Source organism: Hydra viridissima, unplaced genomic scaffold, assembly GCF_058129835.1.
Source record: "Hydra viridissima isolate aposymbiotic clone 2 unplaced genomic scaffold, HvirCarnegie_v1 scaffold_15, whole genome shotgun sequence".
In the NCBI taxonomy this organism is placed as follows: domain Eukaryota; kingdom Metazoa; phylum Cnidaria; class Hydrozoa; order Anthoathecata; family Hydridae; genus Hydra; species Hydra viridissima.
This window is the reverse complement of record NW_028324314.1, coordinates 7200621-7344799: the sequence shown is the minus strand read 5'-3', so window position 1 is coordinate 7344799 and position 144179 is coordinate 7200621. Positions and strand designations below refer to the sequence as shown.

The 144179-nt window shown below is 31.1% G+C and overlaps 9 protein-coding genes, 1 long non-coding RNA gene and 5 pseudogenes across 19 annotated transcripts in view; 10 read left to right on the top strand and 5 right to left on the bottom strand.

Moving 5' to 3' along the window:
- Positions 1–4058, top strand: part of LOC149878434 (ectonucleotide pyrophosphatase/phosphodiesterase family member 7-like) — an 8312-nt gene extending 4254 nt beyond the window's left edge. Inside the window, exons 2-5 of one of the 2 annotated variants that reach the window (XM_090072870.1) lie at positions 1324–1547; positions 1631–1920; positions 2164–2539; positions 3207–4058. In XM_090072870.1, the coding sequence (XP_089928996.1) occupies positions 1324–1547; positions 1631–1920; positions 2164–2539; positions 3207–3239 (923 nt within the window). In that variant the 3' untranslated portion in view covers positions 3240–4058. Of the gene's footprint in view, positions 1–1323; positions 1548–1630; positions 1921–2163; positions 2815–3206 lie in introns of those variants that run through there. The other variant, XM_090072869.1, reaches the window with a different exon arrangement.
- Positions 4059–4142: 84 nt separating this feature from the next.
- Positions 4143–6593, top strand: LOC149878433 (uncharacterized; annotated as a pseudogene). Its single transcript, XR_016447601.1, has 2 exons — positions 4143–6108; positions 6473–6593. The product of XR_016447601.1 is annotated as an uncharacterized LOC149878433 (transcript).
- A 16445-nt stretch (positions 6594–23038) lies between these two features.
- Positions 23039–28320, top strand: LOC149878432 (uncharacterized). Its single transcript, XM_090072539.1, has 3 exons — positions 23039–25256; positions 26634–26965; positions 28258–28320. Exons 1-3 carry the CDS (start codon positions 23039–23041, stop codon positions 28318–28320), a joined length of 2613 nt encoding a protein of 870 aa, XP_089928665.1.
- Positions 28321–28878: 558 nt separating this feature from the next.
- On the top strand, positions 28879–37926 carry LOC149878431 (uncharacterized). Its single transcript, XM_090072762.1, has 20 exons — positions 28879–29135; positions 29684–29791; positions 30421–30552; positions 30702–30899; positions 31185–31373; positions 31458–32324; positions 33767–33985; positions 34562–34700; positions 34948–35061; positions 35167–35223; positions 35327–35453; positions 35556–35604; positions 35687–35734; positions 35859–35906; positions 35996–36020; positions 36182–36291; positions 36411–36497; positions 36933–37040; positions 37181–37353; positions 37430–37926. Exons 1-20 carry the CDS (start codon positions 29100–29102, stop codon positions 37575–37577), a joined length of 2982 nt encoding a protein of 993 aa, XP_089928888.1. The 5' UTR covers positions 28879–29099; the 3' UTR covers positions 37578–37926.
- Positions 37927–41004: 3078 nt separating this feature from the next.
- On the top strand, positions 41005–51858 carry LOC149878430 (uncharacterized). The gene is made up of 5 exons (XM_090072538.1): positions 41005–41087; positions 47247–47277; positions 51058–51145; positions 51267–51326; positions 51422–51858. The coding sequence occupies exons 1-5, from the start codon at positions 41005–41007 to the stop codon at positions 51583–51585; spliced, it is 426 nt and encodes a 141-aa protein (XP_089928664.1). The 3' UTR covers positions 51586–51858.
- Positions 51859–52050: 192 nt separating this feature from the next.
- LOC149878429 (uncharacterized) lies at positions 52051–53037 on the top strand (annotated as a pseudogene).
- Positions 53038–53151: 114 nt separating this feature from the next.
- LOC149878428 (uncharacterized) lies at positions 53152–55965 on the bottom strand (annotated as a pseudogene).
- An 18824-nt stretch (positions 55966–74789) lies between these two features.
- On the top strand, positions 74790–76384 carry LOC149878427 (uncharacterized). The gene is made up of 2 exons (XM_090072488.1): positions 74790–74996; positions 75083–76384. Exons 1-2 carry the CDS (start codon positions 74838–74840, stop codon positions 75503–75505), a joined length of 582 nt encoding a protein of 193 aa, XP_089928614.1. The 5' UTR covers positions 74790–74837; the 3' UTR covers positions 75506–76384.
- On the top strand, positions 76344–93184 carry LOC149878425 (ranBP-type and C3HC4-type zinc finger-containing protein 1-like). Its single transcript, XM_090072487.1, has 7 exons — positions 76344–76516; positions 81493–81648; positions 81966–82146; positions 82390–82593; positions 87524–87771; positions 89685–89886; positions 93021–93184. Exons 2-7 carry the CDS (start codon positions 81508–81510, stop codon positions 93155–93157), a joined length of 1113 nt encoding a protein of 370 aa, XP_089928613.1. The 5' UTR covers positions 76344–76516; positions 81493–81507; the 3' UTR covers positions 93158–93184.
- LOC145181859 (uncharacterized) lies at positions 76956–80577 on the bottom strand. Its single transcript, XM_080057042.2, has 2 exons — positions 79728–80577; positions 76956–79624 (listed from the first exon to the last, which is right to left on the bottom strand). The coding sequence occupies exons 1-2, from the start codon at positions 80308–80310 to the stop codon at positions 78237–78239; spliced, it is 1971 nt and encodes a 656-aa protein (XP_079913168.2). The 5' UTR covers positions 80311–80577; the 3' UTR covers positions 76956–78236.
- On the top strand, positions 89903–92502 carry LOC149878426 (uncharacterized; annotated as a pseudogene). Its single transcript, XR_016447512.1, has 3 exons — positions 89903–91139; positions 91282–91472; positions 91772–92502. The product of XR_016447512.1 is annotated as an uncharacterized LOC149878426 (transcript).
- Positions 93185–93837: 653 nt separating the features above from the next.
- LOC145193042 (ranBP-type and C3HC4-type zinc finger-containing protein 1-like) lies at positions 93838–118166 on the top strand. Its single transcript, XM_090072486.1, has 11 exons — positions 93838–94074; positions 94571–94751; positions 95540–95692; positions 97336–97574; positions 102065–102272; positions 103421–103590; positions 103665–103846; positions 105635–105743; positions 105940–106218; positions 117695–117838; positions 118020–118166. Exons 1-11 carry the CDS (start codon positions 93934–93936, stop codon positions 118098–118100), a joined length of 1887 nt encoding a protein of 628 aa, XP_089928612.1. The 5' UTR covers positions 93838–93933; the 3' UTR covers positions 118101–118166.
- LOC149878424 (uncharacterized) lies at positions 111630–116509 on the bottom strand. 2 transcript variants are annotated; one of them, XR_016447513.1, is made up of 3 exons: positions 116436–116509; positions 111816–111912; positions 111630–111717 (listed from the first exon to the last, which is right to left on the bottom strand). It is a non-coding gene; the product is annotated as an uncharacterized LOC149878424 (long non-coding RNA). The 2 variants fall into 2 exon arrangements; XR_016447514.1 differs by lacking the exon at positions 116436–116509 and adding an exon at positions 115462–115641.
- Positions 113058–114963, bottom strand: LOC145191336 (uncharacterized; annotated as a pseudogene).
- A 4516-nt stretch (positions 118167–122682) lies between the features above and the next one.
- Positions 122683–143352, bottom strand: LOC145192931 (protein O-glucosyltransferase 2-like). 6 transcript variants are annotated; one of them, XR_016447560.1, is made up of 11 exons: positions 143015–143352; positions 139179–139350; positions 137146–137348; positions 136631–136830; positions 127437–127514; positions 126908–127077; positions 126571–126805; positions 124172–124367; positions 123882–123971; positions 123126–123251; positions 122683–122861 (listed from the first exon to the last, which is right to left on the bottom strand). XR_016447560.1 is itself a non-coding variant. In XM_090072714.1 (11 exons), exons 1-11 carry the CDS (start codon positions 143061–143063, stop codon positions 122844–122846), a joined length of 1551 nt encoding a protein of 516 aa, XP_089928840.1. In that variant the 5' UTR covers positions 143064–143352; the 3' UTR covers positions 122683–122843. The 6 variants fall into 6 exon arrangements, 5 of the variants coding, with proteins under 5 accessions (XP_089928840.1, XP_089928841.1, XP_089928843.1 ...); XM_090072714.1 differs by having other exon boundaries at positions 124158–124367; XM_090072715.1 differs by lacking the exon at positions 143015–143352 and adding an exon at positions 139426–139562 and having other exon boundaries at positions 124158–124367.
- Between the last annotated feature and the right edge of the window lie 827 nt (positions 143353–144179).

Here is a 144179-nt window from a genome sequence, read left to right as displayed (position 1 = left end):
AATTGGTAAGCCAATTTTCGAACATCTTTCAAAGTCAGTCCATAATGAAGATCAGCAGCTTTCAAAATGTAATCAACTAGAAGTTTATCTTCTTCTACTGTAAAGACTTGCTTAAGGTTGTTGTCTTTCTTGTAACAAAATTTTTCTAAACCTGATTAAAGGAATTTGTTTCTGTGTCTTCTTAAGGTTGTTTCAGGAATGTCAAAGTCCATAGAAGCTCTGTATATAGACAGTATATTGTTCACTATAAGTTTTACAGCTCTTTCTATGTCTTCTTTTTGTATAGGTTTTCTTTTAAATCCATTTTTACTTCTAGGCATTTTATTAATTTTGTATATTTTGGTTTTTCTGAAAATAAATGAAAAACATTAAAAGCAATCAAATATCAGTACATTTAATTTTTCATAAAATGGAAGGACATCATAGTTTTTAAAGCATAATTGAAAATGCTTTTATCAGTATTTAATTATTTTTAATTTCTAAGCTATTTATTAATAAGCTTATTACAAAAATAGTTATAATGTAACAAAGAAATACACAAATCATATTACACATATTATACTAAAGAAATTCTTAATTAACAAAAATAATAATAATAATAATAATAATAATAATAATAATAATAATAATAATAATAATAATAATAATAATAATAATGATAATAATAATAATAATAATAATAATAATAATAATAATAATAATAATGATAATAATAAACTATAGCGACATTAAAGAAATACTTTCATGACAAGCTTACTCAAAATAGTATTTACAAAATCATGCAAGTGCGTACTTTGGTGGTACCACCAAGGTATGACCAAGGTCCACACTTGCATGATTAGCTACCTCTGAGGTACACCGCTACCATAGTTTTTACAAAATTGCTACCATATATTTATAGGTTAGAAGTTTAGCAGTTTCAAACATGCATAAATGTAGCTATAAACATGCTTTACAAACTCTGATAATCAGTTTAAAATAAAGTTTATACCTACAGTTGTAGAAAAAAAAAAAATACGCTCTAAAAAAATTACTTTTTGGTGCTGAAAACAAACTTTTATTTTTATTGCAACAATAAATGTGTTAAGCAGTGGTAAACTAACTTATTATGAGCCTTTAATGGCCGATACATGCAACTAAAATTTCAGTTTGAATTCATCTTACAAGATGTGCCTCCAAGGTACACACACCTCCAAGGTACACCACTCTCTCCTATATATATATATATATATATATATATATATATATATATATATATATATATATATATATATATATATATATATATACACTCATATTTTTTAGTTTTATTTATTTATTTAGGGTTAAGCGCTGTTTATTACTTTCCTGGTTATTATGGATTTAAAGAAAAACCTAAGTACCACAATTTCCCAATTGTGTCTAGTAATGACACTATTGAAGCCTGCCAGCATGCAATTGATATGAGCATACAACATATTCAAAATGATGATAGTTTGAATTTTGTGTTAATTTGGATAGATAAACCCGACTTATCAGGCCATAAATATGGAAAAAGCTCCTTACAAGTAAAATTTTTTTTGTATTTTTTTATAATAAGTTTTAGGATAGGGTAGCAGATCTTATATATGCATACTTTTTGCATTTTTAGTATAAAGATGCTATAGAAAGTTTGGATAGAGATGTCATTGGCTATTTGATAGAAAAACTAAAGGTTGTACCTGATATGAACCTTATTTTAACTTCAGATCATGGTTTTATTGATGTTGACTACAAAAGTAAACTACATGTCAAATATCTGGATGATTATTTACAATTAGGTTCTTATCAATCAAATGGGGCTGGCGGGTCTTGCTTTTTAAGACCTATAAATGGATTTACAATAGATGATTTGGTGAATAATCTAACATCTTTGAGAAAAAATAACTTCCGAATATATAGGTAATAGCGATCTTTTTAATTAAGTTAAGTTTCAGAGCCTGTGGTATTCAATTAATTTTGTAGTTAAAAAATTTATTAACATAATTTCATTTTCTCTAGTTTTCTTTAATATATTTAACTAATTTTTAGATTATTTTCATTTTTTGCAATTTTTTTGTTGAAATTTTAACAGGTTTGAAATTTATTCTGTCAATTTTCTTGTAACAGTTTGTTTATATCAAATTTTTAATCTGGTTTTTCTAGGAGGGATCAACCTCTTCAAGATATTCCCAAATATCTTCATTATAGGCAAAACAAAAACATTCCTTCTATAGTAATATTAGCTGACAGAGGTTGGGCTCTTGAAGAAAGAGATAACCCACCAGGCTGTTGTATCGGAAGACATGGTTATGATATTGCCTACAAAGAGATGAGCACTATATTTTATGCTCGTGGTCCTGCATTTAGAAAGGGAGTAGCTTTAAAAGTATTTGAAAGTGTCAATGTCGTACCCTTACTTGCTCATTTACTTGGAATTATACCTGAGCCTAATAATGGATCTCTCTCAGTATTTAAAGATGTACTTGAATCTTATGAAACTGCGAATCAAAAAATGCAATACACACACATTCTAATTATTGTTAGTGCATTTATCTTGACAATTTACTTTTATAGGCAAAATGCAGATTATTAATTTTGGGTTTAATTTAATTTATTGTTATTATATAAGAAATGAAGTTGTTATCTGTGTTTAACAAATAAATATGTATAATGTAAGGCATTTAAGTTAGTAAAACTTTATTTAACTTCAAAAATTATAGAATGTGAAAATTATTAATAATGAGCAATAGTATTTTAATTTTTAATACTAATTTGTACTATTTATATTAAAATGCATAGTAAGTTCCCACTCAATACTTGTCAAAGTATCAATCATTTCACCCTCTTAGTCTGCCCTAAGGCCAAAGTACTCATTTCAAAGTTGTCTTTTAAAGTTACAAGGCTTAACAAGTTCTGAGGAATTGAGCTTCTCTGGCTTTTCTTAACTTTATACTATGTTTATAATCACATTACACTTATCACCAAACTTATAAAAAACAGCGATGCAGCCTACTCAATATAATACTTCCACTGTGACCACCCTTGGCTGATGCAACCATACAATGTTATCATAGAAACACGGAAAAATAGAAAGTTATATATTGAGTACTAGTTATGTATATTATTATTAGATTATATATATATATATATATATATATATATATATATATATATATATATATATATATATATATATATATATATAGGGGAGAGTTGCCGAAATTGGAACAGCTCCTTAATTGGAACACTTAGCTTTATTTAGAAACTGGAACTTATTCTACTTTCATGAATATTTTTTCTTGTAAAGAAAATAATTTTCTTTATTTTTTGAAACTTCTAGTATTTAAACTTAAAAACTGCACGTATGTGAATAAAATTACTTTTTTTTAAAGAAAAAAATTTTTGCGATCTAATTTTATCGTTGCATTTAAACGATTACAGAAGCTTAACGATATTGAGTTTGATGATAATTTTTTTAAAATTTTAAATTTTAAGGGTTTCAAGTCTATGTGATATTAAGAGCTTATATCGTAAGTTGTTACTTGTATGTAAATATTTTGCTACAACACCATGGTCCTATGTTGCCCAGAATGGAACTTCAAAAGTTGCCGTAATTGAAACGATGTCATCTCATAACACGCTACTTGACGTCCGAATTATCAGAAAATTTCATTAGTCCGACTGTATAATATTTTTTAAAGCGAATTTCTTTTATAGACATAGTATTATTGTTAGACATTTGTTGCTTTTTTGGAATTGGTATTTAGTCTTGCTTTAAAGTATGAAATGATTTTTCTTTTATCTTTTAGTAAAAAATAAAATGTAAAAGTTTTACAAAAGTTATACATTTCTATTTAACGGATAAACTTGTAAGACAACATAAAGTATATACCCAGCATAAGTTTTTTACTGTATATAGAAGTTAATATATAAAGTTGCAAACTTTATATAGTTTATATAGATTTTGATTTATATAGTTAATGATTAACTAAACAAAAATGATGAAAAATAATGATTATATAATGAGTATATAATTAACTTAATCATATATGAATAACAAATAAATATATGAAAAAATAAGCCTGTGATAAGATTATAAAACTCTCCTTATGTATCTTCATAGTAATTTGCTTTTATTTTAGATGCAAACACCATGAAAATATGGAAAATGGAAAGTAGAAAACTTGAAAAAGGCTGTTGAAGCAATAAAACAAGGAGAAATCAGCTTAAATGAAGCCGCTTATGAATTTTGTATTCCAAAAGCAACTTTGTCAAGGCATATAAATGAAAAAAACAAAGTTGCTGTTGCAAATGTGAAATTTCATGGTCGACTTACCACCTTACCTAATGAAATTGAAACAGAACTAGCTGATCACTGTTTATTATTAGAATCGATGTACTTTGGATTAAGGATTGATGATCTTCGTCGTCTAGCATTTGATATTGCGGAAGCTAACAACATCACACATAATTTTAACAAACAAACACGAATGGCAGGAAAAAAGTGGTATTATGCATTTATGCAAAGGCACCCACAACTGTCGCTTCGTGGGCCTGAATCAACATCAATTGCACGTGCACAAGGTTTTAATAAAGAGCGAGTGCAATCTTTCTTTAATTTACTTTCAAAGTTATACATGGAAGAAAAGTTAACTCCAGACAGACTTTATAATATGGATGAAACTAGTTTATCAACAGTACAAGATGGTCAGATAAAAATTATTAGTGCAAGGGGCAAAAAACGAGTTGGAATTATGACTAGTAGTGAACGAGGAAATTCAGTAACAGCTGTAGTTTGTGTATCTGCAGCAGGATTTTATGTTACACCAATGTTAATATATAAACGCAAAAGAATGAAGCCAGAAATAACAAATGGTGCACCTCCAGGAACTGTATTTAGTACTCATGAGAAAGGATGGATGTCAAATGAAGGTTTTTTAGATTGGCTCAATCATTTCATTAAAGTTGTTAAACCTTCAAAACAATCAAAAGTTTTGTTGATACTTGATGGTCATGTTACACATTCAAAAAATTTGGCAGCGATATATCTAGCACGAAATGCTGGAGTGCGTATGGTATCACTACCTCCCCATACTACACACAGACTGCAACCATTAGACGTTGCGTTCTTTGGACCACTTGGTACATACTATGATGAAGCTATGCGAAAATGGATGCCGTCACATATATCACAACCAGTAACAACTTGGCAAGTTGCAGAATTATTTGGTGACGCATATAGTCAGGCAGCATCATTGAGAATTGCTATGAAAGGATTTCAGGCTAATGGGTTGTGGCCTTTGGACATAAATGTATTCACTGATTCTGATTTTACAGCCTCTTCATTTACTGATGTTGGTCCTTCAAACAATCTTCAGTCATCTGAAAGTATAGATGGGATGACAAAACTATCTACAGATAAATCAAGTGAAAAAAAATTAAAATGTCATGTTTCAGTTTCAACTTTGTCTCTTTTGCCAGTGGTTTCACTTGAAGTAAAAAACAAAAAAAGATCACGAACAACTCAGGCGGCTGATCTTACAAGCTCTTCATATAGACGTGCTCTAGAAATTACACCAAGAAATCAAAAGCACACACTAAATCAAATAGCTTCCAAACAAATTAAAAAATCTACAAAAAAAAAGCTCACACTAAATCCAATAACTGTCAAACTATTGCAAAAACCACAGGAAGCAAAGTAGCACTTGACTCAATCACCATGGACCAAATGAAATTGAGCACATCAAATAAAATCACCATCGCCACCACAGCACACCACATATCACCACTACCATCCCAAGTGCAGAAGCTGCAAGAAAAAAAGACATGAATTGCGAAAAAAGGATTAAATATTTGTTGTAATTTTTATTTGTTATTATATCTTTTAAATATCTTTTATTAAAAAGCTAATCAATTAATTTTTCCTTTGAGCCATAAGTTTTATAGCTGTAATTTATTCAAATATTAGAACTGTTCTAATTAAAGAATATATGTGTTCCATTCAAGGAGACCAGTTGCCTTTATTGGAACAAAATGGTGCCTTGAAAAATCAAAGTTTATATCCAATAAGGGTGCGATCAATAGAGTCGAATCATTAATAAAAGCATAGTAGGGTTGTATATCTATATTATTTAATTCATAAATGTTTTCATAGTTAAGCCATCTTTGGTTAATAAATATTTTTTCCTAAAGTGTTCCAATTAAGGCAACTCTCCCCTATATATATATATATATATATATATATATATATATATATATATATATATATATATATATATATATATATATATATATATATATATATATATATATATATATATATATATATATATATATATATATATATATATATATATATATATATATATATATATATATATATATATATATATATATATATATATATATATATATATATATATCATACATGGTATGGCATAATATGTATTATATGTATTGTTTATGTTTTTAGGATGTTGCGCAAATGAGTTGCACAAACAGCAAGCAAGAATGCATTGTTATATTGATCGAAACTATCAACTGTTACTAGAACATGATGGTATAAGCCCTTCTACTTTAGCTCTTGCACCCAGGGTTCTTTTGAGCAACAATAGAAAGGTATGTGTAATTATTGAAAGGAGAAAAAAAATCATAATTTTTTTAAAAAAGTTATGAATACAAGTACTGATCTGTATGTATTTTTATTAAAAGACAACCGGAAGAATGTGTGTATGTTGTGTCTCAAAATATCAACAAGACAGCTAACAGCTTTTCAAGCAGAACGAATTTGTCATTTGTGTCACACAAAAACACCTTGATGAGTGTTATTCGCACATTCCTTAGGGATTTGCTAGTCCTGCAGAACTGCAACATGCATAAAAGAGGATAGAAAAGATGTGACCGGGAACATGTAAGATAGGAAAAGTTTGATTAAAAGTTTTTTAAAAATCTATAAAAAGGAGTAATAACTTTTAATAGTAATAATTTTACTGTGTACTAGTTATTTACTGAAATTATTTATGATTTATACGTGCGACATAGGAAATTTAATTTTTCTTTTATAGATTATATATATATTTATTTCTTATATAAAAAATATTTCGTCTATAGAAAAATATAAAATATTTTTGAATGTCTTGCAAATTTTAATTCGGAAAATAAATCGACTGGATGTGAACTGGAAGATAAGATTTTAAAAGACTATAGCGATAATACAGAACATGATCCATTCAGAGAAAAAGTATGTTAATCGCAATGGAAGAGTTTGGATAACAGCAGTAGAGGAATAGTGTGGTAAATGCGGAAGGGAAAACAATGTGAGAGAGCGAATGAAACCAACAGTAAATCCAGCTGTAAGCGATTCTGTTAATTTTTTTTTTTTTGCTTTAGAAATAAAAGAGCAGATACTTTGTGAAAGAAATCGAGAGGCCAAAGTGTCATGCGAGCAGGAGAAGTTTCTAAAAATATTGCATAATGCTGATAGGTTTTCAATAACGTACTGCCTTTTATTTTGTTACATATCGTTGTCTTAACTTGCGAAAGACGTAACTCCAAAATTTTCGAAAATTTTTTTTTTTTTGCACCATCTAGTGCATAATTTGTGTATGCGTCTATCGGCGAAAGCACTAACTCCAATTATTTAATACTAAATTTCTAGCCAAAATCGAGTTTTACGATATTTTTTTGATATTTTATTGATATCTTTGATTAAATCAGTATTTTTTTTCTCCTGTAAAATTTGTTCAAATGGAGTTACGTCTTTTTCAAGTTAGCCCGAAAATATGTACTTGCAACTACAAATGTATTTTATTCTTGATATGTTTATATATGTTTAAATGAATGTACTTTACAAAAATATACCTATTTTTTTCGATTCCCTTAGGTATATACATTACAGGACATGAACTGTTGGTTATTTTGAAATACGGTTTCTGATGAGTACCTGAAGACAACGAAACGTGTTTCTCAGAGATCTATGGAGTGAACTCAGAGATCTATGGAGTGGCGAACTCGAATTTTCTGTCTAAAAGCCACAATGTCTCGAGAACGATTTGAGATGATCACAAAGTTCATGAGATCTGACAATAAGAAAACACGTACTGAAAGACGTCAACACGATGACAAGTATCGCATCAATGTGCGGGCGTTAAAAACCTGACAAGTATCGCATCAATGTGTGGGCGTTAAGTCTCACTATTTTTACAATGCTGAGATCTATTTGGGAGAAAGATTGGTGGGGGTACGAGAAGAAAGACAAGGAAAACGAGTAGTGCTGAATCTTGCTAGCTGAATCACTTCATGCTAGCAAGAAAAACGTCACAACTGACCGATTCTTTACATCTGTTCCATTAACCAATGAACTTCAAGCATGGAAATTCACTCTGCTTGAAGCTCTAAACCGTAACAAACCCGTTAATTCTATCACAGTGCATTCTGAAAAAATGCAGCTAATAAGCTATATTCCTAAGATTAACAAGGCTGTTATCATGTTGTCTATTCTCCACATCTCTACAGAAATGCCAGAAGAACTGTGTTAAAAGCCAATTACAATCCTCAAATACAATAATACTAAGTTTGGTGTAAATACGGTTGACCAGCTAGCTCATGCATACACTGCACGATGAAAGCTGAAACTCGAATATAGTAACAAGGTACTTTTTTTTTCCATTTAATTTTTGAAATTTTTATTTTGTAATATATTTGTATCGTTCAACTTTTTGACAGAGGCTGCGTTGGCTAATTTTTTTTTTTTTTTTGGCCATCTTCTTGATCTTGCTGCCATGAATGCCAGCATTTCGTTCCTCTTCAATAAGCCGCAGTGGGAAGGTAATCATGGTAGATCAAAAAGAAGAAAGTTTTTACTGAAAATGAATTTGGAAATGATGGAAACTGTAATCGAACACCGAATTATTGAGCATTTGAGAGGGGCTTTTTAACCAGGCCAAGACGTGCTACTGATTTGATGTCTGTAGAACAACATCTTTGTCCCCGAGATGCTTTACCCAGAACCAGAAAGATAAGTCATCTTTATCATAACTGTGACCGATGTGTCTTTACAAGATGCACCAAATGCACCGAGCACACTTGTGGTGAGCATTCATCGATTGTTTGTCATACTTGTATCTAATGATTTTGAGTTATCACTGGCCTGAAATATCGCTTTCTGTTTGCTTTTTTATCTAAGAAAACATAATGTATAATTTTTGTTTCTCTTAACTAAAGAGTTATACTACTAATGAATTCTAAACAAATTGTAATAAATTTGTACCTTTAAAACACAGTTGGTCTCAAGCTGCAACATTTAAGGGCAGTGTTGAAAGTTTGTAAAGTGAGCGCGGAAATTAAAGCTTCATATTAATCATAAAAACACATAAAGATATAAAATACTGAACATTGAGAGAAAAAAGATCTTTTAATACTCTATGAATAATCATACCCTTTGGCTTTTATTAAGTTGAATTTTTACTCCACCGTTAATAAATAACGAAATAAGTGCGAATTTATTAACTGAATTTGTGTTAGTGCGAACATGACGTAATGATTAAACACAAATTGAAAAGTTGATAAAAATTAAAATTTACTTACAAAAAGAGTAAATTTTGGCTGATTTTTGGCCATTATTTTCAAACCAAAGTTAATTTTGTTTTATTACGACAGAAAATTGTACTCGAAAAAATCAAACTAATTTAGCAGGGTTTCAACGAAACGAATATGTACAAAAAGTAAACAAACGAATGTCGCGTGACTTCGTTCAGGTTTTGAGCCCAATGAGTTTTCGTTCAGCTTCAATGACTTCAATTTCAAGTTCTATAAGCTTTATTTTAAAGTGAACTTGTATGTGGCTGTGCTAGTATTATTACACCCTTCCCTTATATTCTCCTAGAATCCTACTCTATCCCTCAGATTTCGAAAAATCACAATCAATGAGATGCTACCTATGCTCAGGTTCAAAGACATGAATTTAAATTGAAACGAAATGAAAACTAGTTTGGTATATGCTTTTAACCTCTGCCCTTCTGAGTTCTAATTTCTAAATGATGAAAAGTTGAAGCATACACTACAGTAATATTACAGAAATACAGAATATACAAAAGATATTCTACGACCGTTCATTTATTTAATGATTTAATTGCAGATTTCTAAACATCTAATTCTTTAAACATGTGAAATAAATTATTTGCATATTATCGATTATCTAATCTAAAATCATCTTAGATGGCTTCCCTAGTAAAGAAAATTTAGTTGTCCGTTTCCAGTCTTCCATTCTCATCTTTTTGTGCTAGGTCATGGCCCTGAGGAACCTAAATGATGTCTGTCTCGCCTTACCAGTTCGACAATCTTGGCTATTGGTCTTTTTTTCATTTTTGGTGAGGCGGTATCATCATTATCATCATCATCATCATCATCATCATCATCATCATCATCATCATCATCATCATCATCATCATCATTTTTATCACTGTAACGCACCTATTGCTCTTCAATGAAGCGTTACTTACAAACTGATACTTTTTCTTTTTCTGTGACATAAAAAGACATCGTTTTATCATCATAAAAAGACATCGTTTTATTAGTGTGGTTTTATATAAATCTTAGACTATCCTAGCTGTTTGTTGGATACTGTTTGTTTATCTGACAAATAAAGATGTAACAATACATAAATATATAATAATACTGACATACAGATGTGATGAGAAAAATTGTCTTCTCAGATACATAAATCATTTCATTGAGGAAAAATTCTAAATCAAAGAAAGAACCACACCTACTTTAACAATACTTGAAGCTTTTTCTATAACTTTAAAAATATCTTTAATATACACTTGATCTCATTTTAAATGAAAAGGTCTGTAAAAAGTTTAAAACATGTCTACTATGTCCGAAATCATTCTTTTTTGTCTCCTTTTCATATTTATTATGCAAAACAATTGTAAAAAAGCTTTGTATTTTCTTTCATGTTCTTTAAAACGAAGCAGAGTGTTATATTAAAAGGTGGTTTATAATTTATCTGTTCAATATTTTCTTACATAGCTATTTTCTTTTTTTCAATTTTTGAAAACTATAAGTTTTCAGAAGATATAAATAACTTAATAACTTAAATTAAGGTAATGGTTTTAAAAGATATTTAGATTAACAAACATAACTAAAGGCTACGCACCTGTAACATAAAAACCTTGACTTTAGCTATGAAAACCGCTTTTTCATTCAGTTCAATTTGATGATGCAACTTCACAGGCGTTACTATACATTTGTATAGAGTTTTTAAAGAAGAAAAAATGTTTTTTTGAAAGATAATTTGAACGATATTTTACGATTTTATATCATTACTACTCCTACTACTTTTTTTTTTTTTTTTTTTTATCATTACGTTTTGATAAACTTTCATTCACATCATGTATAGGTATGGAGCTTTCTTTTTTTGTTGCAATAGTCCACCACCATTTTTTTGCGTAGGTATATATAACTACTATAAAAGGAGAGTTCTGGGACAAAACCATTTTTCATCTCCGTTTTGAATTTTTTGTATAATCGCGGGGTTGAAAATTTTTTGAGCCAAAAATGATTTTTTGTATAATCGCGGGTTGAAAAATTTTTTCTGTGATGAAAATTTCTGACGAGGGTGAGGGGTAGCGAAGATGACGATGACGATGACGATGACGGGAAAACGTTTTTTCATGACGTGATAAACACGCGTCATGAAAAAAACTTTAATTTTTGTAAAGGTGTTTAAATCTTGCGCGAAAAATTTCTTTTTTTCTTTGTTCTTGTTTTTGTTCTTGTTCTTGTTCGAGAATTGATTTGTACCTTTCAATTTCGCGTCATCCTACTCCTTTGCTCCTTAAATATTCAATGGGGTCAAGTGTTTTTATGCTTTTAATTTTTCCGTCCTCATTTCGCAAGATCCTAGTTTTTCCGTTCATTTTATTATGCGAAGAAAATTTTTTTTAAAAAAGGATTTTTGAGAATGGGGAGTTTTGTCCGAGAAGCAATCAAGATAGGATGGGTACATATTTTCCGTCTCTTTTGAAGTATAATCCATCTTTGAGTGAGCTTCCTGTGACCCAAGGTGTTAAAAACAGTCCGTCTCCTTTGTATGTGGCAATTTTCATCCCTTTTCCATTGCTTTTGAGGTAAGCAATACCATTTCCAACAATTTTTTTGATCAAAGTGGGTGCAAGAGCTCCCAATAAAGGTAAAAGAAAAGGAAGAAATCCTCCTTCTGATCTTATTCCATTTCCTAAAATTTTGTCGATCATATTGGATCCAAGAGAAGAGGCAACCCCGCCCAAAGCGGCCTTACCAAAAACTGGGACGGCTTTAGCTGCAACCCTTCCCAATAAAGGTAAAAGAGCACCAAGAAATCCTCCTTCTACTTTTGCGTTGTGTTCCAAATGAGTTTTGCTCATTTTTATGGTGACTCCAACTCCTCGATTGAGAGCGTCCACAATTTTTCGATGTTGGCTTTCTGTTAAAAGTAAAACGTCGTTTCCGTGTAGATTATCTTTTGAAATACGGATGCTCGCGGGTTTTCCTTCAATGATTGATTTTTTTATTTTATCGATCTGTCCCTGAGACACATTTAATTTGACACGAATGTAATTGCTCATTTTTAAAATGCCGGAAAAAATATTTATTTCACTTCTCGAATGTGATAACGGATCGTGATGTCCTCGCCGCGAAAGTCGATTAGATTACCGTTTTGATCGACAACGCGTGTGACCATCGTGGAAATTTCTGGTACTTTGACAGGGAGGTAAACCAAATGGGTAGGTCTTTCGATGATTTTAAAGCCAGGACCCACAGAGGGGTTAAAGGAGTAGATGCAATTTAATTGCGAGCCGTTGATGTATGCCGACCCGATAACGTTGTTGACGATTCTGATCGTGTTGACGTTCGTAATTCTGACAATGTCGTCGGACTCGTATTCGGAATTGGAGTCTAATTGTCTTTTTGTGAAGCCCAAGACCGAGGAGATGCTGTTTTCCACGTTCAAATCCATCAAATAGTTCAATCCAAGTTTGATTGTTGATTTTAAAGTGTTTGAATTGGATCCAATCTTGATGTTTTCTGGTGAGTAGCTGATTTTATTTGCGGTAACGTAGCTTGCGCTTTGAGACGCATAATTTTTGATTGTGTTTGAGACGGTTTTTTGCAAATAATTGTTGATGTCGATAATGTCGTAGCTTCCTTCTGGAATGACGACGTTTTCCCAATTGGCACCGTTGGTCATGCTGTACCGGAAAGAATTGTTTTTGCTGGTGATGTTTGGAAAGCTATTGTACGTCTCAAGACCGAGAAAAGCCATCTCATATTTTTTTCCTTTTTCAAAAACAATTTTGTCCAAATATTCTGTTATTATTATGTTTGATGTTCCATCCACATCGATGATTATGCCTGACATTTTTTTAATGGGTGAAAAAATTTTTTAAATGGGTTCTTTTGGAAAATAAAAATTGTTAAATCCGCTTCGATATTTTCCATCGTATTTTTTTGACGACAAATCGATAACGGCAAATCCGTGAGGTTCAGACCAGCAATGTCTGCAAAATTTTTTGAACTCTTCTTTTTTCATGTCGCTCGAAACGTGGTCTCGATAGATGTGGTCAATATTTTTTGAGTCTTGAGGAAACAGGCAAATAAAATTGGTGTTTTCTCGGATGGTTTGTCGGGGTAGCATGAAATAATTTTGAGCGAGGTAAAAGCAGTCCACGTTGGAGTGCCTTCCTCGAATGTAATATTTTTCACACTTGTTTTGTTTGGTCAATTGCAAATCGTCAAAGATCATTAAATTGTTTTTTGTTGAATCGAGATCTTCAGGTTCAGGTACATCGTCAGCCGTTTCAAAAAATTGGCACTCCATGTCCTCGGTTTCGGAATAATTTTTTGAAAGGTCGTTGATGACGCATTCAGGGTTTAGGTTTAATCTTTCCATTTCGTTTTGTACCTTGAACAAGTCGAGGATAATCTTTTTTGGCAAATTTTTCTCGAACGAGCTTTTTAGTATTTTGTACTCGGGTTGGAAAAGAGATTTGCCAAAGACCTGTAAGTGGTTATAATCCAACCATCCAGGCTTGAGCAGTAAATTGAGAAGCAAGGTTGTTTTTCCGCAACCGGACTTTCCAACGATGATCCCACGAATGCTTCTTGGTAAAAGCTCGATGTTGTTCCTTTTGTTTTTTCCAATACTCCATGACAAATCGGTTACGTCCATTTTTTTAATATAAAAATAATTATTTAAAATAAAAAAAATGTACTGCGTCAAATGTAAAAGGAAAACAGAAACGATCCATTTGAGAAACGAAATCTCAAAAAACAACAGAAACATGATCAAAGGGACTTGCGACTCTTGTGGAACGACCAAATGCACATTTGCTTCTTCGAATGCGCTAGAGGGATCACCTTTGGCGACAAAAGGAGTGACTTGGTCGAATCGATTAACAATTTTTCAAAAAAAATAAAGCTTCCGTGGGCAAAATTTCCAGGAGAAATGCATATTCCAGGAATGAATTTTGCAGGACCTGGTACAAACCTGGACAAAAGGCTCACATCCACCAACATGTACCAAGAGTGGAGCAAACCGGTGGACCGAGTGGACAATGCAGCGTACCACCACGATTTAGCCTATAAATATTTAAACGACGTTCAAAGCAGAAATTTGGCAGATCAAATGATGCTTGAAGAAATGAACTCCATTCCAAACCCCACTCAAAAAGAAATAAACGAAAGAAAGCTTATCGCGCCCATCATCAAAGCCAAAGCCAAATTCGGATTGGGTGTCTCTGCAAAAAAAAAAAATATTTTTTTTCAAGTTTAAAATGGACGGATCAGCTTGCAGAAGAGCTTCACAAACCGGTCATTCGCCATTTTAAAAAAAGAAAAGTGTTTGTGAACGACATCGATGAAATATGGGCTGTCGATTTGGTTGACATGTAATCGTTTTCAAAATTCAACAAGGGCGTAAAATATTTGCTAATGGTGATCGACGTGTTTTCAAAGTATGGGTAGATCGTTCCGTTGAAAAGCAAAACGGGACTTAAAGTGGCTGAAGCGTTGAAAAAGATTTTTGGTGAAAGAAAATGTGTAAAAATGTGGGTGGACAAAGGAAAAGAGTTTTACAACAAGCACGTGAAAGCGCTGGGTGTTCAATTATATTCCTCTGAAAACGAAGAAAAAAGCTGTGTCGTAGAGCGATGGAACAGAACGATGAAAGAAAAAATGTTTAAATATTTTTCAGCCAACAGCACCAATAAATACATTGACGTTTTGGACGAAATGGTAAAAAATTACAACAGCACAAAGCACTCGTCTATAAAAATGACTCCAATTGAAGCCAGCGAGGAAAAAAATAAAAATATGGTCTGGATGAACCTGAATGGAAAGATGCAAAAAGAAAGACCAGAACCAAGATTTTTAATGGGTGACAAAGTGAGGATCACAAAAAAGAAGACCAATTTTGAAAAAGGGTACACGCCGAGATGGACCGAGGAGGCTTTTACCGTATCAAAAGTTCAGCGAACGGATCCACCCACGTACAAGGTTACCGACGTCATGGTTAAGACATTCAAGGCACTTTTTACGAGCAGGAGATGCAAAAGACGGATCAGAGCATATTCAGAATTGAAAAAATAATTCGCAGAACAAAAAGCAAATCACTGGTCAAATGGAAAGGATATCCAGACTCGTTCAACTCATGGGTGGACAATAAAGAATTGATCCATTTGAAAAAATGATATAAAAAAATTTTCTTTTTTTTTTAAAAAGATGAATTTTGTTACGATTGAAAATTTTGACGACAGCAAGCTATGGGTTGGAGAGATTTATTCCACAACAAACCAATTCAGTACCAAAAGATTCCGCTTTTTTATGAGTACCCATCTGGAAAAGGTCCTTTTATTCTAAGAACCCCCGTTTTGTTTTCTCTGGGTGTGTTTGAGAACTGCAGTTTTGGAACAAACGAGCTGGAGGGATATTCCATGTCCTTTCTCGGTTTCAACGAAAAAAATGGAATGAGCGAAAAAGAAAAAAAGTTTATCGAGACGACTGAAAAAATATTAAAATTTCTTCGCGAAAAAGTCAAGGAAATGATTCCCACTTTGAAAAAAGGAGGAAGAACGAAAAAAATGACGACAGAGGATCTGTCCATTTTTAAAAACAAATCCGATAATCCATATGCAGCGCCCATTTTTTTCGGAAAATTGTTTACAAAGAAAAACGAAAAAAACATTGAGGTTTCTTCTTTGTTTTTCAAAAAGGAGAACAAAAAGATGGTAAAAGCAGATCCTTTGGGATATGTCAGACAAAAGTGTTACGGAGTTGCCTCTTTGAAAATTGAAGGTGTTTTTGTCGGAGCGCAGATCGAGTCCATTCAGGTTAGGATTCCCAAAGCGGTCATTGCAAAAAACGAGCCTTCAGTTCAAAGCATCATGGGTGACGATTTGGATTTGGGGGAAATGTAAAAAACACTAAGAAAAAATTAAAAAAATAAAATGAGTTAAAAAAATTTTCTTTTCTATTTAAAAATGCATACCCATAACAAGTTGTTGCAAAAAAGAGTCGATGTCAACGCGCGAACTATAGACAATCAAACGCCTCTGCACTTGGCATCGCAAAACGGTCATTTTGAAATTGTCCAATGCCTTTTGCAAAACGGAGCTGATGTCAACGCGCGAGATAAAGACAACCGGACGCCGTTGTACTTAGCATCTCAAAACGGCCACGACAAAGTGGTTGAATTGCTTTTGCAAAACGGAGCCAGCGCGTGAAAACACGAAGAAAAAAAATGAAAATAAAATGAGTTAAAACATTTTCTTTTCATATAAAAAAATGCATGCCCCTCACAAGTTTTTTAAAAACGTTTCCTCAGCAGAAAAACACGTCGATTCGATTTTGGAGATCTCGAAAATGTATTTGGGACACATGGATGAGAGAATCAAAGAGTTGGAGCGATTCAAAGAGTCGGATCGAACCAAAAATTTAGAAAATTTGGTGGAAAGAATCAAAGAGTTGGAAAATTTGGTGGAGACAATCAAAAACCTGCAAAAAAAGACATCGCAAAATATTATTGTGGCAAAAAAAGATTTGGATCATCCAAATTGTTTTAACATAAACGGTCATCATGAGATTTTTGCTCAGAAAGACATTAAATTTGCTGCTCTTTCTAATACAACAATATCGTTGTCCGTTGGATTGAGTTTTGACAAAGGAATCGCAGTCGTCACTTTGTTGCATTCGATCAGCGAAAAACTAAACTTTTACAAAAACGATGCCATTTTTTCTGAGCCTGTGGGCAACATCGTTTTGGATATAACCAACAACAGTGATAATGACGTCATAGTCAAAAAAGGCGAAATGCTTTGCAAAATAAATCACATAGATTCGAATTAAAAAAATCTGTCTTTGTTAAAAAGATGGAGATAATAAAAAAAACTGAAAAAATTTATCCAGTTCTTCCAATGGTATCAACCGATCCAGTTCTTTTAACAGCACTAACCGATCCAGTTCTTCCAACGGTATCAACCGATCCGGCTATTCCATCAGCACCACCCGATGGAGACACCGTTTTCCGGCTTCAAAAAATAAGCGAGATCCAAAAAGAAATGGAGGATGAAAAAGTGAAAAGAATGGCTTAGAGCAAAAAGTACCATCGAGTGGCAAAAATTATTCGTTTCGTAGACGATGGGTTGCAAACGGTGTGCATTTGTTTGGGGATTACAGGTATTGCACTTTTGTCAACCGTCGTTGCCACCCCAGTTTCTATTGCGTGCGAGGGGATTGCGGTTGGAATGGGTGCTTTGTCCATTTTTGGAAACCATCAAAACAAAAAAATGATGATAAAGGCTGAAAAGCACGAAAAAATAAAGGTTCTTTCCGAGTCAAAATTGAACACGATTAGCGATCACATTTCAAAATCGCTCATGGACGGGTTTGTGAGCAATTCCGAATACGAACTAATCTTCAGCGAGCTTCAAAAATTTAAAACCATGACAGAAGAAATACGAACAAAAGCAAAAAGCAGCATTGACGAATTGACTAAAGAGTCACTGATCCAAAAAGGAAGAGAAGAAGCCATTCAAGCATTTAACAACCTTTACAAAAAAGGCTTATAAACAAAAGACACAAACGAGTTTTCGTTTTTGTTTAAGTTTTTTTCTCCGTATTTTAAAAAATGGAGTTCTTTAAAATACATGACCCAAAAAAGAGAGAGGAGATCGTAAAAAATTATATGGCCAACAGGGAGAAGCTTTACAATGAGAGCCTCAACGCCAACGTTTCAGATGCAAATTATCAGACTGATTTGAACAAGTTTTTTAAGCCGTTGATCGAGAGCAACGAAAAAGTGAAAAACGAGATAAAGAGCATCGCATACAAAGAGGTTTGAAACAATCCATTGGCTTTGACATACCCAGAAAGCGAGTCGTCTTTTGAAAGTTTAAAAAGTGCTGAAAAAACGTTTAAAAAAATGAATGTTGGAGAAATCGCATCTTATTATTTGTCGCATTATGCGATGAAAAGAGAAATGTGTGACGGAGTGTTTGGAATCCACGCAAAAGATGTAAATCCCGGAAAAAAAGATTTTAAAATGTTCATTGGAGACAAAGAAATTTTTATCGATGAAAACGACATCATTATTGATGGAGAAAAGTACAATGGGACAATAGGTCTTTGGGAGCTGATTTCAAGATCCATACCTGATATGACAAAGGTAACAAACGAGGACTTGAAAAATTATGAAAAAATACTGGTCGAAACGCATGCAATGGAGAGAGAAGGTAAACCAACCGTACCAAAAGCTTCGAGAAGCGAAAAGTAGATGAATATTGTTTCAAAAATTTGGGAAAGAAATTACACAAAAAAGAGGGGAATAGAAGGTCGTGGAATGATCATTCTTCCGAGCGATCCAAATGCTCTTGTGCAAAGACTTAGTTTGAGCATTGCCGCTGGTCATGCTGGAAATATTAGATCGAGAAACGAAGCTGTGGCCATTTGTGACGAGCTTCTGAGGCAGGGGGAAATAAACAAAGAGGAATACCGATTGATTCAAAAATACATCGAGTCGTGAAACACGATGGCGAATTTAAAAAAATATTTTCTCATTTTTAAAATGCTCATTGTGAACAACAGAAGATATTTAAAAAAGAACTTCGTCGGAGGTGGAGATATCGTGGACACGTTTAAAAATTTTTTGAGGAGAATGATAGCTTCAAACGCATCAAAGTCATCTCTTCATTTATTGAGGAAAGCAGCAGCAAGCGAAATTGGAAGAGAAGCAATCACCGCCGCCAGATCTGCCGGAAAAGAATTGGCCTCTTCGGCCATATCAACCGCCAGAGACGTTGCCATCGACAAAGGGAAAAAAGCGATTGAAAAAGCTTACGCCAAGACGGGGACTGTCAATCCAAACCAATTGGTTAACACGATTGTAAACGAAGCAGCAAAGGTGGATCCATACGCGTATATTAATCCGATGGAAGAGCTTCATAAAAAAATGTTTGGTTCGTCCATTCAAGTAAAAAAGAAAATGACAAAAAAGAACGCGGCTAGAATCCAAGATCTGGTCAAAATGGGGAGCGGGCTTTTGATTGCGTGATTTTTTTGACGAATCAAAAATGACATAAAATTTTTTTTCTCATTTTAAAAAAATGATAAACACCGACAGATTAAGAGTTGATGAAATGCCCGAGTACGACACCGGCATTGAAAAAGTTGATTTTTTCGAGTACCTTCCAACGAATCTCGATTTAAATTCTTCAGGATCGATCGTTTTTGAGATTGATTGTCAGTCTGTGCAAACAGTTCCTTCTGAGGCGTACATCCTCGTCGAAGGGGTTCTGAAAAAAAATGACGGAACCGCTTACGCAGCAACAGACAACATTGCTCTGGTGAACAACGCCATCATGTATTTGTTCAGTGACATCACTTACGACTTGTCAGGGCAGCAAGTGGAAAGAGTCATGTACCCAGGTCAGGGAACAACCATGCTTGGATTGTTGAAATATCCTTTCGGTTTTCAGCTTTCCGATGATTTGAAGCAAATGTGGTATAAAGACACCTCAAACGCCACTGGAAGAGCAGGGTTCGTTGTCAGACGAGACCACTTGTTTGCAGACACCACATCTATTGGCTCATTTTCTTTCAGGGTACCTTTAAAGCACATTTTTGGTGTTTGCGAAACCTACAGCAAAGTCGTTTACGGATTTAGACACACGATCATCTTTACAAAAAAAGAATACGACGACGCCATTTACAGAACCGGAACTGTTACCGCAGGAATGATCGACATCAAAAAATTTCGACTCTTCATGCCTAGAATTCAGCTGGATGTTTTGAAAAAATCCGAATTTTTAAACTTTATGGCAAAGAAAATTTCCGTTCCAGTGGCTTACAAAGCAAACAAAGTCGAAAGACAAGCCGTTCCCGCTGGTCTCACTTGGAATTCACTTGGACCCTTGGAAGGATCACGGACAAAAGCATTCCGAGATATATCGTGTTTGGCCTTCAGACAAACAAACCTTCCAGTCAAACCGCAAATCCATCCGTGTTCGATCATTGCGACGTCAACAATTTTTTTGTGACCGTCAATGGGATTAAATATCCTAATTACAATTACGACTTGAATTTTGGAGAAAAGAAAGTGGTCATGGCCCATTCCGACGCGTTCTTGTTTGACGAAAAATATTACGGCACAAACGAGCTTGTTTGTCAATCCGGTTTGTCTCTACTTGAATATAAAAATTTGTATCCGTTGTTTTTTGTCGACATCAGTAAGCAAAAGGAAAGAGTTGTTTCTGAAACAGCTGAATTGGTTGTCAACCTAAAATTCCGAACGGCAGTGCCAGACGGTACAGTTATTTTTGCAGTGATCATTTCCGACAAATTGATCCAATTTGTTTCAGATGGAACAAACATGAGCGCCGTTTATTAGGTCTAAAAAGCCGTAATGAGATTCTTGACAAAAAAATGATCTAAAAAATTTTTTTCTTTTTAAAAATAAAACTTGAGACTAACAAAAAATTATCTGAAAAATTTGCTGAGAGAAAATGGTGTCACAAAAACCTCAAACAATTTGTTGACCTTGATGATGATTGCGGTTGAGAACAATCTCGTAAGCAAAGATTCGCTTTTGGAAGGTGCAAAAGAATGCAAATCGGTGGGTCGACCGAAAAAAGAAATAAAAACGCAAGCGGAAAAGATAAAAAAAACAGATTGACCCAAAATACGAGAGGCTTGGTTCAATTCGAAAAAAACCTGTATCTGTGAAAACAACCAACATCGAAACCGGGGAGGTTGTTGAATACGGATCCCTTTACAAAGCGATGAAAAAGGCGGGGCATGGCTGGAGATATTTGGAGCGTCGAGATGGAAAAGTGGAAAATGGAATAAGGATTGACATTTTAGGTTCAGAAAAACTCGAAAACAGAAAAAAAACTCCAAGTCCGAAAAAATGAAAAAAATCTCCAAGTCCGAAAAAAAATTTTTCAATTCTCGGAAAAAAAAGAATTGAAAAAATTCTCGGAAAAAAAGAAAAAAAATTTTTTTCTTGGCATAATAAAATGGAAAACAAAATGCGAAAAGTCAGCAAGCCCGAAAAAATCGGAAAAACCAAAAAAATTGATTTTGAGTTAAATAATTTTCTTGGCAATAAAAAAATGGAAAACAAAACCGTCAAAGAATTGCGAGAGATCGCCAAAGCTCAAAAATTGAAAAATTATTAAAAGATGCGAAAGGCTGATCTCGTTGAAGCAATAAAAAACGCGAGACCGGTTCCTGCTCCGCGTCCTGATCCTCGTTCGATCGCCCCTAGTCAAACTGCTCAAAAGCCTGTCATCGCTCAAAAGCCTACCATCGCTCCGAAACCATTAATAATTCCACCAAGACCTATCACGTGGAAACCAGCTCTTCCTCAAAAACCATCCCATTTGCAAAAACCTGCCGTTGCGACTGTTCCAGAGCCGTCGCGTTATATCGTTGACGCTCCTGTTCCAGATTCGACTCCTGCGATGACTCCTGGAATTTTTTCAAGGTTTACGACGACTGTGAAAAATGTGGTTGTCAACAGTTTCAACAGCTTGCTTGAGTTCGTTGATCCGTACGTTCTAGAGCCGGTAAAAAAAAGATTGAAAAATGATAAAAGAGAGCTAAAGAAAAGAATCGTGTCGCTTCGATCGCTCGTGTTCGGAAAACCTCAAATTGATTTTCATTTGACCGATCACGCGCTGAGGCATGTTGCAAAACAATTTTCGCATCAAGTCGAAGGAAACCAAAAGGATGCTTATGCCTTTTTAGATTTGGCGAAAGACGGTGCGATAAAAATTCTTCAAGAGAATAAAAACTAAAAAGCGAGCCTTGTTTTGACTATCGATATGGAAAGCGTTAGTCTTACTACAGGAGAGGAGGTGCATCAAATCGTACCTTTTATGTCAAAGGCTGGGATTATTTTTGACTCGACGGACTTGGGAGATTTTTACGAAAAAGCAAAAATAAGATCCTGGAAAACATGGAAAAATACAACAAAATGGGCTCGAATTGCACAGTGTCCTCCATCTTGAAAATGGACATCAATTTAATTGACTACAGACCCATCGGTGGCCGGTCGTATATTCCTCTCGATGACTTTTTGGCAAGCAAAAAAGCAATCATCAACATGGAGAACGAAGACAATGAATGCTTCAAGTGGTGCGTCACCAGGGCGTTGAACATGAAAGAAAAACACGGAGAAAGGATTGACAAAGACTTGATTGAAAAATCAAAAAAAATAGATTGGGAGGGGATTGATTTTCCGACCAAACTCGATCAAATCAAAAAATTTGAAAAAAATAATCCAGAAATAAGCGTCAACGTTTTCGGGTACGAAAAAAAATCCATACACCCTTTGCAAATATCGAAATGCTTGAACAGAAAGCATGAAATAGATTTGCTGCTTGTTTCAGACGAAAAAAAAAATCATTATTGCCTGATAAAAAATCTGAGTCGACTCATTTCATCCCAAGCATCCAACAGAAACGAAAAAAAATATTTTTGCAGAAATTGCTTGCAGGGGATGAAAAGCGAGGATGATCTTTCAAAACATTCGACCTATTGCAGAGAGTACAGCGCAGCACGAATGGATCTTCCTCCAAAAAATTCGTTCATGAAATTTGAGCACATAGAAAGGTCGATGAAGGTTCCATTCGTTGTTTACGCGGATTTTGAAAGTTTTATCAAACCGATGGACTCGTGCGAACAAAACCCAGACCAGTCATACACCAAAAAGTTTCAAAGGCACGTTCCGAGCTCCTTTGCCTTTCACATAAAATGTTTTGACGAAACTATTTATAACAGTGGACCCACAATATCCGTGTCGGAAAGCGAGGATGACGACATTGGCGAATTTTTTGTCTGCAAGTTGGAAAAAGAAATAAAAGAAGTATATGGAAGGATCGAAAGAAAAAGTATGGCTCTCACAAAGGAGGATGAAAATAGTTTCAAATCCGCGACGGTTTGTCACATTTGCGAAAAAAAAATTCTCGATACAGAAAAGGTTCGCGATCACTGTCATTTTACTGGAAAATATCGAGGAGCGGCTCACAACGAATGCAACCTAAAATACAAAACGCCAAAATTCATTCCTGTCGTTTTTCACAATCTGTCAGGATACGACTGTCATTTGTTTATCAAAAAATTGGGTGGAGAAATAACCTGCATCCCATGCAACGAGGAAAAATACATCATCTTCTCGAAAAAAATCACGGTAGGAGAGTACATTGGGAAAGACGGAAAACCCAAAGAAAAAAAAATTGAATTGAGGTTCATCGACAGTTTTAAATTCCTTTCCTTCGGTTTGGATGCTTTGTCAAAAAATTTACAGCCAGAAGAGTTCAAAAACCTCGCAAAATATTTTAAAGGAGAAAAATTCAATTTGCTTCGTAAAAAAGGCGTGTATCCTTACGATTGGGTGAATGGATTCGATAGGTTTCATGAAACGCAATTACCTCCAAAAGAAGCGTTTTTCTTAAAACTCAGACACGAGGAAATAAGCGATGAAAATTACGCGCATGCGCAAACGTTTTGGAACGTGTTTCAATGCAAAACGTTCAGAGATTATCACGATTTGTACAACGTGTCGGACGTTTTGATTCTGGCGGACGTCTTTGAAAATTTCAGGGACGTTTGCATTAAAAATTACAAGCTCGACCCAGCCTGGTATTACACGTCTCCCGGGTTGGCTTGGGACGCTTGTTTGAAACTGAAAAAAATAAAATTGGAATTGTTGAGCGACCCCGACATGCTTCGAATGATCCAAAAAGGAGCCCGTGGAGGGATCAGCATGATCTCCAACCGGAATGGAAAATCGAACAACAAATACATGGACGACTCGTACGATCCAAGCCAACTATCAAAATTCATTCAATACTTGGATGCAAACAACCTGTACGGATGGGCTATGTGCAAACCTCTTCCCACTCACGGTTTCGAATGGATGGCAGAAGACGAACTGTCTGATTGGAGATTGGTTCCTTGCATTTTGGAGGTTGATTTGGATTATCCTGAAAGCCTTCACGATGAACACAACGATTATCCGTTGGCCCCCGAGAGAATGAAAATTGGAAAAGTGGATAAGCTCGTTCCAAATTTAAACGACAAAACCAATTATGTCCTTCACTGCGAAAACCTGAAATTGTACGAACGATTTGGAATGAAAATTTCAAAGGTACATAGAGGTATAAAATTTGAACAGCGTAAATGGATGAAACCGTACATTGACCTCTATGAACCGTACATGAACAACTCGGTTTTTGGAAAAACAATGGAGAACATTGAAAAAAGAGTTGACGTGAGACTGGTAACAGAAAAGAAAAAAGCAATAAAATTATCGGCGAAACCAAACTACGACCGGCATACGATTTTCGACGAAAACTTGATTGCCGTTCACATAAAAAGGACAAAAATTTTTTACAACAAACCAATTTATTTGGGTATGTCCATTTTGGATTTGAGCAAAACCTTAATGTTCGAGTTCCACTACGATTACATCAGAAAAAAATATCCAAGCAAAGCAAAGCTGTTGATGACAGACACAGACTCGCTGGTTTACGAAATAGAAACGGACGATTTTTACAAAGACATTTCCGACGATGTGGAAAAAAAATTCGACACAAGCGATTTTAGCAAAAGCCATCCAGCCATTCAAAGAGCCGGGTTCAAAGTTGGCTTAAACAAAAAGGTCATTGGGATGTTCAAAGACGAAACCGGAGGAAAACAGATTGAAGAGTTTGTCGGTCTCCGGTCAAAATTGTACTCTTACAAAATACATCAAGAAAAACAAGAAAAAAAAATGCAAAAAATGCAAAGGTGTCAAAACAAAGGTCGTCGAAAAATACATTACCCACGACGATTACAAAAAATGTCTCGAAACCAAAAAAGAAAAAGTAAACAAAATGAACGTCATCCGATCCCATTTGCACGACGTTTACACGGAAGAAATCAACAAAGTCTCTCTCAGCTCCGACGACGACAAAAGAATCATTTTGGAAGATGGAATACACACGTTGGCTTATGGTCACTACAAACTAAAAGAAAAGGAACAAAAGGTAAGTGCCAAAAATGAGGAGGCAAAATAAAAAAAGGAAAAAAATGAACAAAATAAAAAAATGAACAAAATAAAAAAATGAACAAAATAAAAAAATGAACAAAATAAAAAAATGAACAAAATAAAAAAATGAACAAAATAAAAAAATGAACAAAATAAAAAAATGAACAAAATAAAAAAATGAACAAAATAAAAAAATGAACAAAATAAAAAAATGAACAAAATGATCAATGTGGAAGGAGTTATTTTACCGAACGAGGCTTTGACCAATTTTCAATTGATGGAAGCAGCAAAAAAACTAAAAATAAAAAATTTTCGTGGGGTTTTTGTCAGAGACATATTGCCAAAAAAACCGAGAAAAAAAGAATGCGGGATTATCAACACGGGGGATTCGAGCACTGGAGGGTTTCATTGGGTGTGCTGGTACAAAGACGGAGACGCAAAGTTCAGCTTTGACTCTTACGCTCAACCCCCTCTCGTCGAGCTCGTCGATTATTTAAAAAGCCCCGTCTTTTACAACAGCGAAAGGGTTCAATTTGGAAACACGTCTTATTACGGTCACTTGTGTCTTTACGTCTTGAAAAAATGTGAAGAGGGAAACAGCTTTCAAGACATTGTCAACACCCTTTGGTGATTGCAGATTCGCTTGCGAATTAAAAAAATTTTTTACCCTTTTAAAAAATGATTGACAAATTCAACAGAAACGAGTTCAGCGCTTATTTAGAAAATCTTACCGCAGACTCAACAAGCAACGTTTATATAAAAACGGATGGATCCAGCACCATCACTGCAGACATTGATTTTAACTCTCAAAAAATCATCAACCAGGCAGAACCAACCAACTCGCACGACGCCGCCACAAAAAATTACGTGGACACGCATTCGACAGGAGGAGGAACTGGAACGGTGATTGGAGCTGCGGACTTGGATTTAAGTTTTCACAAAGCGATCAATTTGAACGAACCGACAAATGCGCAAGACGCCGCGACAAAAAGTTACGCAGACGTTTTGTTACAAAAATCCAACTTTTTAGGGCTTGTTCCAAATTCAAGCTTTTTGTCCTTAGGATTAAAATTGCAAACGGTAGCATCAGCCGCCACGACAACAGTTTTCACTTACTCAGATGGACCTGGTGTTCTAAGAAGGTTATGGTTGGCTCTCAGTGGAAACTTTCCTGGAAATGTTTTCATTCGAATATTTACAGATGGCGAGATTAACGTTGGAAATTATTCAAAAACCACGGAAGGAATAGGAGTGGACAACACTGGACTTGCTTGCGACTTGCTTTTTTCTCCCATCGGCGGACCTTTTTACGCCAATTCTTTGCAAGGATGTAACGTTTTAAGCAACACTTCGTTGGGAGGATATTTTACTCTTGACATGCCGTTCAGGACAAATGTCAGCATCCAATTGATCAAAAAAAATACCTCTACAATCACTTACTGGATTCAACCGTTCATTTCCACTCTTGCTTCCATTCCTGCCTCCATCCCTCTTTTCAAACTTTACTGCAAGACCTTCAGATATTTAAACACTACATACGGAAACGAATATGTTTTGCTTGACACAAATGGAAAAGGAAATGGAGTTTTTCTAAAATACATCAGGATGCACATCATCGGCGCTTCTGGAAGCTGGTGGGAATCGAGAGTCAGAATGTACGACGGCAATTTACCTCCTGGAAACGGAACCGTTCTCAGTCCTTGGACACCTTGTAATACAAACAATTATACTACTTTTTCTGGATATGACGGTAACAGCAAATGCATCTTTTCCTCGTCTGGATTAGAAGATTTTTATTTGTCTTCTTGGAACGGATCAAACGTATCCTCGTTCAACAACACATCGACTGGACTGCTGTTACAATCCAGCTCAACCATAGGTTCCACCACCACCATTTCCTTTTACAGAAATTTTGCAAATGCAGACTCCATGCCCAGCGTCGCAGCCAGAAGAAGGCTCGTCGTCACTCTCAACTCCGGCGACGCGCAAGTCGGTCATCGTCATCGTCATCGTCATCTTCGCTACCCCTCACCCTCGTCAGAAATTTTCATTACAGAAAAAATTTTTCAACCCGCGATTATACAAAAAATCATTTTTGGCTCAAAAAATTTTCAACCCCGCGATTATACAAAAAATTCAAAACGGAGATGAAAAATGGTTTTGTCCCAGAACTCTCCTTTTATAGTAGTTATATAAAAATAATAAAATATACAAAATACAAAAATAATCGTGTGCCTATTGTCCCCTTTTCAATTTTTCAATTCTACTTGCAAATACATTTTCTTTGCTTACAATCAACTTTTTTTAAAACTACAATTATACTACTTAAAAGGCAGATAAATTTGCTTTAAAACATGGAAAAAATTGTTCAAGTTGTTTATGTGGTTCTTGAACTCTTTTAAAAACCAAATTAGTCATTATCATTTCATACAGTCTTCAAGTACAAGAAATTTGTGCAGAGTAACATGCATATAGTACCGCGGATATTTATTTAGAAAAAGAGTTTTGGTTTCAGAACAATGTTTTTCAAACTTGATTAAATTAATATTATGGCTGGAAGATAACGTTCTTAACAAAATGCTGAAATTTTTAATGAGATTAACGTCCAATTCCGTAATCGCAGCTCTTAAATCCGGCTTCACAGAGAATCTGTGAGCTATTTTTTTATCATTTATATTTCTCTAAAGAGCTGTGTTTCCATCATTTATGTTACTCTAAAGACGGTGAAGCACGGTGGGGGTGATATTTAGGCATGAGGAGCTATAACCTGGCATGGTATTGGTCTGCTAGTCAAGTTAGATGAAATTGGATCAATACAAATATAAAGAAATATTACAAAAAATATGCTGATAACCTACCTGTTACTTGAATTTTAATGCCTTAAAACGACCAAACCATATTGCGAGGCTTATAAAAACTTGGCGTAAGGAAAATGAATGTTTTAGAATGGCCACACTAAATTCTCGACCTGAATCCGATTGAGAACTTATGGTTCTATTTTGGGATGACTTTTACAAGATAAACAGACCTTTCACAGGCTCATTTTCATATTCGAATTTAGAGAATACCTTTACAAATTTAAAATAGTCACAACTAAATTGGTATCCGGTAATTATATTGATAACAGGGCACATTTTCATATTCGAATTTAGAGAATACATTTACAATTTTAAAATGGTCACAACTAAATTGGTATCCGTTAATTATATTGATAACAGCTATTTTATAAATCAGTTGACGCTCTTATAATTTTTAAATGCATTTTGTTCGTTACCGCATACAACTTTTTTAAATTTCAAAAGGCGCGTGATGATGTGATCAAACAATAAAAACAGCCAATCAATAAGAGTTAAAGTGAAAACGGCTCAATTTTTAAATCCAGAAACACCTAATCATAACATTCCATTGCACATAAACTTACACAAGTCAGTTTTAATTAGAATTTTCATAGTGGTGGACTGTTAAAAAGCTTTTTAATTCAAATTTTTAATATAAAGAAAAGTTCAGCAATTATAAAGAAAGCTCAATAATGACGAGTGCCGGTAGAGTCGATCCATTTACCCAGGTAAATTCAGTGTTTTTGTGACTTAAAATGCTCAAAGTGTAATCTTTAACTATACTCACACTATATCACATTTATAAGGTGGTCTTTTTTTACTTTGTATTATCTAGTTCTTCCAGATCTCTTCTAAATTCTATTAATGGCGTAGTTTTGTGTTAATTATGACTTCTGTCTGCATGGCTTATATTTACTTATACACTTTTCAATTTTGTATCAATCAAAGCCATTTTATCTGAAAGTTCTTTTTCTATTTTTGTAAAGTTGTTATTGAAAAAAATCTACAAATTTCAGAAATTGAATAAAACATTTTAATCTTAATCATTTAAATTTTATGGTCATACTTTTTATTCTGAAAACAAAAATATAATCATATACAAATAATAAAAATAAATACAAATAATCAAAATAAATAAAGATATATTTTTTTGATATAACTTTAGTTTCTCCTGTCACTTACAAGTTTTTCAGTATAAATATCTTTCATACTTTTGTTATTTCATTTAATAAAAAAAAGCATGTCATTTAAAGTAAGTTTATACTATTATTTGCAGAAACTCTTGGAGCGAACAAAAGCACGGAAAGATGCCAGAAATAAATTGCAATCTACAGCTGTTGCACAAAGGAGTCCTTTAAAAAGTATTGAGAATGATATGGTAAAGGTAAGTTAACTTGAAAATTATATTACAACTAAAGAGATATTTAAAAGTATTTCTAACATTAAGAATGTAGAGTACTTCATCTAAGTTGCAAATTTTTACTTTCCACCCATTGAAGTAGTAGAAATCCTTCCAATATACCATAATATAAAGACTTTTATTATGGAAATATAGTAGAAGTGAAGCAAATCTCAAGTTTTATAAATGATTGCAAAAATAGTAAATTACAATATTAATTGCTACTCTTTAGTCAGCTGATGTTTATTTTGAAATATTATTGTCTAATTAATACTGATTATATTTATTGTTTGCAAATAAACTTTGGATCAGTTGATCAATTTGAAATAAAAGTTTGGCATGTTTTAAAAAATTAATTTTTAGTTTACTAATGATTGAAGTGTCAATAATGGCAAATTTTTATTGTAAATTAGTTCAATCTTAAAAAAAGTTAAAAAGAAAAGGAATATTTTAAACTTATACATTTAATAGTGTAAATGATGAAAAAAGTTATGCTGGTGAAATTAAGAGCTTATTAATCCTTGATGTATTTTAATATCTGTTAAAAAAACATCTAATCTTTGTGTTATAATCATCTTCATGCATATAAAGCCTTGTATTTTTGTTTAATTTAGAATGAACTAGAAAATTCAGAAAAGGCAATTAAAAAAAGACCCTCTTCTGAAGGCTTCGATTCAAGTTTTGAAAAGAAAGCCAAAAGTGAAGTAGGAGATCCTCAAGTTAAGGCAGTTGCATCTTCTCTTAAGGTAAAAGTATCTAAAGAAATTTTGAATTAAATTTTTAAAATGTTGGTCTAAAAGTTGTTTTACTAAACTCCATACCAACTTACCAAAGTAAAGTTATGGTGGAGTAAAGTTTAAATTTTTTGTTAAATAATAGTTTTCTTTTTAAATAGAACCGTCTTGCACATTTAAATTATGATCTTAATGAGCGTAATGGAATAGACCAGGAAGAAAAGAAACGTCAAGATGAAGTGGAGGAGTTGAGAAATCAAAGAAATAAAGAACGATTAAAGCAACAAGAAGAAGAACGCGCAAAGAAAATCCAAGAGCGAATCTTTGGAAAAAACCATGCTTCTTCAGTGAGCTCAAAAGTAGGTTTGTTCTAACAGTAGGCTTAATCATCATCAATGTTTAGGGGAAATGTTTTACTCTAGTTTCAAACAATTTTCATGTTAAAGTCAGACTTTAGCATGTAAATAGAGAACAAATAAATGGTTGTCAATTAAAATTTCTAATAAATTGAACTAAAATCTGTGAAAGTGTTAGGTTTTGCTTAATTCATCTCATGGGAGTTTGGGAGTCAACCATTTCTCATTTAGACTCATCATCAATATTTTAGATTATTTGAAAGTTTGAGATTTGTAAATTTTTTATAGGTTGAAGCTTGTGTTATAAATAAGCCCATAGCAAAAGAATCTGTGATTCAGAAGTCATGCAATACAAAGTCAAAAACTGAAGTAGTTGCTCAATCAGTTATTACAATAACTGATGAAAGTAAAGCTAAGCCTACAACACAAAAACTAAATTTCCAAAATAGTAGGGAGAGTGTACAAAAAGATGTAGAGGTAATTTATTTTAGTTTAACATTTTTAAAATTTTTTATGCTACATTAAAAATGTGCAACCTTTTGAATTTTACTGTTTTTTTAGATTGCTTCTGTTGGTGACAAAAAAAACATCTTTGAAGAAAAAATGAAGGAAGAAAGATTAGCAAGAGAAAAGGAAATTGAGACTGAGCGAAGATTGAGACAGAAAACACCTAGGGCTCTGTCTGTAGATATACCTGAAAAAGTGGCAAAAAAAGTAAATAAGAATTTAGATAGTAATGTAAAAAAAGTGATTCCTTCTAAAGTTACCACAGATGATAATACTGATAATTCAAAAGGCAACACAAAAGATCAAGAAAGCATACATTTGAATCAACCAGCTGATGTGTTTGATGTACTTCACCAACAACTTTTGGCTTTCAACACTCCCCCTAAAACTGCTGTTCAAAAGACTGAGCTCTCCAACAATTGTAATAAGGAAATTGAAGAAATTTCAAAAAATTTTACTGGAGATATAAATTCACCACAACCCATTGATTGCACTGATGATACACAAGTAACTAATTACACATTACCATCAGAAACTGTGACTGAAATGGCTGACACTAAAGCTTTTGATATATCTGGGATCTTACAAGCAGCTAATGAAAATATAGATGTTCAGCTACGTACCGATCGAACACCATATCGATCCTCAACAATGAAGTCTCAATTGTCAACAGTTCCAAGTATGCGACCTCTTATTGATGATATTGATGTTACTCCTGTGAAGCATTCAGAAGTTGAAGAAGAAGATGAACCTTCTGAGTTTGCTAAGCAGTTACAGTTGAAAAAAGAAGCAATTATTCAGTTAGGCAAAGAAAAAAATCTTAATTTAGAATTAAAAGTTGATGAGAAGAAAGCCATTCCAACTAAACCTCCACGACTTCCACCTACTTATTCAGAATTTCTTTCTGCAGAGCCAACAAAGGTACAGTACTTTTAAAAAAAATAGCATCATTAAGATTTTTTAGTCTGATCAAAGTACCATAAAATGAGGATAAATGATATTGATTTTATTACTATTATTATTATTATTATTATTATTATTATTATTATTATTATTATTATTATTATTATTATTATTATTATTATTATTATTATTATTATATTTATTTGAAAGAAAAGTTGTTCTTAGATAATTTTTGAATCAAAATCATGCTAAAACATAATATCAAAAAACATGTAAAGAAAGTAAGGAATCAAAAATTATGAACCGAAGTTAGAGTAACAACAAAAGCAGCAAAATTATTTAAAATAGCCAATGCATGTTTTTTTTTAACAACTTATGCATCACTTTTGCATCAATTTTACTAAATTGTTGGAACAATTTGTAAAACTGATAATTGAAATCTTTTCTAAATTATTTTCAGCTCTTGTTTCAGGCTATTTATGAAGTTTAAATAGACCATTAGTAACTTCTTTTTCCACCTATTTCCAGATAGATTTGATTGGATTAAAGTTTTAAAGCAGGCCAGGGTATTAGATTTATTCCATTCATGCTTGGTTGGTGCAAATTGTGCTGGAGGAGATACAACTTGTTACAATTGCCCTCATTTGTTTTGATCAATCAATATTCTGACATAAACCTGTTTAGGTTAATGCATTAACCTACTCTATTAAATTTAAAATAGCTCAAAGTATATTCCCATCATCAATATGCAGCCTTGGCACAACAACGGCAGCAATAATTTTCCAATTTTTTAAGAAGAATGTTTTTCATTTGAAGTTACTTTCAATGAAAGTTACTTACTTTTCTATGGACTAAGTAACTTTCTTTTTACTCCACCTTAATCTTTTATGCCTTTCTTGATGGTTGCATATACACCAATGTTTTTCTAAGTTAAATGTTTCTCATTGTATTTGAGGAAATACCTTTTTCATAGTTCTTGTTAAAGCTACTCATAAGTTCATGATATCTTACCCTTGGATTGGCTTTTACTTGACCAAATATAAAACTGTTCTGTGGTTTTTTAAGGCCTTCCAGATCCTGTATTATGTCGGATGCTTTCTGTCTTAAAGTCTTTTTAGAGTATTTCTTATCCAGTTCTTAAATAAGCATTCTTCTTGCTTGTTTTTCTATTGCTGAAAATGAAGTCATCTTTCATACCAACAATCTGCTACTTAATTCCTTTCCTCAGATATCATAGATGGCTTTTTTTCTTTCTTTTTTAATGCATACTAAAAAAATCCTTTTTGGAACTTTTTTTTAAACTCTACTCTATGCAAATTTATTGTTAGACTTCATTGCTTCAGGGACTTTTTTCTTTTTTTTTATTCCAATTTATATTAAAAATATTTGTTATTAAAATATTTTTGGAAGTAATGATTTTAATAAAAACAAAATTTTTTTAAAAAAAAAGTATTTTACAGGAATCGCTATTAGATGATCAAGCCAAACAAGTTGCTGATAATTTACCAAAGCATTCAAACCACAACCGCAGAAAGACAAGACGATCTGCAAGTTTCTCTAGTGGTCAGCTGTCACCTATGAAACAATCTGGTTACAACAAACAAGAAAGCTCTAAGTTTAATGCATTATCTTCTTTTGACAAACCTGATAAGGAATTCTCCAAGAAAGATAAAATTCAGGTATTTAAACAAACAAACAAGAAATATTAATGAAAAGCTCATAAAATCTAATAGAGTAATGAATAAAAATTCTTTTGGGGTTTTCAATTTGTTAGTGATGTTTATTAAAAGAAAAAAAAACACTTATGTTCTAACACAATATGACTGTTAAACAAATATAAATATTACGCACTATCTTGACAATTGACTAATAGTTTTTCTGATGTTTCCATTGAATATTCATTATGACAACATATTTCCTGTTATCATAGTTTTTACAAAAGAAATTGTTTGTTTGCATTTCCACTATCAATGTTTGTTTGTATTTCTGACATCAACGTTTATTTGCTATGTGATCTCTTATATTCGTGTAATTTATGTTTGCTTCATTGTTATTTTTAAACTTTTCATCAGACACTGAAAAGTTAAATGTAAATTAATTTGTCAGACTTTTAATCTAATAAAACTGTTCTTTAAAAAAGACGTGGAGGAAATGAAAAAATTTGATTTAAATGCTTTGGTAATTTTTTTTAAACTTTGTCTCAATTTACTCTATCATTATGAATAAGTTTAAAATCAATCTTTGTGATTTCTTAGAGTCTACTTGAGGAGGCAGCTTACCAGCAAAATATAGTGTTACAAACATCACAAGCTTTGAATGTGGCTGAGAGTAGTAATGAAGATAAGCGTGCTTCTCCTGAAGTTATTGAAGGAGAGAGATTACTGTTGTTAGCAAGTTAGTTTTCAAACATAAAGATTCATTTATTACTGACATTTTATTTTTCTTTTTAAATTTTTTTTTAAACTTATATAATATTGTTTTTTTTCTAGGATACAATTTTTGTTTCTTATTTTGATTTATGATGTTTAAAAAAATTCACCGTTTACTTAATAAAATGTTTATCACAATTATGTGATTTATTGTTTACAATATTAAAACTAATTATGTATACTACTATCTTCATCATAAGTTATAATTTCAGCTGAAAAGAGAACAGTCTGCCTTGAAGAAGTGCGCGAACTAAAGGAAGGTACTGAAGAGACTAAAACTTATCATGATAATAATCTACCATGCAATGCATCACTTGCTTTAACTGGTATGTAAAAGTTAAAATCAGTAATTTATTTAAGATATTTTCCTACCAAACATTTTTCATCTCATAAAGCCAAGTAAATCTAATAGTTATTTATCATCTTTAAAGATATCAAGTTACCTCTTCATCCTGATTTTCTAGCAGCTTTAAGAAATGGAAAAATGGGTATGTAAACTTTTTGTACCTTCACTATTATTAGTTAGAATATTTTAAGCAGTCTGATTTTTTTAAAATCTTTAAAACACTGTTTGGTATGTTTTTATTCTAGATCTTGGGGTTTTTCACTTTGTGGTCATAGCATCATGTGGAAGTCGAAGTGTTTATTCTACAAAAGTTGTTTCTTGTTTCGATCAAACTGAAGGATGTGCTCTTCTTTTAAACAGTAATATACTGATGTAAGGTTTATTGACAACCTTTTAAAGGAGTATTATTTTGTAAGAAGTTTTATTTTTTATTGACTAATATTCTTAAACTTGTACTATATCCCTTATTTCTAGACCTAATGTTGCACATAATTTTACAATTACCGTTCGTGTTTTTGGTTTGGTAAGTTAAATTATAGTGTTTATTGATTTTAAAATGCTTTGGAGTTTTGAAATATATTTATAAGTTTAAAATCATATTTCAGCACATAAAAAAAAGTACTGATCCTGCAGCCAAAGTCAAAAAGTTACATGTATGGATTTACGTATTTTATTTTTATTTTTTTTTGTTTTAAATATGCAAGCTTGTCTGTGTTGTGAGAATAAAGTTTTTGGATTAATTTAAGTGAATCTAAAATGGTTACTTTTTAATCTTAGTCATCCAGTCAGTCATCACCTGGAAATTTAAAAAGTTTGTTTGGAAAAGTAAGTTCTTGTTTGGAAATTTAGTTTTTCAATATCATTTTAAAACTATGGCAAACTTCTGATTTTATGTCTTTCATTCTTTCATTTAGAAAAGCAAAGATGAAGAATATTTAAGTAAGTTGATTTTTTAATTCATTTTGTTTTATAAATTTCAAAACATTTTCTATTTTGGTTCAGTTGATAATGTTGATTAGAGAGTGACATGCAGGCAGTAAGCTGAGAGTTTACCATCCCTGTGTCTCTGTAATGTTGATTACAATACTTTGCATATGTAGACAATGCTTCACCACAAACTGTATTCAGGACTAGTAACTTTAAGCTGGTTGGTGAAACCAAAATAAGTTTGGACATGTTAGGAAACGGAGGAAAATACTTGCTTTTAAAGGTTTGTGTTTGTGTGAGATTATAAAAGAGCTTTGTCTTTTGACTTATTAGATTTTTTTTTGTTTATATTTTTTTCTTCGTTCTAATTATTTATTTTTTTCTTTGTTTTAATCTATTTAGGTTCCAAGTAATTGTCCTCTTGAGGGTACACTTCATATTAGAATTGGATGTAAGCCAGAATTTACAGCCAAAGCTACAGGCTTCCTTGTAAGTTTGTTCTTACTTTCAATAGATTTAGTATTTTCATCTTTATTATTATTAAATTGTCAGAGTCGCCGGATGGTTTTACAGGGTGGAGGAGCAAAAAAAGAAGGGAAGGGGGAACAAGTATCAACAGTACAGTCAGAAACTACATTAGTTCTTAAAACATTGAACAAAAAAAAAATGAATATTGAGAATTATAAGGTTATTACAAAGTTCACTTTTTTTTTTTGAAATTATTTCTTGGGATAAATACTGCCTGTTGATTAAAAAGAAAAAAGGGTACATTAAAGCAACTCAAAATAATTGGGAGGAGGAGGGAATGTCTCCTCTGCTCCTCTAGTTACGGCGCCTCTGATTATGAAATGAAAAAGAATACGGTATCCTTTATTATTAGAGTACAAAGTTAAAAAATAATTGACATTCTCTTTATACACGCAGACAGTTTTAGAGGATGTTGGCGGTTATACAGCATGGAATCGCAGATGGTGCCAATTAAAAGACAACAAGATTTGTTACTGGAAGTATCCTGATGATCAAGAGTCTAAGGTGTGATTTTTACGTATAACAGAGTTTTACTAACAAAATATCTACGAAAATTCTCTTTACTTAGCTCCTCTCACTTTTTCTAATAATTCAATGTGTTTTATTATGAATCGTAACGGACAAACTTCGCTAATTTATACAAGGAACCCATTGGAAGTATTGATCTTCGTTATTGCGTATCAAAATCTATTGGCTTGCTTTCACGAGATAAATGCGCTCGTCCACAGACATTTGAGTTAGAGTTAAAGCGCTCTCTTCAAAGTGGAGATGAACCAAATCTAATCACTTCTGTATGCGGGAAAAATGTTTATACAAAGTAGGTGTCTACATAGTATATTTGTTCTTATGTAAAATGTTTGTGCAGACCAGAGGAAAAGTCTTTTGCTTTTTAGGTATTGGATATCAGCAGATAATAAAGATGACCGTATCGTTTGGATGGAAACAATTAATAAACAATTAAGTGATTCGCGTGCCTGGCTGAGCAGAAAAGCTAATAAAAGCCCTGGTAATACAGACAAAGGAAAGCCTGTTCCAGTTTAAGAGCTAGCCTCTTTTTTGCTACCGCTTGTGAAGTATTCATTTTTGGTCAACCATTGATTACTTAGCAAAATTACCGCAGATCTGATTGTACGAAGTATGTTTAGGGTTAATCTTTATTGGAGCGACAATAAGTGGAACGTTTTCGAGATTAGTTGGATTATTTAATTATTTTAGAAAAACATCTTGCCTGAACTCATTTTACCCAGAGTTAATTTTACTTTTGAGTAACTTTTGGTATAAAGTTCAAGTTTACTTAACTTATATTTCATTTTGTATCTTTTCGATTAGTTTTTTTTACTTACGTTTGGAAATGAGTATTTGTAAATAAATTATTTTTTCTTAACTCAAATGACCCTTTCGTTTTTCTTTTTTTTCTTTTTTTTCTTTTTTCTTTATGCGGCGATATTGGAAAATGTTGTTTTTCAACATCGCCACTTCCATCCATTTTTTTGAATGGTCGAACAGCAAACTCTACGGATTTATAAATGCTTTGGTTAGATTTGTTGTAATTTTTGTGCAATCTTCTTAATCTTTCGCTTCTATTTGTTGGTCTTATTTGGAAACCAAACGTGAATTCTACTCGACCCTTTCATGCGCACAATTGGGCTCGCGAAAAGGTCTCTATGTCATGTAACCTACTATCTCAGATTTAACACAACAGCTTCATACTTTATCAAAATGATCACCTACATTACATAGTTTATCTTGTAGTTAATAAATTTTAACACTGTAATCAAGTGGGTTTTTACGATAATGTTAGTTCAAAATCCCCTATTTTAGGGGATTTTTTTCATCTTTTTTTTGTATTGTTTTCGTTTTACGTGTTATTGTAAAACCATACATCTTGGGTGATTTAAGGCCAGTCTGAGAAAATTTCGTTTTTTTTTCGTGTTATTTTTGTTTAAACGCGTGTGACGTGTTTTCATCTCGCGGGATTAATCGCATTAAGAGTTGGACGTTGAGTATACCATTATCAAAGGCCGACAATAGATAAAAATATACATCTATCAAATCTATACATTCATATTTAACAAAAAATAGTACTTTATTTTTATTAAATATAAATGATTATATTCACCTATTTAAAGTGTAAGTTCTTATTGAACTTGAGGTTCCAAAATATTACATCCTTTATAGCAGAAACAAAATATTAGTCCTTTAATTTAAATTTAATGGAAATCAAGGAAGAAATTTAAAAAATTTCTCTCTTATATTTGTATAGGTTTTATTTAGACCCACCACCGATTAAGACTTCAAGGTTGACTAAAGACAAATAGTTGAAAAACATTTGGATTAATTACTTAATTACTCTTATCGACTTTATTGCTCTAAGTGCCGTTAACGATGATTGCTTCTTTTAGTCTTGTTGGGGACAACGCCGGAAGGTTATAAAAAACGTCGGATTTTCTAATCGTACCACAAATCACTAGTTGTACAAGTGGATGATAACAATTATCGAAATGTACTAGACTGAACATTACTGGAAAAGATGTTCATAGAGATCATTTTGTTTTTTTTTTTAAGATATTCTTCTTTTTCAGAAAAGACAAAATCCGTCATAACCCATAACGTCGTAAAAAATTGATATCTTAATTTTTAACAGCTTTTGCCTGGTAACGTTCATTTTAGTGAATTGTTTGCCAAAAAAAGTTATGCTTAGAAGAAATGTTTAATGGTGCAACCGAACACTCATAAAAGCGAGACATGCCTTAAATCACCCGAGATGTGACCAAGCTAAAATTTTGCACCTAAATAGATTTGAAGATGAGGAATCAAAATGTTTATTTTGATAAAAACAATGCAAACAAAGTAAAGATAAGGTTTGTATTTCACCTATAGTACATTGGGAAAATTTAATAGATCAAGAAAGATGGCCTGGGAAAGAAGATAATATTATCTTTTTTGTCAATTTTTTTCTCTTTTTAAAATACGTATTTTAAAGAGTCTTTTGATAAAAAAAATTAGAGGTGAGTTTTTAAATAATCAAACAGATTTAAGTAATAAACACTTTTGGGTGTTAGAAAATGCTTATTCTGAAATTCTTGAATCCATCATCAATAGTGCATTATGGCTGAGTTGATTTAAAGAATGAACCTTTGGGAATCATCTGTGTCTATCTGATATTTGTGGCCTGTCGTTGAAAATGACAGCGTTTTTAGCATAATATCCTAAATATGATGTTTAGGAACCAAACAACAATCATCTCTGTTGGGACAATTTTACAAGGGCATTGTTTTCATCAACTTCTAATACCAAGCCGACCTACTTAAGTATATCATATTTGCAGATAAATTTTTCTGCTCTAATTTCTTGGAGATTGCTCTAATTTCTTGGAGTATTGAGCCTGTAAAGTTGAATGTTAAATTGGGTTTCTCCTGCTCAGAGACTCTTGACATATAAGCTTGTTGCATCCTATGGAATAAGTTGATGGAAACTTCTTGTATTAGGTAAGGTCTTTGCATTATTAAATTGGAGAGTAAAAGATTTACGGACTGAACCGCAAATAAATTTCATCCTCATTGCACCCCAAAATATTTAGCATGGTGGCATAAATTTAAGAAATGCTTACAAATTTTGTACTGGCCAGCACAACCGTCAGAAAAATAGTGGATTTTTTTCAATTCTCATGTCTGCTATATATACAACATTTACTCATAGCTTTTTTGACGTGACTTCATTAGCTTACATTAACTTTCATTTGCCTAGGGAAATCTTTGCATGTTGTGGAATTCCATGAAGTTATACTGGTGAGACATCTAGTATGTCAAAACTGCTGTTTATAAGTTCTTTTTCTTGAACAACTTCTATCTCTTCATCCAAATTCGTTCCAGAAGGTCATCTTCACCATTATGGTCCTGTAATGCAAACCCATTATCTATTTTTTATACCACTTCTTTTCGACATGAAGGACACATTTTAAAACTATGTTACTACCACACCAATTGAACACATATCTTTTGTCAGTTAAATATTGATTTCTCTCAAACCACCTATAATTGTTAGGAGTAAAAATGGTCAACACAAGTAAGAAGCATAATTTAGGAACTGAGAATAGAAACCAAAAATTTGTTAAACTATTTAAAAGATATTGTGGATAAGTTATTTGTTTTTAACTAATCATGCAACTACTTTGTAAAAAGTAGTTGCATGATTAGTTAAAAACAAATAATTTTACCTTTTATATTAACTTTATGCCTTTTAAATGGATCAAAGCAATTCTTCTGAGAATTTAAGAAAAAATTGCTCATAATGAAAATAGATTTTAACGTTAACATTTAGTATTAATAATCCAGATCGTATTAATAATAAATTTTTATCTCTCTCTGAATAACTTGATATATCTGTCTATCCAGTTGATTTAGTGTATATCAAATTTTGAACAAAAAAAAATATTATTAATTTGTTTACTTTCAGTTATGATTACGTTATGGATCGTGAAAATCAACATGTTACAATTATGGAGTTGCATAAGGCGGGGATGCGTGCGGGTGACATTGTTCGAACAACCGGGTTCAAGCAGCGAACCATCTACAACGTCGTGAAATGTTACAAGGACACAAGAGGGACTGCTGACCGTCCTTGAAGAAGCCGTTAAAACCACTGCGACCACTCCGCAGAACACGAACAAGGTGCGATGCCAAATTCTTCGGAATCCCAAGATATCGATGTGCAAGATAGTTAAAGATCTGGATGTCGGTGAAAAAAGTGTCCGTCACTTCGTTAGAGAGAAGCTTGGACTTCGCAGTTACAAGATCGCTAGCGTCCATTTCCTGAACAAAACGACGAAGGCGAAACGGCTGCAGCAATGCTGCCGAATACGTCGGCTGGTTGGCGGTGGTCGCTTGTCACGGGTGTTCTTCACCGACAAAAAGATAACCATCAGAATCTCAGGCAGTTTCTCAAGAAGGGTCAGCTGAAGGCTGTGGCAGTAAAAATCATTGTTCGTAGTCATTTTCCATCCTCAGTAATGGTGTGGGCCGGGATCTGCGCCACCGGAAAGACTAACAGTCTTCTTGCTAGTCTTCTGCCAACCATCGTCAAGAATTTTCCGAAGCGTGTAAAAAAATATATTGAGGTCGATGGAGGCAGTTTTGAGCATTTGTTGTGATTTTTTTTGTTTATTGCTATTGTTATCGCTCTAATAAACTTTGTTATTTCTTGAATCGAATTATTTTGTTATTTATACAGTATTTTCATTCAATTGAAAATTTAAAAAAAATTTCTAGAACTTTTTCCGCGCCCAGTATTTTGATTTTTAAAAAGAAAATTGACAAATATATGGGTTACCTCGGTTAACAGGTCTTTTTTTTTTTGGTCTATTACATTTTTAGAGATAAATTATAAAAGAGAAACAATCCTTAATTGGACCTAGTTTCGATTGTTTTTTATGAAAAATAATCATTATATTCTGATTCCTCATCTTAAAAACTTTTCTTGTGCAAATTTTCAGCTTGATTCTCATGCATGGCTTTAAAATAACACCTAAAACAAAAACAACACAAAATCCAAGATAGCCGTCAAACAAAAAAAATCCCCCAAAATTGGTGATTTTGAAATAAAGATATCTTAAAAATCCATTTGATTATAGCACTAAAATTTTATAAGGTAATCTATGTGATATAGGTAATCATTTTTATAAAGTATGAAGAAAATCTGAAATTGTTGGTTACATCCCTACTTCACTTCCTCATGGAATACCTCTTGTCCTTTCCTAATAGTTTATATACAGGGACTACTATATCTGCCATATTTGGAATGAACTTGCGGTAATTATTTTATTTCGTTCTCCAATTTTCTCTAAAATATTGTACGTGTTGGTAACTTGGTAGCACCATATTCTGGGTGAAATTCTATTTGCAATTATGCTGTTTTTAGTAGATTTTCGAAAGTTTTTTTTCCCCATTCAGGCTGTTCTTCAGGCTTAGTTACGTTTTTAATAAGTGATGCCCATTCTGATTAAGAAGCTGGTCTAAATATATCTTCCTTTTTCTATTATTTTAATTCTAAGGTAACGGGCTTCTAAAGGGTAAAGGGGATGTTTCTGGCTTTGCAGAATTTTAGAACTGCATTCTATCTTATGTTGATTTCAGCCTGAATATCTTTTATTTTTCTTAGTCAGAAAATAACTTATTATAGCTGTTAAGTAGCGTATTTAATATTTCACAAACTACACTGTTCACTTAGAATTATTTTTATTTTCATTATACGTCACATTCCAATAATGTAGCACTACTTCCCTTGACAACATAAATGAAGAGATTTTTATAAACTACTTTATTATGGTTAATTATTTCCTCAAATTCTCCAAGTATTTTTCAGTGGTGGTCTCGCTCACAAGCTCGCTTGGTTAAAAATATCACTTTTAATGAATGGCCTCTCTCAAGTTTGGATTTCAATCTGATGGGTTGTTCGGTATGGAGGCAAAAGAAAAACTACACAAAACATCGATACGTTGAAAAGAGGGTTGAAAAAAGGGTTGAAAAAAAGGTTGAAAAAAAAAGCTTCTTTTTTGGTTCCATGCTCTTGGTTAATTTGACATGATTCTCCCATAATTTATATAGACATTGAAGGAACAGAACTCAGAATTTTGGGTTGTTACATAACGCTTCTACGGGGTAGGTAATGAAACATGGATGTATAGAACATCTTTGATATACAACAAAACGATCACCTTGTGACCTTTTTTTTTAATTTAATGTCCTGTATGGTTAAAATAAAAATGAATGCATAAAAAGCAGGAAATAAAAAGAGCTTTTACATAAGGAAGAATAAATAGTTTTGGGAAATATTTTAAAAAAATTAATAACAATAATGATAAAAGTAAAAATATAAATAATATAATAAATTTTAAAAAATTTCTTGCTTTATCGAGTAAATTACCCAGACAGCCTACGACACTGGGCTAGAATTCCGGCGAATCATCGCATTCCGTGACGACAAGATTAGTAACGGGCCAGTACTGGCCCGAGTCTGGCATGCTTCTGGCAAGTAGTCGTACGCCATTGCGATGACATTTAATATTGGGCCAACACTGGCCCGATAGTGGCGGCTACAGAGTTTTGGCCTAATGTCGTTTTGCCATAACCGTCAATATTTTGAATATTTTCTGCGTCATCCATGATGATTTTATAGAAGCGAAGCCAAATGCTTATAAGATATATTTCGCAAATTTCTTGCTATTGCTGTTGCTTTTTATTATGCTATTATTACAATACATATTGTAATAATAATAGCAAACGTACGTTTGCTATAAAATAGAATGTTACTTTTTTGTGAAAACGTATAATTATGTTGTAATTGGAATTGCAATTACTACATCCTAACTCTTGCAGTAGTAAATACTACTGTAAAAAGTTTAGATGTCGTATGATGTAAATAATGTAAATTTCACTTATTTTACCACACATCATTACAGTAATTTTGTATAAAGGTTAACTATTTTTTTATATTAAACAGTTTGAATAACATTTATGCAAGATGTTAATTAAAAAATAAAAAAGAAATGGTTAAAGAAAAGGCTATTTAAAGGTTTGAAGATAAAGTTTATATATATATGTTTGTGTGTGTGAATATATATATATATATATATATATATATATATATATATATATATATATATATATATATATATATATATATATATATATATATATATATATATATATATATATATATATATATATATATATATATATATATATAGTTGATGATGGTTTTGTTGTTTCACCCTTACTTCACTTGTTATAATTTAATTTGTTGAAATCTGTACTAACTCTATTTTCTTACATTATTACTAACAAAATTAATATGCTTATTTGATACATAGTTTTATGAGGTAGTAATTGAAATATTGAACTTATTTAGGTTAATTTTACTTGTGTCTAAAGTAATTTTCTTTCCTAACAATAACAACTTTATAACAACATAAAATTGTCTATATTTATGCATTTAATAGTTGCCGGTTGAAAAAATTACACTTGGTAAATGTAATTGGCATAGAAATGATACTCATAAATGTTTAATAAATTGCATTTGATATTAGCTGATTGGGCTGTTCAGTTTAGTGTTAATTAGACTACTTGTCATCTTTAGACATCTTTACTATGTATTATTTGTCTAATTCATGCTGATTTGCCTGTTTAAAAAACTCAACACAATTTTATAGTTGCATATCGAGCAGGTGGTTATAATTTTTATTTTGGTTCAGCAATTAGTTTAACAAATATTAAATCATGTTTACAATAAAATTGCAATATTTTCAGCTCCCTATGGGAAGTTGAATATCGATGGTTTGCCTTTGTTTAAAAGTAGCAAAATATCATTTTGGCCAGTTTTGTGTGTTTTGCAAGGTTTTAATTTTAAAAAACCTGTGTGATTCAAGTCTGTTAAAAATCACATTCATTATCGCACTTAGATAAAGTTAAAGACATTGCAATTTTAGATGACAGAATTCTCAAGTGTGTATTCAACAAGTTGATGATGGTTTTTGTTGTTTCACCCTTACTTCACTTGTTATAATTTAATTTGTTAAAATCTGTACTAATTGTTTTTGATTTCATATTTTATATTCATTAGATTTTTGAGACTTTTGGTATTTTGAATATATATATGTATATATATATATATATATATATATGTATATATATATATATATATATATATATATATATATATATATATATATATATATATATATATATATATATACAGTATCGGACAAAACATTTGCAACCAAATAATGCTAATTTAGTTTCTTTATATAAAAGTGCTGCATTTTTTCAATTTAGAGAAATAACTATGTAACTGTTTAGAGACAAAGTTCTTCAAGTTTTATTCATCACAAAGTTCATTATTTGTACACGAAAATTAATAAATTAATCAAAAGTATTAAAAAAAGTTGATTTCCTTCTGGACAAAACAAGTGCAACTCGACAAAATGTTGACCAAGCTGTATTTCGCTATCAATATTTTGTGGCGAATCCTTTGTTGTCGATCACAGCCTTGCATCTTCGAGGCATAGATTCGATCAGGTGATCAATTAAACTTTGTGGAATCGCTGCCCAGGCCTTTTGGATTTGTTCAAACAGTTGATCCTTATTACGAACACCTTCACGATTAATTCTGCGGTTGACGATCTCCCACAGGTTCTCGATAGGGTTGAGATCCGGAGATTGAGGCGGCCAATCCATCATCGATAGGTGGTTGTCTTGAAACCACTGCTTGACTACTTTTGCAGTGTGTTTCGGATCGTTGTCTTGCTGAAAAACCTATTTTATTGGCATATTCCATTCAGCATGAGGTAACATAACATCTTTCAGGATATTTTTATACATGAAACGGTCCATTATTCCATCGTTTCGATGTATTGGACCTAGACCGTTAGCAGAAAAACACCCCTAGACCATTACATTGTCTCCAGCATGCTTCACGGTCTTATGGCAATAACGTAAATCGAGGCGTTTTGCGGCCGGTCGACGTACACGGCAAATGCCATTGCTCCCAATGATGTTGAACTTCGATTCATCACTGAACAGGGCAGTTCGCCATTTCTGCACATTCCAGTCAATATGAGATGTAGCAAACAGGAGTCTTTTCTTCTGGTTTTTTAGTGAAATCAGCGGTTTCTTTACAGGGCGTCGAGAAAACAATCCGGCTTCAACAGCACGTCGTCTGATTGTTCGGTGCGATACAGGCAGCTCTAATTGCTTTTGTATCTCGATTGATGATATCCAGGGATCCTTCTTGACGGATCTGGCGATCATAAAATCCTCACTAGAAGTGGTGGAACGCAGTCTTCCACCTTTGTTATCTGCTGCCAACTTCCCCGTAGAACGATATTTAGAACATAGTCTTGATACGGTCCATTTTTTCACGCGATATTTATCACAAATACTTTTTTGTGACATTCCACTTACGTAATCGCCAATAATTTTCTTTCTTAGTTCCAATCCAAGACTGTCGGGAGCCATTTTTGCACTTGAAGTCATAAAGATAATAAATATTTCTGGATGCTACTGGATCCCAGACAGCCTACGACACTGGGCCAGAATTCCGGCGAATCATCGCACGCCGTGACGACAAGATTAGTAACGGGCCAGTACTGGCCCGAGTCTGGCATGCTTCTGGCGAGTAGTCGTACTCCATTGCGATGGCATTTGATATTGGACCAACAATGGTCCGATTGTGGCGGCTACAGAGTTTTGGCCGAATGTTGTTTTGCCATAACCGCCATTATTTTGAATATTTTCTGCGTCATCCATTATGATTTTATAGACGCGAAGACAAATGCTTACAAGATATATTTCGCAAATTTCTTGCTTTTGCTGTTGTTTTTTTATTATGTTACTATTACAAAACGTATTGTAATAATAATAGCAAATGTACGTTTGCTATTAAAAAAATGTTGCTTTTTTGTGAAAACGTATAATTATGTTGTAATTAGAATTGCAATTGCTACATCCTAACTCTTGCAGTAGTAAATACTACTGTAAAAAGTTTAGATGTCGTATAATGTAAATAATGTAAATTTCACTTATTTTACCACACATCATTACAGTTATTTTGTATAAAGGTTAGCTATGTTTTTATATTAAACAGTTTGAATAATATTCATGCAAGATATTGATTTAACAATAAAACAGAAATGGTTAAAGAAAAGGCTATTTAAAGGTTAGAAGATAAAGTTTTAATCACAATAACTGTAAGATAATGAAGTTTTTTAATTAACACCTTTTTTATATTATTCATATATATGTTTGTGTGTGTAAATATATATATATATATATATATATATATATATATATATATATATATATATATATATATATATATATATATATATTTAAATGACGACATCTTGTATGAGAGTTGAATAAATTTAGTATATGAACTTCAATAAATACGAATTCTCTCAATACTAGTTTTTTATTTTATCTAATAAATTTTCGCTAGATTATTGATACTAGCGAAAATTTATTAGATAAAATAAAAAATTATACTAGATATTAATGGTAATGTCACTTTGTGACATTAATGTTTGTTTGTAATTTAATTTAATAAATAATTTGTAATTAAAGCTGAAGATGCTAGTATCAATAATCTAGCGAAAATTTCTTAGATAAAATAAAAAATTAGTATTGAGAGAATTCATATTTATTGAAGTTCATATATTATATATATATATATATATATATATATATATATATATATATATATATATATATATATATAAAGATGATAACAAAATAATGGCATAACAACAACAAAGAAAAGATAATAACAATATATATATATTGTTATTATGTTTATTTTTGTTGTTGTTTTTGCTGTTATTAATTTATCTTTGTTTTTATTATTATATGCTCCTTTATTATTACTTGTCATTAAAATAATCTTATTTAATTTAAGTTAGTTTTAAACTCATTTTAAGTGACCTTGGTTGTAATCTATTGTCATTTACATTATAATCATGAAAGGACTTTGTCAATTGTTACTTTTCTCATTTTAGCAATTAAATATAAGAGTGAACCATCCAAATTAAATCTTTATATATTTTTCTAGGGATGGGAGTTAAGGTTAGTTTTAGTCTAACTAAAATTAGTCGACTAACTTTTTAGTCTAACTAAATTTAGTCGACTAACTTTTTAGTCGAACTAAAATTAGTCGACTAACTTTTTAGCGTGATAAAATTAGTCGACTAACTTTTTAGTCTAACTAAATTTAGTCGACTAACTTTTTAGCGTAACTAAAATTAGTCGACTAACTTTTTAGTCTAACTAAATTTAGTCGACTAATTTTTTAGCGTAACTAAATTTAGTCGACTAACTTTTTAGTCTAACTAAATTTAGTCGACTAATTTTTTAGCGTAACTAAATTTAGTCGACTAACTTTTAAGCGTGATAAAATTAGTTGACTAAAACAAGATTTAGTGCTAAAAAAAACTGAATAACCAATACCATGAAATTATATGAATTATGACCAATAAATCAATTTAAAGGTGTTCATCAAAATTTATTGTTTTGTACGTAATATAATTTATGACAATTAGGTATAAAAATTGTTTTGTTTGTACCTAGTATTGCCCCAAATTTTCTTTTATTGAATTAAATAAAAATTGGTTTGTTAGCAGAACAACTCCGTCAAAAACAGCTGATATTTTATACCGAAAACGTAATTAGTTTTTAGCATTTTAATAATAATTTTTAAAAGAAAAACAAAATTGAGAGTTGAACAAGATATATGTCTAATTACAAAATATAGAAATAATAAAAAAACATTAATTGCCTAACTGTTTCAATCTTATTGTTTTGATTGTAAATATCTGCGTTTTTATGAGTGTAGAGCGAAATAAATTAGATATTATTACTTCAAAAAATCATTGCAGGTATTATATAAAGGAAATCCGAAAATGCTTCTGCACATAACATCTTTCAAAAACATGACACCATTTTTTTTTTAATAAATTGATTTCACATGTGTCTTAGAATTTATAATTCACTTTAACTAGAAATTGAAAAATCCAGATCTGAACCGCTTTTCATTGAAATTTAATAATAATAACTTAATAATAATAACGGGGGACTAATTAGATAAGTTTTATTACAAAATTCCAGGTGTTTATGTCGCAAACCTTTCACCAAAAACTTGAAAAACTCTAAAAATCGACCTTGAAAAAGTTACCCTCGAGATACCACTTCACTACTTACACATTACAAGATTTTAAAAAAATATTTTTTGGGTAAAAGTAACAATATATTTTTCGCAAATTAAAAAGTTAGTCGACTAAATTTAGTTAGACTAAAAGTTAGTCGACTAAACTTAGTTAGACTAAAAAGTTAGTCGACTAATTTTATTACGCTAAAAAGTTAGTCGACTAAATTTAGTTACGCTAAAAAGTTAGTCGACTAAATTTAGTTACGCTAAAAAGTTAGTCGACTAAATTAAGTTACACTAAAAAGTTAGTCAACTAAACTTAGTTAGACTAAAAAGTTAGTCGACTAAATTTAGTTAGACTAAAAGTTAGTCGACTAAATTTAGTTACGCTAAAAAGTTAGTCGACTAAATTTAGTTACGCTAAAAAGTTAGTCGACTAAACTTAGTTAGACTAAAAAGTTAGTCGGGTAGTTTTAGTTACGGTTTTTATAGTTAAGTTAGTTACAATTTTTAGTTTTGGTCACAACACTATATTTTTCCATCTTAACTTCGGGATAATGTATTGTTCTGTTACATATATAGTTAGAGTTATTTTAAAAAGCTTGAAACAAATATTTAATGAAGATATCAGTTGTGAAATATTTAATCTACAAAACTCATTTGGTGAGATAACTGTTACCCCCTCATACATATCTAGAAAAGACAATTTTCCTGCTATAAGTGAAAAAGTTGTAGATAATAATGATTCAGTTTTTGGAACTGTTGTTAATACATTTTCAGATAACAATGTTAATGTTGAAACTGAACTTGGTCATATTTGAATTTTAGTTATAATAATGATGATGAAATATTCTCATCAGATTTGACTACCCTATTCGCTGATTGGGCTGTTCAGTTTAGTGTTAATCTGACTGCTTTGTCATCTTTAATGTGTATTCTCTGTCTGTTTCATCCTGATTTGCCTATTTAAAAAACTCAACACAATTTTATAGTTGCATATCAAGCAGGTGGTGATTATTTTTGGTGGTGGTGTTTAAAAGTAGCAAAATATCATTTTTGCCAGTTTTGTGTCTTTTGCAAGGTTTTAATTTTAAAAAACCTGTGTGATTCAAGTCTGTTAAGAATCACATTTAGTAACACACTTAGATAAAGTTAAACACATTGCAATTTTAGATGACAGAATACTCAAGTGTGTATTCAACAAGTTAATGATAGTTTTGTTGTTTCACCCTTACTTCACTTGTTATAATTTAATTTGTTGAAATCTGTACTAAGTCTATTTTCTTACATTATTACTGACAAAATCAATATGCTTATTTCATACATAGTTTTATATGAGGTAGTAATTGAAATATTTAACTTATTTAGGTTAATTTTTCTTGCGTCTTAAGTAATTTTCTTTCTTATAATAACAGTTTTATAACAACATTGTCTGTATTTATGCATTCAATAGCTGCTGAATGGAGAAATTACATTTGGTAAATGTAATTGGCATAGAAATGATTCCCATAAATGTTTAATGAATTGTTTTTGATTTCATATTTTATTTGCACTAGGTTTTTGAGATACTTTGGTATTTTTAGTATATATATGTACACTACAATGTAGTCATGAATTTAAGTTAAAGGTTGTAATTTATAACTTTTAAGGTTGTAATTTATTGATACTTGTATTATATTCATTAAATTTTTTTGTCAATGGTCACTCTCCTCATTTTTGGAATGCACTATAACTATATGTGTATATATATGTATGTATATGCAATAAAATGCACATTAACCTATTGTTAAAATAAACAGTTTCATTAATTTTTTCTTCTTAATTTTAGTTTTCAGGGTCTTCATTGACATTCAATCGATGTTCATCTGTCAGACGGATTCTTGCCAAAGTGAGTGAAGGAACACTTCATTGCACTGGTTAGTAGTAATATGCTTAGAATTTATACTTTCAGTTATTTTAAGTTATTTTTGTAAGTGTTTATTTTTATTTTACTAGAATTTTAAGAATAAATTTTCTAAGAGATCCTGATTTTTACAGCTGTTAAAAAAGAGCTGGTTATTTCAGTGGAAAACTTGAAGAAGAAAAAGATTTTATTGGGTAAGAAGAAATCTTTATTTTTATTTAATATATATTTATTTGTATGTGTTCAATTGTTATATTTATAATTTTGTCAAGTTAAAGTTTGTATTTAGGTGCTGTAAAACTAAATCATTTAAACTCGGGAGCATCAAGCGAAGAGTTTGAGCGTTGGCTGAAGAGTATTTTCAGCTTTCAGGAGATCGAAATAGTGGACGAAAGGCTTGAGAAGAACGAAAAAACCCGTTTGATAAATAGCACTATTTCAAACTATCAATAATATCTGTACTATTTAAAATTATTTTTGTCAATTTGAACTGGAATAAATATCAAAAAATATTTACTTTTGTATTTGCTTTTTGTGCGATATCACATTAGAAATGGCTAATAATAGTGCGTTAGTGAATGTATATTGGTTAAAAGTAACGGGTCAGTGCTGGCATACGATCACGGACGAATGCTGGAAAATGATCCCGGGCCAGTGCTGGCTAGCGATGCTGGGCCATTGGCCGTTTTGACATTGGGCCGTGATCAGTTGCCGGCATCGCGCCGCTGTGGCAAGCGGAACTGGGCCAGCATTGGGTCTCTAACGGGAGGCTGTCTGGGTACCTTTTGTTTTACATTATTGTTTTTAATCTGTAATTGAACATAGTCATAAGAATACATAGTCTGGAAACACGGACCGTTTCCATTATTTTTTGATTTTAACTTGAAAACTGCACAACGACCCGGCGAACCTGCACAAGTTTAAAAAATGGCATCTTTTAACAGCGATTTCGAGACAAATAGTGATTTAGAATGTTTGTTTGACGTGGTTGAAGGAGGATTTTTGAACAATGACATTAACTTAGTTACAGATATAGATTCTATTGTTTCTGATATCGATATTTATAGAGATAATGTCGAACAACATGCATGCATTCAGTGTCCCAAAGTTTACAAGACAATTAGAGGTTTAAAGAGACACATTGCATCGAAGCATATTTTAGAGAGTTTTGAAATAGGTTCTTCCAAAATGTATAATACATTGTCACCACTAAAGCTGAAAAGCATAGTTGAAGAATGTGCACGTTTATTGCAAATGGACATGTATCTGCTATTTGATATATGAAAACAGTTCTCATGTGAGAAATTTAGTTATTCAAAAGATCATGCTGAAAATCTTTGGCAAAAGTTAAAACCAATAATAGAAAAGTTCAATGGCAATAGTGATTTATTTTATCAAGATTATTATGGATTGTTGAGCGAAAATCTACTAGCTTCACACTTCAGCGACCTAACTTTGAGCAATACACTACTCACTGAAATGTCTTCTCTTATATTAAAAAATCTTTCTGATATAAAACCAAATACTATTGAATCTGTAAATACAACTCAGGAAATAACTGATATAGAGAGAAAGAGTTTACAATATTTTATTGGATATATTTTTCAGAGAGTGTATACTAAATTCAAAAGTAGTAAAAGTGTATGTAAGTATAGCCAACAGTGTGTTTCAATTTTACTGCGCTGCAGGGTTATGGAAGATGATACTCAGACACTTGTAAATATTAGTGATCCAGAATCAACTGAAGTTAGTAAGAATTTTCTAGAACACTTCATTACATTATTTGTAAGAGTTCGTTCCTTTTCTTATGCCAAAGACATTATTGAAAAACATAAGATGAGAAAGAAAACCTGCAAGACTCATTAATTGCGATGCGAAATAAAGAAAGCAAGTGAAGGAAATTAACATAAATATTGAACATAAAAGGCTATTTTCATAGCCACATATCTTTTTAAAACATTAATGGCATAAAACTACTTTAATTCTGTTTAAAATTTTCCTTAATAGTTACTTAATTTATTAAGATGGTACTTCAATAAACTTTTTGTTAGCTTTTTGTTGTAAATCTTATAGTAAATTCAGGGTTATGATCAATTGCGTATTTTTATATATATATATATATATATATATATATACTTCCAAAATAGTTTTCAAGGTCATCTTGGCAGAATCTTTCAGAAAATACAAATCGAACACCATTTTCAAGTAAAAATTTAACAACTGCTTTGAATGAATGCACTGTAATCTGCAAACCTTCATAAGTTTGAGAAGAAATAAACATTTTTGATTTTGAGTTCTCATCAAAACTTCCTTCTCGCTGATCTATAGATTCTTTCCACAATTTAAAGTATAAGAGGAAGTTATCTAACCAAGCAAATCTTGAATCATCTACTGATTTATTTATTAAGGTTTTAAAAATGCTTTTCTTTTTGTTATATGCTCAACACTGTTCTTTACATTCAAACAATCAAAAAACATATCCATCATTAAACAAAATTCTGCAGTTCCAGCAGCTTCTGGTGGTCCAAACTGCTTTACAACATTTCCTACCGTTTCGCTCAATACTTGGGAGGCAAGACGTACCCTCATCACAGAATATGGTGTTAAGTTTACATGATCGCTTGTTAGTTTAGGAACAAGTTTTAAACCTCTTTCTAAATCAGAATTGTAAAATGTTGAAATATGATTCCAAAGAAGAAAAAATCCACTATTCCACATGTAGCGTGATTTACATCCAGAGCCAGAATTACTTAGGCAGTTTCAAGAAGTTTTGATTAGATGAGGAACATCTGCAAAAAAAAGATGAATCTATTATCATTACTAAATAAGTTTTTAGTGCGATATATAATGTTTTTCCCTGAGCCACCATCTAATTTCTTATGCATTTTAAAAAACTTCCTATTTGGAGATGCACCATCTGCAGTTGCAGCTATAACTTTCAAATTTATACTCTCCAGATAACGCACTGCTTTCCAAAATATTGGCATAAGTTGTGTTGATGTTACTCCAGTTGTAGCAAATGTTGCTAGACTATAGGAAAGTGGGTTTACTATACTTTTAACATGAAAAACTATAACATAAGAGGCTAGCTCTCTCACATTTTTAAGTGTTGCATAGTTTGAATATCTCCTAAATCTACAAATCCAATTAACTCACCAGAGTATTTATCCCAAACCAAATCTTCTTGAACTTTCATTTCATCAAATAGAATTGTAACAAATCGTTCAGAACTATAGAAGTTAGAAGTTTTATTTGCAAGATCATTAATGACTTGAGGATTAAAACCTCTTGAAGGATGTATATAATTTTTGTGGTCTCTCAAGGTGCGTAAACTTGGAAGAACTAAAAATCCTGAACCAGTCTTACTATCAAAACGCAAATCAGAATATGCTGACAAAGATTTAGCTGCTAAATTGGGACAAAATTTTATTATCATTGGATGATACTTAACACTACAGGGACTAGAAGCTTTAATATAATTTTGCTGCTCATTCCAAAATAGTTTCATGAATTCTGGAATATTTTTTTGATTAAAACAAGAGTACAATGTTTTAAGGTCTTGATCAAGCTCTAAATTAACTTTTTCACTTTCCATTTTCAAAACTGTTTTCATATGTTCAATCTGATTTTCCAACTGTTTGCATTTTAAACGATGTTGTTGCAAACTTAATTTAATTTGTTCGGTGGAGGTAAATTTAAAAGGAGTACTCAGCTTTGCAGGTTGGTTTAAAGTTTTATTTTTACTATTTACTTCATAATTAGTTTTAAGTTGCAATGAATGGCATGAATAACAACAATTCTGGGATTTTATTAAAATATTACAATTAAGTGAACGATAAAACTCATCTTGATTTAATCTAGGTTTAAGAGGAAGTTGCTTAAAAAGTAAGTAGCTAAATTTTTTAGTTATAACATGTTTTTCAAATTTAAAGTTTTGGTTGATTAAGTTTAAACTTTTTACTTCAACACCAGGACAAAGTACAAGAGTTTCAATATGACTTATAAATTTTAATAAAGAAACATTTAAAAAAGATCCTTTATATTGAAGGTACAAAAGATGATCTACTGGTAACATCCAACCAAAAATTCTTATACAATAGTCTAGCAACTCGTCAACATAAATTTCATACTTTGGTAAAATATGTTCTGGAGAATTACAAGTAATTACTGCAAATCTATCATCCAAAGAAATCACCAAGAGAGAGCTTTAAAATACGTTTTGTAAAATCATCAAAAGATTTGTAACATGACGGTGTAGTTCGAGAAATTAACTCTTGCGTCACTAAAAACTCCTCACGTTTTGTAATGGATATTGAACTTCGCTGTGGTTGATTACTTTTCTTGGGGAGATTTAGAGTTGGCAATGCTCCATCCTTTAAAATTTTTCGAGATGAGTAAACCCAAAATTGATCTTCAGTAAAGTGAAGCTCACAAATATAAAGGTTGAAGGAATCAATTCGTTTTTTCAAAGAATCATCGATGAGTCTGTTTCTAGTAATTACGTTAATAAGCTCATTACTCCATTTCTTATTTGCATCATTAGTTGGAGTAGGAACTTTGAAAATGCTGATACCTTTGTGTCTTCTTGAAGTTGAACAACCAAATATTGCACAATTTTCACCAGGCATATCAAAAAAATCAATTTCAATAAAAACAGAAAGACAACTTAAAAAAATGACAGACAATTGCTATCAACAACAATCTTTTTGTACAGGTTCGGAAGTCCGAAAGCGAGAAAAAACAGTATGAAAGAGTTAAAACAATGCGCTATTGTTCGCTTCCGAACTATATCTTTCTTATAACTATGATCTTTCTTATAACTATGAATTGAATTAAAAGAATTTTTTCTTTTTGTTAAAAAGTTTCTAGCGAGAACAAAGCATGCAGGTGAATTGAAAGCGTTGTTTGATCTTTTGTTTAAAAATATGAAGATGGTGAGTTTGAGCATTAGCAAAGAAGGCATTCATATGAAGACAAAAACCACCATTAATTTGATGTTTGAAGTGGATCTTTTAGCTGATCAGTTTGATGAGTATGTGTTTAATTTTGAGGAGCAGTTGTATATTGGCATTGAGAGTTATATCGGCAATGCGTTTAAAGCGATGAAAAATGACAGCACGGTGACGCTTTCGATAGTTAATCCTGGCACTTTAGTGATTGATGTAAAATCTTCAGAAAATTTTGAGTACAGTATTAAGGTGGTGACGGAGAGCGTTCAAAAAGTGTTTTTTCTTAATTATTATGCATATGACGTAGAGTCTCAGAGGAGAATTATGGTTTCAAGATTCAGCGACACGTGCAAGATGATTAAGCCTATCTGAATTCAGCGTGACCAGGGAAAAAGGACTGTTGACATTTTTAATGGAGACTCAAGGTATTTTTTCAGAAAACTTCAAGTTTGGCGAGGAGGATTTGTCGGATAAAATGCAAGTCCATTGCGTGCATCGGTCAGAGCAGCTGTATCGAACTTCAAAGATGGTTTCATTTTCGAGCGTGATTGACGTGTTTGCGGAGAAGGATAAGCCGCTAATAATTTCATCCACTGGTAAAATTGGAATGGTGAAAGTGTATTTTCTTTGAATTTTTTTTTTTTATTTTTGCAAGAATAAAAAATTTTTAAAAATTAAAGAATTAAATTTAAAACGGGGATGCTTGAAAAGGGAGAATTGGGTCCGAGCAATAAACCGGATGCAACGGATTCATGTCCTTTACCGCTTTTTAAGAAGAGTCCGTCTCCATGGACATTTTTAGACCATGGACTTATAATTAATCTAGGTCCTGCTGCAGTCAATTTAAGTCCTGTTCCATTTTTTTTCATGTAAACAACGCCTCGTCCAGCAATTTTATCCACCAAGGCAGAACCGGCAGAGGAGCCTACACCTGCAAGCAGACCGGTAGCAAGAGCTGGAACGACTCTTGTGGCGAGAGTGCTTCCGAGCATTCCTAATAAGGGACGTAATGCACCAATAAATCCTCCTTCTATTTTTGCGTTGTGCATGAGCTGTCTTTTGCTTAGTTTAAGTGTGATGCCTTTTCCAATGCTGTACGCTTTTTTAATTTTCTTCAGTTGAGACTTTGTCACTGCCAGGACGTGATTTCCGTCCAAGTCTTGATGAGAGAGCCTTATACTGACGTCTTTTTCTTCTTGAATGGCTTTTTTTATTTTATCAGCTTGACCCTGTGAAATATATAATTTATTTTTTTGATAACTGCTCATTTTTTTAACAAAAGAAACTTTTTTTCGAATCACTGATCGACAGCACTGCTCGTGAAAAGGTCTTGCAGCACGGAGGATATTCGTTCTCTGATGTGAAATCTGACGATGATGTCTTCGCCTCTAAAATCGATTAAATGCCCATATTGATCTACAATTTGCGTTTCCATTCTTGAAATTTTGTTCACCTCGACGGGCAAGTAGATCAAGTGGAAAAGCTTTTCGCTGATTTTGTATCCTGGAGGAGCTTCTGGATAAAAAGAGTAAATATCGTTTGTAGTTTTTCCGTCCGAATAAGTCGAGCTGATAATGTCGTTGGTCACTCTGATGACTCTCAATTCTTCAATTCTTACAATATTTTCAGACTTGTAGTAGTCGATAACACTTGTCACTTTATCAGGATTCGCCGGATCTTCTTTTTTCTCAACGTATGTGTTTTCTTTTTTGTCGAATCCAAGAAGTGGTGCCAAACTGTTATTGACGTTAAAATCCACCCAATATTTTGTTTTCTAAAGATTAATGTAGACCTTGAAGTAGTATCGCTTGTTCCAAGAACCACTCCGTCTGATCTGTACAAATTTCCGACTTGCTTTTTCATTTCTTTTTGCAGGTAATCGTTAATATCATTTATTTTATAAGCCCCTTCTTTAACGTAAATGGTGTAGCTATTTGTGCCAGCGTTTGGACTGTACCTTAAAACGTTATTTTTAGATTTGATGTTGATGTAGCTGTGATACGTCTCTAGCCCCACTAAGACCATTTCATACTTTTTGTCAAAGCCCAAATCGATGGGCACGTCAAAGTATGTTCTGATGACGCTGCTTTCTACCGTCGGAGTTTCTTTTTTCGATTTCACAATGAAATAAATTCCAGACATGTTTTTTATACGCTTGGAAAATAAAAATCGTCAAATCCGCTTCTGTATTTTCCATGATCCTTTTTAGAGGAAAAGTCGATGACGGCAAATCCGTGGGGTTGGGACCAGCAGTGTTTGCAGAACATTTTAAATTCTTCTTTTTTCATGTCTACAGCAACGTGGTCTCTGTAAATGTGGTCAATGTTTTTTGAATCCTGTGGAAAGAGACAAATAAAGTTGGCATTTTCTCTAATCGTCTTTCTGGGGAGCATGAAATAGTTTTGAGCCAGGTAGAAGCAGTCGACGTTGGAATGCCTTTCTCGGATGTAATATTTTTCACATTTGTTTTGTTTGGTCAATTGCAGATCGTCAAAGATCATTAAATTGTTTTTCGATGCGTCAAGGTCTTCAGGCTCAGGCACATCGTCAGCTGTTTCAAAAAATTGGCATTCCATGTCTGTTTTTCCGTCCAAATTTTTAAAAATTTCCTCAATGACACATTTAGGGCTCGTGTTTAATTTTTCCATTTTGTTTTGAATATTGAACAATTCGAGGATAATTTCTTTCGGCAATTTCTTCTCAAAAGAGCTTTTCAGTATTTTGTATTCAGGCTGGAAAAGGGACTTTCCAAACACCTGCAAGTGGTTATAATCCAACGATCCAGGTCTCAGCAGCAAATTCAGCAGCAACGCTGTTTTTCCACAGCCTGACTTTCCGACGATGATTCCTCTTATACTTCTCGGCAAAAGCTTGTTGTTGTTCCTTTTGCATTTACCGATATTCCATGACAAATCAATGACTTCCATTTTCATTTAAAAAAGTTTTTTATATATGTCAAATGTACTGTGTCAAATGCAAAAGAAAAACGGAAACGATTCATTTGAGGAACGAAGTGTCTAGAAAAAACAGAAATATGCTGAAAGGGACTTGCAACGCTTGCGGAACGACAAAATGCAAGTTTGCTCCTTTGCGTGGATCCACAAAAGGGGGAAATTTGGTTGAATCGCTTAACAAACTGTCTAGCAAAATCAAGCTTCTGTGGGCTAAATTCCCAGGAGAAACGCATACTCCAGGCATGAACTTTGCAGGACCTGGCACAAATTTGGACAAGAGACTGACTTCCACCGACATGTATTAGGACTGGAGCAAGCCCGTGGACAGAGTGGACAATGCAGAGTATCACCACGACCTTGCATACAAATATTTTAACGACAGGCAAAACAGGAATATGGCGGATGAAATGATGCTTGAAGAAATTAATTCCATACCCAACCCCACGCCAAAAGAAATTAGTGAGAGAAAAATCATCACTCCAGTGATCAAAGCCAAGGTCAAATTCGGTCTCGGTGTTAAAAAAAAAAATTCCCACGAGTGATTTGAAATGGACGGATCAGCTTGCAGAGGAGCTTCACAAACCAGTGATTCATCATTTCAAAAGAAGAAAAGTGATTCTGAATGACATTGATGAATTATGGGCTGCAGATTTGGTTGACATGCAATCGTTTTTAAAATTCAACAACGGCGTAAAATACTTGCTTATGGTGATTGATATGTTTTCAAAGTATGGATGGATAAGGGTGCACCCTTATGATAAGGGTGCATAAGTAAGGGTGCACCCTTAAAAAGCAAAACGGGTCTTGATGAGGCTGAAACTTTCAGTAAAATCTTCGAAAAAAGAAAGTGCTCCAAAATGTGGGTGGACAAAGAAAAAGAATTTTATAACAAGCACGTGAAAGCGCTAAGCGTGCAATTATACTCCACTGAAAATGAAGAGAAAATTGCGTCGTCGAACGATGGAATTGAACGATGAAAGAGAAAATGTTTAAATACTTTTTAGCCAACAACACCAATAAATACATTGACGTTTTAAATGAAATGGTAAGCAGCTACAACAACACAAAGTACTCTTCCATTAAAATGACTCCTGCTGAAGCCAGTGAAGAAAAGAATAAAAATAAGGTCTGGATGAACCTGTATGGAAAGGTGCAAACAGAAAAACAACAACCAAAGTTTTCCATAGGCGACAAAGTGAAGATTACTAAAAAGAAGTCCAACTTTGAAAAAGGGTACACGCCGAGATGGACTGAGGTGGTTTTCACAGTGTCAAAAATTCAGTACACGGATCCACCTACATATAAAATCATCATCGCTAATAGCGAAGAAATTTAAGACACTTTTTACGAGCAGGAAATGCAAAAGACCCATCAAGACATATTCAGAATTGAAAAAATCATTCGAAAGCAAAAGAACAGATCATTGGTTAAATGGCAAGGATATCCAGACTCATTCAACACGTGGGTGGATAATAAAGAATTGATAAGTTTGCAAAAATGATCTAAAAAATTTCTTTTTTATAGAAAAATGGAGAATTCTAAAATGATGGTTTTAACTGAGCCATTCATTAAAGAGTACCTTTAAACCGAGGATTACGAAGAAGTCTATAAAAAAAAGTGCCCGATGGTGAAACATACCATTATAAAATTTACAGCTTTGAAAATGATTTGGACTTTACCATCGTTCATGAGGATGATACTTTTGAATTGAAGATAAAGTATGGCAGAATTAATTTTGTAAAAAGGGCATTATGAAAGAGAATACATTTGAGTATGCTCGAAGAAAAATAAATAAAATTAAAGAGCAAAATAAAAGATATGAAGAATTTTAAAGTGATCTAAAAGATTTTATTTCCTGTATAAAAAGATGAATTTTATTACCGTTGAAAATTTTGACGAGGACTGAAAGATTGGAGAAATTTATTCGGCAACAAAGCCAGTTCAGTATCAAAAGATTCCGCTGTATTATGAATATTCGTTGGGAAAAGGTCCTGTTGTTTTGAGGACTCCCGCTTTGTTTTCGCTAGGTGTGTTTGAAAGCTTCAGTTTGGAAACGAAAGAACTGACGGGGTATTCAATGTCCTTTCTTGGTTTTAACGAAGAAATAAGCGAAGAAGAAAGAAAATTCATCGAGGTGACTGAAAAAATATACAAATTTCTTCGCGAGCAAGTCGTTAAAATGACGCCTTTGTTGAAAAAGGGAGGAAGAAAGAAAAAAATGATCACGGAGGACTTGTCCATTTTCAAGCACAAAAGATCTGGAGCTCCCGGATTTTTCGGAAAGTTGTTTACAAAGAAAAATGGAAAAAATATGGAAGTGGCTTCTATGTTTTATAAGAAGAAGACAAAAGAGGAAAAGTGTATCAGGGAGAATAAAATGCTCGTGAAGGTTAATCCTTTGGAATACATTCATAAAAAGTGCTATGCCATCGCCTCTTTGAAAATTGGAGACGTTTTTATTGGCGCGCAGATCGAGTCCATTCAGGTCAAACTTCCAGAAGTGGTTATCATTAAAACTCTTCCTTCTTTTCAAAGCGTTATGGGTGACGATTTGTATTTGGGAGAAAAGGAATCTGAAGATGATTTGTAAAATTCTTTTTTAAATTTTTACGCGAATTTAAAAATGATCAATGTCGAAGGAATTAATTTTCATAAATTCTCATAAATTGATTAATGTGCTCGACCCTTCAAACTTGCAAGACGGGGCGACAAAAAGTTATGTGGACGTTTTGTCACAAAAATCCAACTTTTTAGGACTTGTTCCAAATTCGAGCATTTCATCCTTGGGGTTAAAGTCGCAAATTGTAGCAGGATTAACCACCGCAACAGTTTTCAGATATTCGGACGGTCCTGGAGTTCTAAGAAGGTTATGGCTGGCTTTTTATGGAACCGGAACAAACGTCCCTAGGCAAGTTTTCATTCGTTTTCATTCATTTTCATATTTGCAGATGGACAAATTAGAGTGGGGAATTATTCAACAACCACTAAAGGAATAGGCGTGGACACCACTGCCCTTGCTTGCGAATTGATCTTCTCCCCTCTCGGCGGACCGTTTTACGCAAACTCTTTGCAAGAATGTAACGTTTTCAGCACCACTTCGTTGGGAGGATATTTTACCGTCGACTTACCGTTTACAACAAGCTCGAGCATCCAATTGGTCAATAATAATGCTGCGGCAATCACCTACTGGATTCAGCCCTTTATTTCTACATTCACCACCATCCCTCCTCTTCTCTCCTCCGTTAAATTGTACGCGAGGACGTTCAGGTACCTCAACTTATGGAAACGAATATGTGCTGCTGAACACCACAGGAAAAAATAATAGCGTTTTTCTTAGTTACATCAGGATGCACGTCATTGGCGCCTCTGGAAACTGGTGGAAGTCTAGAGTCAGAATGTACGACGGCAATTTGCCTCCTGTCAACGACACCGTCCTTAGTCCATGGAACACTTACAGTGCAAACAATTACACCACTTTCCCTGGGTATGACGGAGACAGCAAATGCATCTTTTTCTCGTCTGGACTGGAAGATTTTTACTTGTCTTCATGGAACGGTTCAAACATATCCTCGTTTAACAACAAATTGACAGGACTGCTGTACCAATCCACCGCCTCCATTGGTTCCACTACCACCATTTCGTTTTACAGAAATTTTGCTGAAGCGGACTCTATGCCAAGCGTTTCCACCGACAGTAGGCTCGTCGTCACGCTCAACTCTTACGACGCGCAAGTCGGCCAATCTGGAAGCTTTTACCTTCTCCTCGGCTAGGTGTATTATTACGCCTAAGGTTCAGCTCAAGCAAGAAAAATATTCTGCAAAATTGCATAAATAAATTTCAGTACAAATGAAAAAATGCCGTCTCCCATTCGAGATTCTTTTTCCATTGAAAAATTTGATCCTGAAATTGGAAGAAATGTCATTCACGTCTTCAGAACAAAGAAAGGTAAATTTTTAAGAGCACTGAGAACTAGAGAAAGAATATTATATAGATCGATTCTCGAAAAACGAAAAGAAGAAGAAGAATACATCGCCAGACAAAATGCAAGAACCTTCACAAAAAAATGATCAAAAAAAAAAAAAAGATTTTTTTAAAACAAAAAGATGCAGCGTGTGAGAAAGATTCATTTTGATAAAAGCAAAAGATGGACCCTGTTTTTCGATAAGCCTTTAGCGCACCCTCCGAAGAAAGTGCAAGATACGAAATATTTGCGCAAAAAGACATTAAATTAAATCGATTTTCTCATCAGAAAATTGCTTTTATGTTTGGAATTGAGAGCGGAATGGCTTTGGTGAATTTGAGGCAGAGCATCAATTTAAAGCTGGATTATTTCAATCACAGCCTGACTATTTCAGAGCCGGTGGATAACGTCATTATGGAAATTCACAACAACAGCGATAAGGACATCATTGTTAAAAAAGGCGAAAGTTTATGCTTTGTGAATTTTGTTTAAAAAAAAATTATTTTTTTTCGCTTAATAAAAATGGAATGTAAATGTGTGTATCCAGTTCTTCCAACGGCTCCGGCAGACGAAGGGCACGTTTACCGCCTTTAAAAAACAAGCGAGATCCAAAAAGAAATGGAGGACGAAAAAGCAAATAGAATGGCTCTCAGCAAAAAGTACCATCGCGCTTTCAGAATTATTTCGAATGTGGACAATTCGCTGCAGATGTTGTTCATTGCTCTGGGGACGGCTGGAATTAGTCTTTTGTCTACCATTATTGCCAGTCCAGCGGCGATTGCGTGCGAGGGTGTTGCCATTGGAGTGGGGTTTTTATCCATTGTCGGAGGTCAAGTGAACAAAAAGCTGGCATTAAAAGCGGAAAAGCATGAAAAATTGAAAATTCTTGCAGAGTCAAAATTAAACACCATCAGCAGCCTGATTTCAAAAGCTCTCATGAATGGAAAAATAAGCGATTCAGAGTACGAGCTGATTTTGAGCGAGCTTCAAAAATTTAAATCCATGACGGAAGAGATAAGGACAAATACTAAAATAGGCATAGACAAACTGACCAAAGAGTCGCTGACTCTTTGGTCTTTTACTCTTGATGCTCTTGACGGTAAATCAACTGCAGTAAAATCTAAAAGTTTGCTCAAATTTCGAAGAAACGTTAGAAAACTTCCAAAGGAATAAAAAATGGGTTTCAAAGTAATTCTTGAAAAAATGACACTTTTTCAAGTGCTTGAAATTATAGAGAAAGTTATTAATTTGCATAATTCTTTTGAAGGTAAAAGTTATCATCCTAAAGGAATTGAAATGGGTCGTACTTTCATTAAAAATGTAGAGAAAATGGGAATATAAGTAGAATTTTTAATTCTTTCCACTGGAGAATTAAAAAATTGAATTGACTTAAATAAATTTTTACACAAATGAAAAAAATGATTTACACGAGAAAGGTTTTGAAAAAGTTGTTGAAAGAAAACAATGTTTCGAAAACGTCAGACACTTTGGTAGCGTTGACACTGATCGCGATTGATAACAATCTGATCGATAAAAATGTGCTAATGGAAAAAACGAGAGAAAAAAAGCCTGTGGGGAGACCGAAAGTACTTGAAAAAAAAGTAAAACCACCGAAGGAAAGAAAGGCCATTGACCCTAAATGGAAAAGGTTAGAAAACATCAGAAATAATCCTTATATTTTAAAACTGACCCACATTGAAACGGGTGAAGTGATTGAATACAAATCTGCTTACAAATTGAGAAAAGCTACTGGAAAAAACTGGCAATACTTTGAAAATCGAGACGGGTATAAATTAGAAATTATTAAGAGACCTGAAAAAACGGTATGAAATTTAAATTCTATTTTTTGGAAATTTAAATTATCTTGCTGAAAATTTTTTTTAAAAATTGAAAATGGCTTAAATAATTTTTTTTCTTTATTAAAAATGGAAGATAAAACGTTAAAAGAATTGCGAAAATACGCCAAAGACCGAAAAATAAAATATTATAACAAGATGAAAAAGACCGATCTTGTTGAAGCTCTTAGGCCTCAAAAACCGGTGCCTGCTCCGCGACCGGTGCCTGCTCCGCGACCGGTACCTAGAGATCTAATAACTTTTGACGATATGTCGTTATTACACCAAAAACTGCTAGACCGGTGCCTGCTCCACGTCCTGCTAGACCGTTGCCTGCTCCGAGACATATCCTTGACAAGTCTGTTGCAGATTCTTCTCCCGTCATCGCACCTAGGCCGGTTCCTGCATCAAGACCTGGTTTGTTTTCAAGGTTAATGACGGTTGCAAAAAATGTGTTTACCAATGGTTTTAACCATGTGCATGCGCTCCTTGATCCATACATTCCAGGGCGGTGAAGAAAAAAGCGATGTGGGGAACGAAGTGCGAAAAAAAGTAGACTCTCTCAAATCAATGGCTCTCAAATCCATTGCGCGCGCAGCAGTTTACAAACCTCTCATTCATTTTACATTGTCCAATTCAGCTCTAAGATATGTCACTAAGCAATTTTCGCATCAAGTTGCTGGAAATTATCAAGACGCCTCTGCCTTTTTAGACTTGGCAAAAGAGCCAGCGATGAAAATACTAAGCGAAAACAGAAATACAAAAGTAAACCTTGTTTTAAAATGTAAAATGACGCGTGTGAACATTGCCACTGGACAGGAAACCACTCGCACTGTATCCTTTCCATCTAAATATGAAATTGTACTAGAGGCTACGAATTTGGGGGAGACGTATGACAGAGCGAAAGAAGGAATTCTGGAGAACATGACTAATTACAGCAAGGAAGGATCGAATTGGAAAGTGTCCACCATTTTAAGAATGGACATTAACATGATCAATTACAATCCCCTCAGCGCTTCGTCATGGATAAAGCTTGACCCGTTTCTGAAGAGCAAAAAGGCAATTGAAAAGTCAATATGAAAGTCAATATGAAAGTCAATATGAAAAACAAAACTAACAATGAATGCTTTAAATGGAGCGTCACCAGGGCGCTGAACATAAAAGAGGATCACAATGAAAGGATTGACGAAGACTTGATTGAAAAGTCAGAAGAGTTAAATTGGGAAGGAATTGATTTTCCAACCCCTCTTCCTCAAATCAAAAAGTTTGAAAAAAAAAATAAGGGCATTAGCGTAAACGTTTATGGATTCGAAAACAAAAAGCCTTACCCTTTACGAATATCGAAACATTGCAATAGAGTAAAATTAATTAACTTGCTACTCTTTTCAAACGAAGACATCAACCATTATTGTTTGATCAAAAGTCTTGAAAGTCGATTTGCTTCCTCACACACATCAGCACATGAGCACAAAAAATATTTTTGCAGAAATTGCCTACAAGGTTACAACTCTGAAGAAGCGCGCTCCAAGCATTGGACTTACTGCAAAGACCACAGCTCGGTCAGAATCGAACTTCCTGAAAAGAATACGTTCATTAAATTTACCAACAAAAACAAGTCAATGAGGGCTCCGTTTGTGGTGTATGCCGACTTTGAAAGTTTCATTAAGCCCGTTAATACAGATGTTGAGTATGATAATAAAAAGTCTTACTCAAAACAGTTTCAAAAGCACACTCCGAGCTCCTTCTGCTATCTAGTCAAATGCTTCGACGAAACCGTTTATTAAGGAAAGCCTGTCACTTTCACAGCAACAAACGAAAATAACGACGTTACACAAAAATTCGTGGACATGCTCGAAACAGACCTTACAGAGATTTTCAACAAGATTGATTTTAAAGAAGGTATGGTCATAACCCCTGAAAATGAAAAGGATTTTAAAGCTGCGACAGTCTGCCACATTTGTGAGGAAGTTCTCGGGAATGACACAACAAACTCGATATTTTCCAGTCAAATGAAAGTGTTCTTAATGAAAGAACACTGTCATTTGACTAAAAAATATCGAGGGACCGCTCACAAAAAATGCAACTTGGAATATCAAATTCCTAAATTCATACCGGTCATTTTCCACAACTTGTCCGGTTACGACAGCCACTTGTTCATCAAGAAATTGAACGTTGGTAGAGTAAAATGCATCCCAACAACGAAGAAAAATACATCAGCTTCTCGAAAGAAATTAAAGTAAGAGAGTTTAAAGATAAAGAGGGTAAAACGCGTGAAGTATGGCGAGAATTACAATTTATCGACAGCTTCAAATTCATGGCCTCTAGTTTAGACAGTTTGGCTAAAAATCTGACTAATGACCAATGCAAAAACGTTGCTGAATATTACTCTGGAAAGCAGTTTGATTTATTGCGAAGAAAAGGGGTTTACCCTTACGATTGGGTGGACTCGATTGAAAGGTTTTCTGAAACAAAATTTCCTCCAAAAGAAGCGTTCACCTCCAAGCTCAATGACGAAGGAATAAGCGATGAAGACTATTCACATGGAGAAAATGTGTGGAACGAATTTGGTTGCAAAACTTTCAGAGACTACCATGACCTGTACAACGTCTCTGATGTGCTAATACTGGCGGATGTCAATGAAAACTTTAGGGACGTTCGCGAGAAACACTGCAAGCTTGACCCCGCTTGGTATTACACCTCTCCCGGACTAGCATGGGACGCCTGCTTAAAAATGAACAAAATAGAGTTGGAGCTTCTGAGCGATCCAGACATGGTGCTGATGATTAAAAAAGGAATACGCGGTGGAATTAGCATGATTTCAAACCGACTTGGAACTCAAACAATAAATACATAGGCAATTCGTACGAACCTAGCAAAGAGTCCACCTACATCCAGTACTAGGACGCAAACAACTTGTACGGATGGGCTATGAGCAAACCTCTTCCCACTCGCGGTTTCGAATGGATGACTGAAGACGAGCTTTCTAATTGGAAATCCATACCATGCATTCTAGAAGTTGATTTAAATTACCCTGAAAGTCTTCACGACGATCACAACGATTATCCTTTGGCTCCTGAAAGAATGACCATTAACAAAGTAGACAAGTTCAAAAGAATTACGTCATCCATCATGGGAGCTTGAAATTGTATGAACAATTGGGGTCAAAAATTACAAAGGTGCACAGAGGCATTAAATTTGAAGAAAGTCCATGGATGAAAGAATACATCGACCACAACACCCATTTAAGAACTCTTGCCCCTAACAACTTTGAAAAGGACTTTTTCAAACTAATGAACAATTCAGTCTTTGGAAAAACCATGGAAAACATTGAAAATCATGTAGACGTCAGACTTGTCACTAAAGAGAAAGAAGCTAATAAATTAGCCTCCAAGCTCAATTTCGAAAGTCGCGCAATCTTCGATGAAAAATTGATTGCCGTGCACATGAAAAAAACAAAGCTCTATTACAACAAGCCCATTTATTTGGGAATGTGCATCTTGGATATAAGCAAGACCTTAATGTTTGAATTCCATTACGACTTTATCAAGCCAAAAGTACTCTGATCGTGCAAAACTGCTCATGACCGATACAGACTCTCTCATTTACGAAATTAAAACAGAAGATTTTTACAAAGATATTGCTGGTGACGTACTAAGCAGATTTGACACAAGTGAATTTGATAAAAACTACCCTGCCATAGAAAGCGCTGGTTTCAAGGTCGGAGTAAACAAAAAGGTTACTGGCATGTCTCGAAACTAAAAAAGCTCAGAACAATGAATGTCATACGCTCCCATCTGCACGAAATTTACACCGAAGAAATTAACCAAGTTGCACTCAGCGCCGACAACGATAAAAGAAAAATTTTACAAGACGGAATTCACACGTTGGCGTACGGACATTACAGATTAAAAACAAAAATGTAAACTAAAGTTAAGTTAAAAAAAGTTTGCAAGCACATCAAAATAATATGCGGAAAAGTATCAATGACGCAGAACCGGCATTTCCCTACTACTTTAGTTAACTAAATTTCAGTTGTTTTATGGTCAGAAGCAGGTCTGCAGTATTTTTTAATGCAAAGAAAACTCCACCAGTTTTGTATTATTTTGGGAAACACGATTGACAAACCCGAGGCTTGCAACTTCACTGGTGCAATATTGCATTTCTTTATCTGCTTTGACTTTTTGGCTTCATTGTCTTACTTTAGTTTCTCAAGTGCCTCAGATGTACTTAGACACTTGCCTTTAACTCTCGTAATGTTGACTACCTTGATTTTTATGGTGTTTGCTAACATGGTGGCACAGTGTAACATTTTTCAAATTGTCTTCAACTCTTTTTGTTAAGTGTTGCAACTACTGACTTTTAAGTAGTAGTCATTGGCATTTTGCGAATATGAATTGTGAATAAAACAGTGTTTTGAAACCCAGCGAATATTTGTCTTCGTGTAAATGTATCACCGGAGCTAAAGTCTTGCTTGTAGTTAAACTTTCTTTTGTTAAATTTATAACTCCATATAACTCTGTAAGTACTTTCCGCCAAAATCGTACCGTGAAGTATGTAGAATTGATAAAACCTGATATTATTGTTAATCCAAATACAGGGCTTGTAAACCAAATCACTTTGTTTACTCAAAAGAATGACGGTCCGCCGTGATCATGATATTCGTACACAACAACCTCAAAATTTAAAATCGTAAGGTTACAAACATCACTGGGATACAAATGAGGACGGTTCAGAAGATTAGGAAAGCTTTTTTGGAAACCAAGAATCTAAGGGCTGTCATCACTCACAAAAACATGGAGGAAGTCAAGAGAATGAGAACTCGCGAATTTGTCGAAAAAGTGCAGCAAATGGTGGACGAAAACCCGGCAAAATCGTTTTTATCAACCGCTAATGAGTTGAAGTACAGTACTAATATAATCAGATTATGCTTTTTGGAAGATTAGAGATTTCAATCTTATCGAATGCAGACTGGAGAAATGCTTGTTTAGGTCAAAGATAGGAGGCTGCTGAAATCGATTTGGCTCCTCAACAAACTGAGCACCCAAAAGAGCCCAAAATGATCTGGTTTTTCTCTGATGAGAAAAACTTTTTTCAAGAACAGATTTAGGTACAACAACCACTGGAACAATCATGAGGCCTTAGTATATGCCTCGCATAATGAAAACAAAGTTTCCAGCGATGGTCATGGTGTTTGGTGTGGTTTCAAGTGATGGTGACGTCATGCCGCCGCACATTTTCGAGAAGGGCATGAGGGTGAACAGCGATATCTATTTGAAGGTCATAGAGGGTAGAGTTCTCCCCTGGATCCAACAAGTTGCTGGTGAGAGACCACGGGTGTGGCAGCAAGACTCTGCCCCCTAACATATGTCTAACAGATTTCTGAATAAACTAGCTGAGTATTGCCAAGACTTCGTATTGTCAGCTACTCTGACGCTTAATTTATGACTCGTTTTGTAAAAATTTGAAACTTTTTAAAAAAGTTTGAACTTTGGTTTAAAGTTGATCATTTTCAAAAGTAAAATTTGTTAAAGTGCTACAGAAAGTCATCTAATATTTAAAAACTTGTTTCAAGATATCGTATTTACATAAAAATTTGGAATATTATTTGAACAAATTTAATTTGTCACTTTTTGCCTTAAACTATCATTCAGCATTTTTTTCTGAAAAGTCTTTTCGTTTACTATCAATTACTCCTCCCCCGCAGAGTTTACTCTTTTTGAATGAACAATTTGTGGTTTGAATTACAAGATGATCAATTGTAACTTTAGATTTAAAAATGTTCCGTTTCCTCCTTCAGTAAAGACATGGAAAATGTGAACGTTCCAAACTCTTACTTTTGTTGTATATAATAAGTTCAAAGTTTTATTGCTAATCTAAAGTCCTTCTCTTTTGTTCGGTATGTTTTTTAAAAACATCATCAAACATTTCGTCTAAAATTTCATATATTTAAGAAGTGGAAATTGGTACATTTTTGTAGTAATTACAAATATTGAATTTCAAATAGGAAAAACTGCTGATAATTATTGCTCTTGTGCTTCAATTAGATAAATCGGTAGATTTCATGCTTTTTTTTTCTCTTTGTGTACACACGAAACTCCCCGATAATTTTTCTCCTGCTCAGTGATGCTTTAATTTTGTATATTCCAGTGATCTTCCATCCAGTGCTTTAATTTTGTATATTCCAGTGATCTTCCATCAAGTGCTTTAATTTTGTATATTCCAGTGATCTTCCACATCTGCGATTTTCTATATCCGCATTCTTCGACAAACTTTTCTAAAAAAAAAAAAAGTTTACGAGCTGTGACAATTTTGATTTCGATTTATAGTAAGCTAATATTAATTTAATCAAGTACTGTTAATGATTCTTTCAAAAATGAGAGCAAGAAAATAATTTCTAAAGATTAGAACTGCTTTTTCAAATTATCTTGAAGTTATTTTTATCGGTCCACAAGGAAAGTGAAGAAAAATGAATTCGATGAATATCTTAACTAAAAAGTGCTAGCGGCATGGTTATCTCTAGAAGAGGTATTTTAGGGCAAAAGTAAAGATAAAAATGTTGAATTTTTAATAAGAAATTTTTTTGACCTTGTATTTATCTCAAGCTCTCCTCCGGTTGAAAACTGAGGAGAATGATATTGGTACCAAGAATGTTGTTTCATAATGTTCATGCATGTTTGGGGGAATACCAGGCCTTTTAATTTTGTAATGCTCCATTTTCTTGAATACTTTTAAATCATTCTCTCGAGCTGTATATGCAAAATGAGCTTTTAAGAACAAAAAAGCATAAAAAGTTTCCTAAAAACTCAGCAAAAACGATGACACATGACATGTCACTTGCAGAAAAAAGATTTGAATTGAGCTGTGAACTCATGAAATCGGAACAGTATTTCGGTACAGAGGGGGTATGCTAAAAGTTATTTGCATTAATCTAAGGATTGCAATCCCGGAGGTTATTTTCAATCCCGGGATTTCGGGATTGAAAAACATCAATCCCGGGATCCCGGGATTAATCCCAGGATTGAAAAGCAGATACAACATCTATATAGTATTAAGTAGAATAAAAACATTACGTTTAACTAAAAATTTATTTATTAAATGAATTCAGTTTAACATGTTAATTAAATTTCACATGTTAATTAATGTTAAAAAATTATGTTAGAAATAAGGAGATATATTTTTTTTTTTTGCGCTTCAAAATGCGACATCAGAAAGCATAACGCGTCCAAAGTTTCATTGCCCAAGCGGTTACGAATTTTTGTATTGAACAGTCCAGTGGAAAAAAATTCCCGCTCAGCCTCGACACATGTCAGTTTCACAGTCATTAGAAAAGAATAAACTCTTTCTAAATAATCGCCACGTGTACCCCCATTTCCAAATAGTGTCATTTCTTTTTGAAATTTTGATGACAATATTTCATGTCTAATTGGTTGTATTGATGATTGTCCTTCTTTAATAACACGATCTAAAATAACACGATCTAAAATAACACGATAAAATAACACGATAAAATAACACGATAAAATAACACGATCAAGTTCCTCTTCAATACTTAAAGTAAAAAAACTTAAAGTATTACTCTCAGACTCAGGTGCCATTTCAGTTTCCTCAATCAAATCCAGCATGTCAAACTCAACTGATGCTCTTACTAGAGCAGGATTTGAAACATTTAATCTTTCCAGCAACTCTAATAGTGTCATTTTCTGTTGGTTAGCAGGCAGCAACCTGCCAAGTTTTTTAATAACACAAGCTCCGTCGGTCATTATAGCCACAATGTCGCTGTATAGATCAAGACTACGGTCTTTAAGTCTTTTTTCTAATAGTTCAATGCACTTTTCTGCTGGTATTGAATCTGTTATTCGCACTAAACCTAAACTCCAGAACTAAGAGTTTTGTCCGTGAACGTTAATATTCATGTAGCGACGATTTCGAAATGACATCTATTTATCAAAAGACAAAGAAAATCTCTCTCCTACACCGAATTCCGTTTTTTTGCGCACTTCAATTTGATAAACTAAACCTAATCTTATTTTTTTGCTGTACTCTACTACATGATTACGAAGTGTGTTTACTGACGTTGGTAGATTTCTGAATCCCATAGCAGTTAGAGCGGCACGTAAGTCTGTTGAAGAACAAATCACATTAAATGAAAGCCCGTCAGACGCCGTTAAACGAGCAAGTGTAGCACAAATTGTTTTATCTTCCCTCTCATAAATCGGAAAGTAATCTGTTAGTGGTTTAGATTTCTTTTTTGGTGGTTTATTTGGTGTTCATTCTCTGGTAATATTAGGTTGGGTTGGAATTTCGAGTTTCACACTTTGCACCGACAACATATGTCTTTATTCCTTTTGTTGAGCCACCACCAATTTTTAATTTTAAGATTCTACCTTATAAGAAACGCGCTTTTCTTTAGTTTAAAAAAACTGACAACAGTAAATAAGCCATTAAAAATTATTAACAATAATAACTAAGGTATTAAATAATCTAACTAATTTAACGCGTATATTTTAAAAGTGTTTACGTTAATAACTTTTTAGAAACAAAGTAAATTTGTATTACATAACGAGTTATTATAAAATAAATATAAACCGTAATATATAATGATACAAAGCGTGGGTATCGCAAGCAAGCATATTATAACAATATTTTTCATTGCTTACAAATCTATTATTTAAATCAGATCGTATTTAATTTTTGTATATACTAACTAACATGACAGTGCGAAGATTGTCACTTTTGTTTTTCTCTAAATCAATCCTATTTGGTATCGTATATTATTATACAACCGAAAATTCAATACTTTTTACAATTTTATACTAAATAGAAATTATTTTGAAACGCAAAATTGTTGTTATTTTTATATATTTTTTCATTAAGCTTTGTTTTGTTCGATCTTACAGGGAATCCCGGGATTGATGTTAGACAATCCAGGCATTGCGGGATCATAAAAAAGGCCGGGATCCCGGGATTGCAACATTAATCGAAGAAGGAAGTGTGCAAAATAAGATGGGTTTATGTAAAATAAGAAAATTCCAGGAAAAGTCTGAAAATAACAATTTAATAAGACTGGCAGAGATATTAAAGATAAATTTATAAAAAAGTTTTATAAACACACTCGAAATCGAAAAAACAACCTAAACTCAAAAGTTTTGCAGAAAATGACGGGGGCTAATGCCGTTTAGCGTAAATGATTCGTTCGTTTTTACATAGGTAATTTCCTAAATATCGTTTGTAAATAACCAAATTAAAAACTCTTTGTTTTTATTGTGGCTAAAATAATACATCATTTCATACTGTACTAATGAAGTGCCAAGCTTGGAAAAAACTTAACCATTTTATAACTCAATGAATAACCAAACTAAAAAATTAAACAATTTGTTATCTAGAATTATTTTCAATTTAAATTTGTTGATTCGATGATAGTTGGTGCAAGGTAGAAGGGTATTATTGAAATGTTAAGGTTTTGGTTTTAAATTATACTAAAAATTTGTACAAGCTAACCAGGCTAGCTATGTACGGTAGCCTGATTAGCTTGTACATTATGAATTTCTCATGTTAAAACATATTTATAAGTTAATATACCACAAATTAATATAACAATAATATTTGAATATAGTTTGCTTTAGATATTTCTAATTTAAAATATCTTTTATGTTCTGCAGAAAATTACACTTTATTTAAATTAGTACAGTATGGTTCCTAATATAGAATCTTTCCAATATAACTTTTATTAAATTGTTGTAATGTATTACAAGAGATAATATATTTTTCAGTTTAGTGGCATTGCATGATTTAAAAGTTAAGAATAAAGGGTCAAAAAAAGTAGGCTGGTATATTTTGTATACTTATAGCCTTAACTCTCAGATAAATAGATATATAGCAAATATCTTGTGATTAGAATACACAAAATGTATCTATCTACTTTTGTTTTTGTTTTTTTACACACTGTTATTTTAACTATTAGCTGATAAAAAATATTCTTTTTTAGAATAAGTAATTTTAAAGTTTTATGATGAAGGTAGTTTTAGTAGGGAACATAAATGTGGGAAAATCATCACTCTTTGTGCGTTTTAAAGAAGGTAGATTTGTTGACAAACTCAACTCAACTATAGGGTTAGATCAAGTTACTAAAGAGGTAGCTATTAAGGATGGTGATAAAACAGCCAAGGTTCAATATTTTTTATTTTCTTAATAAATATTAGAATAATCTGTTGAGTATTAAAAGTTCTTTTCAACAATATACAATAATTTTAGATTAACCTCTGGGATACTGCTGGTTTAGAAGTGGCAGGGTATATGACTAGCAATTATTACAGAATGAGTAAAGGTGTTATCCTAATGTATGATGTAACACAAAGAGATAGTTTAAACTCTCTGAGAATATGGATGGATGATGCTAAACCTTACATTGACTCTAAGACTACTTTCTTCTTGGTTGGGAACAAGATTGATAGCTCTTCTTCAGAAATTGATGTAAAAAAAGAAGATGCATTGAATTTTGCAGAAACCAAACAAATACCTAAAGAAAATGTTTTTGAAATCTCTGTTAAGACAGGTAAAGGACTTGAGGAGTTTATGAGTTCTGCTGCAACAATATTAAACCACATTGAATGTCCCTCACTTCAACCAAAAGTGATTATTGATAATTCTACTAATGAAAAGAAAGGATGCTGTTAAAAATTCAAGCAGATGTATAGTCTATAATTAAAAAAAAAACTGTAATTTGTTATTTTGTTAGTTGATAAAAGATAACGTGAGTTTACTATGTTAACCTCACTTTGTTTCTTTTTATGTTAATTTTTTTTGTTAATCTTTTTACAAAATATGGATTTTAACCTGTCTAAAAACTATTCATTAAAAGAAAGACTATGAAGTAGTTGTTTTTTTTAAGGATGAATATATTTTTAAAACAATAGTTGAGTTTTTACTATGTTTCATAGTTTTTTTTTATGGATATATCATTTATGCAGTAGATGAAAAACTCTCTATATATGTTATTTTTTAAAAAAGTATTTTTGATATTCGTTTTTAAAATAATAATTTGCTACATGTTTGAAAATGATTTGATTGAAGATGATTTTTTTTTTTTTTTTTTTTAAATCTAATCTATTACTTTTATTAAAATTTTTAATAAAGATTATCCTATTTACCTAATTGCAGTATCATTTCTTTTCATTTTCTGACTTTTAAAAAATTATAATAGAAAAGTTAATTCTAAAAACAAAAGTTAAGTCTAAAAAGTTTTCAGTTAACATTTTACTGCGACCTTTTACTTTACTGCCACTGTTTTTTAAATTGGTTTTATATTATCATATTCAACACTTTAAAATATGTGTTAAGATTTTTTAACTTTTTTATATTCTAAATAATATATGTTTAGATTGCAATTATTTGGCACATTTTTAAAAAAATATTTTGAATTCTTGTTTTACACAACCATGTAAACTTTTCATAAGTTGATGCTGAGCTTTTAATTGAAGTTTATGAAAATAAAGATATTAATTTAATCTTTTATAGAAATTGACAATTTTTTTTGTAACAAAAAAAAAAAAAAAATGTTGATACATTTGTTTAGTTTAACTTATAATGTGGTTAAAGTGTTACATAATCTATTCTTCTTAAGTTTTCAATAGGGAAGTAAATGAAGATGAATCATCTGTCTTAGTAGAATAAAAGAAAAAAAGAAAGGTATATTTTTCAATACTAAGATAATGGAAACACAAGTTGGTAAAAAATTTTCATAAATTTAATGTGAATATTGAAACTGTATGATTTTTAAAAGTTTAGGATTAAAATTTGCCATAACTGAAGTAGAAGTAGTGTAGTATACACCATGCATTTTATAAAAGAATGGAATGAGTATTTGAAGAGTTCCAGAGTTCATTTAAAGTAACTCCCTGGACACCACATAGTTACTTATCACTCTTAATTTGGAGTCACTACGTGTCAAATCACCAAGCACATGTTACTCTATTTTTTTGAATTTGCTAGTTTTCACATATGTTAAAGAGGTGAAAAAATGATGAAAATCTTTGGAAAACCTGGAATTTTGAAAACAAACTCCTTATGGTTCTTGAGATATTTACATTTTAATGTATGCATTTTTTGAAGCATAGTTTTTGGATCAGCCTTTACATCAAATAGCAATATTGAGTAATACTACTTGAAGTTTGCTCAACTTTTCACACAAGGAATTCAAATATCACTCTTTAAATGTCTGTAAAACAACATATATGAATTGATTAATAAAAACAAAATAAGACTTAAAATTTAAGGCATTTTTTAAGATCAAAATGGTGATGTCACCTAAAAAAATTTTTTTTTCTATTTACAACACAAAATTAAGGTATCAAACATTTTTAAAGCATAAAAATCTGCTGTATTTTAAATCTCTTCTAAATACAGTCTTTTACTTAAAACTTATTTTCTTGTATGTTTTATATAATAAAACAAAAAATGCCAATAGTTTTATTTTTTGGCTATCAGAACATCTGAAGAGTAACTCAGTTTAATGTACCTTTATAACAGGAAGTCATAATTTATCATACATCTAAACAAATAAACACTTCATTTGTTAAGTGTTTTTTTATAAGTTGAGCAATATTGATATTTTTTAGGATATTAAAATAAGTTTTAAATAATGGTATTTTGTTGGATTAGAATATAATTTTGACTAGTTTAACAAGAAGGCAACATCTTTTAAACACATCAACATTTTGAAATGAACTTAGATCATTGCCACATCTCAATTACCGAACAGTAAATTTGACCAAAAACTGAACAGTAAATTTGACCAAAATCTGAACACAAATATAAATGTTGATGATTTTCAGCAGGGATGGTAAAGAATTCTTAACAACAAAGTTTTAAAATACCAATGAAGAAATAGCACTTAACAAATGGCAGTATACAGATAGAACAACACTGATTAATCAAAAAATGAATTTAGTGACTTTACACACTGTTGTAAAAAATGACCAAAAACTACTTTGAGCTGACCCGAGAAAACTGCTTTGACAGGGTGAAACTACAATGTTTCCTGACTCCAAAAATGTAAAATTTGAAATCTATCTATTTCGTCCGAGAAAATAATTTTGATTTTTAGTTTTTAGTACTTTGCACAATAGGGCGAAATGACAGCTTTTCAAATTTTGCATTTTTACAGCATTCAAAAACTCTTCAAAATAAGCATTTATTACTCCAAAACATAACTGTCTAAAATTCACTTGAATAATAGTTTATTCTGACACAACTGATATAGTTTTTCATTAACAAGATGGAAATAATAAACACTTTCTTAAATAATTCTTTTAGTTATTCTAAGCCAAAACACAAAAACAACCTCTTGATTCTAAACACATAAAGAGCAAATGGTACATAAAATAAATTCTTCTCAATATTTGATTCTTCACAAATGCTTGCTGTTGTAGTCCACAACACATGAAAGAAGCCTCTTTGCATACTCAGGATGATTGCGGTCTCTTTTGTATCTCTGCCAATGTGAGCTGAAATTATGATGCATTGATTCTGTTGCCTGCTCACTAAAGATCCCCAAGGGAGCACTTTTGATCTCAATGAATTGCTTCACATGCAAGAAAACAGCATGAACTTTTGGAGTCACACTGATGTTCATGATTGCCAAATATGAGTCTCTGAAGCGATCAATTTTTTCAGAAAAGTCATCCTCCAGAACCATACCAAAACATGCTGTCACCACAGACGTAAACTTTCGAAGGGCATCAATGATTCCAAAGACTTGAAAAGCAGACTCAGTCTCTGCAATTCTTTGAAGGAGGTCAAGATTGCTGAGAAGCTTGTGACAGGCATTCCCTGCAAACTGCCCACCATGGTATGGTTCTTGTTGAATGTGGAGAGCTGAGGGCCACTTGACAACATTGGGCCAAACTTCTGTCATGGCTTTGTTTATGTGATTGACCACACCAAGGAGAAGATGGAGTTCCATTGGTGGTATGAGCTCCAAGATGAGTTTGTTTTCAGAACCAGATAGCAAAGGCTCATGCACTAGATTGCCAAAAGATCTTGCCTTTTTGATATCACCACCAGACTTAGCAAACTCTTGATAACAGGCAACAAGTGAGCCTAGTGTCCTCAAAGATCCTGATTGAAAAAGATGCTTTGATTCTGTGTTGCACCAAGAGCAAGGGTGAGTACTTGCATGGCTCTGAAGGCCACAAAGGATGTTGGCAAGTTTCATGTCGCATGAGACAACAAAGTTGACTTTGTCTAACTTGATTAAAGACAAGATCTGCCTCACATTTTCAAAGTTTTCTGGTAGTCCTTCTGATAAAGCCACAAGCATTTGACGCTTTACACTACTGACTTTGGCAGTCCTCTGAGTTAAAAGTTTTTTCCGTGGTGGTGACCTTGAATCACAGTGAGAATCCAACTCCATGATGCCAAGAGAAACTTTCAGAAATCCTCCACCTCCATCAATTCCCAACTTGACAATATGATTCTGGAAAACTCTTCGAGAAAGCAGGACTTCATTCAAAAGCTTGGCAAGATCCTTGCAATGCACAACCACAAAGTCAGTGGAGTTACTCTCTGATAAAACTTGGATGCTGGTTTGAGTAAAAAACTCAGACAACTGTTTGCCAATGGCTTCAAGCTTAGCTAGAAAACTAGTCTCCACAATCTTGGTGTCACTGACTCTGTTGATGGTTGATGCCAATTTCTTCATGCCAAGGTTGGACAGTCCTGTGTTTAGCTGAACTTGTACAAGATCTTCAGTTTTGATGCTGGGTTCAGGAAAAAGAGCTCTTGCACTTGAGCTTCCTAAAAATGAAATTATATTAACACTTTTTGTAATTTTAAGTTTTAAAATTAAAGGTATTCCCTCTGAACCTGCCATCTTTATATGTATATATAAAAGTATCACCTGTTTTAACTCTAAGTGGTGGGCCGCCTTTAGGATGCGATATTTTGGCAGTACCACCAGGTGTGGAAGGTTTAGTAGAGATGACTTGAGTAGCTATTTGCTCTGCAGCGAGTGGATCAGCTGTAGCTAGCTGCTTGAGATTCTCTCTAAAAGTGAATGGAGTGCACTGATGTGGCAGACCTCTTCCAACTAGACTCAAACAATCACCACATCTTTGAGGGGTACAATCTTCCACAGGTTTAGAATAGTCCACTGGGCTCTTCTCATTCAACTTCAAATGTCCAACTTGACAAATAAGACAGTTGCAACCTTGATCTCTTGTTGGTGGTCTAACTTTTATAGATGAGAAAGGAAACAAAGGTGGCAGGTTAACATCTTTTCCTTCATCTTTTCTCCGAAGAATTGTTCGACATGAGTCACAAATGCCTCTTGGCACTCTGGTATCAGTCAAATCAAGACTTGTATGGTAATGCTTGAGGATCTTTTCAACAAGGAACTGTGTCAACTCTCGAGAGCGCTTCTTCAGACACAAGACACAGACAGATTTCCGACAATCTTCATGATTTTTTGAAAAATTTGGCATTTTGAAATTTTTCTCACACAACTGATAAGTGAAACACTTTAAATAAACATGTTCACTGCCAATTCCCGGAATTTTTAGCTTGTTTACAATTTTGATGCAAAACTTAAAACAAACATGTTCACTGCCTATTCCCGGAATTTTTAGCTTATTTACAATTTTGATGCAACAAAATGTTTATAATATAGTTCAACCATGAAATTGTAGGTAAAATTTTATCTTCTGAGTTAAAATAAATACAAATTATACTTGCTATATAGACTGTTATGTTTTAGAGTAGTAAATGCTAATTTTGGAGAGTTTTTGAATGCTGTAAAAATGAAAAATTTGAAAAGCTGTCATTTTGCCCTATTGTGCAAAGTACTAAAAACTAAAAATCAAAATTATTTTCTTGGACGAAATAGTTAGATTTCAAATTTTACATTTTTGGAGTCAGGAAACATTGTAGTTTCACCCTGTAGTTTTTGGTCATTTTTTACAACAGTGTACAGAGAACTTCCAGTTTGCTATGCAGGATGAGCTGCAAAGTTACCACTGGTACAAAGTACAATGTACGCTTCATCTTATTGTTATATTCTATAAATCAAATGATATACTGATATCTAAATTATTTCTTATATATATATATATATATATATATATATATATATATATATATATATATATATATATATATATATATATATATATATATATATATATATATATATACACACACACCCAAACACATTTAGATAAATTAATGTTGTTCTACAGACATTTCAAGAGTAATATTTGAGAATTCCTTGTGCGAAAGACTGTCTAGATACCAAAGTTTGGGTTGATACATCATTTGGTTTATTCAATATTGCCATTTAATTTAGGAGCTGATAAATAAAAAAAAAGAAGCTAAATCAGCATAAATTAGCAAAAATTTAAATGCGTCTCAAAAACTGTAAGGAGTTTATTAGTAGCTATTTTGTTTGGCCTAAATTTATAAATTAAAATTTTTGTTGATGGTGAAAGTATTTGCAAAAAATTTTTTTATAATAAAGAGTTGATTTACTAAAATTGAAATGCCTTTTTGAAAAAACTGAAAAAACTTTTAATTTAAAATAAGTTCATAATTCTGGATTGATTATCCTGCATTCTGAACTGTACAATATGTATCTAGTTAACATGCCTTTACATTTTTTATAATTTTAGTTTTAAATCCTTAAGATGGAGAGAAAACAGTATGTTATTGGAAGCCCAGCCATTTTAAATGAAACAGCAAAATGGGAATACTTTTGTGATGCTCCTTGTAATATTACACTTATGAACTCTATGAACTCTATGACACTCTCTGTTATGAGTGCTCAGGTATGTTAGAAAATTGAAAATTCGATTGATCAGTGGTGCGCCTAGGATTTAATCAATATGATCCACAATTTTTAAAAAATTTATTTTTTTATGTGTGAATGTAAATGAAATACAACCGTTTTTATATTATATTTTGTATTAGATTGAAAAGCACATATTATAATTACATTTAACATAGTAATTTAACATGAAATATTTTATGATAAGAAAAAATTTTGGTATTACTACTTTTTTAAATTTATTTTTAGAGGAGGCATCCAGTCCTCCTCCCTTCATGACCAACTGAGATATATGAATTCATTAAATTATTTTTAAAGGATCAAAGTCTAATCAGAACAATCAACTTTTCTGACTTTCTTTGCTATGACCAACCATCCTTGGAGCAGTTTCATTTTCAGACTGCTTCTGGATCTTACAGTTTGAAAGTGTATAGTAAAATAGATGCTGATGTTGTAAAGACATTTTTGGAAAACGTTGCCACTCTACTTAAACATAGTGGTATTTATCTTTACTCATTTTGTTTCATTTTTTTTGTTTATTTGTTTCATTTGTATTTCCTGAATTAATCATCTTTTTTTTTTTCAAAATGATCTTACATTTGTCTGATGATCTGTTTTACTTAATTCCTTTATGACTTTATTTTTACCTTTTCACTTTATAAGTTTAGAACCTCATATTTTACAGAAGTCTTTTTAAAAGTTTAATTGCGTTTAAGAGTTGTTAATTGATATACTGTTTTAGAAACAAAAGCATTTGGGACAAAAGCTAAAATTCCAATTCCAAATTATACTTATGATGCACTGAATTTTAACTCCTTAAATAAAAGTGAAAAACAATCAGATGAGGAGCTTTTGAGCAATAATTTATATGATACCACTCAAAAGATCAATCCCATTCCTAGAGAAATAGTTATAGATTCAGAAAAGAAAGGCTTAAATGAAGAGGGTAATTTTTGTATTTATTTTACAATTATTTTTTATATGTGGAGATAACTAATAGCAGGATAATTTAGAAAGATTTCTTATCATGTACAATTAAATAGAATTATAAAATAGTTTCTAATTGGTTAACAATATTCATTACCTATAGTCAATGATATTATCCTACCTAGAATTACCATTACCTAGAATCAATGGTATATATATGAGACCGTCAGCTTCAAAACCGGCCCTTTGCACTAAAGCAAATTTTACAGGATACACTTTTTTTTTTGTGCAAATAAAAAAATTAAAAAAAACATATACACCTCATGTTTAGTCACTAATGAATGGTTTTCTATGTGAATATCAGTAATTGTGATAATCATTGAATAGAAATATTTAATTAAAGGGCATTTTTTTCAAAAAAGGGCCGGTTTTGATTCAGCCACTGCACATTTTAATAAAATTTTAATTGTTTTGTGATTAATTTTGTTGGAACCCATGGTTATTTAAAGTCCACCGCGATTTCACACGCTTTTCAGTATATTTACGCCATCTATGGACATTTTTAGAAAACTCTCTCCCCCCTTTTTTTAGCAGGATAGCCCGCTAATGTTTTTTAAAAAGTTAAATATATTTCGAAATAATTTTTGCTATGCATTAAATTTCTATTAAAATGCAATAACGTAACTAATTATTAGTGGTCATAAAAATTGAAGAAATGCCTGCAATTGAAGAAAAACCTGCATCACATGTCATATAAGTTTAGCTACCTGGGTTTTATAGTAGAAGCAACAAAACACGGAAAAAATTTTTAATGAGAAATTTATTATGGTTCTTGCAATATGTTGTTAATAAATAAATTTATGGTGTACATAAAATTTCTGCTAGACATGTATAGGCCACAAATACATGTGTGAACAACATTTAAAGGATTAAATTTACTTATGTAATAATTATATAGACAAAAATTATATAGCTTTCTTTTTTTTATATGCACCTTAAAAAACACATTAAAAAGGCAAGTCAATGTCATAATAAGAAATTCTTTACAATAAAATAGTTTCAAATTCACAAAATTTAAATTACTAAATCCTAACATCAGCATCATCAACATCATCAACATCAGATGATCCATCTTCACCACAGCACAGCTCATTATTTTCTTCTGATTCACTGTCCTGATCAGAGTCAATGCCATCTATTTCCTCATTAGGTATGATTTTATTGTAAAACTCAATATTTTGAACTTGTCTCCAATCAACACCATAATGAGAGTTGAATAACTTTTCTGCATCCTTTATTTTCTTCGGGTTAATTTTAATTTGTGAATGAATGATTGGTAAATTAATTGAATTAAAATTTTTACCTTTCTTGGTCAATGACTTAAAAGCATTAACATCTACTGTATAAAAAGGTTCACCTCTCACCTCAATAATTCTTGGTCTTTTTAACACAATGATTCTTTTACAACTAGCTATTTTGAAATGCCAAGAAACATTATTTCTTAGAACTGTTTTCAAATAACTTTTCCAATCAAAAATTTCATAATCTTCTCCTAAGTGGAAAACTGCAGAATGTTTTTCAATGACCTCCACATACTCTTTGGGGCTAACAATGATCTCCTTCTTATTGATGACCTTTTCAATGGTGCCAAACACCCTATCTGGTGGAATAAAGGAGTGACCTGTCACTGGGAAATCCAGTTCCACTGTTTGAATATGAGGATGAGCTTTATTGTGGAGCCAATAACTGATCATACCAATCATTACTGTATTCTTATTTTGCCCAGGGCATCCATCACAGCACAATCTGACTCTTTTTATGTTGCTAGACATGCTTAAATTATTCAGAGAAAAATAAAGAGCAGATGCAATTTCATTTGATCCCTTAGATTGCTCCCCCTCTATCCAATAGTGAGAATCAGTATTTTCTTTGTTAAGTGTTTCATGAGAGCTCCCTTTAACAATTGTAAAATTATAAAAGTTGAGCTGCCTCCTATAATATGCAGCTTGATCTGATAGTTTAGGTAAGACTTGGTTCTTCTCACAATCAAATGAGAGGGTAACAAGGTCATCACTTTCTTCCCTCAGCTTGTCAAAATAAGCATCAGCTCTTTGGCAATGGATGTTTAATTTTAAAACTATTTTTTCTCTGGCTTGGAGATCTTTTGTATTTTTGATTTTAGTTTTAAGTTCAGAACATGCAGAGCAGGTGTCAACTCTAGGGGTCCCAAAACCTACATTATACTCTGTATTGAATATATTAGTAAAAAACCATTTGGTAACTTTTAATTGACTATCACACTTTTTGTTATACATCCTCCACATTGCAGCAGTTGAGAGTTCAGCTGGTAAGTACTGCCTACATTTTGAATGTGACCTACAGTAGTGCTTTTCACTAATTTGAAATGATTTTATGAATTTATTTACTTTCTCTTTTTTCTCAACAAACTTCTCTGCTTTCCTGTCTCCAACTCTACTTTCTTTGTCTGAAGTACCAGATTTGTGATATCTACTGATAACTCCAAGCAGTCTATGTTTTTTTATGCCTAATATTCCTAAAAATGTTCTCCTACAAACTGGTATTCTTATAGAGGAAGAGACAGCCTTTGTAACAAAATATTTTACAGTAAATTCTCTTTTCCTATTTGATTCACCTTAAACACGTTTCGGCTGTAGGGATGAACAATGCTTCAAAATGAAGTTGTCCTGGTCCATTTTCTTGCTTGTTTGATAAAATCGCTCATTGAAAGTGATGACATCACTCTGTGACAGGCAGTGACATTGGAAAGCACCCAATTTGTGCTTGCATGAAGGGATTTTTGGTGGACTCTTCTTTGAATACCTGCAGAAAAATAGAAGTTAAAAGTTAATAAACATAATTACAAATAATACTTCATCAGTAATGCATACCTGGCTTTCTTCTCCCTTGGTCATTTTGTGTTTTCGGGGTCTGCCACGCGTTTGCGTGACTGCAGTCTGCTTGTTTTTTTCACTTTTCGATCGTTTTCCATCGCAAAAAGTCTGTAAATGTTTAGTTAATTAATATTTCATAAATATTTTCTACTTTTTCTATTACTTACAAGACAAATCACAAAGAATTTGCAATTTCCAGAGGATAAAAGCATTAAAAACGAAAGTATTTTCAATATCAGCTGTTGTGATCACGTGGTATGATAAGTGCTTTCCCATTGGCTGAAATAATAAACTGGTTTTGAAGCAGCTGCGCAAACAAAAAGAGCCGGTTTTGCATCATTTGCTGAATTTTACATAATAAAAACTATAGGATTGAACAGGTTTTGCATCATTTTTTTAATTTTTCAATATAGTGCGAGCCATTACGAAACATTAGGCGTGCTTCATTCAAAATCGAAAAAAATGTCAAAGGGCCGGTTTTGAAGCTGACGGTCTCATATAAACTAGATATCTAACTCATGTTTCAACAGTAAAGCAAATTTTTTGCCAACCACGTTTGTTTTGCCAGTCAAGTTTGTTTTGACAGTTAGAAATGACACAATGATAAAAACAAAGCTAAACAAAAATTAGTTATTGTCAATTTAAATAAAGCAGCTACTGGCATTAAAAATTTTAAAAACTTGCTTCACTTTCTCTTACAGAATTTTTGTGAAGTTAGAATTCTAGTTGATATATATCATTGTCTAGAATATACCAGTCATTTGGCTTAAATTTACAAAAAATCACTCAAAATATGTAACAAAGTACATATTTTCCAAACTAAATTACTGACAAAGCACTGATTTTTGTAATTTTCTTTTTAATTACTGATACACATTTGCAACTCAAATTTTCGTGTGATCTAGTGAATGATTATATTTGAAGAGATATTGTTTAAAGATGTCATTTTTTGCATTGCATCTGCACATCACATTTTATTGTGTTTCATTACACTCATTACTTATTCTTATTAATAAAAAAAGGTATTCTATGCTTTTATATTATTGGTGTTTATTCTTAATTGTTACAATAATAGTTACAATAATTTTACAATAATTTTACAATAAGGCTACAATAAGGTTACAATTATGGTTAACAAATCCAAAGCTGAGTTAATATTTAGCATCATTTCCTAGATCTTTGATGTTAACATCTTTTGCCAAAAGATGCTATATCCCGTTCTAAAAAGACTTCCTCTATTATTTGAATTAGTAGGAAAAGCTTGTGTCAGGTTTTTAGCAATAATCTTTCTGAGCACTTTTAAAGTCAAGGTTCCAATATTCAAATTTTGAATTCCAGCATCAGTTCTATTTTCGTAGCAGTATACAAGTTCTCATCATATTTCTAAAAAGCACAGTGACTGAGTGTGAGTTTATGGTAGAAATTGATAAAGACTTAGTAACAAAATACTTCAAATTTTGAAATTACTTGTTCAAAATAGAATGGTTTTATAATATAAAATATAAATAGATAATTTACATAGAAGAAGATTTTTAGTTACAGTAAGTAGATTTTGGAGCATCATTATTATTATTATTAACGTTATTATTTTTGGTTAAAAAAATCTCCAATAAAAAGTGGGTTGAAGGGGTTTTGGGTACTTGATTTTAAACAAGCCTTCCAACAACTCACCGAGATATTTTAAAATTGTCTAAATATAACTTGAATTTTCTTAAAGTATTACATAGAATAGATAATTAAATTTATTTGTATGAAAACAAATAATTGACCAAGTTTATCTAATTCTGGGATCATCAGTTTTATAAAACTCCTTAAAAATACAATTTTAAAGTTTATAATAAATACAGTTTTAAAGTTTATAATAAATACAATTTTAAAATTTATAATAAATACAATTTTAAAGTTTATAATAGATACAATTTTAAAATTTAACTTTAAGGGATTTTGTAAAACTGATGATACCTGAATCCTTGCTTAATCCTTGTTACAATTTTTTAAAATGTTAAAATATTTTTTTCAACACTGATTTATTTATAGAAACAATTTGTGAACTAATTAGAAAAGCTGTTGAACTTGGAAAAGTAGAGGAGGCCAAAGATCTTGTAGAAAAGTTAGCAGAAAAAGGCTCAAAATTATCTGTACATGTGTTATATGAAAAATACCCATGCAATGATTTTTGTATACATGTTCAAGTTGCAGATAGAGATTCATTAAATCAAGTTGAGCCAGTGTTAATTATACCTATCAACCCTTTTATTACTACTGTTAGTATGCTGAAATGTAAGGTGAATTTTTTTAAATGTTAAAAAATATGATTTGTTTGTCATTTATGTAGTTTTAGGTTGTAATAAATGTAAGTATTGTTTGAAAAGTGTTCTCAGCCTAATTCCCAGTTCTAATTGTAAAAGCTAAGTGTTCACAATCTAAATATAAAAGCTAGTGTTCATAATCTAAATATAAAAGCTGGTGTTGCAGAATTTTTACAGTTATAGGTTGTATTATACAGTTATATTGTAATGCCAAGAATTAGAGCAACATAAAAAGGAATAAAAAAAACTTGTTCTATATTAGACTTAAAAATAAAAAATTTTTTATTTGAACAAAAAGCTAAGTAACATACTATGCTATATATTCACTATGATATACTAGGATAGATTAGATTCTGCTTAAACCCTGTGCAGAAACTTTTATCTGCATATTTTTTATCTTATTTTCATTAGCAAAGTATTTATTAGCAATAATAGCAAAAATAGCAATATGAATTAAAAATCAATTTCAAACTCAGAAAATATTTTTGTTAACAAGCAATTGAAACTGAAATGCACCAAACAGATTTTTTAAATAAAATTCAAACTCCTTTTTAAGATTATGATAATGCATGTTTCAAATTTGGAACAGTAAAAACTACTTTGCAGTTTAAAATACTATCTATGCCATTTTTACAAATGTAACTTTTGAAAAAGTTACATTTTGGATTTTATAGAAAAAGTTGAAGTTTTTGTAGTTTTGACTTTCCAAAAGTCTGACTTTTTCTATCAAACTATCACTTTTAAAAAAAAAAATTAACCTTTTTTAAAGCTCTGCCTTTCAAAAAGTCAAAACTTTTCTACCAGCTATATTTTTTAAAAAAGTTAAATTTTTTCAAAGCTTCACAAAGTGCAACTTTTTTTACAAGTCCATTTTTTATCTTTTGTAAAAGTTTGACTTTTTACAGTTTTGTCATTGAAAAATTACTTTTTTTTTATTCAATTAACTTGTAACTGTTTTATTATCTGCTAATTAGAAATGAATATTTAATGAAATGAATGCTAATTAGAAATGAATATTAATGAAATGAATGCTAATTAGAATATTAATGAAATGAATGCTAATTAGAAATGAATATTAATGAAATGAATGCTAATTAGAAATGAGTATTTATGAAATGAATGCTAATTAGAAATGAATGTTAATGAAATGAATGCTAATTAGAATATTATTGAAATGAATGCTAATTAGAAATGAATGTTAATGAAATGAATGCTAATTAGAAAGAAAAAAACTCAAAGGTTTCAAATGTTCACTTACAAAGTATTTATCTTATAAAATGCTTGATATGATTCTTGTTTTTAAAAATAATTTGTTGGCAAATGTTGATTTAGTTTCGTTATTGAAAATTTAAAGAAAATTATACTTGGATTAAAACATGACAAAATTAAATACAAATTGTGAGAAAGAATGAATAAAAAAATATTTTTTAGTAAAAAGTTCAAAAGATTTTTTAAAATGTGATTTTCTAATGACAAAGCTATAGAAATTCAAACTTTTTAAAACAATGACAATTAGACTTTTAAAAAAGTTGATCTTTTTGAAAAACAAAGCTTCAAAAAAACTTTTTTCAAAGAAAGACTGTTCTGAAATATGAAACTTCAAAAAAGCATGACTTTTTTAAAAAAAAAAATATTTTGGTTTATGAAAAATCTGGCTTTTTGAAAGTTAGTAAATATTTTAAATTTTTTTCTAAAAAATGCAGTAAGAATTTCAAAAAAGTTGATTTTTTTTTTATTGGTGAAGCTTTTTAAGAAGTAAGTATGTCTTAGAACTTTTTCAACTCTGTTTCATACAAAATTTTTGTCAGTCCTAAATTACCTTAACTATCTTTCTTTAAAAGTTTAAATTACTTTTGTTTTATATTCTTGTTTTACACTTTTGTTTTCAGATATCTAAAAAGTATCAATTTCCTTATTCCTGTCAACGTTGGATAATAAATAATAAAGTTGTAAAAGATCATGAGTTGTTATCCATGTGCGGAGTGCAACATTCAGGAACAGTTATTTTTTTATATTTGACTTCAAAAGTTGCAAGGACAATGGAAAAATCTATTCAAACAGATCATGAACCTGATAAGTTGGGGTCACTAGGTAAACATAAGCAGCCTGTTAGTTTTCAATCCATTTTTGACTTTTAGTTTACTTAAAAGAAATGCAATATATTTTTGATAAGTTTAAGATTTTACACGAAATAGTTCTTTCCATTTTGAATTCACATTTTCACACTTTTAAATGTTTTCTCAAATAACATAAACTCAAAAAAATATAAAATTGATATTAAGTAATATAAGTTTTTAAATAAATATTTTAATTTAATATAATTTTTTTAGCTTTATTTTATGTAAGTTAAATTGGGACAAAAAATACTATATATATATTGCCATGGATTGTCAAATAAGTGACATCATTAAGAAACCCATCCTCTACAAAACTTCTTCAAAGAAAAAGGTGTTAATATTGAACCTGAAGAAATTATTTGTCTTGATAATTTGGAGGAAGAAGAATCTTCCTTAGATTATTCCTATAAAGATGCTTTATCAGATGAAGCTATAAGTTTTGGAGTATAAATATCAAATCCTCAAACTTGAGCAATTTTGTAGGGGCTAGCATGAACATGAATAACAAGACAATCCTGCTCTCACACCCATCTGTAATGATGCCTTTTTTATTTCAACATTAGCATTTAAGTTGTTTCTCAATGCAGAATATGTTTGCCCATGTATTCTTTCTATTTATAAAATGTTGATGTTAAAATTGTCCCAATTCATCTCACTCAATGGCAGATTCAATTAATGCTAGACATTTTTTATCTTTCACACAAATTAACAGTTAGTTGAATAGCTTATAAATTTTGTTAATCATTGCATCAACATTTTTTAAACTCTACAAATTTAAAAGTGCTTGATGTGCACTATGTATTATAGCTCTTGAAGTCACCATGAATTATCATATAATAAAATGTTATTTCTACACAGAAAGCAAAAAAATAGTTTTTACTTTTCTTTGAAAATCGCTTCCATTTTCAAGCTTATTTTACATTCAATTAAATTTAAATGTTAAAAAATGTTTTATTTATAGTCTGATTGTTGTGACGGTAGCTTAGGCTGAAGTGAGCAATCAAAAAGATGATTTCTTTTAATAAGTTTTTGTTCTTATTGGGAACTGTAAAGATGAGTTTAAGGCATGCACTTTGTTTATAGGGTCAAATCATTAGATTTCAACCAATTTCAAGAAAACTTTAATACTCAAAAAATTATTTAAAAATTCTGAAAATAATAAAAAATATTCTGAAAGAAAAGTATCTACAAGTTCACTGACAATGCAAGCAGCAAGTGTAAAAATAGGTAAGTTAAATTTTATATCAAAATATTTTTAAATTTTTTTAATTAACAGTTACCTATTCTAATTAAACTGTTTTCAGTCCTTGAAAAAATCTTTTTCATTATCATTAACTGAATAAGTATGCTTTTTCTTATTGTATTTTAGGTTTAATTTGAAAAACCTGTGTTTTCATTAAAAAGACTATGGACTAAACGCAGGTTGGCATTTTTTTTGGGACTGCACATGGAAAAAGTGCATGTGATTCATAACCTATCCCTTCAAAGGCCAATTGGCAATCAAATTTTGATGCAAAGTGACATGTTTTTAGTTGCTAATGAAAAATTTAAGAATGTCAGGTAATAGCATTTTATTGTCAAAGTGTATGAACATTTATGTTATGATCTTTTTTCAAATAATTGGTGTCTTGTATCATAATGAACTTTTACTCAAAAATGATGAAAATGATTTTTTATGTTTATTTTTTATGTTTAGTTATAATAAGTCAATCCCAATTAAAAAATTATAATTTTGTATGTTTTGCTATAAAAAATTTTTTCAAAGATATTTGTATAGAAAAGGATTTGTTAGAACAATACCTTACTAAATACGTTTTTGGAAAAAAAAAAAGTGATGATTTGTGTTAAATTTCTTTCAGATTTCTCTACATTTCTGAAACCAAAACAATTGCTATTACACAAGAAGTATTTACTAAACAATTTGAGAATGTTCCTGTTATCAAAGAAACTCACTCATTTCATATTTTTCACCTCGATCATGCTGTTTAAAAGCTTATTTAACAACAAATAACATTTACATATATCAATGAGCAGTACATTTTGACATTTTTCACATGCTGGAAGATATTTGTGTTAATACACGAAAAATCAATCAATTTTGACATCAATATTAATGATTGGGTGATTAGTGAATTATTTTGGCAAATCCTTTCCTGGAAAGATAACTGATCTTACCTGTTTACAAAAAGCTGGAAATTATTTCAAGTATCCAATAACAACAGATATGCACTGGTATCCAGTTAGTGGCATTATTATCATTATTAAGGGAAAATACAAGAATTTTGAAAAAAAGATATTTATATATAATTTTGTAAAACAAACTACAAATATATTACATCCCTGGCATGGGCCAGGAGGCAGTTTGGAGGGGCACTGGTTTCCAATAACGCATTTTTTAAAAAAATGAGTCACTTGTTGAATCTTAGAAAAAAGTTTTAAGGCTCTAAAGTTGTCTATTTTTACGATTCTTGAAATTGAGGTGTGCCACCTGAGAGTATTTGTAAGGCTATAATTTCTAAACTGCTGCACTTGGAACTCTGAAATTGCAAATTTAACCTATTTACATAATGTAGATAATGATATCCAAAAATTAGAATAATCAGAGATGGTGTCCCACAGGTCATTGGTTGAAATATAATTGATCTGACCTATAACCAAAAAAAAACATTTACTTGTAAAATGATCAGTTGCAATGTCCAAATTTTAACATTACACATTGCAACCTAAAATTTATTTAAAGAGAAGTTACTTTTCTTTTTTAAATTACACTTAATATACAAAAAGTGCAATAATCCCTTGAGTTTCTTTTTAAAGATTTCTTATGAAATCTATTTTTCTATACTGTATAATCAGTTGTTTTAGAAGCTAACCCTGACTATTTATATGCTCAAGTTTAAGTTTGCATTTAAGAGGTTTTTTTCTGTAAGAATTTTTGTGTGCTGTAAGAAGAATAAAGTTATGTAGTTTATACATAATGATGACATAAAGTTTATCTAGTTTATGCATAATGATGACAATTCATATAAAGGGTTTTTTCTTTGATTTTGTATTGATATTTATTAAGATAAAGCTTCCTTTTTTTTAAAAAAATTTCTTTATTTTTTTAAGAATTTGGTGGTTGGGAATGTCCTAAATGTACATACATAAACAATCCTACTGATATCAGTTGTAAAGTATGTTCAGGAGGTCGACCTTTAAACTATTTTGTTCCATCAAGGTTTAAATTACCTCCAGAAAGGCTGTGACACTTTGTAACAGATTGTTGTTTTTTTTTAAATAAAGTGTTTATTTTTTGAATTTTATAGTTAAATATTGATTTAATGATTTACAAAATTAAATTAATTATTTAATTAAGTTGAATGATTGATTTAAAAAGTTAAATTAAACATTCAATTTAAAACAAGAAACGACACAAGAAAAATGGAATAATAAACAAGTGAGTTCCTTTTATTTGTTTTATTATCTGAATCATCTGTACTCTCAATCATCTGTACTCTCAATCATCTGTACTCTCAGTCATCTTTACTCTCTATCATATATAGTGTAAATCATGTAATGCTATAAACGCTTTTTAGAGCTTTTCCAATAGAAATAATAATTATTTTGTTTTTGAATTGGACGATTTTTTAAATTTGAATCTATAACATTTTTTAAATATGTTTCTATATCTTTTGGACAAGGAATGATTGTATATCTTTTGGACAAGGGATGGTTGTATAATTTGAAGATATTTTTGTTAACAATAACACAAGTTTTCTTGTGCTTCATTATCCATATACAAACATATTTAACTTACCTAATAAAAGTGAAGATTTTTCAAAAAAGTGTCTTAGGTCTTTGATGTATTTAAATAAATGAAGTTGGAAATTATATTTACTGAATTTGTTAAAATATGCTAGTTAAGATGACGTTTTCATTTTTCAACAGTTTTATTTACAACAGTTAAATATTCTGCTCATTATAAAAGAAGATAAAAATAAAGTTGGATCAATTTTTCAACAAATGCAAAATAAATCTAAAAATGGAAAGAAAGCAACTCTGTTTGGGAAAGCCATCATATTTAAATCATGCCACAAAAACCTGGGAATTGTTTTGCAATACCAATGACCTATGTTCCATTTTTCTTTTTGGTTCAAGCAAACTTTCTATAATGAATGTTCAGGTATATTTTTTTAAATATACTTTACAACTACTTTTTAGGGATGTTGCAATTAATTTAACTGATATAAGTGTGTGAATGGCAAAAATGTTTAATAGAAATGGTGTAATAAATTGTATGGAATGATAGATGTGGTTAATATAAGTGTTTGTAATTAATTTAACTTTATTTTATGGATGATAAAATTGTTAAGAGATTTATAATCTTTTAAATTAATTTCAAGGAATGAAATCAATTAATGAAACTATAAACTTTCAATTGTTTGGTGAGTTTAAAGCTCCTAGCACTAGAATTTTTGTTGTTGTTGAATTAAGATTTTTGTTGAATTTGCTCATCTTTATTACTTTAGCTTACTAAGTTGATTTGGTTCCAACACTTGAATGAAAGTTGCTGTTGTAATGATCATCATTTATGAAATCAAAATGTGTTTTGAATTTTTTCAGATATGATTGAACTAATGATATTTGGCGCAAAGAAACATTTTAAAATTTCATTTTAGGAAAATAGGCAATATGGTGAAATATGGTTTTTGGATTTTCTGTTTTTCAATCAACAACCAAATAAACAGTTTCTGTTTCAGACAGCCTCAGGAGTTTATGGATTGCAAGTTTTCAATGAACAGGATGCTTATGCAGTTCAAAGTTGTTTTGAAAAAATCAGCACTAGTCTTAAAGGAAATGGTAGTTACCTAAATTCTTGTGTAAAACCTTAATACAAGTACAATAATCAAATAATATTTTCTATAGTTTTGTATCGCCTAGCAGAACAAAATTTTTCCATGAAAAAGTTGCACAACATTAGTGATGAATGAAGCTATATTATTATATTTTATAGCATTTTGACATTTAATTTAATAACCACTTATTATAGACCTTCCTTTAGTTTAAATGTGCTGCAGTATTTACCTTTCTCCGGTATCTTTTTATTTTTTAATTAATGTAATCTAAAAAATATTATTTTGAGCCACAATCAGTGATTAAAGTATTTCTAGAAATTTCCAATTTTATACAAAAACAATTTTTTTGTTTTTGCTTTGCAATTAATATTGCATTAGTGGTCTTCATTATTCAAACTACAGTTGTTTACCATATTCTTTTCTCATTTTATTAACAAATTTACTAAAGAATCAAAAATTACTGAAACACTTTTTATTAAAAAAAATTGAAATTACAGGAAAAAAAATTTTTTTTCTGAAAACTGTTGGTAAACTACTTGCTGCTTTCTAAAGTATAAGAAACATTTAGCTTTACTGTGAAAAAATATATACCTAAATTTTATGGTGTAATGTAATAGTAATTTAGTATATAGTTAACAACTTGTTTGAAGCTTTTTTTTTTTGTTACTCATATAAAAAAGAAAGCTAATCTAATTAGCTGATCTGATCTAATTTATAGTGTTGTAAATACCATTACATGATGTTTTTGAAATTCAAAAAATGATTGCAAAAAAATGATTTTATTAATTTCAGTTTCAAAGATATTGGATAGCCCAGTTGCAAAGAAACCATCAATAGAAAAGCATGTTAGCAATCCCAACATAGAAACAAAAGATCTTTCTTCAAGAAAAAATGCTTCTCATGAGAACAACATTTTTGAAAATACAACTGCTCAAAAAAACTATGGTATGATATTGTTTTTATTTTATTGGTTATTCTAAATTTATTCACATTATAAATGAAGAGTTTGTTTTCAAAACCCAATCTACTTTTATGATTTTAAGAAATTCAAATTGTTCTTCTATGTAACTCATATTTTGGAAAAGCTTAATATCAGTTTAGATATATATACATGGTATAAATAAGACTAGGATAGTTACTGAAATGCTATTAAATAAGTTAGATGTTTATTTTTGTTTTTATTTTTACTTTTGCTTCAAAATGCTTACAACTACTGTTTAATGAAAAAATTCTTCATTTTTGTAAGATAATACTTCCAGCATCATATGAACATCAGCACTAAAATTTTGGAATGTTTATTTATTAAGAACAAAAAAGACTTTTTCCAAATTAATTATCTATTTCTGTATATTTAATGTGTTTGTATTGTAAAATTGCAGTTCTTAGAGCAATGTGATGCAAGTCAAGCAATATGATGTAAATGATGCAATATATAACTTAGTATTCATGAAAGTAATTGTACTTGTATTAGAAAAATGTTTTAAATAGGAAACAAAAATTTATTGGTTTAATTACATTGTGAAAAGAAAAAAAAGGGAAATTGTTTAAAAGAAATTCTGCACTATCTCCATATGCATTGTCAGTAGTATTATATATATTGACAATGCTACTCACTCAGACAGAGAGATCAAATACTCAGATGGGGTGAAAATCTGAAATTTAGAATTTTTTAAAAAAGTAAAATCAATTTTTTATTTCCAGCAAAACCTTTAGTTTTGCTAATGTCACCTACAAACCTTTTATCAATATCAGACCCAACCTTTTGGCTGCAAATTTAGTGCCACTACCTGATGGCCATTTTCTATTATATCAATATCAGCATTCAATAATTTTGCATTATCATGGATATTTACAAAATATCTAGAACATGTTATAAGTCTGTTGATTTTAACTGAAATCTTCCAGAAGAGAAGGTCATCATTATTAACAACACCATTCTGTGAATCTTTATTGATTTCTGGTTTTTTTTTTTTTTTAATAAGGCATTAGTAAGACATTGTTAACGCATTAGTAAGATATAATATTTTTAATTTATCCATAACAAAGATCTGTGAACAGAACCAGAAGATAAAAACAATAACGCAAGTTACTACACAAGACCTGAAAGTTTTCTTATATTTATTAAAACAATTTCATTATTTATATTATTCCATGTTAATATGTGTTTTTCTTTACTCCTAACTTAGTTGTCTGTTGTTTTTCTCCAATAACACAAGGCCTCTTTCTTTTATACTCTTAGTTACACTGGCAAGATTCTAAAAGCAGAACACTTAAGCAGTACACACTGGTTTTTATATACTCTCAAAGCAATATGAATTGAATTTAAACTACTTTTGTTAGAAATTTGTGTTAAACAAACATTTACTTATAATTCTGAGAATAACAATTTGATTGGGTATTCAAATTAGTAGAGGTAATAAAAAAGTAAATAGAAATTTTGTACAGACATTTTGTACAGATCAGTCCATAATGTTCAAATAATAGGTTATTTGAGTTTAGAAATTTAACTTCCAAGCTCTGAATATACTTCATACATTTAGTTTAACTATATATATATTTTTTTCTAAGATTTCTTTTTGCACTTTTAGAATTAATATGTGATAGATTGAGAACTGCTATTGAGTTAGGAAACAAAGAGGAAGCCAAAAATCTGATTGCAAAGTTAGCAGAGAAAAGTCTAAAACTATCTTTGCATGTGCTGGATAATAAAAATTCACACAATGACATCTGGATTCATGTAAAAATTGAAGGTCGTGAAGGCAAACCAACAACTATAGCTTTATCTGTCAATCCCTTTGAAACAACAATTAAAATGCTGAAGTTAAAGGTAAAAAGGAAAATTTCATTCCAATGAATTTCATCAGTAAATTGTTTTATGAAATTTTCTTCTATTATTTTTGAAGTTGGTTTATAAGTTACATGTTAACAGACAAAAAGTAAAATTTGAAAAATACCATGTAAAGAGTCTCATTACTTAACAATTTAAATAAGGACTACTGGGTGGAAACAATGTTAAAGATTTTAATTAGAAAAATACTTTTCTTCCTAGTAAATCAACTTAACTTCCACTATTGCAATTTTGTGTGCAAAATTTTTCAATTATTGAGTTGAGTAATAACAGTTAGTTTGAATTTTTTGAAACAGAATAAAATATTTGTTTCTATATCTATCTATTTCTATCTATAGATTTTTTTTTTTATCAAACATTTAATTCAAGACATAACAAACAAAGCTGTATATTCACAAAATGAAAAAGGTTCTTTATCTTCAATTTTTCTTGATATATAACAGTTACCTTTCATTATAGTTTGGACAATATTCATATTAATTTTTTTCAATTGTGTCTTAATTCATAGCTATATACTGTGATAAAGCTATAATTCAGCCTCCATTATACACCAGCTGAGCCAAGATTCTCCAAAAATCTTCAGCTGGTCAAACTTTTGGAGCATTTGATAAAACTGGTAAACAGCTGTTTTGATGCCAGGATATTTTTAGCTGATTCTATATGAATTTCTTGCCCTGAATTTAGATATAGCATTAGTTTTTTTCTATGAGCTCTAGTTTTTAAGATATATCGGTTTAATCATTTACATGATATACTAACATTAGTTGAATCAATGTAACATAATTAAATGTTTAAAATTATTTTTATTAAAAATATTTCCACTTTTTATATACAAATATTCACAAAAATGTTCAGCTGTAACAATAATTATATTATTATAATAATAAATTAATGAACATTTAAAAATTTTTTTTCTCTTTGCCATCCTTGAATACATTTTGGAGCAGTCTTTTTCCAAACTCCAACAGTAATCTGCCATCATATGATGGCAGATTACTGTTGGCATTACTGAGGCATATTTTCTACTAAATACAAAAAACATGATCCATTTTTATCTAAAGCTTTCACAAACTGCTTCATTAGACCTAACTTGATGTGCAGTGGAGGAAATATTATTTTTTCTCTGTCAACTAGAGGTTCATTAATGATATTGTTTTTCCCAATGTCCATGCTTTCTCTGTTTGGCCAATATCTTTTTATCCAGTGGTTTGATCTATCTCTGCTATCCCAAAGACACAAAAAGCAAGGAAACTTGGTGTGACCACTTTGCTGTCCAAGTAGAAAATTTACCATTTTTAAATCCACACATATGACCCAATGATGTTCATGGTATTTTATCTTTTCCAACACTAAAGATATTGTGTTATAGTCCTCTTTCATTTTTGTTGAATGAGCTATCGGTATTGAGCCTAATTTGTTCCCATTGTGTAGAAGAACACATTTTAAACTGCGCTTTGAGCTGTCGATAAACAAACGCCAATCATGTGGAAAATATTCTGTTAAACCCATTTTTTCCAGAAGTCCTCTTACTTCGTGACAATATTCAAGATTGTTTTCTTGAGAGAAGAAAGGTAAAAGATTCTTTTCTCTTGTACGGTAATAAGTAATTTTTGTTCCTCTTTCCAGCAAGTTTTATTCATTCAATCTGGAAGCAAGTAATTCAGAAGCTGCTTTTGACTAGTTGAGGTCTCTAACCAAATCATTTAACTCTTCCTGTCTGAAACGTTGAGGTACTGATGACATTCCTTCATAATCACCATCCCCTTCATTTAAATTGTTATCAGAATACTGATCAGATGAAAATTGTCCATCTTCGAGTTCTGATAGTTGGTGAAACGTTGGTGTTGGCACTTCATGTGAATGAGGACTCGAGCGTCTAGCAGAAGATGGATCGGGATAAGTCCACTTGCTACGGTTATTTCAATTTATTCCAGTAATATTTACCATGCAAAAATAACAGTCATCAACGTGATTTTTGGGTTCTCTCCACACCATTGGGATACCAAATTTCAAGTTCTTTCTTTTTCCGGTAGTCCACTGTTGTAAATGTTCAGTACATGTTTTACAAACCTGGTGGGGCGCCCAGTTTTTATCTTGATCACCAAGTTTAACACTGAAGTAGCCGAGGTAAGCTTTTTTTATAAAATCACCAAGAGTTTTTTGGTTTTCCTTGAATGTGTATTCGCCACATATATAGCTAAAACTGTCAGGATTATTTAAACAGCTTCTTCTACCTGAACTCATTTTATTTTATTTCTGAAAATCCCAAATATAACGTTAAAAAAATGTTTCTAGTCAACTACTTCAGAACTAGTAAAGTTTTAGTTTGCTGCCAAACGATAAAAAACAATACAATATGGAGTGTGAACCGAAAGTTAAAAGTGAACTTATCTAAAAAAGTAGAGCTGCTAGAAAAAAACTGATATCATATTTGAATTCAGCATACCAAATAACTAAAATCAGTTTTCAAATTCTTGGTACCAAAAAAAAAATTTTTTCTGTTGACCAGTGTAATTAATATGTTTTGACCCAACTGGTTTTTTTTTTTGTTCGTTTATTCAATCTGTTGTCTTTTTGACTTAGTGTTAGCTAGCCAGATCCGACCAAAAAAAATAGTTATCCTTATGATTTTGACTGATAAGTTTAATCAAGTTTGGTTAATATTATTAAACTAGCTGGTCAGTACCTGGCGCTGTCTGGGATAAAAAAGAAAACCTCCAAAATATACTTAAAAATATTTTATATAGAAAAATCACAATTATGCTTTTTCTTTATTCTTTCCACTGGTAACAATCAAATAATATTTGTGCAAAGATTTTAGTAAAAACCAGAAGGCTCACCATTAAACTTAAAAGCTCCACAGTGATTTTACTGGAATTTCGGATTACCGGTTTTCGGTAAGTTTTTTTCCATTACCGGTAATTACTGGCTTTAAATGATATTTTAAAAAAATTTTATTATATTGAAAAAATGTCTTCCCTAAATGATGATCTATTGTGAGTACCTTTGTGTTTCTTGCTTACAAAATTTTCAATTAAATGTGTGAAATAAATAAAAGATTAATTTATAGAATCATTAATTAATGAATAAGTATTTACTAAATTTAAACCTTTTATAACATTTATTTTTATTTAGATGAGTATTTTATATTTATTAACAATCTTGTATGTAAAAATGCTTTTGACTGATTAATCTTTAATTCAATAACAAAGAAATATGTGGACCAAAAAGTCTTCAGTTTGGTATAATTTTACAAAATGTGGTCAAGAATCTGCCATGTGTAATTTAAGTAAAAAGGTTGTTAAATGTGCTGGCGGATCAACTTCTGGGCTTAGGGCTAATTTAAAATCTCAACATGACAAAATCAAAAGGATTGAAGAAAAAAATATGTTATTACCTGTAAAAAGGCAAAGAGAGATGACAGAATTAGTAGAAAGAGAAACTATGGCATCAATATATGCCAGGTTGCCTTCAGTTGATGGCTTCAGCATTCATGCAATGACTAACTCTCAATTTCTTAGAAAATCATTCATCAATATACACCTTAATCCCCTAAAGGATTACAAAACAATTCCAAAATAAAAATAAAAAAAAGAAGTAGCTCACGATTTACAAGGTAAACATATTAGCTTGACTGCTGATGAATATACAAGTGTGAATAATCAAAGGCTTCCAAATGTCAATGCTCATCTGGAAGGAAAATCTTACAATTTGGGGTTGATCAAAGTACATGGTAGCCTTCCATCTAAAGAAGCTAAAAAGTTGCTTTCAAGAAAGTTAGATGAATTTAGTCTAAATTGGAAACAAATGGTTTGTCTCACAACAGATGGGGTATCTGTTATGGTCAAACTTGGGAAGATGTTACCTTGTTCCAACCATTTGTTTTGGCACAATGATTGCATTTGGCAGTTACTGATGTGTTTTATATGAAACATATAGAAATAAATGGTGGTATGTATGCATGCCTGTATGTATGTATGTATGTATGTATGTATGTATGTATGTATGTATGTATGTATGTATGTATGTATGTACGTAGGTATGTACGTATGTATGTATGTATGTACGTATGTATCTACATATCTATGTATCTAAGTATTGTGTATCTATGTATGTATATTATGTTTAAAAAAGAAATTGTTTTTAAGCATCAATATATATAATTATATGTATGCAATAAAGTATATTTTAGATATAAAACAATTGCTAAGCAATTATTGAAAAACGTTTTACTTTTAAGTTAAAGCTAAAACAAAAATAAAATTTTAATTGGAAAAGTAAATAAAAAGGAAAATATCCCTCTTTATGAAATTCATTTTGTTTATTGATTTTTTCTTTATAAAAGTTTTCATTCTCTATAAATGTTCAATGTAAGTTGATTAACAAATACTTAATGTAATCACAGATAATTGGTTTAAAGTGTGTGGCTTGTACAAAATAATTTATATTTATATGAATTTTTATGTCAGATGGCTAAAGAATATCAACTTCCTACTTCGTGCCAACGTTGGATTATTCAAAAGAGAATTGCATTAGACGATGAGTTGTTGTGTAACTATGGGGTAACACAGCCAGAAACAGAGATTTTTCTATATTTAGTACCAATAGATGATGTCATTAGTGAAAATGAAAAATCAACTCAAACTGATGATAGTCATTTGGAAAAGTATTCTGCAGGTAGAGGAAATATTTAATGATCAATAACTTAATATCATTAAGTTTGCTCCATACAGAAATTATTTTTAGACCAGCTGCTAATTAGAAGTAGTAGTATCTGTAGCTGCAGATCAGAAAATTAGGGTGTTAGGCACTTAGCAGGAAAACAAAATTATGACAGTAATTGACAACTTTTGAAAAAAGTGTAGAGTAAAGATAAATAAAATTGTTTAATTGACCTTCACTTATGATTAATTGATTGATGATCATGATCTATTAATTGTCACTCATGTTATTTTAGTTGATACTTATCTTTTCTTTATTAACTAAATCTTGTGCTCTATTGATCAATAGTTATAGTTTACTGAATGCCATTAGCCATTAGCTTTACTATATCAGCTATGCTATATTATCTTTGCCACAGTTGCCACTCATCCTCTACTGACTGCTATTCATGTTCTATTGATTTTTTTAGTAAAAGATCTTTCTGCAAGTTTTACTTAGAATCTTTTTTAGTTTTTGTTTTCACAGACATTAACACCCTAGATAATTATAATTTTAAAACTATAGCTCACTGACCATGAACCATTGAACACTCATTTCAATTGTTTAAGAAAATAAAAAGTTGGGAGGTTAAACAAAAGAATTCAATTTCTAGAAATGAAGTTGTACTTTTCTTAAGAAAAGCCAAATACTTAAATTTGTTAAGTTATGACTAAAAAGTTTCAAAAGCAATTTATAAACTTTCTTTTTGCATTTTATTGATTTCAAATTGTATTCATTCATTTTCTACTGAGAAATTTTTTTAGTTCAGAAACAAGTAAAAATATTCTAGGTAAGAGGAGATTTTTTACATTTTGCAATTTTCATTATCTTTTGCTTGAAACCATTTCATCTAAAGTATGATATTTTATGCAAATTTCAAAAGGACTTAATTGCTTTAGTTATTTTTTTAAATTTATTTTGTTAAAATTTCAATCTTTTTTTCAATAACTTTTTTTTTTCTGATTTTTGATACTTGAGGAAGGATGTGCTGTCTTGGAAGGCTGCATTATAAAGTCTTTTGTCAATTTTCAAATTAATTTTCTTGACTCACAAAGTTTTAGTGGTCATATGTGAAGGCAGATGTTAAGACTGACATTAGCCTCAGGTAAAATACTTTTTTAAAGGTTGGGTTTGTCCTCAGTGTACATTTTATAACATCCCAACAATTCCTGGATGCATGGTTTGCTCAACTGAACGCCCAAAAGACTACATTGTTCCTAAAAAGTTTGTTTTGCCTCCCGAAGAATTATTTAGGTTAATGAAGGAGCAAGAAGCAGAGAAGCTCACTCAGCAGGTAAAATTAAAATAAAAATGATGTAAACTGTTGTTCATAAAGGCATAAATACATTTTGCTTTTACTCCACTTAGTCAGAAGAAGAACGCAAGGTGGTAGAAAGATTAGAAGCTGAGAATAATTACCAAGCTATGTATGATTTAATGCAAATGAAGTTGTTAAAAAATGAAGAATCGTTTGAATGCCCAATTTGTTTTACTGATGTAGAAAAAGGAGATGGGGTTGTACTTCGAGAGTGTCTTCACACATTTTGCAAGTAAGATGTTTGGTTTCTTATTGCAAATTTTTTACAAAAAAAAAAATTATTATTAGAATATTTGAAACTCAAAGATATAAAAGATGATTGTATGTTTAAATATTAACTAGGATAAAAAAGAGGCCAAAGAGAAAAGTTTTTGAGTACTCTATTTTTAGTAAACTAGATCTGTTTTGGGAAAACATATGGAATAATTTAAAAATTTAATTTGGTAAACCTTATTGGAGCATATTTAGAGGTTACTTGTGATCAATAACATTAACAAATTCTTCATATGTTATGACATGGCAAACACATGTGTTGATACTTTTAATTTTTAATATTGTTTAACACATTTAAAACTTTTTACAACTTTATTGATGCAGGGTATCAGGAACATTTTTTTGATTTTTATTGAGTTTTCTGTTTTTATTCCAAAATGGAAAAAATGCTCATAAAAAGTTGTATGCCATAAAAATGTTCTGTGTCATATAAAAGTTGTCATAAAAAGTTGTGGTAAAAGTGTCAGAACAAGTTTGGTTAAATTTGATTATTGCTATTTGATGTATGAGATGCACTCTGCTCAGGAAGGTCAATTGAAAGTGAAAATGAAGCATTGAATGAGTTTGACAAAATTTTCAATTTGAGAAGAAAATTCAAAACTTGAGTGTAATGTGTGCTTTGCATGAAATTTACTTTCCAAGTTAAAATCTTTTAATCTCTCCTAAAAAAATCTCTTTTTAAAATGATTAGTAGGCAATTAAAAAAGGATAAAAAAAGTTTATCAAGAAAATAATTGTTGAGCAATCAAAATAAACATTAAAGAACAAAATTGTTGGTTGGTTTTAAAAAACCTCATATTATAAGGATAATACAGCCAGGTTTTCTATTAATCAAGAAGAAGCCAATAAATGAAGAAGTAAAAAGTCTAAAAGTTGATAAGCACAATCAAAAAAAAAAAAAAATAGAATTCAGGAAAAATCTAAAAAGTAAAAGACACAAGTTTAAGTTTAAAACAAAAGGCAAAATTGTTCTTAAGGTTTTTTGTTAGATGGTTGTCAAATTTCTGCTTAATCTTAAATCAGTAAGTTTCATAAGTAAGTTCGTTATTTATCACAGAGTTGTTTTTTTAGTTCTATGGAATATTTAGAATTATTATTTAGAATTATGGAACTGAAAAGAAAGAGCACAACTATTTCTACCAAAGCTTCTTTTAGAATGAAGTTATCCTTATTATAAGAAGTTTTATTATGCTGTTTCTACTCTATATTTTCTACTATGATAGTTAGCAATAGTTCTGCTGAGAGGGCTATCATTTCATTTTATGCTGTGCTATGCATCAGTGTTTAATTGCCTTGAATTTTTATGTGGATTTCTCTGATATATAATAGAATAAATCTAAGGGGTGAGAACAATCAACTTGTTAACTTTCATTTTGACTAGCATATAAGGAAAAAAATCCAGTAAATGCAATTTTTGGTCTCATAATTATCTATGCAAACAATTAAAATTTGAATTTTAAAGTGTTTTAAAACTTACATTTACTGATTTGTTAGGAGAAATAAATATTTGATTTTCTCAATAATATTCATATGCAATTGTTTTTTGTTTTTTTAAAGAAAATAAATTTAAACTGAGGTTTTTCTTTCTATCAAAGATGCAATAAAAATGTTGGTAGCCCTTTTAATAACAAATTTTATTTTTTTGTTATAGTTAAACCTTTTTAAAGAACTAAAACAAAATATTTATTCAATCCTCGATTTGTAACACAAGAACATACTTTACATTAGGTTTTTGAATAATTTTTAGAATTTGCTTAATGGAGACAATAAATAAAAGTGACAATCCTGAGGTTGATTGTCCATACAATGATACATATGCTTGTCCTGCAAATATCACGCATCAGGAAATTGAAGAGGTAAAAAAAGATTTAGATTTTTTATTTTATAAAAAAAAAATTTTTTATTAGAAAAGAGTTTTCTCAAATTTATTTAAATCTGAGTTTGAAATAAAAGCAACTCAAGCAATAGAACAAGCAACAAAAAGCAATAGCAAAATCCTAATAAGAAAGTTACCATGATACTATAATTGTCTATCATTTTTTTCTTCTTTAGATTTTGAACCCAGAAGATTATGATAAGTTCTTGCAACGCAGTTTGAGAGTAGCAGAAAGCTCAAATCCAAATAGCTTTCATTGCCGTACACCAAATTGTGTTGGTTGGTGTATTTATGAAGATGATGTAAACTTCTTTGATTGCCAAATATGTAAGAGCAAAAACTGTCTTACTTGCAGAGCTATTCACTCTGAGAAAACATGCAAAGAATATCAAGAGGAATTAAAAATAAAAGCTCAGAATGATGAAAATGCTCAAAAAACTCAACAAATGTTCGATGTAAGTTTTTTATGATACTAAAATTCTGTGAAAAAAAAATAAAAATATACATAACTACCTACAATATACATAACTACGTAAAACATACATAATTACTTACAACATACTTAACTACTTGCATGCACATCTTTTGTATTATGTAGTAACGCTTTTAAAAATTTGAGTTCAATTTAAATTCAATTTAATTCTCATTTAAGTCATTTTTTAGGAATTGTTATTAACCTCATCTTTTTTTTTAATGAACTTTTGTTTTTTAAAGGTCTACAAAATGTTAAGAACAAAATGAACCTTTTCTCCTAGAGTTCTTTTAGCATTCAGTTAAAGAAAAGGAAAAAAAAAATCTAGAAAAAGCGGCATGTATTTTTAGTTCTTTTTGACTTTTTGTCAGGATCATTTGTGTCGCTTTACTTTTCCATTTAACTTCTTTAGGAGAGATTAGCCTTACTGCTCTTTTAAGAGATTTAGATTTGAACTGCATATATCAGGAAGGTAGAGTTTTTCCTTAGATTTATTTGGCTCATTAAGCACAGCCAAAGTCTTGCAAGCTATTGTTGGAGATTCAACCTTAATCTCACCCAGAGAAACGAGTTGTACCCAACGTGTAAAATTTGATTTTCATCATTGATTTTGACTTAAAATTTAAACATTTATGGAAGAACTTGAGTTTAAGTCTAAGTTTAAGGATCCTGGAGTTAAAAGGTCCTCTTATGTCCTAATTCTTATCCTACAGCTTGCAGGGAGTTTTCCTGCAAGCAATAGTATGAATTTCTCTGTAAATTATTAAAAAGAACGCTCTTTTCTTGAATTTTGAATAAAGACTGAGCATAAAACCAAGTTTTTTACCACATGCAGCAATGCAACAACATGAGTTCCTGAAACAAGTCTTCGAACCTGATATAACTAGGAAAGCCAGTTAGAAGGAGAGAGATCCACAAACGTCTCTTAAGTATCAAGTGCACTTTTTGAATGATTTAATCAGAACTCATTTTGCGGCAAACAGTTGAGTGCTTCATTTCATTTATTTTATAACAGTTGTGGACAAAATGATAGTAGTGGCTAGTAAAACAATGATTTGTGATAATAATTTTATGTAAATTTAAATATGAATTAATAAATTTAGGCATAACAGTAATACAAACACTGAATAATGAAATGGGAGTAAAAAATGTTGGTAACAGTGTTCAAATTACTTTAGGGAAGTCCCGAATTTTATATACGAACATATCTAGATTTGTAGGTTAAAATAACATATCTGTTGTTTCCCATCAATTTATTTATATTAGCTTTTTGTTTATTTGGTTTTAGTAAGACTAATTAAAGGTAAGATTAATTTTAGTGTTAATTTAATGAAATATATAAAATAATCGTATAAATTTATTTTATAAATAGAAATTATGGGTCATGCAAAGCATTGTAGTGCAGAAAAGAGACACCTAATTATTAAGTTAAAACAAGAAGTGAAAACATAGAAACTTATTCAAGAGACTTTAAGTTGTTCTCCTATGATGATTAGAAATGCTCTAAAATGGAAAAATGTAGGCGAAACAAGGGGCCGAAAACAAAAAACGACTGAACATGAAGACAGATTGATAAAACGTGCTGTTGTTCCCGATCCTTTTGTAACTTCCCGCCCCTTTTGTAACTTCCCGCCATATTAAAGAAGATTTAAATTTAAGCGTTTCTTCGAGAACAGTACGTAGGCGGTTAGTACAAAGTAAGTTAGTCGCCAGAAGCCCAAGAAAAGTTCCCCTTTTGAAAAAAAGGCATGTGGTAGCAAGATTACATTTTGCAAAAACGCATGCAGATTGGCCTGTTTCAAATTGGCGTATTATTTTGTGGTCTGATGAAAGCAAAATTGTTTTATTTGGGTCAAGTGGACGCAGGATGTATGTAAGGAGGCCACCTAACTCTGCATATAAACCGCAATACACCATAAAAACTGTAAAACATGGCAGAGCAAAAATAAATATTTGGGGTTGTTTTTCTTATTATGGCGTAGGGCCAATCTATAAGATTGATGGTATTATGGACCAAGACATATACCTTCAAATATTACAAAATACCATGTTGCCCTATGCAGAAGAAGATATGCCCCTAGGATGGGTTTATATGCAGGACAACGACCCAAAGCATACCAGTCGCAGGGTAAAAAGTTGGTTCATCGAGAATAGGGTTGCAGTTATGGATTGGCCTGCACAGTCACCGGATCTCAATCCGATCGAAAACCTTTGGACGGATGTAAAAGAGGCAGTTTATAGTCAAAAACCAAAAAATTAGCAGGAGTTATGGCAAGTTGTCCAGAATGCTTGGAACAACATTCCTTTAGAACGTTGTCAAAATTTGATTAACTTAATGCCGAATAGATGCAAAGTTGTGATAAAAAACCGGGGGCATGCGATTAAATATTAATTATTGTTTAATTAAATTTATATCATTTTTTTTGTTGATAAAATAAATTATTTGCAATATAACATTATATAAATTAATACTTCTATTATTATGTTCAACCTGTTTTTTATACTTATATAATTATTATAAATAAAAGCAAAAATTTAATTAATAATCCAGTATTACAATTTCATTTTCAATAACTGTTTAAAGATAATAATATTAATTCGTTAATTTTAATCACACTACTATTATTTTGTCCACATATCACATATATATATATATATATATATATATATATATATATATATATATATATATATATATATATATATATATATATATATATATTTAGCCTAGTAAGATAAAGAGAACAAAGAAAGTTTTAGAGAGAGCAAGAGATTAAGTTGTATATTGATGAGGTGAAGAAACTGCTGTGTATTGCACTTGATGGAAAATAGAATATGGCTCTAGTGATATGATATCAAATGTCATAGAAGTATGAAAGAGGAGCACTATGTTATAGTTCTTTTCCAGAAAACAGATATATTTATCATGTAGTTCCAGAAAGCAATCAAGCTAATGATGTTGTCAATGAGATCATACAAGTCCTAAAAGAAAAAACCTATAGACACTTTTCAAGCAATATTAGGTGATGGAACAAACAACAATACCGGTAACAAAAATGACATATTGAGAAAAATTGCTGGTTTGTCAATTACACATGAATAGGGCTGTTATCGATTAATCGATTAATCGTTTATTTTTTGATTTGATTAATTAATCGATTATTTGAAAAATTAGAACGATTAATCGACTTTTTTTATTAGGATTAGGTTTTATATAAAAAAAAGCACTTTAAAGTTTTTCCGTCTTTATACACCGGATCGTTGACACTGGATTTAGTAATTGTTTAGGCAAGTTCGGTCTGCAGCTCAAAAACCACATAATCACTATTATAACAGATGAATCGTCTGTAATAAAAAAAATGGGAGATTGATGGGTATTTATCATCAAATTTGTCATAGTCATGGGATACATTTGGTTGTGGTAGATGTTTTATATGCTGATCATACAAATTTAGTATAACCTGATAACGAATATTTTGAAACAGAACTTGATAACTCTTCAATAAGTGACGAATGTGATGATGATGAGGAAGATTTTGAAAAAAGCGAAGGACAAAGTTGGGTTGAAGTAGCTCCTGGCAATTATGAAATCGAATTTGTTCAAGATTTTTCATGAGCAATAAATAAGATTAGAAAAATTGCTCGTTTTTTTTAGAAAATCGCCTGTAAAAAATGATTTTCTGCAAAGAGAGTGTCAAGAAAAACTGAGAAAGAAAAAAATGATGATAATTGATGTATGTACACGCTGGAACTCAATGTTGGCAATGTTAAAGCGGTTCTTGGAGTTGAAAGAAATAATAAAATCAGTACTAATAAATTTGTCAGTTATTCATTTATATCAAACAAATTGTGAAATTAAGCAGGTTGAGGAAATTGTAGAATCATTAGAAATCATTGAGGTAAGTTCACTTGCATTGGGAAGGCGAGATTTATATATAACTGATGCTTTAAAAATATTTGACATTCTACTTTCTAAATTGAAAACTCAATCAAGTGAAACTGTATTGAAATTCTATGAAACAGTAAGTAAAAGATGAACGTAGAATTAAATATAAATTTGAACGTAGAATTATTAATGTAGAAGGCTTGTTAGAATATTTAGATGATCCCAACACTTACCTAAAAGCACTTACACAAGAAAATGCAATATTAAAACGATCAACAAGAAACGAAATTACTCTAACAATTAAAGAAATTGTTCATCGTTTATTTCTCATTGATGAGAATGTTAATGAAAATAGTTTAAATTGAGAAGATGAGGCTACATACGAATGTACTGAAAACATAACAAAAAAAGAAGAATTGAATCGCGTTTTGTCAAAGAAAAATACCAATTTTTCAACTGTAGTAAATTTTCAAAATAACGCTTCACCTATTAAAAAAGAAATGAGCATTTTTGAAAAAATTAACAAAAGAAGTGGAAGTCATTTATTTGAACAAATGTACAATGCTTTGTTAACTATTCCACCATCGTCCGTCGAAGCTGAAAGATGTTTTAGTGCGGCAGGGCTTTTTGTAACTACCCAGCAAACATTAAGCAGGCGGACCGACAACGGACCACTGTCAGCACTTATGCCGTGTCAACGTCGGCCGCTCGCTGCGTTGCCGCGTAGGCTTGCATATCGTATTTACATCGGTCCGTTAGCGGAAAGCTGCAGGCGGTTCGGCAGCGGACCGATGGCGGCAAATCGACAACTTTTGAACAACGGTCCGTCAGCGGCAAACCGATGATAAAGCGATAGCGGAATAGCATAGGACCTATAATAAGTTTTGACTAAGATTTGAATGCATTGATATACATATTTTTTTTGTATTTTTGTTTGAATAGAACGCAATTATCGTTAGCAAAATTGTGTATATCTTTCAGCGCAATTTTTACTCATAAAAAAATGGCAAATCCTGCCGATGCCTGGAAGGCACATCAAATACCTTTTGACTTTGTGCATAGGTATATAGCCATTAAATACGAATTTATTATACTAAAATTCTCCTTGCACCAAAAAAACACTACCCCAACTGTAAATCATTAGGTCATACGTGGCAACGCTTAAGCTCGGTGAACAAAAAGAATAATCAGAAGTTATAATAAAAATCATTTTAAGGTTGCAATTTACAATTACAATATGAATATTAAAGTCACAATAATTTTTTTTTATTTAAAACAGAATATATAAAATATTTGTATCTATAGGTTATTGTTTAACTTGCGTTTAGCGAACGTTTAAAATATAAAATAAATAGTTAATTCTAAACATATCTTTAAGTTTAGTTTATTCTCATTTCAATCGAAAACTAAATATACTCGGAAAGCCATAATGTGGCTTTCCGAGTATATTTAGTTTTCGATTAAAATGAGAATATAATAATAAAAAAAATAAAAATAAAGTCATATTTCGTGCCTTTTTTTAAAAATAAAACTTCATATACAGTAACCTTAAATACTCTACCTGGTATACCGATTCCTTCCAATACGCTTGAGGGGCTAATAAACAATAAAAAAAAATTGTTGTTTCATTAAAAAAATTATCTTTAATTTTAATTTTAAGTTAACAAATAAAATAGTATTTAAAAATGATATACTTATATGCCAGGTTGGAAATCAAACTGTGAAACCCACAGCAACTTAAGGGCAATGGTGAACCTTTTGCAAACCATAGGCTAAGACACAAGTGCAGATCTGAAAAAGAATGAATCAGAGACAGAACACATCAATAAAAATATAATTTGATGAACTAAAATATATACTATGAAAATACCTTGAAAAAATATAAAGAAAGCCAAATAATTGATTGAAATAAAATGGTTTAGTAAATAAGTATATAATTTTTTCAAATAGTAGACAAACTCCACAACTTATATTTTGGATTTCTTTTAAAAACAACATTGAAACAAATAACATTAAAATAATAAAATCTATCTTACTTTATTCACTGGTAACATTTAATATCACGATCAATTTAAATTCTCATTAACAATCTCATATACAAGAGGTTACCGTAAGATTGGGTGGCTTTGGCCCATTTTGCATCTTAATGTCTATTGCATGAAAGCCACAATTATTTCCTCAAACACTAAGTACTATTAGAAGTACATAGAAAGGACAGTTAGAACTATCTGTCTCCCATTTGAAAATTATTTACCTGAAGTATCTTTTGGGTGGTTTAAATGGTGGGCCAAAGTCGCCCTGTGTGTTAGGGTGACTTTGGCCCAACCCTGTAAAAAGGGACTAAAGGAAGCAAAACAACAATAAAAACAACAATATTTAGGCAAAGAAAATAAATTTACAAAAATAAAGTGACAAAAAAAGATGTAGTAACAAAGTTCTTGTACACAGTAAATAAAATATTGGTACAAGCTAAACAAGTATAGGTACCAAGTAAACAAAACAGTTTAGGTATAAAGTAAACAAAAATGGCTTAATAAATGTTTTAAAAAATTTAGTAAAAAAGTTCTGGAACTGAATAAATTCCTCTTTTCAAAATTTTCTTTGGTTCCTCAATAAAATCGACTATTTCAGACTGGGGAAAAAATAGTTGCACTGTTGGTAGTGACCATTTCCAGTTAAGTCCATTTTTTTTTCATAATAGTTATTTCTGCTCCATTTTTTCTTAATTTTTTCAACTGCAGAAAAAAAAATTTCCAAAGTTACTTTAAAATTATTCAATAGTTATTACATTAAATAATATTAGTTATCAAAATAATTAGTTATAAAGTTTACTAATTGATTAGCAAAATATAAATAATTCAAAATGAAAAAAAAAACCTGTCCACGATTTAACTTTCCATTGCATTTAACAATTACATAACAATTCTCTACAAGATTTAACAATTTCTCCTTTTTACAAACATTTTTTGTTGAAATATCTGTTGAACATAAGCTTTTACCTGGGACAGCATATACTTTACATCACTTTGGTTTTTTAGAACCATCTGAGGGATCATCCAGTGATTTACATAAATGATCTAAAAATGATTGGCTTACTAAATCAGTAGTTGAGTCTAAACATTACAACATGGTAGTCATGAAAGCACTTGAGATTTGTCTAATGGAAAAATTCCAGTTTTGCAAAAACCAGCTCTAAGGTTATCATTCCCATGTTCATTAAGTTGGTAATTAAATGGTCTAAAAGTCTAGGAAATTCATCTTTAGGAAGAGAAGCAAATGTAAAGATACGTTATCACCTATAATGACACTTCTTCCTTGAGCCTTCTTAAGTCTTGTAAGAAGTAAAGAGAAAAACCAGTCCTAAAAACATGTTGAGTCAAACCAACCACTTTTTGATCTGTTATAACGTGCTTTTGGTGGCCCATGTTCCATCCATGTATTCCATAACGACTCAGCTTTTAAACAACATAAGGTGGTAGCAATTCACCATTACCATTGCCACAAAACATTACAGAGAACGAGGTCTTTGTAGAATTAATTATGCGTTCAGGATACTTACATCCACGCTTTGTTAATTTTTTTTTTTACCTGGATCATCACTGAGATTGGTTTCATCTTAATTCCATATATTATCAGGTGATATATTACTTATTTCATTTGATAGATTTGTAAAGTAGTTATCAATCACAGTCATTCCTATTTCTGCTCTCTTTCGCTTTATGTTGCTTGCAAATCTTACTGTGAGTTCTGGATTTCTTTTTAAAAAAGATCAAATCCAATCGCCACCTGGAAAATTATTTTTGAACTGAGGTATAATGATGCCTTTTTTCTCTAAATACCCTTTTACTATGCATCTTGCATCATATTTATCAACAGGAAAACTAAACTCAGATGATTTTATTGCATATGCCTTAAACATGTCCTCTTCTTTTGATGTAAATATTTGCTGACCACCATACTTTTTAGGATATGTCTGTTTTATTTTATTTTTTAATGTTGATCTTGGTATATCGTATTTCAAAGCTGCTTGTCGTTGAGTAATTAAACCATTCTTTAAATCTTTTAATGCATTGTCTAACTGTTCTAAAGTATAAGTAACATTTTCTTTTTCCAGGATTTGGCTTGTAATTTTTTGGCATATTTAAACTAAGAACTAAACAAATTTCGCTATTTACTAATACAAACTGTTATACTGATTTTCTATTGCATTACTACTACAAAATTTTTCATTCCAACATAGTAACTACCATAATATCTATAAATGATAACTAAAAAAGGTTTACTCTAATACATGGGGTGACTTTAGCCCGGGCCAATGTCACCCTATGTAGTGGGCCAAAGACAACCTATTTTTTTTTAATCTCAATTGCAAAAAAGTAATAAACTGTTAAGCTTTCAAAACAAGATAGAATCAAACACTAATTATTTAAAATTAATTCAGTGTATATTCCAATAAAAAACCTTCTCCAGGTACTGCTATCGATGTAAAAGTTTACCCACCTAAAAAAATTCGGATTTTAGGTGCTTCTAAAGTGCAACTTACAATAATATCACAAAGACTCGAGTTAAGTAAACTAAGTTAGACTAAATAAATAATAAATTTCCCACAGTTTGCTACTAAACATTAACCGGCATACCTTGAGGTATCGATTTTAAACCATTTTTAAACAAAAATTTTGATTGGGCTAAAGTCATCCCGTAGGGCCAAAGCCACCCAATCTTACGGTACAGTAAAAGGGAATGAATATGAAAAACATGGAAACAGTAATATTTATTGCACAAATACTTTACTCCAGTGAGTTTAAAAAATGAAATATTTAAAATTATATTAAATATTGTAAAATAAACATAACAAGTTGTAAATAAAGATGTTTATTTTATTTTAAAATGTTATTCATCTTCTGAACTAAAAAATGCCTCTTTATTTAATGGCATTGGAAAACTTTATTTAATGGCATTGGAAAACTTGATGTTTGTCCAAAAGCTCATTATTGAAACTTATATAAATTTATATAAATTGTTTTATTCACTAAAGCTGGTATATATTAAAAAATACATATAATATAAATCGCTGGGTATATTTGGACATTATAAAAAATAATTTGAAATCAGATGCTGCTAAATTAAAGTTTGGAAATAATTGGGTATTTCAACAGGATCGAGATCCAAAACACATTGCTTATGTTGTAAAATCATGGTTGCTCTACAATATTCCAAAACAACTGCATTCTCCTCCCCAATCACTAGACTTTAACCAAATAGAGAATGTGTGGGATTATTTAGACAGACAAGTCAGGAAACATAGAATAACAAATGTTAATATGCTAAAAAATATCTTACTAGAAGAATGGAATAAAATTCTGTCTTCTTATACCGAAAAATTACTGTCATCGATGAACAGAAGATTAAAAGCTTGTGTAAATGCCAATGGATGCTCAACAAAATACTAAAGATTAATTTTTCATATTCTTGTTTTTTTTACAAGTTTTGTTTAGTGTAGGAAAACTTTTGTGACATATTATAAATTCAAAAATTAATTTTTTTCAGTTTTACAAATAAATATTTTTATTTAGTTAATTATTTTTTATTTCTTGTACGATATATTCTTGTTACTTTGATATGAAATTATTTTTTTGTATTTAAAATGGTTTTTATTAAGTGTTTTCTCTAAATTGTAAGGTGTACGAAAACTTTTGTAACTGACTCTGTGTGTGTGTGTGTGTGTGTGTGTGTGTGTGTATATATATATATATATATATATATATATATATATATATATATATATATATATATATATATATATATATATATATATATATATATATATATAAGTCTTTTTAATTTTGAGTCTTATAAATATATATTGAATTTATATCTATCATTTATATAAATATCTAAACTTAATACTATAAAGTATAGCTATAAGATTATAACAATGTTAAAATCATATAACTTTTAATATTTATAAGCAATAATTATCGCTATATTTTATAATATAAAGTATAGATATAGATTCAATATAAATTTATACATATAATTTATATTTTAAGACTAAAAACTAATTTGATTTTTTTTTTACATCTTATTTATTTAATACTTACTGTTTTCCTTAGTATATAATTTTATCAGAGTTATAAATATTAAGTAAACTATTGTTAAAAATTTAATGTAATAACAATTTTAAGCATATATAAGTAATAATCAGTGAATTTTTTATAAAACAGTCACCATATAAAAATCGATCAATCTAAGTCTTACCAAAAGCAGGCATTTCAATTGAAATGCCTGCTTTTGGTGTTATAACGACAGCTTACCGCTATCCGAAAGCCAATTCTGGATTGGTGTTGGCAAAACAATAATGTATCGCCATGTGTTTACCGAAACTGGCATGCCGATTTAAAAACGTATCCACAACGAAGCGTTTTGCCGTTTTTCAGCCAACGGCGGTAAGCCAACACAAAATCGAGATAACTGTCCATCATCGGATAGGCATCACAGTGGGCCAGCAGCGGCATACCGGCGGCGGCTTTACGCATCACGGTCCGCTGAAAGCATGTTTGCTCGGTAAATTGAGAACATCCTTAAATGATGAAACTATTGATTCGTTATGCTTTCTTGGCTCATATCTTTTACAGAAACAAAATGGACATGTAATAAACGTTATTTAAATTTACTTATATTAAAAATTTTTTATAAAACTTATATTTGAACTTCTGAAACGTTTTTCACTAATGTATTACGAATTGGTTATAAAACTTATTATGTTTTCAATAACTATATAAATTAAGATTCTTTGCCTCTTTTAACTATAATAATATTATAACCATTCCTTTTACAATGGAATGTTTTATTACTTTAAAACAAAATTAATTTATATTAAAAAAAATAATAATACTATTTATTGTGTAATTAAAGAGAAACTTTATTTTTATTTTTCATAAAATAATCGATTAATAATCGATTAATCGTTTTTTTTAAAACCAATTAATCGTTAATCAAAAATTTCTCAAAATGATTAATCACAACACCCTTACACATGAATGAATTACCATTATATTATCAATATTTATCTAATTTTTATGGTGGACAAACGACTGTACCTGCAACATCATTTTTTATCACCACTAAAGCAGTTATGTTCAATCTAAAAGACATTCCAATTGTTGACTATTTTCCCATTACTGAAAAAGCTGTTGACGTTCCTGATAAGGTCTGTAATGATTATTAATGAAAATTTTACCAAAGACTTTTCAGAAGGATATATATTACAATCTGACGGTGAAACATCATGGTGATATGGAAGATGTCTTCCCAAGCAATCAGATTAAGTAAACCCTACCTGTATGTTTAACTTGCGTTGGTAGGATGTGATTCAAGTCAGTACACGCTATTTCTAGAGTGTAAGCCAACTAGATAATATAAATCATGCTTATTGGGTCACGAAAGCTAGCCGAGTCTTACATTTATCACAAACAGATGATGATCATGATGATCATGATGATGATCATGATCATCATGATTATGATGATGGTCCATGATGATACACTTTATTATATGCCTTATCTAACTTTAGGAAATGATCAAACGTGGTGATGCCATGTTGTGCCCATCTTGTTTAGTAATGGTTCAAAAAAAAAGTGGCTGTGATTGGTTGAAATGTACGATGTGTAAGACAGAGATTTGTTGGGCTACAAAAGGACCTAGATGGGGCCCTAAGGTATTTGTTTCATAGGCTACTATTTTAGTTAAGTTTCTGTATGCAATTTGTTAAATTTTTTGAAAATAAACATGTTTCAAAAAAAGGCTCCAAGCAAAAAAGTTGACGGCAAAATCGTCTACATGTGCTTTGAAGAGTAAAAAATATTTAAATGATTTCTTAAAAATACATTTTTATCTAGGGTCCTGGTGATACAAGTGGTGGTTGCAAATGTCGTTTGAACCTGGAACCTTGTACTCCTACTTGTGGAAATTGTCATTAGTTTTTTTACACCTGTGATTTTAACTGCTGTAAATGAAATTTTAAAAATAAATTAATTTTGGATTAAGACTTTTTAATCTTATCTTTTTGTTTAACTTTTGTTTAGGTATGGTGTATAGTATAAGGTATGAGGGCAAATTTTAATTTGAGAAAAAATCTTTCGTACTGGAAGAATTGATGGAGGTATTTTCATTTGAAGTTAGAGTAGACACCCTCAGTAACTGACCTGTTACTAAGGGTTATTTATGAGTTACAGAAAGTTTATTAAATTATTTTTATTGAAATAACCAAAGTTAATTTAAGTGAAAAAAAATAGTCAAAAATATCGAAAGTCCTTTTTTCTGACAAACCAGTTTTTGCTGTTCAGTAGAGACGGAATCAGGTATGCCAGACGTCCAGTAGGAGATAGACTCAATCCAAAATATCAGTTACCTACTGTTAAACGTGGCGGAGGAAATTTTATGGTTTGGCAATATTTTAGTCGTGATAATGTGATTCCCATTCATCAAATAAAAGGTATTATGAAGCAGAAAGTTTATTTAGACATCGTGAAGAATGTTATGCTGACACATGCAAAAAACAAAATGACTCGCAAATGGATCTTACAACAAGATAATGACCAAAGGCATTATCTTGTTGTAAGATCATTATCATCATTGTGCTGGATCTGTTAAGGATTACTTTAAATCATAAAAAATCAAAGCCCTTACAGAGCCCAGATCTCAATCCTATTGAGCACCTTTGGGGGAACACCGACCGCCAATTAGTTGGTAAAAAACCAAAGATCATTTATTTGCTTTGATTAAAGAATTTTGGTATAACATTCCTCAGGATGTTCTCATTAATTTAGTTGATTCGATGCCTCGTTGCCGTGATGCTGTTTTGAAGGCAAATGGATATGCCACCAAATACTCTTATTGAAAAGTTAACATTTTAATAATTTTTGAAATGAATTTTCATCTAAGTTCAGTTTTTTCAAAACTTTAGAACGGAAGATTTTTAAAAAAAAGATTAAATTTTAAATAACTTTATAATTTGTAATTTTTGCGGTTTGTATTATAAGTTGTATAATTTTCCGGTTTGTAATAATGTAAAGAACATTTGGTAAATTTTTTCAACTGATTTGAGAAAGTTTGTGAAAAGCTATGTTTTAAAAAACTGCAAAAAATTTGGTGTTTTTAAACTTTTACACGCTACTGTACATGGTATTGTACATTTCTAGCTTATTCCTCCCTAGACCACCATAACGACTATTACTGTCAACAACTGGAAAAGCTCTGGCAAAAAAGAGGCCAAACGCGGCTAAAGCATCAAAAGATTTATTTCTTGCTTTACAATGCGCGGCCACACAAGGCAAAGTTAACATGTCTTAACCTTATAGCGATAGAATAAGAAATCTTGCCCCACTCACATTATCTCCAGGTGTCACTCCAAGAGACTTTCACCTTTTGTAGAGCCCTGTAATTTTACATGTCAGAGTAGAGCTTAGATGATGTTTGCGAACTCGAAACCTACATTTGTTAATTCTTCGAGGCGCAGCCTGGCAGCTTCTACAAGGATGGAACCTTGCCTATTAAATGGAGAATTATTGTTGGTAATAATAGTGATTATGTTGTAGAGTGATTATGATGTGTTTATTCTCAGAGAATTGAAATGTATTAAACTATTACATGAAAGTGTGATGAACTGCGAAAGAAACATGCGAAAAAATGTTCTTCCCAATTTTTTAAAATTTTTTTTATAAAGAGGAAAGAATAATTCCTAAAATAAATAGTTCTGAATTTGAGCTACGCACGATGAAATTTCAGGACAACATTAGCACTTAACATTTGTTAACAATTTCAAGAATAAAGAATCATCCACGATCACAATTCCAAGATTTTACCAACTTAACGTTGTTTAGAACTTGTGCAAGAACTTTAATAACGTTGTAATTAGAAAAAGGCCTCTAAGATTTATTTTTCACCATTAAAAATGAATACGAAAAGGGTAAACTTGGGTAGAGGTAAATAAAAAAAAAAAAAAAGAAACTTGAATTTGCTAGTAAATGTTTATAGGGGGTTTGGGGGAAAAGTGAACATGCTAACTGCTCTCACATGTATTTAGATGAGCGTGGCTAAAGTAATAAAACTTTACTAATCAAAACTTTTTAGTGTTTTTCCAAAAAAAATTTATAACAAGTGACTCGTATTTACCTTTGTAAACCTCAAACAACTTACTTGAAAAACAATTGCAACTTTCAGTAGAACAAATCAAAAATAGACGAAATATCATTCATTAAAGTTTTAGAGGCATACAATATTCCAAAGACAACTCTTCACAAGCTTGTGCATAACAAAGTCTAATCACAGCAACAGTTGCTACAACAATTGAATTTACTCTTGTTTTAATACTTATAAGTTTAGCAGATTAGGGATTCGGTGGAATGTTTGCAGATGTCATCACAATGCCTAGTCGCTAATTAAATCTTGTTTAATTTTGAACCTTGATAGTCTAATATTTTATATACCCCTGGATACGTCACTGACGTACACACACATCTAAGAAAATATTTAACAAAAGTGGATTGTTTTAATTTTAATACGTTATGGCTCAGTAGTCTCATGCAAAATGTAGTCAATATTTGAGAAAGAATAACCTACATGCACAAATTTAAATTTGAATATATTTGGTCATAAACACTGATATTATGCGTTTGTGCAATTAAAGATGAAAATAGTATTTATCAAAGCTCGTGGGGCCTGAAAGCCATAACTAATCTAACTGAAACTTATACATATCACTTTTGATATATAAAACATATACAGTATTGGACAAAACATTTGCAACCAACATCGAACAATGCTAAAAAGTGTTCCTAATTTTACATGTCTTAAAAACGAAACGAACTATACTACCACAGCAAACAGTTCAGGAGTCTGGAGTCATAGCATGCCATGACATGAGCAATCAGCTGACAGGTGACAGCACACAGGCAGAATTTCGTTGACAAGTGCCATTTTGCAGCGGACAAAACAAGTGCAACTTTTTTGGTTTGTTTCATTTTCTTAATTCTGGTCCGTGTCAACGTCACGGAAGTTTTTTAATAATTAAAGGAAGTATCCAGAAGTTTCCAGAAGCATGCAGAAGCTTCCAGAAGTTTCCAGAAGAAGCATCTGGAAGCATCCAGTAGCATCCAGAAATATTTATTATCTTTATGACTTCAAGTGCAAAAATGGCTCCCGACAGTCTTGGATTGGAACTAAGAAAGAAAATTATTGGCGATTACGTAAGTGGAATGTCACAAAAAAGTATTTGTGATAAATATCGCGTGAAAAAATGGACCGTATCAAGACTATGTTCTAAATATCGTTCTACGGGGAAGTTGGCAGCAGATAACAAAGGTGGAAGACTGCGTTCCACCGCTTCTAGAGAGGATTCTATGATCGCCAGATCCGTCAAGAAGGATCCCTGGATATCATCAATTGAGATACAAAAGCAATTAGAGCTGCCTGTATCGCACCGAACAATCAGACGACGTGCTGTTGAAGCCGGATTGTTTTCTCGACGCCCTGCAAAGAAACCGCTGATTTTACTAAAAAACCAGAAGAAAAGACTCCTGTTTGCTACATCTCATATTGACTGGAATGTGCAGAAATGGCGAACTGTCCTGTTCAGTGATGAATCGAAGTTCAACATCATTGGGAGCGATGGCATTTGCCGTGTACGTCGACCGGCCGCAAAACGCCTCGATTTACGTTACTGCCATAAGACCGTGAAGCATGCTGGAGGCAATGTAATGGTCTGGGGGTGTTTTTCTGCTAACGGTCTAGGTCCAATACATCGAAACGATGGAATAATGGACCGTTTCATATATAAAAATATCCTGAAAGATGTTATGTTACCTCATGCTGAATGGAATATGCCAATAAAATAGGTTTTTCAGCAAGACAACAATCCGAAACACACTGCAAAAGTAGTCAAGCAGTGGTTTCAAGACAACCACCTATCGATGATAGATTGGCCGCCTCAATCTCCGGATCTCAACCCTATCGAGAACCTGTGGGAGATCGTCAACCGCAGAATTAATCGTGAAAGTGTTCGTAATAAGGATCAACTGTTTAAACAAATCCAAAAGGCCTGGGCAGCGATTCCACAAAGTTTAATTGATCACCTGATCGAATCTATGCCTCAAAGATGCAAGGCTGTGATCGACAACAAAGGATTCGCCACGAAATATTGATAGCGAAGGAAATCAACTTTTTTTAATACTTTTGATTAATTTTTTAATTTTCGTATACAAATAATGAAATTTGTGATGAATAAAACTTGAAGAACTTTGTCTCTAAACAGTTACATAGTTATTTCTCTAAATTGAAAAAATGCAGCACTTTTATATAAAGAAACTAAATTAGCATTATTTGGTTGCAAATGTTTTGTCCAATACTGTACATATCACTTTTGATATATAAAACATATACATATCACTTTTGATATATAAAACAAATGAGTAGACAATTAACTTTTTTAACATAAACTAAATCCAAGTTTTTTTTGGTTTTTTTGGTTTTTAAAATTATTGTTAGAGTTCAATAAAAAAATCATAGCAAGTCGTAAGTTAAACTCTCAAAATAAAACTCATTTACAGTTGGTCAATTTCTTTTTCGTTAAATTTGAAATTTGCATCTCAATATTTGATTTGAAACGATGTTTAAAATTCCAGACTTAACGCTGATCCAGTGTTTAATTGAAAAGTTGATGCCGATTATAGTTCTGTATGTTCCTAATATCAAGAAGAAAAAAAAAAAACGTTAGAGCAAGAAAAACATTAAGCATAAAATAAATTCGAAATTTGTTATTGCGGTACCTCATTTATCTCAAAAACGTCATTTATCCCCAGCCTTTAAGTTCAGATTAATTAACTTAAATATCTGATTAATTTTCGTAGCAGCAAAATTAAACAGTAGAGCGATAAACCGAGCGTTGAACCTCATTAAATTTCTAAGATGTTTTTACGTTAAAATTAACTTTATAAAATTATATTAACCTTTACTTTCGCTGCCTTCTTTTTTTGAACATTTCGTTTACAGTGGCAACTTTTTTCTTCAGGTTGCATCACCTCTTCCATTCCTTCACGAATAGTTGGTGGAGTTGACTGTCTCCTGGCATATTCCTATTCAAAGATATTCAACGATATTCAAAGATAAGTTGTATCACAAATACATGGAAAAGTTCTTCATCACTGCCATTTTTTAACTACGTCATATACTTATGTAATTTAACAACAAAAACCTTTTCTAATTGTTCTCATATTTGATCAATGTGCAATTACTTAGTGGACTTAGTGGAGATTGAAAAGATTTTTGGTCAGTTCGTGAAAATTGTCTGGTGGTCCTTGTTGATACATGAACGAGATCTGGTGCAACTTTTTTTTCCAACAAATTTTAGAAAACAAAACAAACAACTTTTGATAGTTGATTTCTTAAATAAAAATGTTACTTTAATTTGCCGGATTTAATCTCCATGTTATGTTATGATTGTTGCGCAACAATACAGCTCATTTTTAATTTTGTTTTTGCTCAGTACAGCATGCAATTGCATGCTGTACTGAGCTGCATGCTGTACTGAGCAAATATGAAAAACAAAATTAAAATTTTAAGGAAAAGATTGTTAAAATACTAACAGAATAAATTATCAACAAATGTATTGTTCATGTATTGCCCATGACATAAAATTTATGAAAATAACTTTAAAGTAACATAAAATGTAAATCCAAAAAATAGTTAAGAACTAAAAGAAGTACCTTTAAAAGTAAGTAAGTATAACAGTACAAATTGTCAGACAAGAGGTTGTCACGAGCATAACGCTGACCTTCCAGAGCAATTTTTTGTGCCTAAATTACAAGTTTTCATATGAGAAAATCATTAAAACTTCTAAGAGCTGAAAACTTTATAAAAATATTTCTGTATCAAACTCAAAGCATTTAAGAAAAAATGCAACTTTATTTTCTTTGTTTTTTTTTCCGTTTTTTTGTTGTTTTTTTTCAAAACATAAATAAATACACACGCAAATAACAAACTTTTTTATCATTACGAATTGCCCACAAAACTTTCTCTTCTAGATTGCTCAGGTCCTTATTAAATGGAATATAATGCTTCATTGGCAAAAGATCTCCATAAAAATGTTCATAGTACTTTGAATCTTGTTTAAGAATAACTGAATCACCTGCCAAAAGGTATGGGAATCGGTATGCAGCCACTGTTCCATCAATGTTCAGTTGATATTTATACTAAAAAATGTATTAAAAATTATTCATTAACCACTTAATGCTATATATTGCTATATAATTCTCTCTCTCTATATATATATATTGAGGTTGACACATCTAAGAATTGAAGTTTATTTTTGTTACACACACATAATTTGTTAAAACTTCTTCTGTAAAGATTTCTTTTTTTCTTCATTATGCATTTTGGCTGAAGAATGTCATTATGCCAGCATGAAACTTAGAATAACAACAAAGATATCATCTTTTCTGTATTTTCGACAAATAAATAAATACACATACACACATATATAGCATTTAAATATATTTAAAAAACTTCACATCTTACAACATGCTTTAATGGAATATTTTTTTAGCCTTATCTTTATAAATTGTCCAAACCTGTTGTACATGGTGTGATGGTGCCATCAATAAACATAAAAGGTTAACAGAGGCACGTTATTAGTGGTAAAAGTCAACATACAAGCAGTAAGTTGAGGGTGGGTTGACAGTAATACACATAAAAAACATATTAAAATTTGTATTGTTGTTGTAGTATTTTAGAAATTCAGGGTGAAAAATAAGTGTAAGTGGCAACTATATTTTAGACTGTTAGTTTATTGCATATTCTGTTTTATATATAAAGTGCTCATTTAAAACTGTTAATACATACAGTTAAAACTGTAGCAATCCAACTTGGACCCATTACCCGCGCACTCATTTTTTTATATTTTTAGTTTATTATATGATGGACTTTATATGAAAGCTTTTTTATGTTGTCCATGAGTATATTATAAACAATAATAGTTAAATATTAGCAACTACATTTACAAACATTAGTTATATAATTATATAAACATTAAAGCCAATAACTATAAAGATTATTTCGATTTTTTTTTGATAACTTAGCTTTATTATATTTTAAACTCAATAAGTATTTGTTTTAATCACAGCTTTTTTTGCTTGCAACTTGTTCATTAAATTTTTTAACTTGATACTCTTCATGTACTTAAAAGTTAATTACACAATGTAAAATTTTTTACTCTTTTCTCATTCCTGAGTACAAAGTTAGTATTCCTTACCTCCTATGCCTAAAACATATTGAAAATAGCTTTTGTGCCACAAAAACTTTTTAGGATACTGATACTTTGAAATTTGTCTGTTTTCAAGAAAATTCTCAATTCGTATTTAATTCTTAGTAGTTATCTAGAATATTCTAGAAGTGCTAGAATTGTCCAGAAGTTTCTAAAATTTTCTAGAATTGTCTAGAACTTTCATAACACTTTTAGAATTTTCTGGAATGTTCTATGACTGTCCAGTAGTAGCCATGCAAGTATAAAAACATAGGTGACTCAAACCAATATCTTAGCTTGTTATTGCTTAGAAAGAGAATAGCAAACTGCAGTTAAGGAGCTATTAATTATAATAATTGCTTTATTTAGATGGCTTCAACCAGTAGATGTACTACAGGTTTGGACAATTTATAAAGATAAGGCTAAAAAAAGCATCTTGTAAGATGTGCAAGGCTTACAAGGGATACTTCAGCATTCCTGTCAAGGATCAAGACAAGCTCTGGGCACCTCATTTCACATGCAAAAATTGCAAGGAAATTCTTAAAAGTAAGGTGAACATATAGTGCTTGCTGGTAGGAGAATGCATTATATTGTAGAATTTGGATGTATTAGATCTTACAGATTGGCACAGGGGAGAAAAGAGAGCCATGAAAATTGTTCATGAGTTTGATAGCTTCACTATCATGTGTTTTTTTATGAGACTTACGAAAAATTACAATTTTCTTGTATTGTCAAAGTTTGAGCTGAATGCTATTTTTTTATGGACTGTAGACATGAGCAGTTATAACAGTTGGAAATCAGGGACAAAAATTGTGTTACATAGTTTTATTGATGAGTTTTTATCTATACTTTAATCACATTATATTGAGTTTACTCATAATTATTATACATATTTATCATAATTTACAAAAAAGTTAAAATGCATTTAAAGTAAACAAATATTTATGATAAATATTTTGACTTTGTTTACTTTAAATGCATTTTAACTTTTTTGTAAATTATGATAAATATGTATAATAATTATGAGTAAAACAATGAGTTTTTATTGCTAGTAATAAGGATAGAGAATAATATCCCAGTTTCATACAAAATATAAAAATAAACAAATATTTATGATAAATATAACAAAAAAATCATAATCAAAAAATACATACTTTAAAAAAGTCATAAAAAGAGACTCGGTTTGCAATGGGTCCATATTTTGTCTCATCATGTTTAAAGAAAAAGTAATTGGTGATTCCTACATCAAAATTTGAATTATTTCGATAACGGCTAACTAAATCTAATCTTTCCTGGCAGCTATCACGACCTCTAAAAAAAGCTACAGGTTTTTTTTTAGACCAAGAAGGGCCTGTTTTTCCTTGAATTGAAGTCATATCAAGCGAAACTCTGTAAAATAAAATTATATTAAGAAATAAACTTTTAAAAAGTAAAGAAAGTTTCTAAAGAGCTAAATTAAAATCAGACAAAACTTTTTGTCATAATTTTTACCTGCCACCAAATGTCTCAAGAGTAGATTCAGTTAAGTCATAAGTAGGCCAAACAAGATCAAAAGTTTCATTTGACCCACACCAGGAAAATATAGGCATAGGATCAAATCTTTTAGTAGTTAATGGCCAATCTCCAAGGTTTGTAAAAAACTCAACATCTGGTACTTTTACCTAAAATATTAATGACAAAACAATGCTGTTAATATATCATGAAATACATAAGAAAAAAGTTCATATAAATTATCATTACATTCAACTGATGGGATATGGCAACTCTTTCTAATAAAAGAACATTATCTACAACAGACAAGTTTTTTTTTTTTTTTTTAGTGCTTTTGTCAATATGATTAGGGATAAGTGAGTTAAATGAATTAGTTTTGTAATATTTAAATCTTTTTAAGTAAAGGTCAACTTAAAGTTAAACTCCAGTTTATTATTAGTTAATAAACTACATAGTTTTTTAAAGATGGAATAAAGATGGGAAAATATGAAGAAAATTTTTAAAATATTTTAATAAAGAAAATAAACACCTTTCGAGTAACAGAAAGCAACCAAGCATCAGTAAACATTTTAAAATCATTGATAGTACCATAACACTTCCGATAAACCTGAACAAAATATAAAACTATGTAAACAAGATTTTATAAACTAAGTTATCTTGAAATGATCTGATTAAAAATTGTACAGGAATACATTTGTTATTGTTTAGTACTAAAAAATATATATACTTGTAAAATTTGATCAAAATGCAAATAATAGATACTACAACAGAAGTAAATGCAAGAAAACTGAAAACTAGAATGCTGGTGAAGAAAAAAGCAAGAATTGTAAAAATTGTGAAAGAAGACTTGAGCTGAGGAAATGATACAAGGTACTCAAAGACCTAGAAATTGGTGGAAACAAATAGATTGAAAAAGATCTTTCTAGACAAAAAAAACTGAGAAATTCTATTGAATGTGAGCTGAAAAGAAATCCTAAGAGACAGTTACTTAGTGACTCTACAAGGGGAAGAGTAGGTTAAGGACACCAGTGTTGCTCAGCTTCATGAAAAACCATGGCATCCCAAATGTTTACTCTGATGATTAAACTTTCACTATTTGGCCAGAACAAAATACGAACAAAATACGTCCAAAAATAAAATTTCAGTCTAAACCATGCTAACACTATGGTTTAGGCTGGAATTAGCTCAGATGGTTCAATGATAGTTTGGTCTTCAGCTTTTTAGTAGAACTTGGCTTTAGGCCGTATGGTCATAAAAACCATCCAGTTTTTGCAAGAAGAGACTCTCTATGTTTGGATATGTGGCCTCCCTCTTTAGCTGACTGCAATTCCTTGAACTTTTCAATTTGATCTGCAATAGAATCTTCAAGACTAAATCAGAGAAGATCTGGTGCATACTTGAGTCTGACCTAGTGCAACAAATAAGGAAAGCAGTCTGGCTGTTTTAAAGCTGTCATGAAAACTCGGGGAAGTTATATTAAAATATAATTGTACTTTGAATTGGTGTAAAATATTCAAAATAATTTCATACTGCATATCTATTATTACTATATTTAGCAAAAAAAATCAAGTTTTAGATTGTTTCAAACTTATGAATACCCCTGTATGTATGTATGTATGTATGTATGTATGTATGTATGTATGTATGTATGTATGTATGTATGTATGTATGTATGTATGTATGTATGTATGTATGTATGTATGTATGTATGTATGTATGTATGTACACTTAACCACAAAATAAACCCATCACTTATAAATTCTGACTTATTTTGAAAAATTATATGTATTTCCTGGATTTATCAATTACAAAGATGATAATGTTTGTTACGCCTTTTGTAGGTTTTATTCTGTTTTTGTTATTTAATTTTGAAATTATAGCAGCTTTTCATAAGTAGCATGTTTTGCTGTAATTAAACCCCACTTCTAAAAGAAAAGTATATATTGCTTTTAAATTGTTTTAACAGTAGAAAAGATCACTGTCATTTGAGCAACACATCTGGTTGCAATGCAGTGTTCTAGACAAAATTTAAGTCACAATTAATGTGTTGCAGATGTTACCTTGTCCAATGAGGGATTAACAAATCGCAAACTTGGTAAAAGATTTGGAGTGTCTCATACAACAATTAGTAGGGTTCTAGAAAGGTTTGTAGAGACCAATGATCACGCTAGATGACTTTGCCAAGGCATATGAATGGGGAAATACATGATTGGGGACAGGTCTTATTTACAGATGAGTCAAGGTTTTGTCTTGTAAGTTCTGCCACCCAAGAGTGTACAAAAGACCAATTGAAAGATATTTTGCTTGCAACATTCTAGAAACCACTTTATATGGAAGCAGCTCATTGATGGTATAGGGCGGAATATCTTTAACAGCTCGCACAGAGCTTTTATTGTTGATGGTGGTTGTATGACTTCTCAATGATACATAGCAGACATTTTAGAACCTTTTTTGGTACCTTTTGCACCGTACATTGGAGATGGATTCTTTCTTATGCAGGATAATGCTAGACCACATAAGGCACACATTATCGCTGAATACTTAAACAATCTTAAATTCATGTTTTGAAGTGGCCAGCTTTCAGTTTAGATATAAACCCAATAGAGCATCTTTGGGACATGATGGGAAGCCGTGTTAGAAGCCAACATCCACCACCTAACACTCTAGACGAGCTGTGACAAAGTCTTATCTGTGCATGGAAAGATATCCCTCAAGAAACGATTAGATCTCTAATTGAAAGAATGCCATGGCACTGTCAGGCTGTAATAACATCAAGAGGTGGTAACACTAGTTATTGATTAAGTCAAAATGTTTCAATTTAAGCTGTATTAGTGTGCATAACAATAATAATCATTTTACTTTGTTTTGTTAAAAGTCAATTTTATTATTATCATCAAAATAATTGTGTTCAAGTATTCTATTCTTAATGTTTGTCAAAATATATAATAATATTGACTACAACTTAAAAAAATTGAAATGTATAAGTGGTGTATTAATTTTGCGGTTAAGTGTATGTGTGCATATATATATATATATATATATATATATATATATATATATATATATATATATATATATATATATATATATATATATATACAGTACTGTGAATAAGTTTTAGCCCACCATAAGTTTATAATTATTTTTGATTTTATCATAAAATATATCATAAAATGTAAAGGACTTATGAAGTAAAAAAAAAATTAGGCTTATAGATACATTTATTATAAACAAAAATATCTAGAAATAATTTCATAAAATATGATACAAAAAGAAAGAACAATTAATACTTCGTAAGTCCACCTTTTGCGTTGATCACAGAAGCGAATCTCCTGGGAATAGATTCATATAAATTTGTAACAAAATTTTGTGGAATATTGTCCCACTCTCTTTTTAATATTCGAAAAAGTTCTTCAACATTTTTGTGGTTATATTCAGCTTTTTTTTTATCCAAATAATCCCAAACATGTTCAATAATGTTCAAATCTGGACTTTGAGGAGGTCAGTTCATTACTTCGAGAACTCCCTCCTCACACATGTCCTGTAAACATTTTTTGGCCACTCGGGAACAATGTTTGGGATCATTGTCTAATGAAATTATTACCAATTAGTCTCATTCCAGATGGTATTGCATGATGTCTTAAAATTTCTTTATACTGTTCTCCTGTCAGTTTGCCATCAATTCTGATTAAATAACCTACTCCAGATGATGAAATACAACCACAAACTAAAACAGAACCTCCCCCATGTTTGATTGTTGGATGTAGACAATCAGGGCGATAAGCCTCTCCTACCCTTCTTCTTACATACTGTCGTCTTCTGCTACCGAAAAATTCAAATTTTGATTCATCTGTTTATAGTACATGGTTTAACATTCCTTGCATCCAATTATTATGCTGTTTTGCATATTTAAGTCATTTTTCTTTATTGCCAAGATGTAGTAAAGGCTTTTGAACTGCAACACACGCTCTTAACCCAGCTTTTAGCAAATGTTGTCGAATGCAAAATGAGGAAACATTTCTCCCAGTCGCAGCCTGAATGTCTTTGGCTAGTTCACTGGAGGTTTTTTTTCGATTTCACAGAGACGGATTTTTAAAATACTTTATGTCATGTTTTGTAAGCTTTGGAGGTCTTCCACTTCGAATTTTATCCTCAAGAGATCCCGTGTTTTTAAATTTTTTTATTGTTTCTCTAATGGCTGTCTTTGAATATTTTGTTTTTTGGACAATTTGTCGTTGAGAATAACCTTCTTCATGAAGTACGATAATTTTTTTTACGTTCCAGTAGTGGAATTTTACCCATTTTATTACTTAAATAACAATAAAAATAATAATACAAAAAAAAAAAAAAAAGGGTAAATTAGAAGTTTCGCTCTCAAAAAAAAAACAAATAATATTAAACACACAATATCTATGAAATATCTTTGTAAACTGTAATATCATCTAATATGATGCCTTCACAGCAATAAATAAACAAAAATGCAAGAGCAAACTAAAAACAAACAAGCTGATACAAATTTGGTTTAGATCAGCATACAATAAAAATAAACACGTTAGATATCTAAATACAAAAATTTATGTAAACTTTTGATAAATATTGCTTTTGTTTTTTAAAATAGTGTTTAGTACTGTTTGAAGTTAGACATTATTTTATATTAAAAAATAATCGGAAGCTATTATTCAAAATCTGTTAAAAAAACATGAGTTTTAATGAGTGGGCTAAAACTTATTCACAGTACTGTATTACTAAATATGTTATTTGCTTACATTTGCGACAAAATTGTCACCATTAGCTCATCACATAAAAATTTAAAAAAAAATTCAATATCCTCTAAATTTAATAAAAAGCAATATTTTCAGTTAGCTAAGTCTTAAATTTAATTAATAAAACTAAAATTTCAAACATGATGACAATTTTGGCATATACTGTATGTATATATATATATACATATATATACATATATATATATATATATATATATATATATATATATATATATATATATATATATATATATATATATATATATATATATATATATTAGGGCATCCCAGCCACCCCAACTTTTTGCAAAGTCGCTGTTCAAAATTTTGCAACTGTGTTTCATCATATATGCACCGGAAATATATGTGTTTTTATGATTTTCAAAAAATTTAGCCAGCACAATCAAATTGAAGATTACATTATATTATTGAATTTTCATCTTTTTAGACTAAAATACAAATTAAAGGATGAAAAACGCAATATTTTCCATTGAATGATGTAATATGATGCACAATGTTCATTGTTTATTATAAAAATCGAAACCTCATTTATCTATTTAATCATCCAGTGCTAGGAACTGCGACTTCTCTTGAGAACAAGATGATAGTTTCCGCTGATCTGGAACTTTTTTTCGCGAACTTTCCACTACTTGGAGTACATCTTGAAACCTTTTTTTGTCCATTGTTACACCCAAGAAATCATGACTTTACTCCTCTTTATCATAGCTTTACTCTTTATCATAGCTTTACTCCTCTTTCAGCAGCTTTGTTGACTACTTGAAGACTTTGAACAATTGTCCTCAGTTCAAGAAAGTTGTCCAGTTTTGTCCATTCATTGGCTGGTGTTTGAAGAAACTCATAGGGAGCATTCACAATATGGAAAAACCTCATTGATCAAGGGCCAATCAAATCACTCAGTGACTTAATCTCCTCTGAAATTGGTTTAAGTTTAGGCTTTCCGAAGGATGCTCCAACAAGATCTGTAGTACTTCCAGCACTTTCAAATTGGAGGAGCCGGAGCCTCATACTCTCTTTGTCTTTGTCAGATACCATTTGTAAGAAAAGAGCCAATGGAACAAGCTCTTCATTCATATACCAACTATGTCTGCTAAGAGCTTTTATTCCCTTGCCAGCAATTATAGAATCATGGTATGCAAACTGTTTCAGTTTCTTGACTAAAATCAAACCGTTGACTGGGGCATCAGTTGCAAGTGGGCAGTTAATCCACCATTGCACGTAGACACTTACTGCAAACACACAGAAACGTTCTAATTTCTTGATTTGATTTTTGGTTGCAACTTCTGAATTGGGAAACTGCTTAATTATCTTTCCGGACAATAATACTATTTTCATAGTGTACAGAAGTTTTGCCATCCATCTTGCTTTGTGCAAAGCTCCAGGGTGCTTCATGCTAAACTTCTGAGGTTCGGATCCTTTTGTAACTAATAACAGGCTGAGTTCAATAAGTTCTTGGTAATCCCCTCGAGTGAAATTTAATGCTAGGAATTGATGGAAACAATTTGTTAAGCTTTCTTGTTCCTTTTCAGTTGCTCTAGGAAGTTCAGGATAGTAAAAATTTGCTTTATTAACTGGTGGAAGTTGTAAGTAGTGGCAAGAGCTACTACTTACAACTTCCACCAGTTAATAAAGCCAGATTAAAGCAAGTCTATTTAATCAATTAAAAAAATCTTTTTTTACAATGATGTTATTCTTCACACTCCAGGCAATAACATTTGAATTCTTGAGAATATCATGTGGGACAAATATGTGTTCATCAGATTTAATTTGCCTTTTGTGTCGTTCAATTTCAGAGCAGGCCGAGCTGGGTCCAGCAGTCCCCCCAACCGATTCATCACAAGAACTACTGGTTAACTCAAACTCATCAGTTTCTTTGAACATTATTGAATGGTCTCTTTTGGGAAAAGCTTTATCATAGGTTCTTTTCTACCTTTTCTCAACAAATTTTGAATGGGCTTTGTCAATTCCTGAATAAGATGCTTTCCTATTAGTTATCATGCTTAGCAGGAAAGCAATGTCTGCATCGATGGATTCTTTTTCCTTTGTTGTTTTATGTCGTTTTTGAAGTTCCATAGCTTGGAGAACAGATTTCTTATAAAATTTCATGGTAGCATCTAATGTTGACATAAATTTCTTGATTCCTGGGTTATCCAAATGTCTTCGATTTTCATTGTATTTCATTAACTTCATAAATTCATTATATTCTTCTTTAATTATTTTGCCAATGTTGTTTCTTCCACTTAATGGAGGGATATTTGACTTCAAATAATGCTTTAGGACATTATCAATTGTAAGAGATAATGCATCATTAAAGTTTAAACCCTTAAGGTTTGCAAGCAGGCAAAGAATTACTTGCTTCTTTGCTGGTAGTTTATGTCTCTTGATTTCCTTGTCATTGATACCAGGAGTGGTCACTAATATCATTTTTATATATTGATCATTATGTCTAGTTTCCATTATGATACATTTATATTATATATTAATCATTAGTAATCTGAAAAATAATCAAAGTTAGTTAAATAACAATACTAAACAAATATAAAATAAACATTCATAAGATATTATTACGAAAAATGTATATTTTTCACAGTATCAAACTTTATGTTGCTTGTGCTAACTCATATGTGATCAGATTGTAGAAAAAAATTAATAGCTGTTGTTTTTAGGCCCAAACGCCTTACCAAAAACTTGAACAGCTATCCACGACCAAATTTTGAGTTTTGTGGGGCGGCTGGGATGCCCTATATATATATATATATATATATATATATATATATATATATATATATATATATATATATATATATACATATATATATATGTATATGTATATTATATGTAACATTTACTGTTATAGTTGTATAACATAAATATACAAACTGAATTTAAGTTTAGTCAATTAATATGTATGAATTTGTATGTATCTACCACTAATCTTATTACACTACACCTAAGTTTTAGTTTTCTACATACATAAGTACCCAACTAAACATAGTTTACAGTTACCTTATCAAAATACAGTTAAAATTATAATAACTTGTCAACAAGTAGCAAAAAATAGATGCTAATAATGGTTGTGGGTATGTTGGTTGTATTATGCTACAAATGACCCATTAAAACTTGTTTCTGATGTTTATTTTAAATTCTTTTTATGAAATATTGACTGATCGCACAAATACCTCAGAAAACCTCCTTTCAGATATCATTCAGTTACCATACAAGCATGTGCTTCAAATATTTCTCTATACCTTTGTATTTCATTTCATCTGGATATGTATCTATATTACCTGTGTAAATTTCATCATTACCAGGTATTCTATCAGAATAGAAATACTTTTGATTGTCTTTAACAATCATATTATCTGACCCACATGATGATTTACCAGCTTTTGATTTAGTTTTTTTGACTATTGAAATAATTTTCAATTGTATTTAAGTTTTTTTTCATGTGTTTTGTAATGAACATCTGCTTGAGCTAGTTGATGATATATGGTTGTGTGACTTGATAAAAATTTTTGGGCAAATTTACACTAACTTACGCAAAGCTAATTTTATGCAGCTCTTTTCAAATTACCCTGATTCTTATGATTACCACACCTTCAATTGAAAACCTTTATGTTGCTGTTTAATATCTTTGTCATCTCTGCATCTCTTGATATTATTGCAAATAGTAGCTCTTGTGTTACCTTCTTGCATGAAATGATTTACCACAATAGCATCTGTATTGTGTGGATTTTTTACAAAAAAAAGCTTTTGTTTTTTCTTAAATCTATCTTTCTTGAAAATTAAGATTCATTTTGATTTAAATTTTTTAGATAATATTGCATCATGATACATGACTTAAATAATTACAAATAACTAAATGTGATTTTAAGGCATGGTATAAAAAACTTAACTTTCGTCTCAATCCACATGTATATTAAAGGATATGTTACACCCCAAAGCTTTATATGTTAGTATAAGGTTTATTTATTAAGCCAATGTAATTTTCTGCTTTATGGCTTCCTAGAAAACTTTGGACAACATTCACAAAACATTTCTAGTTGAGTTTTTCTTGATCATTCAATTTTTCTTTAAGCTTTTTTCTTTATCAATTCCTGTATTTATAGACCTATAAATATTCCTTTAATTTTTGCCTTACTGAGTTTGGGGAATTTCTCTTTCAGATAAAAAAAAAATCAACTGCCATCTTTTGGTATAGCTTTTACAAAATTTTTTATCAGGCTGAGCTTTATGTGTAATTGTGGTAAAAGTATGTCATAGGGTTCACTAAAGGATCACTTTTGATATTTTTATGGTCTGAGTAAGTCATTTAGGCTTGGACCACTTTTTCTTTATACAGTGATATTTTCTGTCTCTATGGTTCCATTAGCAAATTGATTCCATTAGCAAATTGGTTCCATTAGCAAATTGGTTCCATTTGCAAGTTCCATACTAGAATCCCAACTTTCAGATCGATTTGGAGGCTTTAGCACAGGCAGTTCAGCACTATGTCAGATGGATCTGTTGGCTAAAGACAAGTTAGGATACTGGATAGTGTGTTTGGACTTGGTCGTAATGCCTTTTGAGTCAAACAAAAATAACAATTACTTACATGATCCTTAGGTTCAGTTCAAATCATTGGTAAAGCATATGGCAAATGTCTAGGTTCTTGTTTAGCCCAACCTAATAGGAGTCTACACAACATTTATGTGGAATACAGGAAATCCAAAATAGTCTAAATAGCACTGTTCAATTAATGGTATGAAATTTTGATGTTGAGATGTAAAATTTAATTCTTCACACACATAACAAAAACTTGTTAGAACATGTCCATGACATATTCATGATGTAAACAATATAAATAAAATATAATCTGGATATAATTGAAATAAAATTCTTATATACTTTTAATGAGGGTACACCAACATAAACAAAAATCATCACAAAAATAGTTGCTTACTTTATTATTCTTGACTGTATAATGGCAGAATGCCACATTGAAACTCCTTGTGGCTGTAACCAACAAGCTTTCAAGATTTATTTTTGGAAATGGCTTTAAATCTTTTTCTATTTGTTGATAGCTTGTAGGACAAGCCATGTTTTTTGTCCATCGCTTTTCAGATTCATCAGGACAAAAACATTTTTCGCAATACAGCATTCCTAGAACAAAATTGCAGAAAAAAAAAAGTAGAAAAGTAGCAAATATAAAACTGTTCAATGTAATTTATTTAATGAGGTTAAGCATAATTAAATAGTAATGTTATTTTCTTTCAACATTTTTTTCCATTTATGGTATTAAACACTTTTATAACAATATTTTTTTACAGCCTTTTTTCCCTAAATGAATGCAAAATGAGAAACATTTGCAATTTAATACAAAATCAAATCATGTTTTCCTATAAAAAATAATTTACTAACTTTACATTCCCATTCACAAAAAAAAAAAGGAACTTTTATAAGTTATTAAAAACTTACCAGTTAAAGAAAATGGAGATTTACCAACATTCTCACCATTAAGAGTGACATAAACTACTATATTTTCATATGATGCATGTAATCGAAAGCGAACAAGAAATGTTCCATCATTTCTATCAATAACCTCTCGTCCAATAGCTACATTATCATAACTTTTAGATTTGAAATTTACTTGAAAAACTTGACCAGGTGATTTAGTTAAACTAAAAAAATATTCTAACATAAAAGCAAAGAGAAATTAAAACATAATTTCTCTTTGCTTTTATGAAAAAATGTGCGTGCATATATATAGTTTATACAAGGCAATTTTTTTATATTGGCCTATTTTTTTGATGATAAAATTGTCAAAACAAGATTTTTTCAAATTTTTTATCAAGGTAGCTTTAGTAAAGCTTTAGTTAACGAAATAAAAATATTTTGCAATGGAATTTATAAATGTAAAAATACAAAAGCAAGATATAACTATTAATTTGGTTTTATAAAAACTGGCAATTAAATTAAAAAGAATTGATTTCACTCAAAAAAAAACTTTATAAAAAAATGATAAATTAACATTTAAAGTAGCATCCTTTTGTTTTTATACATAATTGGGTCAACGAGGCATGGATTCAATCAATCTCATGCAATAATTCTTTGGCAATTCTGCCCAAATTCTGATAACTGTTGTTTAAGATTCTTAACTGAAACTATCTTAAATTTGGCAAGTTTTCTGCCAATCCAGCTCCATACATCCTCAATAGGATTTAAATCAGCAACAGAGCACACCAAGGAATAAATTTGTAGCCATTCTCATTGAACTATTCTTGAATTGAATGCACAGTATGTGTGGCTCCATCCTGCTGAAACATCCAACTTTTGCTTCTTCCATAAAACAGTGTTGTTTTAAACACTTTTCTAAAGTATCTTTCTAGCTTTATTGATTGATTCTTCCTGTATATATATTGCTGAGACCTGGACCTTAGTGAGAATTATACCCCCATATTCCAGTCGAACTTATAATCTTGGTATAAAATGGCAAGATAAATACTTTTCATGTTTATATCTTTAAACATACACCTTTCCTTTGCAAAATTTTACCAGATTTGGTATTGATTATTTCAAAAAATGTTTTATACTTAATGAAACTTTTTTGTTAGGGTATTATATAATTATCAAATAAAAAATATTATCATATTCAGAGGAAATGGAAGTCAGATAAGATTAAATAATTCAAAAATAAATTTTAATGGCCATTTATTCCCAGGTAAACAACCATTAATTAATTATAATAGAAGAGGGAAGTGTTTTAGATGCACAAAATAGGTGCCAATAAATATTTATACAAATACAAAATTCCAAAGAGTTAAAAGTATTTTGCTGTTTTTGTACTCTATTTAAAAAAGATGGGAATAAAAACAAGATTTGACATTTTCTGTGTGCAAAATTTTTAAAGTCTTTGGTTGTTTAAACAAAAACTCCTCAAATTGTATTGCTTTACTAAATTCTTCATGCTTGAATTTGAATCCTGTTATCCTAAATTTCTTTCTTCCTCTATTTTTACTGTTTTTGATTTACATAATCTAAAAAAATTTGCATCAAATTTGCTTAGGTAATAAACTATTACATAAATGTCAAATCTTTTAGCCTAAGATTCAACATGTACAAAGGAGAATTTGAAAGTTATTTAAGAATTACAAGAAATCTACTATTTCTACAAGTTTTTCTCAACAAAACAAGATATTAGGAACCAATATATACCAGACTAAAGTGTTCAGCTATGAGTGTAATTACTAAAGTTCAACTTAATTTAAAAATATTTTTGAAGAAGAATAAAAATGCAACTCATGAGGGATAGAGATGATAATAAAGAAAGAGTACGAAATAAGTTAGATCACTTAAAGTTTTTAGATAATAGGATTACAAAGAAAATTGGTAAAGAAAAAAGCATTTTTTTTTTTAAAAAAAAAAAACTGTTTTTGTAAGACCTTTAAAGATATCTAACATAAATCCTAAAAAGATTTTCTTATGGTGCAAACTCTTGTTTTAAAACTTACTTTTTTCCATCATCATTAACAGCTTGAATATAAAAATATCTCACAGGTACATTAAAACCAGTTCTTAAACCAGGTCCAAACACTATTGAAGTTTTTGCATTAACATATGCAGCATTAGTATAAAAACCACAAAATATCATACAAATTACAATGCTGAGCAGCATCTTTTTTTCTAAAAATAATGGTACTCAAAATAGACCCAGCTTTAAATAAATAGATACCTTGCAATATTATTATTACTGTATACCTAATATTCTTTTTAACATCATAAAAGTTTTATTAGATAGCCACAAAATTCGCTCACAAAACTTTACCACAAATATTAATAAAACGTTCTCTTTAAGTAAATTGCTTAATGCATGAAAAGGGTGACGTTAAGTCATTCAAACAAATAAATAGGAGGTATGTGCTTTTTAAAGGTAATAACACCTAAATACACATCACAAAAAAGATCATTGCGCGTCAATCAAAAAACCACAACCTCTCAAAGTTATAGGATCACAAGGGAAAGAGGTAGGGATAAGCTATATAAGATAAGAGATGTGCCTTTTATTAACGGGATCCAACAAGTTTTCTACAAAATTTTTTTTGGAAAACTAAAACTATTTCACATTTTTGCTTTAAAAAAAATACGGTGGAGAACATAGAAGAGTCATTTTCTCATTCCGTCAACTCCGTTACTGAAATTTTGTCCGACAGCTATAAAAACGCAATTCTTGTACAAATAACATAAAAAACAGCACCGTGGGTAGTAATACTTATCGTTAATATCAACTAGCATTTTATCGGATATTTCCAACTAAAATTTAAAATTTTGTGTGCATAATTTGTTAATCAAAATGTCGACTCCGTAGATGTCCTGCATCTAGGACTATATTGTTATACTCAATAATTTTTTTTCTTTTGTATTAAGGCTAATCGGGGACATAATTTGGTGCTTTAGACATGCTAATATATGGTATTTTAATACATGTATTAATTTACACCTTATCCTGTTGTAGCTCTTGTCAAAAACTTGCTGTCCCCACATTTTTTGTCCACTCCGTTACTACATTCTAAAATAGTCACAGGTTTGTAGTTTTTACTTATTTACTAATTAAAATAATGAAAAAAAGTCCAGTTCTATGGAATTTATTAACATTTAAAGTTATATCGTGCTGCAAGCATTATTTATATAAAAATGAGAGCCTAATTACCTTATTTTAAAAATGATATTCTTATTCGAAGTCTACTCCGTTACGCTTTTTTATTCCGTAAAATTACAAACTTTTATATGGCGTGTTTTAGTACTCTTTAATTATTTTGGACAATATAGCAATAAAAGATTTTAAAGATGTTTTCCAATGAGTAATGAGATATTATTGATTATGTATAATTATGTCTACTCCGTTACTTACACTCCGTGATTTCTTCTTAATAACGGAGTTGACAACAACATAACGGAGCTGACATCACGAATATAAAAATTTGATCAGAGAGTTTCTTATACATGATGACAATTCTAGAATAACAACTGGAAAGAAACAGACTGTAACAAAAAATAAAGATAAAAAACAAAAGCGACTACTACTCGATTTATCAATAAACCTTTATGAAAAATTTAGCGCGGAAACAACATTTCATATACAACGTTTACTCGTTATCGCCCATTTTTTGTCCGCAAACCGTCGGCTAAAGATAGAGATACATGTCTGTACAAAAAACACGAGAACATACAATTACTTTGTGATAAACTCGTTAACCTGCGTGTTTTGAAAGAAAAAAATATTGTCGAAGTAGTGAAACAAGTTTGTTGTAGTACTGATAGAAGAGAATGCATGTTCAGAGAATGTAACATTTGTTTTTAGTCTCGTGTTCAATTTCAAGCAAAAGGATTGCTAAAAGATGAAAGTATTATAGTTTGGTTCCAGTGGGAAAAAGAAAAACAGGAATATGAAAAGATGGGAGAAAAGAAAACAACAAGTGTTATCAGGAAAAGTGTGAAGCGTGGAACACTTAAAGATCTTAAATTAAAATTCTGTGAATTAATTCGAAACGAGCTATGCAAGCATGTTTTTATAATAAGACACCAGTTCAGAATGTTCAAACAATTTAAAGAAACAGTAAATGTGAACGAAGCTGTTACACATATAGATTTTTCTGAGAACTATGTGTGCAAGAATTTTGCTGCAATTCAATCTTCACATTTTGGAGCAAATAACAAGCAAGCTACATTGCATACAGGAGTAATTTATAAAATGGATGGACATCAGTCATTTACAACTATATCCGACTCTTTGAGGCACGATCCTCCTTCTATATGGGCACATCTGGAACCCGTGCTAATTAAACTCAAGATAGATAACCCACAAATTACAGATCTTCATTTTTTTTCTGATGGACCAACCACACAATATAGGAATAAGCAAAACTTCTTCTTATTCTCTACATTGATATACGAATTAAAACTTAATTTAGCCAGTTGGAATTTTTTTGAAAGTGGGCATGGCAAGGGAGCACCGGATGCGATAGGAGGATCTGTGAAACGTCAGGCAGATCAATTGCTTAATATGGGTTGTGACCTTCCAGATGCAGAAAGTTTATATAATTTTCTTAAAAATGGACATTCATTAATAAAGTTTTACTATATTGAGGGATCCAAAATTATTTCTTTTGACTCAAAATGTTCCAAAACATTAAAGGCTATTACAGGCACTATGAAATTGCATCACCTGCACACAGACAGAAAATTTAATGTTTTGTATCGAGATTTAAGTTGCTTCTGTAAGAGGGCTACAGTTTGCTACATGTTTTCCAAAAACATTAGCACGGTAAAAAAATATTTGTGTATTTTATTATTTTGCTTACTTATTTGCTTCTATAATAATTAAATTTATTTTAAGTACTTCCGTGAATTTCTTTTTAATATTACAGAATTTTAACAGTGATGAAAGCATTACTTCGGCCGGTGCAATGGATGTCAATGATGACCAATTTCAACATTTAAGCAACAATATCATTGATCTGGTTAATTTCGATGAAAGTTTGAATATCTTGTTGATTGAAGCAAATGAGGTTGTGAGCGACCACGACTTTCTTCACATGATGTATGGTAATGATCCAGTAACGGAGCGGACAGTAATTGTACAATTTAAATCCGAAAAAGATTTTTGTCGAGTTAGTTTCTTTATTTAAAGACGCTTTACCTTTTTTAAAAAGACAATGTACTGAATTTATTTGTATTGTGAGGGCGGTGGATTTTTAATTATTTTTTTATTATTATTATTATGTTTATTTTTTTTTTTTTTTGCAGTCAAGGGGAAGGGGAATGGGAATGGGAAGTTTGGGTTTGGTATTATGTTTGGATTAGGTATATGGAGGTTGGGAACGAGGTTAGTGGTCTGGGGAGTACTTGGTTAGGAAAGGGCTAGGTTTGGGTATAGTTTGGTTAGGAATGGGCAAGGTCTAATCAAAAAAAGGCTTAGCTTAAATTCGCCGTCCTCAGTATATTCTATAATATAAAACTCAACAATTGTTCTATTAATGTGTAATGGTAAGCACTCTTATATTTGTGTGACGTAAGTGTAATGGCGCGGATATGCTAAGGTGCGCGGTAAAGCATCCAACTTTTCAATAACAATATTTAACGCATATAGTAATAACAACAATAATATTAATAATCGAAATGCAAACAAAAGTACTTACCACTGGTTCTTCTTCTCTTACTTATTTTTCTTAATAAATATTCTCAAATATTCTCATCAATATATATTCTCTTAAAATTAACTCATGCAAATATCAATAAATCAATACAGATAATAACGCTTATTTAAAGTTACTCAAATATCTTTTCTTACCAATTCTTCTCGTAAGTTTCTCTTTAAAATCTTCGTAAATACTTCTCATAAAATTCTCTTTAAATCTTTAAAAATCCTTTTTTCATAAATTCCTCTTTTAAATCTCTTAAAACTCTTTTCTCATAAAATCTTCTTTTAAATCTCTTTAAAACTCTTTTCTCATAAAATCTTCTTTTAAATCTCTTTTCTCATAAAATTCTCTTTTAAATCTCTTTTCTCATAAAATTCTCTTTTAAATCTCTTACTCTTCTTAACTCTTACTTTGCCATTTTAAAACCTCTTCAAAAACTCTTAAAAACTCTCTTCAAAAACTGTCCTCCCAAAACTGTCTTCCCAAAACTGTCTTCTCTTCTTTTTTGAGCTTTTTATAGTTTTCGGTTGTTTACCGTTTTGATACTTATTCATCATTTATTTATATGACAGGTTGAATAAGTTTCCGTGCGTACTTCTTTTCTTGGTTGTTGTTATTTTTTGTTTTTCTTTTCGCTTTATCGTTTATTCATATGACAAATTCAATAAGTCTCTATGCGTACTTCTTTTCTTGGTTGTTGTTGCTTTTTACTTTTCTTTTCGCTTTATCATCTTATTCATATGACAAATTCAATAAGTCTCTGTGTGTACGTCTTTTCTTGGTTGTTGTTGTTTTTACTTTTCTTTTCGGTATATCGTCTATTCATTTGACAAATTCAATAATTCTCTGCGTGTACGTCTTTTCTTGGTTGTTGTTACTTTTTACTCTTCTTTTCGCTTTATCATCTTATTCATATGAGAAATTCAATAAGTCTCCGTGCGTACTTTTTTGTTGGTTGACTCACTCTTTTTTCGTTCGAATATTATATGCTTGAGTCGGGTAAAACTTAAAGATAATGTTTACAATTTTATCATTTTCCCTCCTCACAGTATACTAAGATTTTCCCTTTAATTTAAAATGTAACTTACACTGTTTTGCTTTTAAATAATAAATAATTAGCAAATGTCAGTAACGGAGCAGACATTGTCACATAAATTAAATTTTTTATGTCATTAAATTTGGCTAATATACTTAACATGTAGGCTGTATTTATAGTACCCAGTATATTTCTTTAGAAAAATAGAATTTGTTACAAAAATAATAATAATTCACAGATGTAGTTACACTTATGTTACGGTAACGGAGTGGAAAAAA

What these genes read in the sequence shown, in the direction of transcription:
- LOC149878432 (XM_090072539.1), top strand. Translation starts at nt 23,039, where the DNA reads ATGAAAAGCGAGGATGATCTTTCAAAACATTCGACCTATTGCAGAGAG. An exon ending in ACAGATTGAAGAGTTTGTCG is followed by an intron (nt 25,257 to 26,633) that starts GTCTCCGGTCAA and finishes TTTTGTCCTTAG; the next exon opens with GATTAAAATTGCAAACGGTA. An exon ending in ACATGCCGTTCAGGACAAAT is followed by an intron (nt 26,966 to 28,257) that starts GTCAGCATCCAA and finishes ATTTCTCTAAAG; the next exon opens with AGCTGTGTTTCCATCATTTA.
- LOC149878431 (XM_090072762.1), top strand. Translation starts at nt 29,100, where the DNA reads ATGACGAGTGCCGGTAGAGTCGATCCATTTACCCAG. An exon ending in GAGATTACTGTTGTTAGCAA is followed by an intron (nt 34,701 to 34,947) that starts GTTAGTTTTCAA and finishes TTATAATTTCAG; the next exon opens with CTGAAAAGAGAACAGTCTGC. An exon ending in CCAAAGTCAAAAAGTTACAT is followed by an intron (nt 35,735 to 35,858) that starts GTATGGATTTAC and finishes TTTTAATCTTAG; the next exon opens with TCATCCAGTCAGTCATCACC.
- LOC149878430 (XM_090072538.1), top strand. Translation starts at nt 41,005, where the DNA reads ATGGATCGTGAAAATCAACATGTTACAATTATGGAGTTGCATAAGGCG. An exon ending in AGGAACACTTCATTGCACTG is followed by an intron (nt 51,146 to 51,266) that starts GTTAGTAGTAAT and finishes TGATTTTTACAG; the next exon opens with CTGTTAAAAAAGAGCTGGTT. An exon ending in GAAGAAAAAGATTTTATTGG is followed by an intron (nt 51,327 to 51,421) that starts GTAAGAAGAAAT and finishes GTTTGTATTTAG; the next exon opens with GTGCTGTAAAACTAAATCAT.
- LOC149878427 (XM_090072488.1), top strand. Translation starts at nt 74,838, where the DNA reads ATGATGAAGGTAGTTTTAGTAGGGAACATAAATGTGGGAAAATCATCA. An exon ending in ATGGTGATAAAACAGCCAAG is followed by an intron (nt 74,997 to 75,082) that starts GTTCAATATTTT and finishes CAATAATTTTAG; the next exon opens with ATTAACCTCTGGGATACTGC.
- LOC145181859 (XM_080057042.2), bottom strand. Translation starts at nt 80,310, where the DNA reads ATGCCAAATTTTTCAAAAAATCATGAAGATTGTCGGAAATCTGTCTGT. An exon ending in ACCACTTAGAGTTAAAACAG is followed by an intron (nt 79,625 to 79,727) that starts GTGATACTTTTA and finishes TTTCATTTTTAG; the next exon opens with GAAGCTCAAGTGCAAGAGCT.
- LOC149878425 (XM_090072487.1), top strand. Translation starts at nt 81,508, where the DNA reads ATGGAGAGAAAACAGTATGTTATTGGAAGCCCAGCCATTTTAAATGAA. An exon ending in TCTCTGTTATGAGTGCTCAG is followed by an intron (nt 81,649 to 81,965) that starts GTATGTTAGAAA and finishes TTATTTTTAAAG; the next exon opens with GATCAAAGTCTAATCAGAAC. An exon ending in CACTCTACTTAAACATAGTG is followed by an intron (nt 82,147 to 82,389) that starts GTATTTATCTTT and finishes ATACTGTTTTAG; the next exon opens with AAACAAAAGCATTTGGGACA.
- LOC145193042 (XM_090072486.1), top strand. Translation starts at nt 93,934, where the DNA reads ATGGAAAGAAAGCAACTCTGTTTGGGAAAGCCATCATATTTAAATCAT. An exon ending in TTAAAATGCTGAAGTTAAAG is followed by an intron (nt 97,575 to 102,064) that starts GTAAAAAGGAAA and finishes TTTTTATGTCAG; the next exon opens with ATGGCTAAAGAATATCAACT. An exon ending in TGTCTTCACACATTTTGCAA is followed by an intron (nt 103,847 to 105,634) that starts GTAAGATGTTTG and finishes AATAATTTTTAG; the next exon opens with AATTTGCTTAATGGAGACAA.
- LOC145192931 (XM_090072714.1), bottom strand. Translation starts at nt 143,063, where the DNA reads ATGAGAAGTATTTACGAAGATTTTAAAGAGAAACTTACGAGAAGAATT. An exon ending in GAAACTTACGAGAAGAATTG is followed by an intron (nt 139,351 to 143,014) that starts GTAAGAAAAGAT and finishes CATTATTTTTAG; the next exon opens with AAAAAAAGATGCTGCTCAGC. An exon ending in CTTGAGACATTTGGTGGCAG is followed by an intron (nt 126,806 to 126,907) that starts GTAAAAATTATG and finishes TTTATTTTACAG; the next exon opens with AGTTTCGCTTGATATGACTT.